The sequence below is a fragment of the Dasypus novemcinctus genome, chromosome 17, assembly GCF_030445035.2.
Source record: "Dasypus novemcinctus isolate mDasNov1 chromosome 17, mDasNov1.1.hap2, whole genome shotgun sequence".
Classification (NCBI taxonomy): Eukaryota; Metazoa; Chordata; class Mammalia; order Cingulata; family Dasypodidae; genus Dasypus; species Dasypus novemcinctus.
The window spans coordinates 97687157-97831335 of NC_080689.1; the positions used below are offsets into that span (position 1 = coordinate 97687157).

General features: G+C 41.4%; 3 protein-coding genes and 3 long non-coding RNA genes across 7 annotated transcripts; 4 read left to right on the plus strand and 2 right to left on the minus strand.

The window, feature by feature from the left end:
• Positions 1-8088: 8088 nt before the first annotated feature.
• LOC131274101 (uncharacterized) lies at positions 8089-106430 on the minus strand. Its single transcript, XM_071208685.1, has 18 exons — positions 106417-106430; positions 105763-105983; positions 31505-31566; positions 31005-31029; positions 26294-26449; positions 20623-20693; positions 20141-20165; positions 18308-18378; positions 17836-17860; positions 15548-15618; positions 15083-15107; positions 14425-14498; positions 13945-13969; positions 12516-12575; positions 10677-10765; positions 10157-10266; positions 9985-10079; positions 8089-8375 (listed from the first exon to the last, which is right to left on the minus strand). The coding sequence occupies exons 1-18, from the start codon at positions 106428-106430 to the stop codon at positions 8326-8328; spliced, it is 1269 nt and encodes a 422-aa protein (XP_071064786.1). The 3' UTR covers positions 8089-8325.
• LOC131274102 (uncharacterized) lies at positions 40722-74415 on the plus strand. The gene is made up of 18 exons (XM_058279092.1): positions 40722-40728; positions 41198-41222; positions 50939-51000; positions 51476-51500; positions 56056-56211; positions 61812-61882; positions 62340-62364; positions 64127-64197; positions 64645-64669; positions 66886-66956; positions 67397-67421; positions 68006-68079; positions 68535-68559; positions 69929-69988; positions 71739-71827; positions 72238-72347; positions 72425-72519; positions 74129-74415. Exons 5-18 carry the CDS (start codon positions 56151-56153, stop codon positions 74176-74178), a joined length of 852 nt encoding a protein of 283 aa, XP_058135075.1. The 5' UTR covers positions 40722-40728; positions 41198-41222; positions 50939-51000; positions 51476-51500; positions 56056-56150; the 3' UTR covers positions 74179-74415.
• LOC131274108 (uncharacterized) lies at positions 89521-94361 on the plus strand. Its single transcript, XR_009181313.1, has 3 exons — positions 89521-89632; positions 90007-90126; positions 94219-94361. It is a non-coding gene; the product is annotated as an uncharacterized lncRNA (long non-coding RNA).
• Positions 106431-106798: 368 nt separating the features above from the next.
• LOC131274106 (uncharacterized) lies at positions 106799-108045 on the minus strand. Its single transcript, XR_009181311.1, has 2 exons — positions 107550-108045; positions 106799-106936 (listed from the first exon to the last, which is right to left on the minus strand). It is a non-coding gene; the product is annotated as an uncharacterized lncRNA (long non-coding RNA).
• Positions 107606-117935, plus strand: LOC131274104 (uncharacterized). Of its 2 annotated transcripts, XR_011646215.1 has the most exons (7): positions 107606-107763; positions 110266-110378; positions 110811-111004; positions 112842-112909; positions 116789-116876; positions 117286-117399; positions 117489-117935. It is a non-coding gene; the product is annotated as an uncharacterized lncRNA (long non-coding RNA). The 2 variants fall into 2 exon arrangements; XR_009181308.2 differs by lacking the exon at positions 110266-110378 and having other exon boundaries at positions 107611-107763.
• A 2047-nt stretch (positions 117936-119982) lies between these two features.
• On the plus strand, positions 119983-120417 carry LOC131273896 (large ribosomal subunit protein uL24-like). Its single transcript, XM_058278021.2, has one exon. The coding sequence runs from the start codon at positions 119983-119985 to the stop codon at positions 120415-120417; it is 435 nt and encodes a 144-aa protein (XP_058134004.1).
• Positions 120418-144179: the final 23762 nt, after the last annotated feature.

Genomic DNA, 144179 nt, shown 5'->3' on the forward strand with positions numbered 1-144179 from the left:
ATTATCTCATGTTTGTAATTTCTTTCTGCTAGTTTTCGATTTAGTCTGCTGTTCTTCTGCTAGTTCCTCCCGGTGTGCAGTTAGGTCTTTGATTTTTCCTCTTTCTTCTTTTGTAATATAATCATTTAGGGGTATAAATTTCCCTCTCAGTACTGCCTTTGCTGCATCCCAAAAGTTTGGTTGTAGTATATTTGTTTTCATTCATCTCAAAATATTTCCTAATTGCTTTTCTGCAAATTTTTTGACTTGTTGGTTTGCCAGATGAGCCGTGGCATATTAGGACCCTCCCTTTAAAAAACGTTCCTGCCACAAAGTTACTGGGGGTGAGAATCAAAGCCCCCGAGGATATTCCTGAGCCACAAGAGGGCCCAAATGCTGATCCAATCTCCTGATACTACATTACAAACCCTGACCTAAATGACAGTGTTATTTCCCTTACATGAAGTCCACTGATGGTCTAGATAAACTCCAAACTTGTGGCCTTCCTTCCCTGCATCATCAGTGTTTCTCTTTCCTGCTGTGAGACTTTCTGGGAGTCAAGTGACTATCTTGAATGACTAGTGGTCTGTGTGGCTCACAAGCTGTCTCTAAACTGCAGGCATTCCAGACCAACTACCATGTAACAGATCATCAAAGGATTAGATTCACCTTCTATTGACCAACCCTAGATGACCAGTTGATGACCATCCACTGCAAAAGTCACCTGCTGCATTGGGGATTGTTGGTTTTAGGTATAAAGTCTGCAGGCCCCAATTATCTCCCTGACTACCATCTGCACACCTTCCTGAGGAGTCTAGACTGAGAGTGGGTAGTGAGTACACAAGCACTGAGTATGTATCTTCCCTGCTTGGACCCTTTCTCACCAAATCGAGTTGATTCAGGCAGCTATTGCTCTGAAATCTGGCAGTTCAAATCAATTTTACTGATCACAAGAGATATTAAATGCCTTTCCACACCCTTTTTCAGTTCAGGAACTCACTACAGATCCTATGATTTATTGTACACTGAATAAAGAGACTCTATGGATTATTTGTTCTTTCACAGTCCTCCACATCCTGTTGATAATTCCAGCCTACTTGCAGCCTGATCCCTAAACCCCAAGGGAGACAGCCAGTCCTTTTCCTAGATAGATTTTGTCCTTCCCTGAGAGTCCCCCAACAAGACATATGGGGGAATTTTGCCCTTCTGTGAAGTGGGAGAATTACATGCCCATACTCAGTGAACACATATTTCCCTCAAGGAATCCCTCCAATAATTACATACCTAGGTCAGCCAGATCGCAACCAAAGACCACACTATGTGATACATTTTAAACCATCACAGTCCCACAAAAGAGAAAGGCTTCACCCATTATTAGCAGGGTGGACAGAAGCAGAGAACGGACAGTGAGTGCAATCCTGAATAGAAGGAAACAGACCAAGGACTCATGCAATAAATTGTCTACGGAAGGGCCAGTTCCATTCACGAATCACACAATAATGAAAAGGACATTGAACTCCCATTCTGGGCAGTTCTGCTACATTCTCTAATAGAACAGCAAGAATCCCAAAGTGCTGCAGTGCCTATTGAAGAAAGGCAGAATGTTAAGCCAGACCCTTGATATCGATGACTGTACTTATGAGCCTTTCCTTGTGAAATTGAAACTTATCCTAGTATGATATATTGCCTAAGTGTTACCTCCTGAAAGCCTCCTTATTGCTTAAATGTGACTTCTCCCTAAGCCAAACTCAGGATATAAATACACTACCTCCCCCTCTCCATGGGACATGACTCACAGGGATGAGCCTCCCTGGCACCAGGGGATTGTTACCAAGCACCAACTAGCAATGCGTCTAGAAAAACAGCTTGACCAAAAGGGGGAAATATTAAATACAAATGAGTTTTTATACCAAGAAATTTCAAAGTGAGTTGGGAGGCCATTCCTGAGGTTATGTTTTTGCAAGTATTACCAGGATCTCTTTGACAGCCACAGTAAACAGTGCCTCAAATAGTGGGGCTTCTGGGGGCTCTGGAGACATCTAGATACTATAAGGAGGGCAGACAGCTCAGGAATTCCATTCCCTGCCTTATTTTGGTATATATGCTCCCCAATGTAACATAGTTATACTCATTCATTGGGTTGTCTACACATGGCTATCCCGCCCCTTTTATTTGATCCTCTAATTAGCACTATACTTGTTAAATATATGTCCCAGAGACTTAAATCATTGGTCCATCCATGGGCCATTTCAGCTCTGAATTTCAGCAGAGTTCCTACACCTACACTCCAGTTCTTTGGATGAGCCCAGGACAACTAACAGGGAGATGATGATTGAGAACACCCATTACAAGTAGCAGAGAGTGCCTGCAATTGCAAGCAAGATAGTTCCATCCATCTGCCCTATGGGCTCTAAGCGACCTCTCAGTTAGAAGTAGAGTGGGCATTGCCATTCCCAAATCCTCAATATTGGGGCATGAACAATGGACTAATGTAGACATTATTATTAGTTTTTCAATTTTTATTTTTTTAATTATCTTTTTTAAAGTTAATAGATCACATAAAATGTTACCCTAAAAAACATAAGAGGTTCCCATATGCCCCACTCCCCATCCCTCAGCCCCATCAAATTTTTAATAGTGTTTTTTTGTTGTTGTTGTTTTTAAAATTTGTATATTTTGGGGGCATCACCATCCCCAAATCCTCAAGATTGGGGCATGAACAGTGGACTAAAGTAGACATTATTAAAGTAGACATAATAGACTTAATATTACTCTAGTACTGGAAGAACTCTTAGCATTGATATAAAGACAGTGACCACAAGAGGTTCTGAGGGATGAGAGAGGAATGAATAGGAGTAATGTGAGGGCATTTTCAGGACACTGGAGTTGTCTTGCATGACATTGCAATGACAGATACAGGCCATTGGATATTTTGTCATAATCTACAAAATTGTGCAGGACAGAATGTAGACTATATCATAAAATGTAGTCCATGGTCAATAGCTGTGCTTCAACATGGGTTTGTCAATTTTAACAAATGTAACACAGTAATGAAGGATGTTGATAATGTGTGAAAGTGTCGGAGGGGTAGGGAGTGCGGCATATGAGAATCCCTTGGATGTACCATTTTTGTATTCTAAAGCTTCTTTAAAATATATATATATATTTTTTTAAAGAAATATATATATATATTTCCAAAATATATCTATGGAAAAACAAAAACTAGCCATAGAGGCACTCTCACCATTCCTGCCATCCCCATACTAGTTCAAGATGTGTGGCAAGCAAAGGCAATTTGAGAATAACTGTGGGAGAAAAGGAAGAAGGAAGATGGTAAACAGTCATTAGGATGTTACAAAGCTTCTGCTTAAAGAATAACCCCAAGCAGAGTGAAATAATAGAATATGTATCTGGAATTTCAGATCATAGCTTATCGGGGAAGTATTTCACACTATGTACAAATTTTAAGGGTTGGTTAGTTATAAAGGAACAGAATGTCAACAGCAAAAATAGTGGATTTGGGGAGTCCCGGAGTCAAGCCATCCACAAAAGCAACAAAGAAAATGACAAAAATAGCAGAATAAAATTGCTATGAATTCTGGAATCTAACCAAAATCATACAGCAAGAAGGGGAACTTTGAATCAGGTGAGGGAAAGAGAAAAAAATAAATAAGTAAAGCAGGTGAAACTTGTCAGAGAGGTTTGGGTTATTTTCCTTTACTCTGGTCCCATTCTGCTCACCACCTTGGTATGGCTTTGCAGACAACAGCCTGAATTTCTGTTACAATAACCTATACCAGAGGGAGCAGAAAGGACCTTTTTCAGAGAGGCTTCTGGTTGACTGTTTTACTTGGATGGCAAGTCCATGGAGGTCCTTCTCCAAGGACCTGCATATATTTCACCTAAGGGAACTCTGGGTGCTCAGGTGGTTACCGAGAGGTATTCACCCAAAACATTTAAGACAAATAGACTAGTTGATGCCACATGGCTCACAGGAATACACTGGGGCAGCAAAACACTAAGACGAATGTTTCAGAGGAAGGCTGAGGAATGAGGTGCTTTGGCTAATAAGATCCTTGAAAAGCTGCAATATATTCCTGGTTATGTACAATCTATGTATATAGAAGGACTGGGTGCATTTATAAAAAGGACCTGAGAACAACCTAAGCACTCATTTCTGGTTTACTATTAAGATTTGTACAAACAGGACATGTGGAGTTGTGGAGTCATAAACTGAGTGTTGAAGCCATGTTGCAGTGTATACATACCACATATCTGCAAGGACTTTTAAATTTATTGTTGATTTTAGGCATATGTGGAAATTTCTGTCCATTTACTGTCTGGCCAGTAAGCTACCGGGACAAGAGATTTTAGTGACTATCCATGACAAATTGTACTGACTTCACACAATTAGTGCCAAGAAGTGACCAAACGAAGAAAAACAACAAGCAGTCACAACAAACCCTGGATGCAGGAAAATCTGATTTTCAGACTGGCCACCTTAAAATAGTCAAAAGATCCAGTTTTATGGGCATGGAGTGTACCAAGAACGAATGTCCCACACACAAGAGAAAAGACAATTAATGGAAAATATCCTTCAGTTATAAAACAGAGTTATACATTACAGATTTTTAATATGCTCAATGATAAAAGGAGAATATGAGGATGGTGTCTCAGTAAGCAGAGAATATCAGTAAAGAGGTAAAAATGTAAAATCAACTGAAATAGAAATTCTGGGGCTGAAAAGTTCAGTCACCGATATGAGAACTTCTCTAGAGGTTGTCAACATTCGTCTCCCTGACTGAAGACCTGAGCCACTCTTGAGCAGCCTGGTATGTACAACTTCCCCAAATCCTTCTTCAACTAAATTGTGTCCATTCTGTAAGATGTGTCAATGAAACTTTCTCTTTTTCATGTGAATTTAACTGGTCACTATGTTGAGTAAATTCTCATACCCTTGTTCATGCTTAACTCAATGTAGATCCTATGATTTAGGGTATATAGAGCAGGGGACATGGTGAGTTATTTATTCTTCCAGAGGGCACTCTTTCCTCCTGAGAACCCAAGACTGCACCCAGCCTACATGAAAATTCCCCAAAGGAAGGACACAGTACTGTTCTCAGAGATATTTTACATCTTTGCCTCTGAGTTCCCATGAGAATTTCAGGAAAATGATGGCAGCCATTAAGAGGGAGAATTAGAACCCCTTTTTCTGTGAACCCCAATATTCCTCAGAGTATCCCAGAAATTCCTACATATCTAAAGCAGCCAGATCCATAACAAAGCCCTCCTCCTGTTCTATAAATTAATCAATCCCAATCTCACCATAGAGAAAGTTGTTTGTTTTGCATCGTCTAGCCACTTGCTGATGCCATATAAATTGGAGCATCTGTTTTTCCATTTCTGTAAAAAAGAAAAAAAAAAGTCAGTTGGGATGTTTATAACTATAATACTGAACCTGTAGTTCCCTGTGGGTAGTATTGGTATTAGAACAATAGTTAGTCTTACCATCCATGAACAGTGGATGTCTTGCCATTTGTTTAAGTCTTCTTCAGTTTCATTCAGGTATGACTGCTCTTGTTCAAGTGCTTTACACTTTCAATAAATTCATTCCTAAATATTTTATTCATTAGAGGGTAACTGAATGGATTTTTAAAAAAAAATCCATCTTAGACTTTTTTTTTTTACCATACTATATAAACAGAACTGACATTTGTGTGTATTATCTCATACAATGCAAGTTTGCTTACTGTCTGTATTTGTTCCAGTAGTATTTTTGAGGGTTCTTTGGGAATATCTATTAAAAGATTATGTCATCCGTGTATCAGAATAGCTTCCTTCTTCAGTTCCGTTTTTCTTGCCCAATTCCTCTGGCTAGAACTTCCAGTATAATGCTGCATAGCAGTGATGAAAGTGAGCAAATTTATCTTGTTGTCATGGCAAAAACTTTCAGTATTTCACAATTGAATATAATGTTTGCAGTGGACCATATGGACGCAGCTGTGAAGAGAATGGAATGACTTCCACAAATGACCCTCCACTCAGTGAGCCGCAGAAAGTCCCCAGTTTATAGGAAGGCTGTGCGCACACTTCAGAAATCCTGGAATGTGAGTTAATTGTAGGAAACCTACATTTTTATGGTTTTGAAGAACGTAATTCTTAATAATGTAAAAGTGTCCCACTTTCATAATAAGATCATGGTAGAATATGTCTGAAATGTCTTTTATGTATTCTTAAATTTTAAAATTCAGTAAACCATATCAAGCAAATTTTTTTCTTTCTAGAAGTTATTTATAAAACATTACTTTTAATGAAGGAGAGACAAGTATTAAGGACATCCTTGGAGACCATGGGAAATAGAACTATTACATTGGGGGATGCTGATGTATGTGTCTGATGATAAGCATATACCATATGGTGGTAATATTGCAGACCTGATATGAATGACAATGAACCTATGTCATTGTGACTCTAAAGCAGCAGCATTTAAAAAAAAAATTCACTGAATATGAACTGCCACTGCTAACACCAAATATGTATGAATATTGATTTAAAACTGGGGAGGAAATTAATAATTCTGAATTCAAATGACTGAAATATGGAGTATAAAAACAAAGAAATTTCCATGTAAAATAAATATAAGTAGCTAAAATATAAATGATTATAGAAATAAAACAGATAAATAGGCAAATATAATTCAGAAATGAAATACAACGCAAGATATCTAATGGAAAATCCCTTACAGATAATTAATTTTCAACCTATATGGGCATTTATAGAAAACGACTAGATTTTGGCAATGTCAGGTAAAAGATGTTTCACTTCAGGTAAAGAGTATATATGAAAAGGAATATTCACTAGTCAGATGAAGAAAGAAAATGATAGGTGCAATAGAGGTGATGAGAGTAAAGTCCCATGTTTAAGAGAGGTAGAATTGAAGCATCTGGAAATACCAGGAAGAAAGATTTTGTACTTTAAAAAATTTCATAAAAAAATCTAGGAAGACACACTTATCTCTGTTCCTGGGAAAGCTAATTTGAATTGCACTTCTATAATTTTTTCTAATTATATGAATACGAAGAAAAAAATCACATTATTTTCATGTAACAAAGTAATTTAGGGAGAAACGGAATACAGAGTAGCCACAACAAATGCATGAAAGGCCTTCTTCATTATGTATATTATGTCCTGAAAAAATGCTTTCTCAAAAGTAAATAAAAGGCATTTAGAAAATGAGATAATACATAAGATGTCATAAATTAAAAATAGAAAATCAAACAACGATTGGGATGACATCAGAAAATAAGAAAAATATCAGTTCAAAATTGAATTGTAATGCATAATAAATAGAATGACCAGAAATGGTTAAGTAGAAAGCAAAAGGAAAAGCAGATAGTGTTTAAAAGAAATTTTGTGGAGAATGTAAAAGATTTGGGGGAAAAAAGTAAAAGAATGACAAATGGCATAGTAGGTCTAATACCTGAACACTGGAGTGTCTCAAAATCCAAAAGCAAATCCAAATCCAAAGCAAATCCAAAAGCAAAGACTTGAAAGAAATGCCAAAAAATTACAATTTGTTTTTTTTTTTCCCTCTGGAAGGAAATTCTTTGAAGCTGCGTGTCAGAAGTGCATGCTGTGCACTGACTTGGAAGGACTAAAAGCAAGGGATATTCTAGGAAAATTAACCAGGTTAACCAAAATGTGAAAACATTTACACTCACTCATATTATGTGAAGGAATTAGAATCTCATCAGTGTTTTGGAGAACAAGATTTTGTGCCAGATGCAAATGGGGTAACATTTGTGGAATGAAATGTGAGTCATGGTTTTATACACAGCAACACTGCAATGTAAGTGAAAAAGGCCCTGAAATTCAAGTTATCCTGCTAGACCAAGATGAGCATTTTTGGCATGACCCATACCAGGTGACTGAACATAGTTCAGTAAATGAAATTTTAAAAACCCATTGACAGGAGGGCTTATGATAAGCTGTCAGTTTCCAGTTATTTTTTCAACAAACACTCAATGAGGATTCCATGAGTGAGTGTTTCACCTTGGTGGGAGCCAATATGGAGACCAGATATTATAATTCATATAGCTCTAGCATTGCTTAGGGTACTTATCAGTATATTTATTTATTACATAAAGAATAAGAAATATAAGTAGTAAAGGTACAAAAGTTGTTTCATATGGCATATAACATTAAAAGTAAAACTTATTTCTAAGACTTCGTCTAAGTCTTTGGATTAAAAACTAAAGTGCCACTTAGTTGTTCATTCATAGTGGAGTAGAAGGGTGAGCACATAAGTGTCGCCAAGCGCCATAAGATCTCCAGTTCTACTCAGCTTCAGGCTGAGGCCTCCAGCTCAGCATCCTTGTAGCAGTCAGTTGTAGGATCTGCAACACAAATACAGGATCTGGAATCACTGGGGAGGCACAGAGGTGGTAGGAGCCTAGGTTTCCCTGAGGTGGTTTGCAGGACTCAAAAGTTACCTCAGACCAACCCTGGAGAGGTGATCTTTGGTCCATGATATCCCACGAGCCAGATCCAGAGGGACTGAATTCCTACTGCTGCTGTCTGCATAGGGTGCTGTCTGTGACTAAGAGTGTCTCTAAATTTCCAGGCAATGGGCTGTGACCTGATTGCTAGATTGGGCACCTTTCAAGTGAATGTCTTCTGGAGAACGAAACTGATGCAGAAGAAAAGGTGGGCTCAAGTCCTCTAGAAAGAAAAGGCAGAGTCCCATCTCCCTGGGCCAGGTGAGGGGCAGGAATTCTGAAGGGAGAGGCGTGGAAGTGATAACCTTGCTCCCTCCACCCTGGTCCTCAACAGCATCCAGTGGTGAAAGCCTCAGATTAAAAAGGGACCGATTCCTGGAGCTCTTTCCCTAATTAACAGTTTCATTCTAAATCAAACACTGAGCTTGCTGGGCAACCCATTTTAATATAAAGTGACTGTGATGCCAAAATCATATAGTTTCTTACATTAAGATATTCCAACATGTAAGTATTACAAAACGCTCATCATAATCTAACAAGAGTTATTACTTAAACAATATAAAATAAATAAGGGGACTTAAGTAATATGCAGTCCTCTCTGATTTTCTCATTCCTAGCAAGCCCTGCAGGGAGATTTCCTTTGTGCTTTGTGTTTGTTTGAATTCTACATACATGAATAAATTCTAAAGAAGTACAGCTTGAAAAAATGAGTGTGAGCTGAAGTGGGATGAGGAAGGAAACTACAGAGGCTTAGGACCCCAAGGCTTGGGCAGCTGTGACTCAGGTCCCACTGAGGTAGAAAACAGGGCCTCAGTAGCTACCCTGTTTGCCTGAGAGTGACCCCACTGTTCTGGGTTCTGGATTGAATAATGGGCAGCCATAAACTCATGCTTTCATCCTCACCTGCACACCTTTGGATGTGAACTCATCTGTGAATAGGGTCGTCAGAGATCTTACTAGTGAAGGGGAGGCCAACCTGCATCTGGGTGACCTTAATCCTATACGCTTGGAGTCCTTCCAAAGAGAGGAAGACTAGACAAATTCAGAGCAGGAGCACCGGGAGACAGATGAAGACAGATGATCAGGTGATGGAAGCAGAGGTTGAGTTATGTGTTGCTGGCAGCATCAGGGAAAGCATCATCATGCTGACACCTAGATTTTGCTTCTAATCTCCTAAACTGACTGTCAATTCCTGTGTTTACCCCAGTTAATCACTGGTATCAGATAAAGCAGCCCTGGCAACCTAACACAGGCCAACTCACCCTTTCCCTGTGAGAACTGGTGGCACTCTAGGTCACTCCACAGTGTACACCACACTCAGTAAGAAAGACAGGAGGATTTGGCAGGCCTTAGGTGGACTGGGAGGGCAAACTTTGGTTCTGAAGAGGGCTAGAGCCCTCTCCTACAAATTAAGGAGCCAAGGGAAGGCATAGCTGATCAGCTTTAGGGCTTACATGGAAAGCACTTCTACTCATGGGGAGAGATTCTCAGGGCACCCTTCACTTGCCTGTGCTCATTTTCCCCCTCAGATTCCTATCTCCGCCTCCATATTCACACACAGTTGCAGGCACTCCAGCAAGCTCCTCATGAACGCTGAATTTCCTGAAGTGGCAAAGAAAGTTAGTGCATGTGGACTTGTTTCCCTTCCCTCTTCATCCTACCCACTACTCCACACTAACATCTCTTCTTCCTCTTCTTCATCTCTTTTTACATCATTGATTCCTTCTGTGCATTCCCGGAAAAGAAGGTCGATGTAAACAGACTCCTCCTCCTCAACGAGTGTAGACAGCTGCAGGGTAGAGAACACACTTGCTTTTCCAGAGCCATATGTGGAGGAACACGGCAGTGAAGGGAGAGTCCATCCCAGAACAAACTTCCCAGGGGCCAACCCCACATGATGTGGGCCAATGCTTCAGACTTCAGCACAACTTCTCGCCTGGGCCATTCAGGGACACACCAGTTGATTTATGGTGCATAGTAGGGTTGGAAATCCATGCAATGTTAAAATACAGTAGGTGAAGAAGGTGGAGAAACATCTTAAAAACATTGTCAATTGTATAACCTCACCTTCCTGGAGGCTACCAGGGCCTTTGAGATGACAATTGTAAAAGGAGGGGGAAAGAGAAGAGCTACGAAGAAATGCTTACAAAGAAGAAACAGGAAGATTTTAAAATTAGGCAAGAAGAAGAAATAAATTACATGCATATTGCCATTCTCTACGTCTGACTCTTCTGAGTCCGAGAAAAACGCCTCTGAGTGAATCATTGCGGTGACTGTGATAGGGTGACCTTGCCAAAGGAAAGGAGAAAGTTAGGGTTCAGGGGAGAATTAGAGCCCCTATTGTCTTTGTCATACCGTGACCTGAGCTTGGCACCCAATTCTGTCTGTATCACCCCAACTTTCTTTGGGCCTCGATAACGTCTCCTGTGCCCTGTGTGGTTGGCCTAATGTCAACAGGGTCCGTTTACCAGACCTCATATACTATAATTCTGGGGAGGAATGCCCATTTCCTCCTTGTCCTCAAAGAAGGCAGGCATATTCTCTATGTCTTGCTAAGCATGATGTTGATTTCCTTTCCATCATCTTGCCTCAGAAACTCCCTGCCTCTCCTCTCTCCCAATACTGCTTATTTCCTTTATTCCTGTCTTCCATTCACATTGTTTTTCCTTATGAGAACACAGGGGAATGATCAAGTGTACCATGCCACCCTCTCCAATCAATGGATTGGCCAATTACCAATTCCAGATGCAACACTCAGGATCTGGAGTTGAATCAGATCTTGTGGAAGAGAGCTACCACCAACCCCCAAAAGCAAGTGATTTTTGAAGTGTCTGGTATGGCTTTAGGTGTGATGCAAACATTCTGTCCTCTCAACATCTCCATAGGTTCCAAAAAAAGCGATTTAGAGAGGATTAACAGGAAATTAGACATAAAGTAACTTGTCCACGTTCCCTTATCTTGCAGGTGTGTTAATAGCCTTGTGTAGAATGTGTGGCCATTTAAATGAATTGAGCCTTCTAGGTTTCATCAAGCCTTCTTAGGCCTGAGTACCTTGGGTGCTTTGAGAAGCCTGCAGAAAGGCACAGGGAGAGAAATGAATATTGCTTGAGAAACAGGGCACTGCTGACCATAGCACTGAACTCAAAGAGCAGGAGGAAACCTGTGGCCCTGCTGCCAAGAGGCTCTGATTTGGGCATACTCAATTCCAGAGCACCAGCCCCATAGGACTGTGAGAGCCAGTGTGTGAAACAAGTCAGCGGCCCATTCACACAAGTCCTCAGAAAGCCTGCTGGGCTTTGGAAGCTCTTCTGGGGCAACTGGATTCAAACCATTCTCAGTCGTAATTAAATTTAGGTTTCCAAACTACACTGGCATTTTGGATTTGGGTAGGAAGTGCAAAATAGTAGTGAGTTCAAGAATGTGCTTTAGCCACACCTCTCAAGGACACAGGTACATGCTAAGCCCAGAGAAAATGTTCTTCATGGCTTCCAACCCATGGTTAACCTTTAAAGCAGGATCCGCAGTAAGGATGGAACATGAAGAAAGTTAAAACTAGATCTAAAAGTGCACGGGATGAGGCCCTACTTCTCAGGTGCCATCTGGCACTAGCTAAAAATACTTTGTCCCAGGTCCAGGTGAGAACCTGAGAGATTGTGTCCCAACAGACCCGCTCCATTGAAGTTCAACACTTAAATCCAAACCACGATTTCTTGTATCGGTTACTATGGGATGCTAAGCAAAGGAAACCAAAGTTTTGTTGTCAGACTGTTGAGAAGACATGAAAAAACTAACCCATGGGAAGTTAATTTTTTAAAAAATACATGGAAAGTTCATTTAACACACAACACACACAAAGCTCACGGTCATTATATCTCCTACTTTTATGTTATTGAAAACGAAAAGATGAAAGCAGGCCCTCATAAATATTTCCTATACTTTCTAATATCATGCCCCCTTCCATAGACTCCAAGGCACCAGGTATAACTACTGATCTTGGTATCTTCTCCATTGGATCCTTCCTCGAGAATTGTAACCTACCTGGATTGTCGTCTTCGTCATCGCTGCTAGTGGAGTCATACTTGCAGTCCGCAAGCCAGTCTTCAGGAAAACAAAGATCCGCAGGAACGTTATTAAGGATTGGGCCACTTGCATCCCTCCCTTCTTCCTTGAGATCTCTTGCTGGCTACCGTAGGAAAACCCAGCTCTCTGCCCTGGGTTCTAAGACCTTCCTGGGCCCCTCTGGAGCCTGAGGCCTTAGCAAGAAAGTGCAAAGTGCTTGCAAGTGAGGGAGAGGAGGGGAAGGTATCAGCTCTCAACTTCTCACTCCCTTATTTAGCTGGAAAATAGAGCACTGACCTCCAATCTTGTCACCCTGAAATTATGACTCTTTGGACATGCTCTGTCTTAGATGAGTTCAAAGCACAGACCTAGTGCTAGACTCTGGGTTGCTGCCTTGGGGAGCATTTTGTGAGGATGCACATGTTCCCTTCTGCATCATCCCTACCACAGCTACCAGCACAAATGGGTATTGGGCTTTAGCAAAACTGCAAAAACTAGAATCTGCTCTAGATGCCCTGGCTGTGTGAACTGACAAATGTTGACAAATTCATAGCAGAACTTTAGAGACTCTGCCAGGCAGAAGAGACTTGAAGAAAATGTGTGGATTAGGAGTCAAAGCACCTAAAATCTCAAGTTCTTTGGACTGTATTCATTAAATGTCCAGTTCTGAAGACTTTTCTTCACCTTCTCAAAACTGCCCTGTCTCATACGTTAATGAATGGACATGTATGTCTGCCTTTCTTTCATCCTGACCATTCAAAGTGCTATGAGGTATAAGTAAAGCCTTATAAAGCTTATTATTAAGCCAAGACATATTATTACATCCCAGAAAAAGGGTCCTGTACCACATTTCTGTCCCTGTAGAGCTTCATGAAAATTTTCTTTGATGTTGATGGATTATTCTTGAGTTATTGAGGTATACTTGACATATTGTAAGCCACACTACATATTGTAAGCCACACTAACGTAGTACATAATTTGATAATATTTGACATATATATTTATCCATGAAGAGATACTGATGGGATTTATTACAAAGAAAGTTGACACTAGTCGTTGTGCTGTTTGGTGTGTGAAAAATCCAGAAAACTCATTAAAGACTCACATTTGTACACATGCCCATTGAGAATCAAAACATGTATTCTGAGAATCACATCACAAACATACACGTGTAAACCCACACCACTTCCATGCAGACAAACACATGCCAACTAATCAGTACTCAACTTCTTAAGAAAGACAACCCTAGTTCTTACCTGGAATATCCATTTCATTCACCACACCCAAATCCTTATTCCCTCAAGGAGGTTGTCATCAGGAACCTCTTTAAACTCAATCGACAAGGAAGATTCATGTTTTTCAATATTTGGACTTTTTCTCAGCAAGTGTAGGATTTCAGAATACTTACCATTGTTGCTTGCTCTTGGGACTGGCTGCAATTTTACAGAGAAGATAATGCCGTAAGGATCAGAACTTAATCTATAGTGCTACAAGAGGCTTGTGTCCTCTTGGTGACTTTAGAATACAAGAGGGAAAGAAGGAAGTTAAGGAAAACCAAAAGCAGGTGTAAAGCATGAACAGTCCTGGATGATGCAGTTTTCAAGTCCATTTTGATTACTAAGTACAAAATTCTTAATTCCAGGTGAAAAAATTTCTGCTAAAGAATGTCCTCCTGCCATATAATTTATAACCTGATGCTGCCATTTATGATTGCCCCCTTCAAACCGGGATTAGCTCCTAATACATGCCCACTGAACACTGACGCACCAAGCATTTGAACCTCTCATCTATATTGTACGTGGTCAAATTTTCGTAACTGAATTGGATTAGAAATGAAAGAAACCAAGAATGCAGTGGTTCTATCTCAGATAAAGAAAGTTGGCCTTACCTTGGTGTAAGTAAATGGAGTGTGCTCTATTGCCTGGGCACTCAGAAGTTCCTCCAGGAGGCCCTCCGGGAGAGCTAGGAGAACAGAGGAATAGCATCAGTACATTGGGGTAGTTGCTCTGGATTTAGTCATGAAGCATTGCTTGACTTGGACGAGGGATTAGAATAACAAGGAGGCAGGTATTCAGCAAGCCTAAGTGAGCTGCTAAGGAGTGGAAGGAGGGCAACAGGGAGGAGCAGCAATACAAAGGGAAGCAGTCCTTGGCACTGTAGCTAAAGACATCCCAAAGCACCATAAAAGGAACCTGTAAAGGTACTAAAAAAGAGGATGTTGTTCAATGACAGTTTCTTACCGCTCCTCCTGCCCATTTTCAAGCCCAATGTTATTGTTGAACTTTGAACATTTAAATACTTGTAAAATGTGCAACTATCATGGGATATGAACAAAAACCCAACCCACCCAAGGGGAACACAACTGCTGAAAGTACTGTACAATGTGGACATTTTTCTTCCTCTAAAACAGAAGGACCCCTCTATTTCTTATGCCCACATGGAAGGTAAAATCAGGATGCTTTCCACAGTAAAGAAAGCATGAAACCCCTAGTTTAAATCATCTAGATGTTTTTAAAAAAGAAGTAAAGTGATACCAAAATACATACCGTTTTCACTTACTCCTGAAGCCACCTACAATTAGAGAAATGAAAACCCTCTGAGGACTGGAGCAGGCTGTATAGTGTTTGTACAGTTGGTTTACTCTCTTGCTGCCTTTAGAAAACTAGATGGGAAACGGGTTGAGATGAAGGCCCAAAAAGTAATTGTAACAGACACTTGTGGAAAGGCATAGCATTTCCGGTTTTATGCATCTCTCCCATCTATTGAGGAGGAAACCTAGCCCTGTAATGTAGGGGGGACTCCTTGAAGTTCCTCTTGAAGCAGAGATGTTAGTAAAAGGTTCCAAATGAACACTCTCCTGACTAAGGAAATCATAGACATCACCTATAATTATTTGGTCTGATTTTCATATCTGAACTCAATTGGCAAATAAAACAAAGAAAAAAAAAAAAACAAACCAAAAAAACTTAAAATCAGCAATTTGACAACAGAGAAAGAACGGGTGACCATACCTTGGAATTTGATGGAACCTCCTCATCTTCCCTCTCACTGGGGGACTCATCCAGCAGGCCCTTAGGGGTTCCTGGGAGGGCACAGAGTAAATGTCAATACATTGGGTGGTGTTCATGGGTTACTCAGGGACCTACCCTGACACTGCAGGGGGCAAGAAAATAGGGACCTGAGGGGTAATAAGTCTGTAAAAATATGTTGCTGGGCCATCCTCCTTTGTGGAAGAAGGATGGTAAAGGAGAAGAGGAACAGGAAAAAAATGAGAAATGAAAACTTTTTGTCTGTGTACCTAAAGGTATCCAAATTCAACATGATATATTCAATCTAAAAATAGTATTAAACAGATGGTATTACTTACAGCGCTCCATCACTTTTCCTTCCTGTTTTTTTAATAGTTGTGTTTTTATTATTTTCTTTAAGATTTACTTTTTATTTCTCTCCCCTTCCTCCCCCCCCCCCCCATTGTCTGCTTTCTGTGTCCATTCACTGTGTGTTATTCTGTGTCCACTTATATTCTTGTCAGCATCACTGGGAACCTGTGTCTCTTTTTGTTGCGTCATCTTGTTGCGTCAGCTGTCCGTGTGTGTGGCGCCACTCCTGGGCAGGCTGCGCTTTCTTCATGCTGGGAGGCTCTCCTTATGGGGCACACTCCTTGTGTGTGGGGCTCCCCTATGTGGGAGACAACCCTGCATGGCACTGCACTCCTTGTGCGCATCAACACTGCGTGTGGGCCAGCTCATCACATGGGTCAGGAGGCCCTGGGTGTGAACCCTGGAACTCCCATGTGGTAGGTGGATGCTCTGTCCGTTGAGACAAAATCTGCTTCCCCCTTCCTGTTTTGAATCTAGACAAGTTGTCAATGCCCTTTTGAACTTTCCAAGGTCATTTCCATCTCCACTAATGCAAAGTGCTCCTACTACAACACTAATCTGTTGTGTAGTGTTTTATTTATTCATTTATTGGTTGACTGGATTTAATTCTAGACAAGGTATTCTTTTGTATTGAGTCACTAACAGGTGTCATAAAGATAATATTTATAGGGTTTGTCATAGTACTCATGGACTACCATTTAAAAGTATCCAATGTTCACCATATGATATTTTTCCTTCATCTTCCTTTTCATTACCATGTTTTTGTATTCATTGCGTGATGTGTCTCTCCATGATTATATGAGCCATCCCACAGTGGGAGAGTTAGGATCGATTGAAGGTTGAGCATGAATCTCTGTGCTAGCTATAAGGGAAACTTGAAATAAGAATGATGAACATGAACCTAATGTCTAAGAGGGAATTTGAGTTCTTACTCATTACTCTTCCTCAAATGAGCAGCTCACAGAATGATCTTTTTTTTTTTTTTTTTAATGGCTTATGGTGATAACGTTATTAAATAGATGAAAATATCTCTCCAATCCCTGTCTGTCTGCTCGGGCCATGTGCTGAGCTGTGACCCAGTACTGGCAGCGACTGGCAAGCTTGTCCTACTGAAACCTCACGAGTCTGAGAGTCTGTGAGTTTACCAGCAACATGTGGGGCTCTCTATGTGTTTTTCACACTAATAACTGTGAATAAGTATCTTGTAAAATGCACCTGCTAACCTGTGTTATGTGACCCCTGTGAATATCTAATACACGAGTGTCATGTTTAGGAAATGCCGTGGGCACCTACATTTATATAGGCAGTGGAAATTCCTTCATTGTCACTAGTGACCCATACCTGTGATTAGGTAATATTCAGTAGTTCAGAGTAGTAGTATAGGGGTTACATGCCTCAGTCCAAATCTCGTCTCTACAACTTAGGAATTTGAAATCTCGGGTCATTAACTTATGCCCCTCAGAACCTGGCTGTAAGGGATAGGGAGAGTTTACATAATTCCAGGAATGATTCTAGTGAGATGTTCACAGGTTATTATATGCAATATGTGCTGTGGTGATGTGATGGTTTTAGAAAGGTTTCAATGACAGTTGTCCTGTGTATGTTGGACCCTTCACTTAGGGAAACACACAGCAATGCCCCAACACACACCTTCTCAATCCCTCCAATAGGCTTCGCTCATACACACTCCATGACTGCCATAGACACAAATCCATTCAAGTGAAGTGAATACATCTACTGAGAGAACAATAGAGCATGACCACATTCCTTATCAGGAGGAATTAATGTTTAATGTTTAACCATACCTCAAAAAATCCCACCAGTAACTGGAACCACCCTGGCTTTCCAGGCAAACCTAGGATCAATGCCCTGCTTGTCTAATCCAAAATTACCTCAATTCAGCAATTCTAGATATGTACCTGTTTGACTTTCTCCTGGGGCCACCTGCAATCAGAGAAAACCTTATGAGGATCAGATCATGTTTCGGCTGTTTTGCAAAGGATTTTTGCTTGATTTGCAGCATTAGAAATTCAGATGTGAAATAGGGGTCAAGCAAACCTGATGAGCAGGTGTAGCAGACACACCAAGAAAGGCATGAGCTTTTCCTGGACGCACATTTGTTAAGTTCAATTTGGGCGGCGATTACAAATTCTTAATCCAAGGAGAAAAAAATTGTAGCTGAGCAAAAGCCTACTTTGTCAACTTCTGCTCCCCTTTGTGGTTGATCTCTTCAATGTTGGATCAGTTAGAAGAGCCCCCACATGATGCTTCCCACCCCAAGGAAATGTAATATTTCATCTAATATGTTCATGATTAAGTATCCTCATCTGATATCAATTACAATGGAAGAGACCAAAAAATCAACTTTAGATCAATGACTAGTAAGCTCACCTTGGCTTTAAATGGGACCTCTTCATCCTCTTGATCACTTGGAAGTGCCCCCATCAGTTGTTCCTGGTCTTCTAGGAATGACACAGAATGACTCATCACATTGGTGTGTTTCTCATAAATTTCAAAGTAAATTTACAGCCTTGGACAAGACTCTTAACTGTGTAGAGGAGGTAGTTTATCAAGCATGCTGAGAACTGCTGTGGGACCATCTTCCATCATGAAGGAAGGATGCAAAGAGAGCAGCCAGAAAGAAACAAATATATATCCCTAGCTCTGAAGCTAATATCAACCTAAACCTTCTGACCATACCCAGTGTACAAATGGCACTGAAAAACAGGCTATGATTCAATGCCTGAGTCCCACCATCCCTCCTCTTTATAGTACATCTCAGCTTAAGTGCCAGTATCTTCTGGACAACTGCAAATGAATTCCATCTCCACGCCACATATATAGACACTGCATTTACCATTTGTTCTACGGAAATTTATCACTTGATTAGAAGCAAAGTATTCTGGTGGTCTGGATTCCATTCCATGTAATGCATTCTATTGCATTTATTCACTAACCCATTGGGATAAAGATAACATATCACAGAAGATTGGGAATACTAAAATCTTACATTTAAATAGCAACACTTATTAATCAGATGGTTTTACTTCCAGTCTTTCTCTCCCACACCAAGTGTGAGTAGCCATTGAAATACTGACCGTGCATCATTGGCCATCAAATATGGGATAGCCATTATGTAGGGACATACAGATTGAGTGTCAACACCCACAAATGCAGCTCTTTAGGAACGTTTCCACAAGGGGTTTGGACACCAGGTTAAGAACCAAGATGTGTCTGCATTCTTATTTTTCAAAGACCATCTTGTGGGACTCGTGATTTGAGTGCCTATTGTGTCCTTTGGGATGATGCTGTCATATGTACTAAATTGTCTTCCCGATGCCTATCTGCTTCGGGTAAGTTCCTGAGCTGTGACCTCAATCCAGTTATCATGGATCACGTCATCCTATGTGATGCCTCATGACTCTCAGAATTTGGAGCTGCTCATTAGCATGTATGATTACTGTGTCCTTTGAGCACTAATAACTATATCAAAGTCTGTGGTAGCCAGCACAGGTACTTGGCCTAGGTCATGTGACCACTGAGGCTACTTTATAATGATGGGCAGTTTTGGTCTCTTTGTAGGCTCATGTAAATTCTGGTGTATGCACATATACAGGTGCTGTAACTCCCTTGTATGGTTTCTAGTAAGCAGATGGCTGCGTGGCAAGTTCAGGCCTGTAACTCAAAGTATTATGACATGTGACTAGGTTCCCATTTAGTACCATCCCATTAGCAGTGAAAGAGCTTGGGATGTTCACCTTTGCCCTCAGTTTTCCATCTGTGTTGTGGTCATAGAAAGCAAACCCCAGGTCCAGCTTTGGTGAGTGTGGAACAAGTTCATGTACATAGAACATGCAGTGGTGATGGGGTATATTTGAGAAAACTGTCCCTGTTGTCCCTGGTAATTGTCCAGTCTAAATGGGATATAACATCTGGGAAACTGCTCATGGTTGCCCCCATTATGCACACACACAAAGTCAAAATTACACCACAGAAACTCACACTAGACCCCCCCAAACCCCCATGCATGCAAAGCCTGCACAACCTAAAGAGACCACAGACAAAACCACAGACTGTAGTAACAAGGGCAGATTCCCTTCAGAGAAACCATTTCATCGTCACCATGATGCTTTGTCCAGGATGTCCCCAGCTGAACGTTTTCTGGAAGTTCCTTATTTCACCTCTGTTTTACCCTCGGATGTGGGATTAGCACAGAATACCTACCGTTTTCACTTTCTCTGGAGTTCCCCTGGAATTGCAAAAAAGAAAACACTATGAGGATCCTATGATGTCGAGTAGCATCTTCTCAGGTATTGGTGATTTTATGAGAACTGATAGGAAGCATTCGTAAAGACAAAGGCCCCGTAAATAAACATGGAAAATACATTAGGAACGGCTCAAGTGTTGCCTGATGGATATGACTTTCCAGACCATTTTGATGGGAGTTACAAAAGTTCAAATCCAAGCAGAATACTGGTGCTGAGGCACAAGCCCGCTACCATATGCTATATAACCTGGTGCTTCAATTTCTAATGCCTTCTTTATCAGGGCTCTTTTGGTAAGAGAACCCTTCCAAATATCCTTTCCCCTGACCAGTGGGTGATATCTATAATTCACACCATCATGTATTATGATATTTACTCAATTGAAAAGGACAAATAAGAGAAAGGAATATTTCTGTCTTAGACCAAAACAGATGACCTTACCTCAACATTAGGTGGAACCACTTCATCCTCCCTGTCACGAAGAGGGTCCTCCACCAGGTCTTCCAGGGGAGCTAGGGGGACACAGAGTAACAGTCAGTACAGTGGGGTGTGGCTGATATTATTCAGGGATCTTTGCCTGACCCAGACAGGGGCTTACAATGTGCAGGTCCGGGTGGTCAGGAAACATGGACTGTGGAGTTACCCAGACACACTTCATGGAAGAAGGAGACCAAAGAGAGGAAATCATGGGCATCAGAAATAGGACCCTTGGCTTTGTAGTTAAGGAGAGTCTAAATCAATGTGAAATAGCTCACGAACAAGTGGTACTAAAATGTACAATATGATACAGTGATATGGCTCCAACTCTTATCTGACCCATTCTGAAATCCAGCAAAATTGCTGGAATCTCATTGACATCATGAGCTACTGCTTCACCCTCACAGATCTTTGTTGACTTTGAGTTTCTCATCTGTTCTACAGGATTTTTAAAAATTTTCAACAAGTTAACATCTACAAACATAAAATTTGCCAGTTTACTCATTTTTATCTATACAATTAATTTACTGTCATCAATTAATTACATGTCCAATGTTGTGTTACCATCCCATCAAACATTCAATTCCAAAATTTTCTCATTACCTGAAACAGAAACTGTAGCCATTAACCAATAAGCCTAATCTCCTATCTCCCTAGCCCCTGGTAATAAAGTCTAATCTCCTTTTCTTTCTCTGAGTTTTCTTTTTCTTATATTTCAAATAAGTACATCGATACACTGTCTTTCTTTCATATCTTCCTTATTTCCTCAGTATAGTGTTTTTAAGTATCATGCATATAGTAGGGTGCATCAGAACTTCTTTACTTTGTGTGGCCCATTCTATGGATATGCTTTTTTTCTTTTTTTCTTTTTTCTTTTTTTACTGATTCCCATTTTGATGGACACTTGGGTGGTTTGAAACTTTTGGCCATTCTGAATGCTGCTGCAAAAAACACTGAGTTTTCAAATACCTATTTGTGTCCCCCTTTTAAGTTAAATTCTTTTTATATATAGACCTAGTTGTTAGATTGCTGGCCCTATGGTAATCCTGTGTTTTTCTCAATGAGGGATTGCCAAACTATTTCCCAATGTGGCTGATCCATTTTACCTTCCTTCCACCAATGTATGGGCCTTCCAGTTGATTCACAGCCTCACTTATATTTGTTATTTTTCATTTTATTTTCTCTTAAAAACGTTAGCTACCCTACTGGATATAAGGGGCACCTCATCGTGGTTTTGACTGGCATTTCATTGAGGATTAATTATATTGAGTATCATTTCTTGTGCTTATTATCAATTTGCATATATTCTTTCAAGATACATCTACTCAAGACTCAGCTAGTTTCCAACCCAGGCGTCCACACTCCAAGTTTACCTGCTTTGCTTAACAACAGCCACATTATTTATGTATCATCTCCCTTTTGAATGAATCTGACAAAGCTGGCAAAGATCCCATTGTTGACAGCCTAAGTGTAATGCCTGTTCTTCTGAATGAATGAGTTCCCTGACTGTTAACAGAGACCCAGTCAAGTGAGATGAACAGCAATTACAAATGATAGTGGTCTTATTTGTTATGAAGTCCTTTGTCCCAAAATGCATAAAAATATCACTTTGGATTATTTTTTACCTTAATTATAAGTGTCTCAATTGATATATTTGCCAAGTCATGGAATGAACCACAAGTTAACTTTGAACAGAGTTCTGAGTGAAGAATTAGGAGACCTTTATAGTGACCCCAATTTTGGCAGCATCTAAATGGGAATATGTTTCTTTGCTGTGCTGTATGTGTGTTTGTGTGGGGTGGAGTGGAGAAAGGAGGGATGGAGAAAGGATTGGGAGAGGACTGTTTAGAGAGGTATAATAAGACACTGACCAATATTTTATCAGGGAGTGCTCCTGTGCAGTGCCTACACGATGACTGAAACAGTGATTAAGGCATCTAGGAAACGGGTAATTTTCAAATGACACTTGAAGCAAATGACAAAATAATTTTATGTGTAAGACACTAAGTGTTTATCATAAAGTTCCAATTCTTTGAGTAATTCTCAAAGAAAGAAAAATGAAAAAGTATCAGAAGAAAATGTAAATACCAAAGCATCTGCAACAAAGTTTTCATGAACTCAAAAGGGGAAAAGAAATAAAATTAAACCTCCCCAGAAACATGAAACATTTTCCTAGCCAGAGAGCACATTGATGTAGAAATAGGCATGTAATACCATTCCCAAGCTCCCTTATCCAACCGGCTAGTGTCCCTGTAAAATGAGAAGGGACACAGAAAGAAACAGTAAAGGGAGAAGGCTATAGGAATGTGGAGGCAGAGGCTGGACTCATGCAGCTACATGCCATGGATCACCAAAGATTGCCATCCTCCACCAAAAGAGAGGGAAAGCCAAAGGAGAACTCTTCCCTTAGGGCCTCCAGAGGGAGCATGGTGCTGTGACACATTGATTCCAGACTTCTGCACTCCAGAGCTGTAGAAGAACACATTTCTAGGTCTTATTCTTTCTGTTTGCTATTATGTGGCCAAGATTTTGGTACTTTGTATGGCAGCCCTGCAAAATGAATATAGTACCCTTCATGATATGGAAGGCTCCATACAAATGACCATCACTGCTGATTCACAGCCAGTTTCTTTCAACTAATAATTGACACATGCAGGGACATGAGTGTTCTGCACATCTCAGGACGATCTCAATGACTGCCATAGAAAGCAGTGCTTCAAGCAGGGGTGCTGCTGTGGGCTCTAGAGACATCTGGACACTTTAGGCCTTTCAGCCAAACTCAGGAAATCGGCACCACATGGGTGGGCCTTACCTTAGAATATATGATAGCCAATCTCCCCGGTGTATCAGAGTTAGGCTCATTTCCTACACACGGTTTTTCTGCCCATATATTTGAACCTATACTTATCACTATATCCATTAGGTGTATGTCCCAGAGACTTAAATCTGCAGTGTGTTCATATGCCACTGGAGCCCTGAATCTCAGCAGGGTTGCAGCCAACACCTACTCTTCCAGTTCCTCAGATTCACCCAGGATAAGTAACAAAAGAAGGATGATGGACAACACCCATCCCAAAAGACAGAGAGTATCTAGCACTGCAAGCAACAGTGTTTCCTCCATCTACCCCATAGGACCTAAAACCCATCTTAATCAGAAGTAGCGTGGGCATAAACATTCCGAAATCCTCAAGATTGAGGAATGAACGCACATAAGAGGAAAATGTAAATATGGACCAAAGTAGATTTATTATTACTCTAGGACTAGAAGTCCTTTCCACATTGATGGAAAGACAGTGATCACCGCAGTTTCTGTGGGGAAGCACAGGGAAGAATAGGTGTAACATGGGGCATTTTTGGCATATTGGAATTGTTCCACATGGCATTGCAATGACAGATACAGGCCAGTATACATTTTGTCAAAACCTGTAAAATTGTGCAGGGCATAGTGTAAACGGTAATGCAAACTATAGACCATGGTTAGTAACAATGTTTCCATATTTGCTCATCAATTGTAAAAATATATCACAATAATGAAATGTGTTGTTAAATGTGTACAATGTGAGCAGATGAGGTGGGGTATATGGGAATCCCTATATTTACAAATAACTTTCATGTAATCTAAAACTTCTTTAAAAATGAAGAACATGTGAGTACTATAGGTAAAGCCCTTAGAAAAGTTGTGGTAGAGTGTCACTTGCACATGAATTTTCAATTAGTAAATCTGAAAGGATGTGCAAAAATTTAACAGTTGGTACTTAACGACAGAACCTAGAGGAGTATAGAAAATGGAGGGAAAGTCAATCAAATTTCAATATACAGTTTTTTATATATTTTTAATTGTCTACAAGTACATTATTTTTTGCTGTTATCTTATGCAAAAAGCCTACTCTCCGAAATTCTTGAATACAACAATGATTTCCCTTTTTTTTTTTTTTTTTTAACGTATTTGGAAATCCAGGGAGTGCAGAGTGCTGAGTTCTGTTTGTTATCTTTGATGTCTGGGCCTCAATGGGAAGTCTCACTGGCTGCACACAACTCGGAAACATGTGGGTAAACATCACCCATGTCTGTGTTCAGAAACAATATTTTGATGTGAAGCCTCTGTGAGACCTCTCCATGTATCTATTAAGGCAACACCCCACTTCCCAGTACCAAATCTGGCTAGTTTCCTAGTGTTTCCATAATAAATTGCCACAAATTGGGTGGCAATTGAGAACAGAAACTTATTCCCTCACAGATCTAGGGACAAAAACTCCAAAATTATCGTGTCTGTAGCACCACTCTGTCTCTCTGAGGAGCCTAGCCAGGAGTCATTTCTTGACTCTAACGGCTTCAGGTGGCTCCAGGTGCCCTGGCTTATGGCAGCACAACTCCAGTCTCTTCTTCCATCTTCACATGGCCTCCTCCTCCCAGTGTCGGTCCATCTTCACACAGCTTTCTCCTCTGTCTCTTACCTTCTTATACATGCTCTAGTCATAGAATATTAACACCCACCCTTAATTCAATAGACCTCATCTTAATCACATCTGCAAATACATTATTTCCAAATGAGCCCACCACACACAGTTACCAAGGATTTCTGAATGTAATTTGTGGGACACAATAAAACACCTGAATTTTTGTCATGGGAGTTACATGACAATATGCCTTTGTCAAAATGCACAGAGGGGTAGACAGGAAGCATGATTCTCCAAAACAATGTACTGGTACTGTCCCTTTAATTATATACACATCCATAATAATGAGAGTGGTCAACAGGGGAAACAGTGCTTGGTCTGCACTAGGAGGATGGCAGGGAAACATGTTGGAACTTTTTGTACGCTCTGCACAATTTTTATGTGAATCTAAAACTCCTCTAACAATTTATATCATTCTTATAACAATCTCACAGCACTTTTTTGAAGTCAACTCTTTCAGCTAAAGTTCATAAATAGATTAATGACCAAACATTGCCTTGAAATGCTGTTTACCAGTAAACACAAACCAACTTTTGTCAGTGCCTCTTTCATTATGTGGTTGTGGTGCTATCTACTAACACGATTAATAAAGTTGTGACTTGACCCAGTGGTTAGGGCGTCCCTCTACCACATGGGAGGTCCGGGGTTCAAACCCCGGGCCTCCTTGACCCGTGTGGAGCTGGCCCATGCGCAGTGCTGATGCGTGCAAGGAGTGCCGTGCCACGCAGAGGTGTCCCCCACATAGGGCAGCCCCACGCACAAGGAGTGCGTCCTGTAAGGAGAGCCGCCCAGCGCGAAAGAAAGCAGCCTGCCCAGGAATGGCGCTGCACACACAGAGAGCTGACACAACAAGATGGCACAACAAAAAAAAAAACACAGATTCCCATGCTGCTGACAATAACAGTAGCAGACAAAGAAGAAGACGCAGAAAATAGACATAGAGAACAGACAACTGGGGTGGGGGGAAGGGGAGAGAAATAAATAAATCAGTAAATCTTAAAAAAAGAGAAAAAGAACCTTACAAGGTATATTTAAAAAAATAATAATAAAGTTGTCAAACATTAATTTTAAAAAAGATGGCATCTTAGCCTTTGTATAGGTTTTCCCTCAGTAGGGGACACTACATAAACTACAGGCAACATTACTGAGGCAATACAATGATTGCAATTCCACTGTACCTTCCAAAGAAGAAGAGTTGCTTGGGGATGTTTGATGTCCCTTCCTCTTCCTTGGCCACATGGTGATTTTGCGACGTCTGACAGACTGGGAATGGCGGGCAGTAGACTTTTCGGATTGAGTAGCACATTTTCTCTTTTTATACTTGAGACATGAACCTGGGAAACGCATGCACAATAGAGATATCAGTTGACATGTTATTGACAGTTGAGCATAGGAAATCTTTAATGAATTATTTAGAGTTCAAACTATCATCCTCTCATTAAGGAGCTTCCCAGAAGACCCCATTGGGACTAATTTTGGTTTCAAAAGATGTTGTAGTTTTGTGTTGTTCACTTTAGAAACTCAATAGACAGATGTGGGATGCCCTTATGGAGATGAGTCAGCACAGGAAAGCAGCAAAGCACAGTGACCAATGTGTGCTAGTGTCTGATCATCTGGGTTCAAATACCATTTAGAGGCCACCCAAGCCAGGTTATAGCTTGTAAATTTTCTGGGTTCAGTTTTCAGCACTGTCATTTGAAAACTTTAATAAGATCTACTTAATCGTGCATATTATGAAACTGAAAATGAGTAAATGCAAGCAAATCCTTAAGAAAAATGCCCAATATGTCATAAAAGACTTAGAAGAGTTCAATTGTTAAAGGTTGGGAGGAATAAGCAAGTATTCTACTAGTGCTTTGCTCCAGAGAGGGTGGCTTGCCCTGAGCCTTGATGGCTCAGGACAGGGGAGGCGTGACACTGACTTTCAGCCCTACATGGGTGTGATGCTTTAGAGCTCCTGGAGAACATGTGCAATGTCCTGTCACCCCCAAATGAGTCCTGTGTGTTCACAACATTGCTGAGTGAAGGATTTGGGTCAGGAAATGTAAGCGCTACCCCAACTTGGCAAATTCCAGGGGTTCCAAGTTCCCTCCCCGGAGCTGTGGACAAAGGCCAGCCAAGTACTTGATTCCAGGGAAGAGAGTGGCTCAAATCCTCACCCTACTGTCTGCCTAAAAGTTAATTCTCTGATGCAGAACATGACTCAGTTTCCCCCAAATGGAGTTCCTCTGAAGGACCAGGGAATCTTGTGGACATCCTACCCCAAACTATTCACACTGTCAGCTGCCTTGTACAAGACTTCCTGGGGGTCAGCTAACCACTCCTGATGACCAGTCATCAGCTTGGCTACCACAGTGGCTCAGAACCCAGGATTTTCACAAATAACTGCCCAGGGCAGCTCTGCAAAGCACTAGCTCCCTTCAACCAGTGAAGCCTGAATAAGCAGTGAGGAAGGAGAGAGTCCCATCCCTAGACATAGCTTAGAATCCCCATCTAGGGATTTCCTCAGCAACCCGGGCCTGCATTCCTTTGGGTCCCACACTCTGATCAATGAAGGGATTTCCTTTTTACTCCCTCTCCCAGGCTGCCCTCAGAAACCTGCATCCTCTGCTATCATCCCACAGAAATCCTGCCAGGAAATCCCAGGTACTTTCCTTTGTAATCTCTGGTCCAAAATGCAGATGTTTTCCATGCATTTCAGCACGTGTATTCAGAAGAATGTTCTCTGTAATTTCCCTTTCCCATCTTTGTCTTTCTGGAGTTCGGTATCAAGATTCTCTTGATTTGATGAAAGAGTGTCCCTCTATATCTATTCTTTGCAAGTGTGTTCTGCTTTGGCATGATGTCTTTATGAATATTGTGTGGTAAACATAGGAAGCCACTGGGACCTGGAGATTACTTTGTGGGCACGCTAACTTTTTGTATTTCTTTTTTCTAAACATTAATGCTTATTTTAATGATTGTGAAGTACACAAATGCACTTCACAGGGCTTGGTGGTTCATATAAGCACATGTGTTGTGAACACCCTGACCTACACTCAGAATGTGTCCAGCCCCTGGCAGCCTAACGTTTGCTACTTCCTGTCAGTAGCCCCCAGCAATTACCACTATTCTGACCGTGATTGCCGTAATTTAGAGTTCTCTCTTTTTCACACCCTATCAATGGAAGCACACAGTATAAACTCTTTTGAGTATGGCTGGATGTTATATCTGAATATTGTGGGAATTCCAAGCTGTTGCTGTGTGAATCAACGTTCGCTGTTTGGAATGCCAAGTAATTATATCACATTAGGACATTGCACAATAAGTGTATTCCTTCTACATTTTATACACTGTATTGTTTCCCTGAATGACTACTCAGGATCTAACTGTTGCAAATGAGTCTTTGCAGGCCTTTCTGTGGACATCACATTCATGCCTCATTCATGGCCCTTAGATTATATAGAACAAGGACAGGGACTGCTGGGTCACAGGTGCACATGCCTCTAATCCATACCAGAACACTGTTTTCCAGGTGAATGTAACAGCGCCCTCCCCACAGCATCATGGGTGAATTTCTCCATGTGTGCACCCATTCTTGGTGTTCATCTTTATACCCAGGTCATTCTGGCACATTTAAGAGGCATCCAGAGCGTCCAGGATACAATTATCCCTTCTATACATCAATGCAATTGACATATATTGTATAGGTGACACCTTCTGCAAAAGAACCTGTACTGTGGATGATTTGACAGGAGACAAATATCAAAACATTTTAGTTCTCCTTTTTTTTTTTTTCCTTTTAATATCTTGGAGAATGAGATATTCAAGTTAAGATTTTCATTCCATTTGTTTCCCAGCAAAAATATGAAATGAAAACACCTATCTGTACTTTGAATATATTTTTGTCATACAGGGTATAGTCTTATAAGTAACACTACAAACAAACCATGCAAAGAAATCAATTCTGTGATGTACTTCAAAATCTGGCAAAAGTTTTCTATGAAGATAGACAGGTCACTAACGCAAAAGACTGTTAAAAGGAATCCTTCCATTTAAGTTAAGCATTTATTTTATTTATATAGTCATGCTTCATAATCACTGAAGCACCTTAAAAGTCTTAAGTGAGTTGTTATGGAAAAAAAAACCTAGAGAAAATCAATATTTGCTATAAAACAGAAAGAAGTGAGTCTTTAGAGACAACAATGATTACAGGAGGGAATGAAAGAAGGAGGAAGGAAGGCAGGGAGGGAGGGAGGGAGGGAGGGAAAAGTTCAGGAAAAAATGAGAAAAAGATTCCTTGGATTTCCAGCTCAGGATTCCTAAAGTGTCTTACAAATGGTAAATCTACAAATGCATAAATAGTAATGTGTTCATTATGACACAACCTGCATCCCATAACACCATCTGTTTTGAAGCACAGCTTAACCACCTTTAAAATCATTTCACCTTCTGCAGGTCCATTTATGCTGCCTCTCCATTTGTTGTCCCTTTTATGGAAGTTTACAGTTTATTTAGGGTCTGGAATTTTGAGTTCTGGGCACAGTATTTTGTGTATTTATTCAGTAATCTGTTGATATATAGGAAATCCAATTTTGAAATTTAAAATGTTGAAATCGTAACATTTAAGGTTACTCTTTTTGCTATTGTGTTTTCCTTCTCAAAAAAATTTTTTTATATTTATAGAAGTTGTAGATTATGAAAATGTTACATAATAACAAGTTCCTCTTTTATTCCTTGTGTGTGTTCATGAATGAGCTGGTGCGCGATCTGTGATGGCACTAAGCAGCCCACACTGGAGAATTCATTAAGGAGATAGGCATGGGTTGAGCACAGAGGATCTCTAACCAGGCACACAAGACAGTTCAATAAGGGTGACCTGGGCTAACAACCAAGGGAAATTTTGAGTTCTTACCTTCTGCTGTACACACAACTCATGGCTTGCAAGACTGGCACATTTCTTGGGCTACTGGCATTAATGTTAGCAAATACACTAGAAGAATCTCCCGATTTTAATCAGATACTGGCCAGGTAATGATGAGTGACCCAAATCTAAGAGATATTGACTTTGTTTCCCTACATAGTGACTTTGAACTCTCAGATATGTGACTGGACAAATGCATGTGAAATTAGCAGTACGGTAATTTGAGAGGTAATCTGGGTTATGTGACACTGGCAAAATCTTATAATGATGAGCAGTGGTTGAAAACTCGGTAGGCTTGAAAACTTTCAAGTACATGCATGGATGCCAATGTTGTCCAAATTTCCCATGTACAGTGTTTGATATCGCCATGTCTGAGCTTTAGATGCAGGTTCAGTTTCAAAATTGGAGCCTCATGCCTGGGTACAGAACTTGGCTCTAAATCTTAGGCTCTAGTGAGACTGTTGACATAGGTCTCTGTGCCTCTGCATTCCAGCTGAGGTGTCAGTATTTTAAACACATGCGTGACATATGGCTGTGATGAGGATTTAATAAGTTACTGTATGTAAACTGTGCACTGGCCAGAAGGAATCATTTTCTTGGTAGAGTTGACAATGTTGATTTACCCGTGTAAACAGGAACACTGTCTAGTATGAATAAATACAAGCACACAGACATACACACATTCAGATTCACAGTTACACAACACAGACTTACTCATTGACAGGCCTCAACTACAATCAATACTAATCCACACTACCCAAGGGCAACCCAGCTGCTTCCAGAAACATGATCAAAGTTGAAGAAACATGATCAAGGTTCTTTCCCTTGAGATCAGTTTTTCTCACACCATCCCCAATTCTCACTCCCACAAGGAACTGGGAATTATCCCAATTATCCCCACCTAAGCCATCATGGAAAGCCCACCTATTCATCTAGATTTCTATTATTTTCTATCCCCAGCCATTCAGTGATTCCAGAATACACACCTTGTTCTCTTGTTCTTGAGGCTACCTGTAATGGAGGAAAAGAAAGCATGTGAGAGTCAGGTTAGGCTGGGTATCGTTTACACAGGTCTTTTGCTCTCTTAGTTGCTATAGAAAACCAGGTGGGGATCCACTCTTAAGTCAAAGAACAAAAAAGCAAAGTAGAGGACACCATTAGAAAAGGTGCAGACCCTCCCAGAATGTATTTCCTTCTATTCCTTTTTGGCAGACAATTACAAAATTATTAATCTAAGGAGAAAAAAATGCCACTAAGGCAGGGGGTCTTCTACATAGTGTCTCCCAACTGACACCACCGATGTTGAAGGCCCTCTGGCACCAGCTGTCCGTTGGTAAGAGAGTCTACCCATTCCTGCTTACCCCCAAGTAGACAGTACCTAAATTCTATACTCTACATGATGAATTTTTCAAATCTGAATTTGATTGCAAAAGAAAGAAACCAAGAAACCAACACATTTATTTTAAATAAAGAAAGTCAACCCTACCTTTGTGTTAGATGGGTTCTCCTCATCTGCCCTGGCATTAGGGAGTTCCTCAGATGGGTCACCTGTGGGAGGTGGGAAGACATAGAGTAACTCTCAGTATATATCAGGAATACATCTCATGAATTTTTCTGGGAACATTGCTTGATTCGTGATGCTTCTCTTTATGGATGTTGGTTATACCAAACCTGAACTGGGCTGCTACTGGGCCACCGACTGCATAAATGTTATTTCTCTTCTCATCTATATACATGATCTTTTTTCTCTGTGTGGGAAAGTGTCAAAGCACTTGCTTATCTATCAATGTCTATGAGTTCATTTTCCTATTTTTCTATCTATTGCTGTGTGTTGAAAGATATGCTGCTCATTAGGTGGTGGAGAAAAAAATTACAGTATTTCCCCCATACATACCATTAGGGAGGGCAGTGGGTAAGTGAAAGCATCCAATAAGTAAGTTTGTCAAATGAAAATTTTGGATAAACCCCAAGGATAAAAGGAAAGGTGCATATTGGTTCATTTACTGACATTTAGAAACTCAGGTTCTTATAACTAGCTTTGGAAAACTAGTTATATGAATGGAAGCAATAGATTCCCTAAACATACTGAGTTATATATGCATTTCAGGATGCTTAGAAATGGTAAAGCATGTTAAAAACCAACTTTAGTACACTTCGTCTTATGAAATGCCTCACTTCTGATGTCTAGCCATCCATTTTAACTCCAAATTCTGAAATAAATAATTTACTTGGCCCTTGCTGAGTTAAAAAACAGCGGCAAAACAGACATGGAGCTGAGGAGAAGATGGAAGGGTACAGAACATTAAAAGAAATACTAAATTTTTCTAATGGGAGATTCATTTTAAGGCAACCAGCTTGATAGAAGGATCTAAAATATGAACGAAGTAGTAAGAGACAAGTATAAAGCTCATCTGAAATGTTGTAGGATGAGTTAGAGAGGAGAAACTAGAAACGAATGAGGAGAATATTCTGTTGAAAAATCACTAGCCAAATTGAGGGGTAGTAGCTAGATTAAGTAAGTCAGTATGTTCACACCTCTTGAGCAGCAATTGAGATTTCCCATCTCTATGAGCCGTATGAACGAAGCTGGGAGCTTTTCCACCTGCCACCAACTTCAAATCTCTCTGGGCACAGAGTGACAGTTAGAACCGTGAGGCAGATGTGCATCATGAAGTAACCATGGCGACCAGTCATCACAGAATTTTCAGAGGGAATGCCTTCTCCATATTGCAAGGTCCAACTGCTGCTGTGCGGCCATTTTCCTTTGCCACCAGCAATGACTGGGTGTTCCTATTTCTCCACATCCTCTCCAGTACTTGTTATTTTCCATGTCTTAATAAGAGCCATTCTAGTGGGTATGCTATGATATCTCATTTTGGTTTTGAATTACATATCCATCATAGCAATGACAGTGAGCATCTTTTTATGTGCTTTCTTGCCATTTTTTACCCTTTGGAGCCATATCCAAGACTTTTGCCCATGTTTCAAAATGTATTTTTAGTTTCATTTTTTCACTGTTAGAAACATTTATTTTGATTCCGTCTACCATAAATAACTCAGGAGAGATTCCACTCAGCCTCAGATGCAATATTTTGTTTATTTTTCAGAGATATATACATCACACAAAATGTTCCATTAAAAAATGAAGGAGATTCCCATATGCCCCATTCCCCACAACCCCCATTTTCTCACATCAACAACTTCTTTCATTAGTGGTGTACATTCATTGCATTTGATGAATACAAATTTTGGAACATTGCTACACACATGGATTATAGTTTACTTTGTAGTTTTCACTCTCTCCCAGTCCATTCAGTGGGTTATGGCAGGATATATAATGCCCTGCATCTGTGCCTGCAATATCATTCAGGCCAACTCCAAGTCCCCAAAACGCCCCCATAATATGCCTCCTTTTCCCTGTCCCTGCCTTCAGCAACTCCAGTGGCCACTGTCTCCACATCAGTGATATAATTTCTTCCATTGCTAGAGCCACAATAATTCTGTAGTCGAATACCGGTAAGTCCACTCTAGGCCATATTTCATTTCCCAATCCTGAGGACTCTGGCATGGCGATGCCCACTTCACTGCAATTGACAGCAGCTTTGTCTGTTTTTTAATTGGGTTGTCTTTCATTCTATATATGTCGACCTTCACGATACTTTATATTTTCTAGACAGAAAACCCTTATTGGATATATGGTTTCCCCACATATCCTTCCATAGAATTAGATTGCTTTTGCTTTCATTATAAAGGCATTTTAGGCACAAAGGTTTATAATCTTGATTAGGTCTCACTTATCTATTTTTCTTTTGTTGCTTTTGCTTTGGGTGTAAAATCTAAGAAGACATTGCCCTGGAGAACTCCCTCCCACCCATGCATTCGCAATCAATGATACCTCACTCCAGAGTTTCCAACAACTGAGGGAGGGCTGAGTTCCCATTCCGGGAAACTCTGCCCCACTCCCCACTGGAGCAGCAACAATACCCAAGTACAAGGGCAAAGACCAGTGAAGAAGGATGGTCCAGTGATGGGCCCTTGATACTGATGACTATGTTTATGGGCCTAAGTGCTTTAAATTACAAGTAGGCCTAAACTGTAGGGTGCCTAAGAGTTACATCCCAAGAGCCTCCACATTGCTCAAATGTGGCCACTCTCTAAGCCAAACTCCGCATGTAAGTGCATTACCTTCCCCCCAGTGTGGGATATGACTCTGGGCATGAGGCTCCCTGGTGCTGAGGTATTACTACCAACACCTGCTGGTGATGTACCTAGAAAAAGACCTTGAATAAAACGGGTAAGTGGTAAAGACAGATGAGTTTATATGGCTAAGAGACTTCAAAATGAGTTGGGAGGTCTTCAGAGGGGTTGCACTTATGCTCATCTCAGCAGGATCTCAGAGACAGCCAAAGTAGGTACAACCCCAGGGAAGGGTCCTTCTGAGGGATACAGACACACCCAGGTTCTCTGATCATGACAGATGGCTCTGGAGTTCACTGCCTCGTCAGTGGAATTTGTGCTCCTGAGTGTGGAGTTGGATTCAGATGTGACTTCTCTATGCATGCTTCTTCTGTCACTTTTCCCTTACCTGTGATAGGTGCTGGGTTTGGTATATGCTCAGGAGACTTGAATCTCTGGACTGCCTATATGCCAGCTGGGTCCTGGGCCTCAGCAGAGTTGCAACACCTACTCTCCTTTTCTTTGGACTTGCCCATGTCAACTAACAGGGAGGTGAGGATAGTCAACCACTGCACCAGGGAACCAAGAGAGTGTACAAATGCAAGCGGGAGAATTCCATCCATCAGCCATGTGGGATCTAAGCCCCCTTTTGATTTTAAAGTTGGAGTGGACATGGCCATCCCAGGGTCCTCAGGATGCAGGAATAAAATAGAATGGATTTACTGGTATTCTCCTATAGAATTGTCATGACTCTAGCATTGGAAGAATTAAATTATTTCATTGATGTGAAGACAGTGGCCATGGGAGTTGCCAAAGGCAGGGACGGGGGAAAAAGAGGTGATATTGGGGCATTTTCAGGACTTGGGAGTTCTTCTCAATGATATTGCAGGGACAGATGCGGGCATAATATAACCTGCCATAACCCACTGAAAGGACTGGGAGTGAGTGCAAACTACAAAATAAACTATAATCCATGCAGTGTAGCAATGCTCCAGAATGTGCTCTTCAAATGCAATGAAATCTACCGGCCTAATGAAAGAAGTTGTCAATTGGAAGGAGTGTGTGTGTGTGTGTGTGTGTGTGTGTGTGTGTGTGTGTGTGTGTGTGGAATGCAGTATATGGGAACCTTTATATTTTTTAATGCAATAATTTCTGTGATCTATGTATCTTTAAAGTAAGAATGATAATAATAAAAAATATTTTTAAAAAACAAAACTAAATATTGCCCAACTCATGGTTCTGAAGAACTTCTTAAGTTTTCTTCTACAAGTTTTATGTTCCTAGTTCTTTTAAGTCTTTATACGTTTCAGTTAATTTTTGTATATGATATGAGATAGTTGTCCTCCATCATACTTTTACATATGGATGCCCAGTTCTGCCAGCATCAGTTATTGAAGAGACCATTATTTCCCCATTGAGGGTACCTGGCATCCTTGGGAAAAATCAATTGGCCATGAAAGTGAAGGTCAATTTCTGAACTCTCACTTTGATTCCATTGATCTATATATTTATTCTTAGGCCAGGACCATGTTTTTATGACCACTGCTGCTTTGTAATAAGTTTCAAGTCAAGAAAGGTGTGTCCTCCAACTCTGTCTTTCATGATGGTTGTGACTTTTCAGGATAGCATATCCTTCCAAATAAATTTGATGATTGTCTTCCATTTCTGCAAAGCTGTTTATTGCAATTTTCATTGGGATTGCATTGAATCTATCATTCGTTTTTGGTAGAGTTGATATCTTGGCAATATTTAGCCTTCCAATCCGTGAGCATGCAATGTCTTTCCCTTTATTAGGTCTTTGATTTCTGTTTGCACGGTTTTGTAGTTCCCATACATAAGTTCTTTACAACCTCGGCTATATTTATTCTGAGATAGTTGATTTAATTGTAATTGGAAATGGATATTTTTCTTCATTTCCTCCTTGAAACGCTCATTACAATCATTCACAAATATTACAAATTTGTGGGTGTTTATCTCATAGGACATCACTTTGCTCAATTTCTTTCTTGCTCTAGTTAGTATATTTGTTGTAGATTTATGAGGCTTTCTGTACATGGAATCTTGTGGTTTGCAAATAGTGAAAATGTTACTTCTTCCTTTCCAATATGGATGACTTTTATTTATTTTTCTTCTCTGCTTGCTCTAGCTAGAATGTCCAGTACAATGCTGAAGAGCAGTGGTGACAGCGGGCATCCTTGTTTTGCTCCAGATCTTAGAAGGAAAGCTTTCGATCTTTCACCATTCAGTATGATGTTTGCAGTGGTTTGTTCCCTATATGCCTGTATTAGTCAGCCAAAGGGGTGCTGATGCAAAGTACCAAAAATCTTTTGGCTTTTATAAAGAGTAATTATTTGTGGTAAAAACTTACACTTATAAGGCCATACAGATTCCAACGCATGGCTGCTTCCCAACCAAAGTCAATTGCCCTGTGTTGAGACAAGATGGTGGGTGTTCTCTGCCTCCTTGTTTCTTCCTCTTAAGGCTGCCCGCCCAGTTTCTTCCAATCTCAGCTTTATGCTGGCATAGGGCTTGTCTCTCTGGGCAAGCAATCAGGCAAATGGCTCATCTCTCCTCAGGGCTCCAGAACTGACAAAAGTTCTCTGTTCCTTGTCTTCTTCTCTCTTCCTGTGTGTTGTCTTGAGTAAGAGTCCTTGATAAGGGGGTGGGTACTCAAACATGAGTCACACCCTCCTGACTTGGTTGAATCAAAGCCCACATTTCACAGGTCAATTTTAAAAATATATTTTTATTTATTTTTAAAAGATACTTAAGATTACATAAAATGTTTCATAAAAACAATATAAGGGATTCCCATATGCCCAACTCCCCACCCCTCCCACTTTTTCCTCTCATGAACAACTTCTTTCATTAGTGTGGTACATTCATTGCAATTGATGAACACACTTTGGAGCATTGCCACCAAGCATGGATTATAGTTTACATTGCAGTTTACATTCTCTCCCTCATAATTCTGTAGGTTTTGGCAGGATATATAATGGTCTGTTTCTGTCATTGCAGTGTCATTCAGGACAATTCCAAATCTTAACTGGTAATTTAGTTAAAGACCTCTGTGGTGAATCTAAGGCAATCAAAGTGGGTTACACTCAGAGGAACAGGCCCATTTACAAAATAATGTCTTTCGGGGGTTTACAAACATAATGACGCTTGGGAGGTCCATTGGTTATTTCAAACTGCCACAGTGTTCATTCTCGTGTAGAGGGCATTTCCTTTTATTCTTACTTTTCTAAGTGATTTTATGAGGAAAAAAACCAGGATTTTGTCACATGCCTTTTCCACGTAAATTGAGATGATCATTTTTGTTCCCTTTTTGTCAATATGGTGTATTATATTAACAGATTTTCTTTTTTTGGAACCACGCTTGCATAATGGGGATAATTCCACTCCTTTTTATGACTAAATAATATTGCAATCTATGCCTGTGTGTGTGTGTGTGTGTGTGTGTGTGTACCATGTTTTGCTTATCTATTCATTAGTTGATTGATAATTTGAGTTCCTTCCATCTTTTCACAATTCGGGATAATGGCCTTATGAACACTGGTGTACAAACATCTTTTCATGACCCTGCTTTCATTTCTTTAGGGTATATATCTAGTGGTGGATTGCCAGGTCATATGGTAGTTCTATACTTAGATCTCTCAGGAATCCCCAGTCTCTCTTCCATAGCCACTGGCCTTGAAAGAGTGTTCCTATTTATCCTCATCCTCTCTACATGTTATTTTCTGTTTTTAATAGCAACCATTTTAGTGAAAAGGTATCTCACTGTGGTTTCAATTTGCATTTTCCTAAAGGCAAATGGTGTTGAGCATCTTTTCAAGGTCCTTCTGGCCCTATGCTTATCTTCTGTGGAGAGCTGTCTTTTCAAATCATTGATTGGAGGTTTTTGATGTGGATTTCATCTCTTTACTTGTAACTGCTCTGTTGAGACTTTCTTTTCTAGAGTCACTGTAGGTTGCTCATGTGTTTCTAGGAATGTATCTATTCCGTCTAGGTTTCTAAATTGTTGGCATACAGTGTGTGCTCTTAAGATCTGTTACAGCTTGCTGTTCTTTTGTGACTCTCAGAAGATCAAGTAATTAAACTAATACATGCCTGTGAGCGTGTGGTTCTTTGATTGGACTGCATGATTTCAGAAATAGAACCTCACATGTATGTCGTATTGATTTTTGACAAGTCTTCCAAATCCACTCAATGGTGGAAAGAATAGCCTCAATAATGATGCTGGAGAACTGGATATCCATATGCGAAAGAGAGATGGAAGACCCCTATCTCATATCATGTACATAAATTACCTGAAAATGTATAAAGTCTTAGAAGAGGTAATGTTGGGAGCAGTCAATATGAGTATACACTGAGTTCAGCAATGCCAGCAACATGGCCGCCAGAGCAGAGCCCACTTCCTTGTTCTTCTTCCTCCCTGCTCCTTTGTTCTCCGTTTCCCGCCACTGCCCAGACTGATAAGGCAGTGTGCAGGCTCAAGGCGCGAGACTAAAGTCTGCCTTCCACCCCAGCAACAGCAGCTACCAATCCCTAAACCCTGCCACTTACCCCAGCAATAGCGACAGCCAATCCCTAACCTCCACCTCTCCCTATTCACTGCCCCTTCCCAAGAGTATATATGCTTTGTTCCCTCAATAAAATTTTTGCAGCTTGATCAGAACACTGTCTTGCTGTCATTCTTCGTGTCTCTTGTCCCACCGTTCTTTTTCGGCAGGTTTCGAGCCCTCGTTACTGTCCCGCAGGCCGGGACAAGGTAGAAACATTAAACTTGTACAAGAAAACATAAATACAGCCTTCAGCATCTTGTGTTAGGAAATGTTTTCTTAGAATTTATACCAAAAGCACAGATAGGAAAAGAAAATAGATGAATGAGACCTCATCAAATTTAAAAACTTTTGTGCCTAAAATGACTTTACCACAAAGACAAAAAGTCAGTTAATTCCAGGGTAGAAAATATTTGTAAACCATATATCCAATAAGGGTTTTATTTCTAGAATATATAAAGAACTCTAAAGTTCAACAAACAGTGAAAAACAACCCACTTAAAAAATTGGAAAAAGACTTATGTCCTTCAAAGATGATGTATAAATTTCTAGAAAGCAGGTGAAAAGAGGTTCACCATCATTAACTATTAAGATATGTTACTCAAAACCAAAATAAGATACCATTTCATACCTACTAGAATGACTGTTAAAAAACACAAAACTGAAAATAAGTATTGGAGAGGATGTAGAAAAACAGTAGTACCCATTCATTGCTGGTGGCAAAGGAAAATGGTCACAGGGCAGCAGTTGGACCTCGCAATATGGAGAATACATTCACTCTGAAAATTCTGCGATGACTGGTTGGTATGGTTATCTTATGATACATATATGGCTCATGGTTCTAACAGTCACTCTGTGCCCAGTGAGATTTTAAATTGGTAGCAGATGGAAAAGTTCCCACATTCATTCCTATGGTTCATAGAGATGGGAAATCTCAATTGCTGCTTGAGAGATATGATCACTGACCTACTTAATTAATCCAACCCCCCCAAATATGGTTATTTTTTTCACAAAATATTCTTTTCTTTCTTTAGTTTATCGTCTCCAATTTGTCCTACAGACTTTTATATGTGTTTTATGCTTCTCTTAGTGTTGAATATATATATTAGGTCCTTCTGTCAAACTCATTGCCTTAAAATGAATCTCCCTTTAGAGAAATTTAGTATTTCTTATGATTTTCTGTATCTTTCACTCTCTTCCTCATGGCCATGTCCATTGTGATTTTTTTTTTTTTACCAAGGAAGGATGTAGTCAATTATTTATTTCAGATTATATAGTAAATCTGGAATTACTGTGATCGAAAGTGAGACATTTCACATGATGAGAAGTCTGAAAGTTTGTTTTTAACATACTTTTCAACTTCTATTCATCTTGAAATGAGTATATAACTAAGTATATGTGGGGTCTGTTCCTTCCATTCACATAATTAGTTTTCCAAAACTAAAAACTTGAATTTCTAAATATCAATTTATGAACCAATATGCACATTTACTTTTATCCTTGTGGGCTAATCTAAAATTTTCATTTTTATATAGTTATATATCAATGCTTTCACCTATCCATTTTCCTCCATAATGGTAAGTATTGGGAAAAGAGAGGACATTTTCTCCACTGTGCAGTGAATAGTCTTTCAATACACAGTGATATTCAGAAAATTAGTTCAATTAACTCATAGCAATTGATAGATAACCAAGTACTTAGGCAGTTTCCACACTGAGAAAACATAATATATATAGATAAAAGAGAAATAGAATTTGCGCAGTGGATAGCCCAGTAGGTCAATTTTGGTTTGTTAACAAACATTCATAAACAGAAGCACATTGTAAGAGTCAAGCATTGTTACATGAGTAATTCACAAGGTGCATTTCTAATATACTGATAGTTACTCTCTATCTTCCCATCTTCCACAGGTGATCCATTGGAGGAACTTCCTAATTCCAGGGCAGATGTGTAGAATCCATATAAGACCAAGGTAAGACTTCCTTTCTTTGTTTGAAATTGATGTGTTACTTTCTAGGTTTCTTTTTCAATCAAGTTCAGATTTGAAAACCTGATTATGTAGATAATAGAATTCAGTACTGTCTGATTGTGGGTAGTGGGCATAGATAGACTCTCTAACTAACAGATACCTGGTGACAGAGAGGCTTCAGTTTTGGTGGCCTCGGGTGGGAGACTCACAGATAGAAGACCTTTTCCTCAGTGACAAAGTTTCCTCTTTGGATTAATAATTTTTGAATTGCCTACCAAAAAGGAAGAGAAAGAAATAACTTTTAGGAAATTGTGCACCTTTTCAAATGGTGCCCCCTCTACTCTTGATTTTGTGTTCTTTGACTCAACCATGGTTTCTCATCTGATTGTCTAGAGTAACCAAGAAAGCAAAAGACCTGTGTAAACAGTACACAGCATGATCTGATCCTCATATGTTCTTTCTTTCATTACAGGTGGCCTCAAGAACAAGAGAAAAAGGTGTGTATTTGGGGATCTCTCACAGGCTGAGGATAGAAAAGGATGGAAATCCAGATAAGTCCCATTGGTTTTTCCTTGATGGTTTTAGTGGGGAAAACTGGTGTAATTCCAGATTCCATGTGAGAGTAAGAATTGGGGTGTGGTGAGAGAAACCAATCTCAAGTGTAAGAATTTGAACGTTTCTGAAGTCCCTGGAAGCAACTCCATTCCACTTCAGTGGTATGGATTTGTTTGAATTAGAGTTAAGGGATGTCAATGAACAAGTCTACATCATATTATTGTATATCTGAGTATATATATGTGAGTGTGCTTGTATTTCTTCATACTAGACAGTGTTATGTTTACACAGGAAAATTATCACTGTCAACTCTGACAACAAAATACTTCCTTCTGACCACAGCAAAATTTACTATAGTAACTCACTGAACTCTGGTCAAGCCATATGTGGTGTCTGTGTTTACTATACACACACATCAGATGGAAAAGAGAGGCACAGAGACAACTGTCAACAATGTTACTAGCTTCTATGACTTAGAGCTAAGATATGTACCCAGGCATGTGGCCTGGATGTTAAAACTGTAAACATGCACTTAAAACTCAGACATGGTAATATTACACAACATACATGGGAATACTAGACAAAATTAGCATCTGTTCATGTATTTGAAATTTTGCAAGCCTGTAGAGTACCCAACCACTGCCCATTGTTACAAGATACTGCCAGTATAACGTAACCCAGGGCCCTTCTCAAAGCATCTCACTGTAAATTTCCCATGCTTTTGGCCATCCACAGATCTAAGAGTTCAAGGTCAACACTTAAGACAAGAAAGTCAACATCTGTTAGAGTTGGGTCACTCTTTATTACCTGACGAATCTAATTATAATTGGAGAGATACTTTAGTATATTTCATAACATTATTTTCATGAGCCCATGAAATGCTCCAATCTGACAAGCCATGGGCCTCACATACAGCAGCAGGTAAGAAATAAAAATCCCCCTGGGTTATTTTGTCCCCCAAAATTCTTTTTTTGCCTATGTCAGTCTTTTCGAAGAGTCTTGTCCACCTGGATTAGAGACCCTCTATGCTCAACCTATGTCTACTCTCCTGAATGAGTGCTTATTGCCAGTGTAGATAGAGTGCCAGATCATTTCATGAATATACACACGTAACAAAAAAGGAAGCCAAGAAGGAAACTAGTATAGGAAAAAGAGCAGTTACTTTTAAATGTTAGGATTTCAATATTTTAATTTTCAATATTTGATGACCTTTATAATAACAGTTTACTAGTTAAATACAATAAAATATTGTGCCCAAAATTCAATAATCCAGTTCCCCAATTGAATTTAAAATTTCATTAAGTGATGACAAAAGCAGAGGCAGCATAAATGGATCTGTGTAAGGTGGTTTTGGAAGGTGTAAAGAAGCTATTGGAGATTAGGCTATGCTTGCAGTCAGATGGAGTTATGGGACACAGTGTCATAATGCATATTTTAGTATTTACACATTTGTAGATTGTGTTTCTAATCCCTTCAGATGCCTTAGTTAGAAATATAAGGAAACTTTTTCATATTTTCCCTCAACCTTTCCTTTACCTATCTTTTATTTTATTTTACATTTTCTGGTTATGAAACATCAATAATGATCAATTTGATCTAATTTTTTCTTTGTGTTTTACATCATAAATTAATTTTTTAGATGGTTTCCATAATAACACAAATTAGACATTTAAGGTGTTTCATTGTTTTGTTGCAGCAAAGTCAGGAGTACTGAATAACAGAGAAACCCAAATCCAGCACTCAGACATGGAGGAACAGATTTATGACATGTGGGTCCAAAGTAGAGTTGATGTCCAAATTCTGAGCCCCATTTTTCATTTTCTGTAGGTTTATATAGGTCAGTATTTGGGCCCTTCTTATGGCTCAGGAACATCTTCTGGGGCTTTGATTTTCACCACCAGTAACTTTGTGGGAGAAACATTTTTTTAAAGGGAGGGTCCTAATATGCCACAGCTCAAATGGCAAACCAACAAGTCAAAAAATACGCAGAAACGCAATTAGGAAATATTTTGAGATGAATGAAAACAAATACATTACAAGCAAAACTATGGGATGCAATAAAGGCAGTACTGAGAGGGAAATTTTTTCCCCTCAATGATTACACTACAAAAGAAGAAAGGAAAAATCAAAGACCTAACTGCACACCAGGAGGATCTAGCAAAAAAGAACAACAGACTAAATCCAAAACAAGCAGAAAGAAATTACAAACATTACATAATAAATAAAAGAAATAGAGAATAAAAAACAAAAACAATAGAGAAGTATTAAGAAAACTAGAAGTTGGTTCTTTGGAAATATCAATAAAATTGACAAACTGTTTGCTAGGCAGACAAAGAAAGAGAGGAAGAGGATGCAAATAAGTAATTTCAGAAAAGAGCAGGAAACATTATACTGATCCCACAGGAATAAAAAAGATCTTGTTCTTCTTTGACAAAGATAGCTAATGCAATATACGAAAACTGCATTGGCTTTTTGTAAAGGGAATTTCTTAGGGTAAAGACTTACAGTTCTGAGGCTGCAAAAATGTCCAAACTGAGGCATCATCAGAGATGCTTTCTCATCAAAGGTTGGCTGCTAGCAGAACCTGAAGTCTTGCAACATGGCAAGAGAAGGTGACAGCCTGTGTGTGCCCTCTCCTCCAGGCTGCATTCCCCTTGAGCTAGCTGTAGGCAATGAAGCATATGGCAGGGCTGGTCTCTTTGGCTTTGATATGCTCCATGGGTTTAACCTCTTGGGTATCACGTTTCTTCAGCTATGGCAGCTAGAGATCTGAAGATCTTTCTCACATTGCAGGGTAAAAATGGCACCTGTCTTTCTCTGTTTTGATCTACTTCTCTATGTATAATACAGGAGATACCAGCAAGAGTGTGGAGACCCAATCTATGTTATGCCTCACAGACACAGTCCAATCGAACCACACGCTCACAGGCATGTATAGTTTAATTACTTGATCTTCTGAGAGTCACAAAAGAACAGCAAGCTGTAACAGATCTTAAGAGCACACAACTGTATGCCAACAATTTAGAAACCTAGACGGAATAGATACATTCCTAGAAACACATGAGCAACCTACAGTGACTCTAGAAAAGAAAGTCTCAACAGAGCAGTTACAAGTAAAGAGATGAAATCCACATCAAAAACCTCCAATCAATGATTTGAAAAGACAGCTCTCCACAGAAGATAAGCATAGGGCCAGAAGGACCTTGAAAAGATGCTCAACACCATTTGCCTTTAGGAAAATGCAAATTGAAACCACAGTGAGATACCTTTTCACTAAAATGGTTGCTATTAAAAACAGAAAATAACATGTAGAGAGGATGAGGATAAATAGGAACACTCTTTCAAGGCCAGTGGCTATGGAAGAGAGACTGGGGATTCCTGAGAGATCTAAGTATAGAACTACCATATGACCTGGCAATCCACCACTAGATATATACCCTAAAGAAATGAAAGCAGGGTCATGAAAAGATGTTTGTACACCAGTGTTCATAAGGCCATTATCCCGAATTGTGAAAAGATGGAAGGAACTCAAATTATCAATCAACTAATGAATAGATAAGCAAAACATGGTACACACACACACACACACACACACACACAGGCATAGATTGCAATATTATTTAGTCATAAAAAGGAGTGGAATTATCCCCATTATGCAAGCGTGGTTCCAAAAAAAGAAAATCTGTTAATATAATACACCATATTGACAAAAAGGGAACAAAAATGATCATCTCAATTTACGTGGAAAAGGCATGTGACAAAATCCTGGTTTTTTTCCTCATAAAATCACTTAGAAAAGTAAGAATAAAAGGAAATGCCCTCTACACGAGAATGAACACTGTGGCAGTTTGAAATAACCAATGGACCTCCCAAGCGTCATTATGTTTGTAAACCCCCGAAAGACATTATTTTGTAAATGGGCCTGTTCCTCTGAGTGTAACCCACTTTGATTGCCTTAGATTCACCACAGAGGTCTTTAACTAAATTACCAGTTAAGATTTGGAATTGTCCTGAATGACACTGCAATGACAGAAACAGACCATTATATATCCTGCCAAAACCTACAGAATTATGAGGGAGAGAATGTAAACTGCAATGTAAACTATAATCCATGCTTGGTGGCAATGCTCCAAAGTGTGTTCATCAATTGCAATGAATGTACCACACTAATGAAAGAAGTTGTTCATGAGAGGAAAAAGTGGGAGGGGTGGGGAGTTGGGCATATGGGAATCCCTTATATTGTTTTTATGAAACATTTTATGTAATCTTAAGTATCTTTTAAAAATAAATAAAAATATATTTTTAAAATTGACCTGTGAAATGTGGGCTTTGATTCAACCAAGTCAGGAGGGTGTGACTCATGTTTGAGTACCCACCCCCTTATCAAGGACTCTTACTCAAGACAACACACAGGAAGAGAGAAGAAGACAAGGAACAGAGAACTTTTGTCAGTTCTGGAGCCCTGAGGAGAGATGAGCCATTTGCCTGATTGCTTGCCCAGAGAGACAAGCCCTATGCCAGCATAAAGCTGAGATTGGAAGAAACTGGGCGGGCAGCCTTAAGAGGAAGAAACAAGGAGGCAGAGAACACCCACCATCTTGTCTCAACACAGGGCAATTGACTTTGGTTGGGAAGCAGCCATGCGTTGGAATCTGTATGGCCTTATAAGTGTAAGTTTTTACCACAAATAATTACTCTTTATAAAAGCCAAAAGATTTTTGGTACTTTGCATCAGCACCCCTTTGGCTGACTAATACAGGCATATAGGGAACAAACCACTGCAAACATCATACTGAATGGTGAAAGATCGAAAGCTTTCCTTCTAAGATCTGGAGCAAAACAAGGATGCCCGCTGTCACCACTGCTCTTCAGCATTGTACTGGACATTCTAGCTAGAGCAAGCAGAGAAGAAAAATAAATAAAAGTCATCCATATTGGAAAGGAAGAAGTAATATTTTCACTATTTGCAAACCACAAGATTCCATGTACAGAAAGCCTCATAAATCTACAACAAATATACTAACTAGAGCAAGAAAGAAATTGAGCAAAGTGATGTCCTATGAGATAAACACCCACAAATTTGTAATATTTGTGAATGATTGTAATGAGCGTTTCAAGGAGGAAATGAAGAAAAATATCCATTTCCAATTACAATTAAATCAACTATCTCAGAATAAATATAGCCGAGGTTGTAAAGAACTTATGTATGGGAACTACAAAACCGTGCAAACAGAAATCAAAGACCTAATAAAGGGAAAGACATTGCATGCTCACGGATTGGAAGGCTAAATATTGCCAAGATATCAACTCTACCAAAAACGAATGATAGATTCAATGCAATCCCAATGAAAATTGCAATAAACAGCTTTGCAGAAATGGAAGACAATCATCAAATTTATTTGGAAGGATATGCTATCCTGAAAAGTCACAACCATCATGAAAGACAGAGTTGGAGGACACACCTTTCTTGACTTGAAACTTATTACAAAGCAGCAGTGGTCATAAAAACATGGTCCTGGCCTAAGAATAAATATATAGATCAATGGAATCAAAGTGAGAGTTCAGAAATTGACCTTCACTTTCATGGCCAATTGATTTTTCCCAAGGATGCCAGGTACCCTCAATGGGGAAATAATGGTCTCTTCAATAACTGATGCTGGCAGAACTGGGCATCCATATGTAAAAGTATGATGGAGGACAACTATCTCATATCATATACAAAAATTAACTGAAACGTATAAAGACTTAAAAGAACTAGGAACATAAAACTTGTAGAAGAAAACTTAAGAAGTTCTTCAGAACCATGAGTTGGGCAATATTTAGTTTTGTTTTTTAAAAATATTTTTTATTATTATCATTCTTACTTTAAAGATACATAGATCACAGAAATTATTGCATTAAAAAATATAAAGGTTCCCATATACTGCATTCCACACACACACACACACACACACACACACACACACACACACTCCTTCCAATTGACAACTTCTTTCATTAGGCCGGTAGATTTCATTGCATTTGAAGAGCACATTCTGGAGCATTGCTACACTGCATGGATTATAGTTTATTTTGTAGTTTGCACTCACTCCCAGTCCTTTCAGTGGGTTATGGCAGGTTATATTATGCCCGCATCTGTCCCTGCAATATCATTGAGAAGAACTCCCAAGTCCTGAAAATGCCCCAATATCACCTCTTTTTCCCCCGTCCCTGCCTTTGGCAACTCCCATGGCCACTGTCTTCACATCAATGAAATAATTTAATTCTTCCAATGCTAGAGTCATGACAATTCTATAGGAGAATACCAGTAAATCCATTCTATTTTATTCCTGCATCCTGAGGACCCTGGGATGGCCATGTCCACTCCAACTTTAAAATCAAAAGGGGGCTTAGATCCCACATGGCTGATGGATGGAATTCTCCCGCTTGCATTTGTACACTCTCTTGGTTCCCTGGTGCAGTGGTTGACTATCCTCACCTCCCTGTTAGTTGACATGGGCAAGTCCAAAGAAAAGGAGAGTAGGTGTTGCAACTCTGCTGAGGCCCAGGACCCAGCTGGCATATAGGCAGTCCAGAGATTCAAGTCTCCTGAGCATATACCAAACCCAGCACCTATCACAGGTAAGGGAAAAGTGACAGAAGAAGCATGCATAGAGAAGTCACATCTGAATCCAACTCCACACTCAGGAGCACAAATTCCACTGACGAGGCAGTGAACTCCAGAGCCATCTGTCATGATCAGAGAACCTGGGTGTGTCTGTATCCCTCAGAAGGACCCTTCCCTGGGGTTGTACCTACTTTGGCTGTCTCTGAGATCCTGCTGAGATGAGCATAAGTGCAACCCCTCTGAAGACCTCCCAACTCATTTTGAAGTCTCTTAGCCATATAAACTCATCTGTCTTTACCACTTACCCGTTTTATTCAAGGTCTTTTTCTAGGTACATCACCAGCAGGTGTTGGTAGTAATACCTCAGCACCAGGGAGCCTCATGCCCAGAGTCATATCCCACACTGGGGGGAAGGTAATGCACTTACATGCGGAGTTTGGCTTAGAGAGTGGCCACATTTGAGCAATGTGGAGGCTCTTGGGATGTAACTCTTAGGCACCCTACAGTTTAGGCCTACTTGTAATTTAAAGCACTTAGGCCCATAAACATAGTCATCAGTATCAAGGGCCCATCACTGGACCATCCTTCTTCACTGGTCTTTGCCCTTGTACTTGGGTATTGTTGCTGCTCCAGTGGGGAGTGGGGCAGAGTTTCCCGGAATGGGAACTCAGCCCTCCCTCAGTTGTTGGAAACTCTGGAGTGAGGTATCATTGATTGCGAATGCATGGGTGGGAGGGAGTTCTCCAGGGCAATGTCTTCTTAGATTTTACACCCAAAGCAAAAGCAACAAAAGAAAAATAGATAAGTGAGACCTAATCAAGATTATAAACCTTTGTGCCTAAAATGCCTTTATAATGAAAGCAAAAGCAATCTAATTCTATGGAAGGATATGTGGGGAAACCATATATCCAATAAGGGTTTTCTGTCTAGAAAATATAAAGTATCGTGAAGGTCGACATATATAGAATGAAAGACAACCCAATTAAAAAACAGACAAAGCTGCTGTCAATTGCAGTGAAGTGGGCATCGCCATGCCAGAGTCCTCAGGATTGGGAAATGAAATATGGCCTAGAGTGGACTTACCGGTATTCGACTACAGAATTATTGTGGCTCTAGCAATGGAAGAAATTATATCACTGATGTGGAGACAGTGGCCACTGGAGTTGCTGAAGGCAGGGACAGGGAAAAGGAGGCATATTATGGGGGCGTTTTGGGGACTTGGAGTTGGCCTGAATGATATTGCAGGCACAGATGCAGGGCATTATATATCCTGCCATAACCCACTGAATGGACTGGGAGAGAGTGAAAACTACAAAGTAAACTATAATCCATGTGTGTAGCAATGTTCCAAAATTTGTATTCATCAAATGCAATGAATGTACACCACTAATGAAAGAAGTTGTTGATGTGAGAAAATGGGGGTTGTGGGGAATGGGGCATATGGGAATCTCCTTCATTTTTTAATGGAACATTTTGTGTGATGTATATATCTCTGAAAAATAAACAAAATATTGCATCTGAGGCTGAGTGGAATCTCTCCTGAGTTATTTATGGTAGACGGAATCAAAATAAATGTTTCTAACAGTGAAAAAATGAAACTAAAAATACATTTTGAAACATGGGCAAAAGTCTTGGATATGGCTCCAAAGGGTAAAAAATGGCAAGAAAGCACATAAAAAGATGCTCACTGTCATTGCTATGATGGATATGTAATTCAAAACCAAAATGAGATATCATAGCATACCCACTAGAATGGCTCTTATTAAGACATGGAAAATAACAAGTACTGGAGAGGATGTGGAGAAATAGGAACACCCAGTCATTGCTGGTGGCAAAGGAAAATGGCCGCACAGCAGCAGTTGGACCTTGCAATATGGAGAAGGCATTCCCTCTGAAAATTCTGTGATGACTGGTCGCCATGGTTACTTCATGATGCACATCTGCCTCACGGTTCTAACTGTCACTCTGTGCCCAGAGAGATTTGAAGTTGGTGGCAGGTGGAAAAGCTCCCAGCTTCGTTCATACGGCTCATAGAGATGGGAAATCTCAATTGCTGCTCAAGAGGTGTGAACATACTGACTTACTTAATCTAGCTACTACCCCTCAATTTGGCTAGTGATTTTTCAACAGAATATTCTCCTCATTCGTTTCTAGTTTCTCCTCTCTAACTCATCCTACAACATTTCAGATGAGCTTTATACTTGTCTCTTACTACTTCGTTCATATTTTAGATCCTTCTATCAAGCTGGTTGCCTTAAAATGAATCTCCCATTAGAAAAATTTAGTATTTCTTTTAATGTTCTGTACCCTTCCATCTTCTCCTCAGCTCCATGTCTGTTTTGCCGCTGTTTTTTAACTCAGCAAGGGCCAAGTAAATTATTTATTTCAGAATTTGGAGTTAAAATGGATGGCTAGACATCAGAAGTGAGGCATTTCATAAGACGAAGTGTACTAAAGTTGGTTTTTAACATGCTTTACCATTTCTAAGCATCCTGAAATGCATATATAACTCAGTATGTTTAGGGAATCTATTGCTTCCATTCATATAACTAGTTTTCCAAAGCTAGTTATAAGAACCTGAGTTTCTAAATGTCAGTAAATGAACCAATATGCACCTTTCCTTTTATCCTTGGGGTTTATCCAAAATTTTCATTTGACAAACTTACTTATTGGATGCTTTCACTTACCCACTGCCCTCCCTAATGGTATGTATGGGGGAAATACTGTAATTTTTTTCTCCACCACCTAATGAGCAGCATATCTTTCAACACACAGCAATAGATAGAAAAATAGGAAAATGAACTCATAGACATTGATAGATAAGCAAGTGCTTTGACACTTTCCCACACAGAGAAAAAAGATCATGTATATAGATGAGAAGAGAAATAACATTTATGCAGTCGGTGGCCCAGTAGCAGCCCAGTTCAGGTTTGGTATAACCAACATCCATAAAGAGAAGCATCACGAATCAAGCAATGTTCCCAGAAAAATTCATGAGATGTATTCCTGATATATACTGAGAGTTACTCTATGTCTTCCCACCTCCCACAGGTGACCCATCTGAGGAACTCCCTAATGCCAGGGCAGATGAGGAGAACCCATCTAACACAAAGGTAGGGTTGACTTTCTTTATTTAAAATAAATGTGTTGGTTTCTTGGTTTCTTTCTTTTGCAATCAAATTCAGATTTGAAAAATTCATCATGTAGAGTATAGAATTTAGGTACTGTCTACTTGGGGGTAAGCAGGAATGGGTAGACTCTCTTACCAACGGACAGCTGGTGCCAGAGGGCCTTCAACATCGGTGGTGTCAGTTGGGAGACACTATGTAGAAGACCCCCTGCCTTAGTGGCATTTTTTTCTCCTTAGATTAATAATTTTGTAATTGTCTGCCAAAAAGGAATAGAAGGAAATACATTCTGGGAGGGTCTGCACCTTTTCTAATGGTGTCCTCTACTTTGCTTTTTTGTTCTTTGACTTAAGAGTGGATCCCCACCTGGTTTTCTATAGCAACTAAGAGAGCAAAAGACCTGTGTAAACGATACCCAGCCTAACCTGACTCTCACATGCTTTCTTTTCCTCCATTACAGGTAGCCTCAAGAACAAGAGAACAAGGTGTGTATTCTGGAATCACTGAATGGCTGGGGATAGAAAATAATAGAAATCTAGATGAATAGGTGGGCTTTCCATGATGGCTTAGGTGGGGATAATTGGGATAATTCCCAGTTCCTTGTGGGAGTGAGAATTGGGGATGGTGTGAGAAAAACTGATCTCAAGGGAAAGAACCTTGATCATGTTTCTTCAACTTTGATCATGTTTCTGGAAGCAGCTGGGTTGCCCTTGGGTAGTGTGGATTAGTATTGATTGTAGTTGAGGCCTGTCAATGAGTAAGTCTGTGTTGTGTAACTGTGAATCTGAATGTGTGTATGTCTGTGTGCTTGTATTTATTCATACTAGACAGTGTTCCTGTTTACACGGGTAAATCAACATTGTCAACTCTACCAAGAAAATGATTCCTTCTGGCCAGTGCACAGTTTACATACAGTAACTTATTAAATCCTCATCACAGCCATATGTCACGCATGTGTTTAAAATACTGACACCTCAGCTGGAATGCAGAGGCACAGAGACCTATGTCAACAGTCTCACTAGAGCCTAAGATTTAGAGCCAAGTTCTGTACCCAGGCATGAGGCTCCAATTTTGAAACTGAACCTGCATCTAAAGCTCAGACATGGCGATATCAAACACTGTACATGGGAAATTTGGACAACATTGGCATCCATGCATGTACTTGAAAGTTTTCAAGCCTACCGAGTTTTCAACCACTGCTCATCATTATAAGATTTTGCCAGTGTCACATAACCCAGATTACCTCTCAAATTACCGTACTGCTAATTTCACATGCATTTGTCCAGTCACATATCTGAGAGTTCAAAGTCACTATGTAGGGAAACAAAGTCAATATCTCTTAGATTTGGGTCACTCATCATTACCTGGCCAGTATCTGATTAAAATCGGGAGATTCTTCTAGTGTATTTGCTAACATTAATGCCAGTAGCCCAAGAAATGTGCCAGTCTTGCAAGCCATGAGTTGTGTGTACAGCAGAAGGTAAGAACTCAAAATTTCCCTTGGTTGTTAGCCCAGGTCACCCTTATTGAACTGTCTTGTGTGCCTGGTTAGAGATCCTCTGTGCTCAACCCATGCCTATCTCCTTAATGAATTCTCCAGTGTGGGCTGCTTAGTGCCATCACAGATCACGCACCAGCTCATTCATGAACACACACAAGGAATAAAAGAGGAACTTGTTATTATGTAACATTTTCATAATCTACAACTTCTATAAATATAAAAAAATTTTTTTGAGAAGGAAAACACAATAGCAAAAAGAGTAACCTTAAATGTTACGATTTCAACATTTTAAATTTCAAAATTGGATTTCCTATATATCAACAGATTACTGAATAAATACACAAAATACTGTGCCCAGAACTCAAAATTCCAGACCCTAAATAAACTGTAAACTTCCATAAAAGGGACAACAAATGGAGAGGCAGCATAAATGGACCTGCAGAAGGTGAAATGATTTTAAAGGTGGTTAAGCTGTGCTTCAAAACAGATGGTGTTATGGGATGCAGGTTGTGTCATAATGAACACATTACTATTTATGCATTTGTAGATTTACCATTTGTAAGACACTTTAGGAATCCTGAGCTGGAAATCCAAGGAATCTTTTTCTCATTTTTTCCTGAACTTTTCCCTCCCTCCCTCCCTCCCTCCCTGCCTTCCTTCCTCCTTCTTTCATTCCCTCCTGTAATCATTGTTGTCTCTAAAGACTCACTTCTTTCTGTTTTATAGCAAATATTGATTTTCTCTAGGTTTTTTTTTCCATAACAACTCACTTAAGACTTTTAAGGTGCTTCAGTGATTATGAAGCATGACTATATAAATAAAATAAATGCTTAACTTAAATGGAAGGATTCCTTTTAACAGTCTTTTGCGTTAGTGACCTGTCTATCTTCATAGAAAACTTTTGCCAGATTTTGAAGTACATCACAGAATTGATTTCTTTGCATGGTTTGTTTGTAGTGTTACTTATAAGACTATACCCTGTATGACAAAAATATATTCAAAGTACAGATAGGTGTTTTCATTTCATATTTTTGCTGGGAAACAAATGGAATGAAAATCTTAACTTGAATATCTCATTCTCCAAGATATTAAAAGGAAAAAAAAAAAAAGGAGAACTAAAATGTTTTGATATTTGTCTCCTGTCAAATCATCCACAGTACAGGTTCTTTTGCAGAAGGTGTCACCTATACAATATATGTCAATTGCATTGATGTATAGAAGGGATAATTGTATCCTGGACGCTCTGGATGCCTCTTAAATGTGCCAGAATGACCTGGGTATAAAGATGAACACCAAGAATGGGTGCACACATGGAGAAATTCACCCATGATGCTGTGGGGAGGGCGCTGTTACATTCACCTGGAAAACAGTGTTCTGGTATGGATTAGAGGCATGTGCACCTGTGACCCAGCAGTCCCTGTCCTTGTTCTATATAATCTAAGGGCCATGAATGAGGCATGAATGTGATGTCCACAGAAAGGCCTGCAAAGACTCATTTGCAACAGTTAGATCCTGAGTAGTCATTCAGGGAAACAATACAGTGTATAAAATGTAGAAGGAATACACTTATTGTGCAATGTCCTAATGTGATATAATTACTTGGCATTCCAAACAGCGAACGTTGATTCACACAGCAACAGCTTGGAATTCCCACAATATTCAGATATAACATCCAGCCATACTCAAAAGAGTTTATACTGTGTGCTTCCATTGATAGGGTGTGAAAAAGAGAGAACTCTAAATTACGGCAATCACGGTCAGAATAGTGGTAATTGCTGGGGGCTACTGACAGGAAGTAGCAAACGTTAGGCTGCCAGGGGCTGGACACATTCTGAGTGTAGGTCAGGGTGTTCACAACACATGTGCTTATATGAACCACCAAGCCCTGTGAAGTGCATTTGTGTACTTCACAATCATTAAAATAAGCATTAATGTTTAGAAAAAAGAAATACAAAAAGTTAGCGTGCCCACAAAGTAATCTCCAGGTCCCAGTGGCTTCCTATGTTTACCACACAATATTCATAAAGACATCATGCCAAAGCAGAACACACTTGCAAAGAATAGATATAGAGGGACACTCTTTCATCAAATCAAGAGAATCTTGATACCGAACTCCAGAAAGACAAAGATGGGAAAGGGAAATTACAGAGAACATTCTTCTGAATACACGTGCTGAAATGCATGGAAAACATCTGCATTTTGGACCAGAGATTACAAAGGAAAGTACCTGGGATTTCCTGGCAGGATTTCTGTGGGATGATAGCAGAGGATGCAGGTTTCTGAGGGCAGCCTGGGAGAGGGAGTAAAAAGGAAATCCCTTCATTGATCAGAGTGTGGGACCCAAAGGAATGCAGGCCCGGGTTGCTGAGGAAATCCCTAGATGGGGATTCTAAGCTATGTCTAGGGATGGGACTCTCTCCTTCCTCACTGCTTATTCAGGCTTCACTGGTTGAAGGGAGCTAGTGCTTTGCAGAGCTGCCCTGGGCAGTTATTTGTGAAAATCCTGGGTTCTGAGCCACTGTGGTAGCCAAGCTGATGACTGGTCATCAGGAGTGGTTAGCTGACCCCCAGGAAGTCTTGTACAAGGCAGCTGACAGTGTGAATAGTTTGGGGTAGGATGTCCACAAGATTCCCTGGTCCTTCAGAGGAACTCCATTTGGGGGAAACTGAGTCATGTTCTGCATCAGAGAATTAACTTTTAGGCAGACAGTAGGGTGAGGATTTGAGCCACTCTCTTCCCTGGAATCAAGTACTTGGCTGGCCTTTGTCCACAGCTCCGGGGAGGGAACTTGGAACCCCTGGAATTTGCCAAGTTGGGGTAGCGCTTACATTTCCTGACCCAAATCCTTCACTCAGCAATGTTGTGAACACACAGGACTCATTTGGGGGTGACAGGACATTGCACATGTTCTCCAGGAGCTCTAAAGCATCACACCCATGTAGGGCTGAAAGTCAGTGTCACGCCTCCCCTGTCCTGAGCCATCAAGGCTCAGGGCAAGCCACCCTCTCTGGAGCAAAGCACTAGTAGAATACTTGCTTATTCCTCCCAACCTTTAACAATTGAACTCTTCTAAGTCTTTTATGACATATTGGGCATTTTTCTTAAGGATTTGCTTGCATTTACTCATTTTCAGTTTCATAATATGCACGATTAAGTAGATCTTATTAAAGTTTTCAAATGACAGTGCTGAAAACTGAACCCAGAAAATTTACAAGCTATAACCTGGCTTGGGTGGCCTCTAAATGGTATTTGAACCCAGATGATCAGACACTAGCACACATTGGTCACTGTGCTTTGCTGCTTTCCTGTGCTGACTCATCTCCATAAGGGCATCCCACATCTGTCTATTGAGTTTCTAAAGTGAACAACACAAAACTACAACATCTTTTGAAACCAAAATTAGTCCCAATGGGGTCTTCTGGGAAGCTCCTTAATGAGAGGATGATAGTTTGAACTCTAAATAATTCATTAAAGATTTCCTATGCTCAACTGTCAATAACATGTCAACTGATATCTCTATTGTGCATGCGTTTCCCAGGTTCATGTCTCAAGTATAAAAAGAGAAAATGTGCTACTCAATCCGAAAAGTCTACTGCCCGCCATTCCCAGTCTGTCAGACGTCGCAAAATCACCATGTGGCCAAGGAAGAGGAAGGGACATCAAACATCCCCAAGCAACTCTTCTTCTTTGGAAGGTACAGTGGAATTGCAATCATTGTATTGCCTCAGTAATGTTGCCTGTAGTTTATGTAGTGTCCCCTACTGAGGGAAAACCTATACAAAGGCTAAGATGCCATCTTTTTTAAAATTAATGTTTGACAACTTTATTATTATTTTTTTAAATATACCTTGTAAGGTTCTTTTTCTCTTTTTTTAAGATTTACTGATTTATTTATTTCTCTCCCCTTCCCCCCACCCCAGTTGTCTGTTCTCTATGTCTATTTTCTGCGTCTTCTTCTTTGTCTGCTACTGTTATTGTCAGCAGCATGGGAATCTGTGTTTTTTTTTTTGTTGTGCCATCTTGTTGTGTCAGCTCTCCGTGTGTGCAGCGCCATTCCTGGGCAGGCTGCTTTCTTTCGCGCTGGGCGGCTCTCCTTACAGGACGCACTCCTTGTGCGTGGGGCTGCCCTATGTGGGGGACACCTCTGCGTGGCACGGCACTCCTTGCACGCATCAGCACTGCGCATGGGCCAGCTCCACACGGGTCAAGGAGGCCCGGGGTTTGAACCCCGGACCTCCCATGTGGTAGAGGGACGCCCTAACCACTGGGTCAAGTCACAACTTTATTAATCGTGTTAGTAGATAGCACCACAACCACATAATGAAAGAGGCACTGACAAAAGTTGGTTTGTGTTTACTGGTAAACAGCATTTCAAGGCAATGTTTGGTCATTAATCTATTTATGAACTTTAGCTGAAAGAGTTGACTTCAAAAAAGTGCTGTGAGATTGTTATAAGAATGATATAAATTGTTAGAGGAGTTTTAGATTCACATAAAAATTGTGCAGAGCGTACAAAAAGTTCCAACATGTTTCCCTGCCATCCTCCTAGTGCAGACCAAGCACTGTTTCCCCTGTTGACCACTCTCATTATTATGGATGTGTATATAATTAAAGGGACAGTACCAGTACATTGTTTTGGAGAATCATGCTTCCTGTCTACCCCTCTGTGCATTTTGACAAAGGCATATTGTCATGTAACTCCCATGACAAAAATTCAGGTGTTTTATTGTGTCCCACAAATTACATTCAGAAATCCTTGGTAACTGTGTGTGGTGGGCTCATTTGGAAATAATGTATTTGCAGATGTGATTAAGATGAGGTCTATTGAATTAAGGGTGGGTGTTAATATTCTATGACTAGAGCATGTATAAGAAGGTAAGAGACAGAGGAGAAAGCTGTGTGAAGATGGACCGACACTGGGAGGAGGAGGCCATGTGAAGATGGAAGAAGAGACTGGAGTTGTGCTGCCATAAGCCAGGGCACCTGGAGCCACCTGAAGCCGTTAGAGTCAAGAAATGACTCCTGGCTAGGCTCCTCAGAGAGACAGAGTGGTGCTACAGACACGATAATTTTGGAGTTTTTGTCCCTAGATCTGTGAGGGAATAAGTTTCTGTTCTCAATTGCCACCCAATTTGTGGCAATTTATTATGGAAACACTAGGAAACTAGCCAGATTTGGTACTGGGAAGTGGGGTGTTGCCTTAATAGATACATGGAGAGGTCTCACAGAGGCTTCACATCAAAATATTGTTTCTGAACACAGACATGGGTGATGTTTACCCACATGTTTCCGAGTTGTGTGCAGCCAGTGAGACTTCCCATTGAGGCCCAGACATCAAAGATAACAAACAGAACTCAGCACTCTGCACTCCCTGGATTTCCAAATACGTTAAAAAAAAAAAAAAAAAAGGGAAATCATTGTTGTATTCAAGAATTTCGGAGAGTAGGCTTTTTGCATAAGATAACAGCAAAAAATAATGTACTTGTAGACAATTAAAAATATATAAAAAACTGTATATTGAAATTTGATTGACTTTCCCTCCATTTTCTATACTCCTCTAGGTTCTGTCGTTAAGTACCAACTGTTAAATTTTTGCACATCCTTTCAGATTTACTAATTGAAAATTCATGTGCAAGTGACACTCTACCACAACTTTTCTAAGGGCTTTACCTATAGTACTCACATGTTCTTCATTTTTAAAGAAGTTTTAGATTACATGAAAGTTATTTGTAAATATAGGGATTCCCATATACCCCACCTCACCTGCTCACATTTTACACATTTAACAACACATTTCATTATTGTGATATATTTTTACAATTGATGAGCAAATATGGAAACATTGTTACTAACCATGGTCTATAGTTTGCATTACCGTTTACACTATGCCCTGCACAATTTTACAGGTTTTGACAAAATGTATACTGGCCTGTATCTGTCATTGCAATGCCATGTGGAACAATTCCAATATGCCAAAAATGCCCCATGTTACACCTATTCTTCCCTGTGCTTCCCCACAGAAACTGCGGTGATCACTGTCTTTCCATCAATGTGGAAAGGACTTCTAGTCCTAGAGTAATAATAAATCTACTTTGGTCCATATTTACATTTTCCTCTTATGTGCGTTCATTCCTCAATCTTGAGGATTTCGGAATGTTTATGCCCACGCTACTTCTGATTAAGATGGGTTTTAGGTCCTATGGGGTAGATGGAGGAAACACTGTTGCTTGCAGTGCTAGATACTCTCTGTCTTTTGGGATGGGTGTTGTCCATCATCCTTCTTTTGTTACTTATCCTGGGTGAATCTGAGGAACTGGAAGAGTAGGTGTTGGCTGCAACCCTGCTGAGATTCAGGGCTCCAGTGGCATATGAACACACTGCAGATTTAAGTCTCTGGGACATACACCTAATGGATATAGTGATAAGTATAGGTTCAAATATATGGGCAGAAAAACCGTGTGTAGGAAATGAGCCTAACTCTGATACACCGGGGAGATTGGCTATCATATATTCTAAGGTAAGGCCCACCCATGTGGTGCCGATTTCCTGAGTTTGGCTGAAAGGCCTAAAGTGTCCAGATGTCTCTAGAGCCCACAGCAGCACCCCTGCTTGAAGCACTGCTTTCTATGGCAGTCATTGAGATCGTCCTGAGATGTGCAGAACACTCATGTCCCTGCATGTGTCAATTATTAGTTGAAAGAAACTGGCTGTGAATCAGCAGTGATGGTCATTTGTATGGAGCCTTCCATATCATGAAGGGTACTATATTCATTTTGCAGGGCTGCCATACAAAGTACCAAAATCTTGGCCACATAATAGCAAACAGAAAGAATAAGACCTAGAAATGTGTTCTTCTACAGCTCTGGAGTGCAGAAGTCTGGAATCAATGTGTCACAGCACCATGCTCCCTCTGGAGGCCCTAAGGGAAGAGTTCTCCTTTGGCTTTCCCTCTCTTTTGGTGGAGGATGGCAATCTTTGGTGATCCATGGCATGTAGCTGCATGAGTCCAGCCTCTGCCTCCACATTCCTATAGCCTTCTCCCTTTACTGTTTCTTTCTGTGTCCCTTCTCATTTTACAGGGACACTAGCCGGTTGGATAAGGGAGCTTGGGAATGGTATTACATGCCTATTTCTACATCAATGTGCTCTCTGGCTAGGAAAATGTTTCATGTTTCTGGGGAGGTTTAATTTTATTTCTTTTCCCCTTTTGAGTTCATGAAAACTTTGTTGCAGATGCTTTGGTATTTACATTTTCTTCTGATACTTTTTCATTTTTCTTTCTTTGAGAATTACTCAAAGAATTGGAACTTTATGATAAACACTTAGTGTCTTACACATAAAATTATTTTGTCATTTGCTTCAAGTGTCATTTGAAAATTACCCGTTTCCTAGATGCCTTAATCACTGTTTCAGTCATCGTGTAGGCACTGCACAGGAGCACTCCCTGATAAAATATTGGTCAGTGTCTTATTATACCTCTCTAAACAGTCCTCTCCCAATCCTTTCTCCATCCCTCCTTTCTCCACTCCACCCCACACAAACACACATACAGCACAGCAAAGAAACATATTCCCATTTAGATGCTGCCAAAATTGGGGTCACTATAAAGGTCTCCTAATTCTTCACTCAGAACTCTGTTCAAAGTTAACTTGTGGTTCATTCCATGACTTGGCAAATATATCAATTGAGACACTTATAATTAAGGTAAAAAATAATCCAAAGTGATATTTTTATGCATTTTGGGACAAAGGACTTCATAACAAATAAGACCACTATCATTTGTAATTGCTGTTCATCTCACTTGACTGGGTCTCTGTTAACAGTCAGGGAACTCATTCATTCAGAAGAACAGGCATTACACTTAGGCTGTCAACAATGGGATCTTTGCCAGCTTTGTCAGATTCATTCAAAAGGGAGATGATACATAAATAATGTGGCTGTTGTTAAGCAAAGCAGGTAAACTTGGAGTGTGGACGCCTGGGTTGGAAACTAGCTGAGTCTTGAGTAGATGTATCTTGAAAGAATATATGCAAATTGATAATAAGCACAAGAAATGATACTCAATATAATTAATCCTCAATGAAATGCCAGTCAAAACCACGATGAGGTGCCCTTTATATCCAGTAGGGTAGCTAACGTTTTTAAGAGAAAATAAAATGAAAAATAACAAATATAAGTGAGGCTGTGAATCAACTGGAAGGCCCATACATTGGTGGAAGGAAGGTAAAATGGATCAGCCACATTGGGAAATAGTTTGGCAATCCCTCATTGAGAAAAACACAGGATTACCATAGGGCCAGCAATCTAACAACTAGGTCTATATATAAAAAGAATTTAACTTAAAAGGGGGACACAAATAGGTATTTGAAAACTCAGTGTTTTTTGCAGCAGCATTCAGAATGGCCAAAAGTTTCAAACCACCCAAGTGTCCATCAAAATGGGAATCAGTAAAAAAAGAAAAAAGAAAAAAAGAAAAAAAGCATATCCATAGAATGGGCCACACAAAGTAAAGAAGTTCTGATGCACCCTACTATATGCATGATACTTAAAAACACTATACTGAGGAAATAAGGAAGATATGAAAGAAAGACAGTGTATCGATGTACTTATTTGAAATATAAGAAAAAGAAAACTCAGAGAAAGAAAAGGAGATTAGACTTTATTACCAGGGGCTAGGGAGATAGGAGATTAGGCTTATTGGTTAATGGCTACAGTTTCTGTTTCAGGTAATGAGAAAATTTTGGAATTGAATGTTTGATGGGATGGTAACACAACATTGGACATGTAATTAATTGATGACAGTAAATTAATTGTATAGATAAAAATGAGTAAACTGGCAAATTTTATGTTTGTAGATGTTAACTTGTTGAAAATTTTTAAAAATCCTGTAGAACAGATGAGAAACTCAAAGTCAACAAAGATCTGTGAGGGTGAAGCAGTAGCTCATGATGTCAATGAGATTCCAGCAATTTTGCTGGATTTCAGAATGGGTCAGATAAGAGTTGGAGCCATATCACTGTATCATATTGTACATTTTAGTACCACTTGTTCGTGAGCTATTTCACATTGATTTAGACTCTCCTTAACTACAAAGCCAAGGGTCCTATTTCTGATGCCCATGATTTCCTCTCTTTGGTCTCCTTCTTCCATGAAGTGTGTCTGGGTAACTCCACAGTCCATGTTTCCTGACCACCCGGACCTGCACATTGTAAGCCCCTGTCTGGGTCAGGCAAAGATCCCTGAATAATATCAGCCACACCCCACTGTACTGACTGTTACTCTGTGTCCCCCTAGCTCCCCTGGAAGACCTGGTGGAGGACCCTCTTCGTGACAGGGAGGATGAAGTGGTTCCACCTAATGTTGAGGTAAGGTCATCTGTTTTGGTCTAAGACAGAAATATTCCTTTCTCTTATTTGTCCTTTTCAATTGAGTAAATATCATAATACATGATGGTGTGAATTATAGATATCACCCACTGGTCAGGGGAAAGGATATTTGGAAGGGTTCTCTTACCAAAAGAGCCCTGATAAAGAAGGCATTAGAAATTGAAGCACCAGGTTATATAGCATATGGTAGCGGGCTTGTGCCTCAGCACCAGTATTCTGCTTGGATTTGAACTTTTGTAACTCCCATCAAAATGGTCTGGAAAGTCATATCCATCAGGCAACACTTGAGCCGTTCCTAATGTATTTTCCATGTTTATTTACGGGGCCTTTGTCTTTACGAATGCTTCCTATCAGTTCTCATAAAATCACCAATACCTGAGAAGATGCTACTCGACATCATAGGATCCTCATAGTGTTTTCTTTTTTGCAATTCCAGGGGAACTCCAGAGAAAGTGAAAACGGTAGGTATTCTGTGCTAATCCCACATCCGAGGGTAAAACAGAGGTGAAATAAGGAACTTCCAGAAAACGTTCAGCTGGGGACATCCTGGACAAAGCATCATGGTGACGATGAAATGGTTTCTCTGAAGGGAATCTGCCCTTGTTACTACAGTCTGTGGTTTTGTCTGTGGTCTCTTTAGGTTGTGCAGGCTTTGCATGCATGGGGGTTTGGGGGGGTCTAGTGTGAGTTTCTGTGGTGTAATTTTGACTTTGTGTGTGTGCATAATGGGGGCAACCATGAGCAGTTTCCCAGATGTTATATCCCATTTAGACTGGACAATTACCAGGGACAACAGGGACAGTTTTCTCAAATATACCCCATCACCACTGCATGTTCTATGTACATGAACTTGTTCCACACTCACCAAAGCTGGACCTGGGGTTTGCTTTCTATGACCACAACACAGATGGAAAACTGAGGGCAAAGGTGAACATCCCAAGCTCTTTCACTGCTAATGGGATGGTACTAAATGGGAACCTAGTCACATGTCATAATACTTTGAGTTACAGGCCTGAACTTGCCACGCAGCCATCTGCTTACTAGAAACCATACAAGGGAGTTACAGCACCTGTATATGTGCATACACCAGAATTTACATGAGCCTACAAAGAGACCAAAACTGCCCATCATTATAAAGTAGCCTCAGTGGTCACATGACCTAGGCCAAGTACCTGTGCTGGCTACCACAGACTTTGATATAGTTATTAGTGCTCAAAGGACACAGTAATCATACATGCTAATGAGCAGCTCCAAATTCTGAGAGTCATGAGGTATCACATAGGATGACGTGATCCATGATAACTGGATTGAGGTCACAGCTCAGGAACTTACCCGAAGCAGATAGGCATCGGGAAGACAATTTAGTACATATGACAGCATCATCCCAAAGGACACAATAGGCACTCAAATCACGAGTCCCACAAGATGGTCTTTGAAAAATAAGAATGCAGACACATCTTGGTTCTTAACCTGGTGTCCAAACCCCTTGTGGAAACGTTCCTAAAGAGCTGCATTTGTGGGTGTTGACACTCAATCTGTATGTCCCTACATAATGGCTATCCCATATTTGATGGCCAATGATGCACGGTCAGTATTTCAATGGCTACTCACACTTGGTGTGGGAGAGAAAGACTGGAAGTAAAACCATCTGATTAATAAGTGTTGCTATTTAAATGTAAGATTTTAGTATTCCCAATCTTCTGTGATATGTTATCTTTATCCCAATGGGTTAGTGAATAAATGCAATAGAATGCATTACATGGAATGGAATCCAGACCACCAGAATACTTTGCTTCTAATCAAGTGATAAATTTCCGTAGAACAAATGGTAAATGCAGTGTCTATATATGTGGCGTGGAGATGGAATTCATTTGCAGTTGTCCAGAAGATACTGGCACTTAAGCTGAGATGTACTATAAAGAGGAGGGATGGTGGGACTCAGGCATTGAATCATAGCCTGTTTTTCAGTGCCATTTGTACACTGGGTATGGTCAGAAGGTTTAGGTTGATATTAGCTTCAGAGCTAGGGATATATATTTGTTTCTTTCTGGCTGCTCTCTTTGCATCCTTCCTTCATGATGGAAGATGGTCCCACAGCAGTTCTCAGCATGCTTGATAAACTACCTCCTCTACACAGTTAAGAGTCTTGTCCAAGGCTGTAAATTTACTTTGAAATTTATGAGAAACACACCAATGTGATGAGTCATTCTGTGTCATTCCTAGAAGACCAGGAACAACTGATGGGGGCACTTCCAAGTGATCAAGAGGATGAAGAGGTCCCATTTAAAGCCAAGGTGAGCTTACTAGTCATTGATCTAAAGTTGATTTTTTGGTCTCTTCCATTGTAATTGATATCAGATGAGGATACTTAATCATGAACATATTAGATGAAATATTACATTTCCTTGGGGTGGGAAGCATCATGTGGGGGCTCTTCTAACTGATCCAACATTGAAGAGATCAACCACAAAGGGGAGCAGAAGTTGACAAAGTAGGCTTTTGCTCAGCTACAATTTTTTTCTCCTTGGATTAAGAATTTGTAATCGCCGCCCAAATTGAACTTAACAAATGTGCGTCCAGGAAAAGCTCATGCCTTTCTTGGTGTGTCTGCTACACCTGCTCATCAGGTTTGCTTGACCCCTATTTCACATCTGAATTTCTAATGCTGCAAATCAAGCAAAAATCCTTTGCAAAACAGCCGAAACATGATCTGATCCTCATAAGGTTTTCTCTGATTGCAGGTGGCCCCAGGAGAAAGTCAAACAGGTACATATCTAGAATTGCTGAATTGAGGTAATTTTGGATTAGACAAGCAGGGCATTGATCCTAGGTTTGCCTGGAAAGCCAGGGTGGTTCCAGTTACTGGTGGGATTTTTTGAGGTATGGTTAAACATTAAACATTAATTCCTCCTGATAAGGAATGTGGTCATGCTCTATTGTTCTCTCAGTAGATGTATTCACTTCACTTGAATGGATTTGTGTCTATGGCAGTCATGGAGTGTGTATGAGCGAAGCCTATTGGAGGGATTGAGAAGGTGTGTGTTGGGGCATTGCTGTGTGTTTCCCTAAGTGAAGGGTCCAACATACACAGGACAACTGTCATTGAAACCTTTCTAAAACCATCACATCACCACAGCACATATTGCATATAATAACCTGTGAACATCTCACTAGAATCATTCCTGGAATTATGTAAACTCTCCCTATCCCTTACAGCCAGGTTCTGAGGGGCATAAGTTAATGACCCGAGATTTCAAATTCCTAAGTTGTAGAGACGAGATTTGGACTGAGGCATGTAACCCCTATACTACTACTCTGAACTACTGAATATTACCTAATCACAGGTATGGGTCACTAGTGACAATGAAGGAATTTCCACTGCCTATATAAATGTAGGTGCCCACGGCATTTCCTAAACATGACACTCGTGTATTAGATATTCACAGGGGTCACATAACACAGGTTAGCAGGTGCATTTTACAAGATACTTATTCACAGTTATTAGTGTGAAAAACACATAGAGAGCCCCACATGTTGCTGGTAAACTCACAGACTCTCAGACTCGTGAGGTTTCAGTAGGACAAGCTTGCCAGTCGCTGCCAGTACTGGGTCACAGCTCAGCACATGGCCCGAGCAGACAGACAGGGATTGGAGAGATATTTTCATCTATTTAATAACGTTATCACCATAAGCCATTAAAAAAAAAAAAAAAAGATCATTCTGTGAGCTGCTCATTTGAGGAAGAGTAATGAGTAAGAACTCAAATTCCCTCTTAGACATTAGGTTCATGTTCATCATTCTTATTTCAAGTTTCCCTTATAGCTAGCACAGAGATTCATGCTCAACCTTCAATCGATCCTAACTCTCCCACTGTGGGATGGCTCATATAATCATGGAGAGACACATCACGCAATGAATACAAAAACATGGTAATGAAAAGGAAGATGAAGGAAAAATATCATATGGTGAACATTGGATACTTTTAAATGGTAGTCCATGAGTACTATGACAAACCCTATAAATATTATCTTTATGACACCTGTTAGTGACTCAATACAAAAGAATACCTTGTCTAGAATTAAATCCAGTCAACCAATAAATGAATAAATAAAACACTACACAACAGATTAGTGTTGTAGTAGGAGCACTTTGCATTAGTGGAGATGGAAATGACCTTGGAAAGTTCAAAAGGGCATTGACAACTTGTCTAGATTCAAAACAGGAAGGGGGAAGCAGATTTTGTCTCAACGGACAGAGCATCCACCTACCACATGGGAGTTCCAGGGTTCACACCCAGGGCCTCCTGACCCATGTGATGAGCTGGCCCACACGCAGTGTTGATGCGCACAAGGAGTGCAGTGCCATGCAGGGTTGTCTCCCACATAGGGGAGCCCCACACACAAGGAGTGTGCCCCATAAGGAGAGCCTCCCAGCATGAAGAAAGCGCAGCCTGCCCAGGAGTGGCGCCACACACACGGACAGCTGACGCAACAAGATGACGCAACAAAAAGAGACACAGGTTCCCAGTGATGCTGACAAGAATATAAGTGGACACAGAATAACACACAGTGAATGGACACAGAAAGCAGACAATGGGGGGGGGGGGGAGGAAGGGGAGAGAAATAAAAAGTAAATCTTAAAGAAAATAATAAAAACACAACTATTAAAAAAACAGGAAGGAAAAGTGATGGAGCGCTGTAAGTAATACCATCTGTTTAATACTATTTTTAGATTGAATATATCATGTTGAATTTGGATACCTTTAGGTACACAGACAAAAAGTTTTCATTTCTCATTTTTTTCCTGTTCCTCTTCTCCTTTACCATCCTTCTTCCACAAAGGAGGATGGCCCAGCAACATATTTTTACAGACTTATTACCCCTCAGGTCCCTATTTTCTTGCCCCCTGCAGTGTCAGGGTAGGTCCCTGAGTAACCCATGAACACCACCCAATGTATTGACATTTACTCTGTGCCCTCCCAGGAACCCCTAAGGGCCTGCTGGATGAGTCCCCCAGTGAGAGGGAAGATGAGGAGGTTCCATCAAATTCCAAGGTATGGTCACCCGTTCTTTCTCTGTTGTCAAATTGCTGATTTTAAGTTTTTTTGGTTTGTTTTTTTTTTTTTCTTTGTTTTATTTGCCAATTGAGTTCAGATATGAAAATCAGACCAAATAATTATAGGTGATGTCTATGATTTCCTTAGTCAGGAGAGTGTTCATTTGGAACCTTTTACTAACATCTCTGCTTCAAGAGGAACTTCAAGGAGTCCCCCCTACATTACAGGGCTAGGTTTCCTCCTCAATAGATGGGAGAGATGCATAAAACCGGAAATGCTATGCCTTTCCACAAGTGTCTGTTACAATTACTTTTTGGGCCTTCATCTCAACCCGTTTCCCATCTAGTTTTCTAAAGGCAGCAAGAGAGTAAACCAACTGTACAAACACTATACAGCCTGCTCCAGTCCTCAGAGGGTTTTCATTTCTCTAATTGTAGGTGGCTTCAGGAGTAAGTGAAAACGGTATGTATTTTGGTATCACTTTACTTCTTTTTTAAAAACATCTAGATGATTTAAACTAGGGGTTTCATGCTTTCTTTACTGTGGAAAGCATCCTGATTTTACCTTCCATGTGGGCATAAGAAATAGAGGGGTCCTTCTGTTTTAGAGGAAGAAAAATGTCCACATTGTACAGTACTTTCAGCAGTTGTGTTCCCCTTGGGTGGGTTGGGTTTTTGTTCATATCCCATGATAGTTGCACATTTTACAAGTATTTAAATGTTCAAAGTTCAACAATAACATTGGGCTTGAAAATGGGCAGGAGGAGCGGTAAGAAACTGTCATTGAACAACATCCTCTTTTTTAGTACCTTTACAGGTTCCTTTTATGGTGCTTTGGGATGTCTTTAGCTACAGTGCCAAGGACTGCTTCCCTTTGTATTGCTGCTCCTCCCTGTTGCCCTCCTTCCACTCCTTAGCAGCTCACTTAGGCTTGCTGAATACCTGCCTCCTTGTTATTCTAATCCCTCGTCCAAGTCAAGCAATGCTTCATGACTAAATCCAGAGCAACTACCCCAATGTACTGATGCTATTCCTCTGTTCTCCTAGCTCTCCCGGAGGGCCTCCTGGAGGAACTTCTGAGTGCCCAGGCAATAGAGCACACTCCATTTACTTACACCAAGGTAAGGCCAACTTTCTTTATCTGAGATAGAACCACTGCATTCTTGGTTTCTTTCATTTCTAATCCAATTCAGTTACGAAAATTTGACCACGTACAATATAGATGAGAGGTTCAAATGCTTGGTGCGTCAGTGTTCAGTGGGCATGTATTAGGAGCTAATCCCGGTTTGAAGGGGGCAATCATAAATGGCAGCATCAGGTTATAAACTATATGGCAGGAGGACATTCTTTAGCAGAAATTTTTTCACCTGGAATTAAGAATTTTGTACTTAGTAATCAAAATGGACTTGAAAACTGCATCATCCAGGACTGTTCGTGCTTTACACCTGCTTTTGGTTTTCCTTAACTTCCTTCTTTCCCTCTTGTATTCTAAAGTCACCAAGAGGACACAAGCCTCTTGTAGCACTATAGATTAAGTTCTGATCCTTACGGCATTATCTTCTCTGTAAAATTGCAGCCAGTCCCAAGAGCAAGCAACAATGGTAAGTATTCTGAAATCCTACACTTGCTGAGAAAAAGTCCAAATATTGAAAAACATGAATCTTCCTTGTCGATTGAGTTTAAAGAGGTTCCTGATGACAACCTCCTTGAGGGAATAAGGATTTGGGTGTGGTGAATGAAATGGATATTCCAGGTAAGAACTAGGGTTGTCTTTCTTAAGAAGTTGAGTACTGATTAGTTGGCATGTGTTTGTCTGCATGGAAGTGGTGTGGGTTTACACGTGTATGTTTGTGATGTGATTCTCAGAATACATGTTTTGATTCTCAATGGGCATGTGTACAAATGTGAGTCTTTAATGAGTTTTCTGGATTTTTCACACACCAAACAGCACAACGACTAGTGTCAACTTTCTTTGTAATAAATCCCATCAGTATCTCTTCATGGATAAATATATATGTCAAATATTATCAAATTATGTACTACGTTAGTGTGGCTTACAATATGTAGTGTGGCTTACAATATGTCAAGTATACCTCAATAACTCAAGAATAATCCATCAACATCAAAGAAAATTTTCATGAAGCTCTACAGGGACAGAAATGTGGTACAGGACCCTTTTTCTGGGATGTAATAATATGTCTTGGCTTAATAATAAGCTTTATAAGGCTTTACTTATACCTCATAGCACTTTGAATGGTCAGGATGAAAGAAAGGCAGACATACATGTCCATTCATTAACGTATGAGACAGGGCAGTTTTGAGAAGGTGAAGAAAAGTCTTCAGAACTGGACATTTAATGAATACAGTCCAAAGAACTTGAGATTTTAGGTGCTTTGACTCCTAATCCACACATTTTCTTCAAGTCTCTTCTGCCTGGCAGAGTCTCTAAAGTTCTGCTATGAATTTGTCAACATTTGTCAGTTCACACAGCCAGGGCATCTAGAGCAGATTCTAGTTTTTGCAGTTTTGCTAAAGCCCAATACCCATTTGTGCTGGTAGCTGTGGTAGGGATGATGCAGAAGGGAACATGTGCATCCTCACAAAATGCTCCCCAAGGCAGCAACCCAGAGTCTAGCACTAGGTCTGTGCTTTGAACTCATCTAAGACAGAGCATGTCCAAAGAGTCATAATTTCAGGGTGACAAGATTGGAGGTCAGTGCTCTATTTTCCAGCTAAATAAGGGAGTGAGAAGTTGAGAGCTGATACCTTCCCCTCCTCTCCCTCACTTGCAAGCACTTTGCACTTTCTTGCTAAGGCCTCAGGCTCCAGAGGGGCCCAGGAAGGTCTTAGAACCCAGGGCAGAGAGCTGGGTTTTCCTACGGTAGCCAGCAAGAGATCTCAAGGAAGAAGGGAGGGATGCAAGTGGCCCAATCCTTAATAACGTTCCTGCGGATCTTTGTTTTCCTGAAGACTGGCTTGCGGACTGCAAGTATGACTCCACTAGCAGCGATGACGAAGACGACAATCCAGGTAGGTTACAATTCTCGAGGAAGGATCCAATGGAGAAGATACCAAGATCAGTAGTTATACCTGGTGCCTTGGAGTCTATGGAAGGGGGCATGATATTAGAAAGTATAGGAAATATTTATGAGGGCCTGCTTTCATCTTTTCGTTTTCAATAACATAAAAGTAGGAGATATAATGACCGTGAGCTTTGTGTGTGTTGTGTGTTAAATGAACTTTCCATGTATTTTTTAAAAAATTAACTTCCCATGGGTTAGTTTTTTCATGTCTTCTCAACAGTCTGACAACAAAACTTTGGTTTCCTTTGCTTAGCATCCCATAGTAACCGATACAAGAAATCGTGGTTTGGATTTAAGTGTTGAACTTCAATGGAGCGGGTCTGTTGGGACACAATCTCTCAGGTTCTCACCTGGACCTGGGACAAAGTATTTTTAGCTAGTGCCAGATGGCACCTGAGAAGTAGGGCCTCATCCCGTGCACTTTTAGATCTAGTTTTAACTTTCTTCATGTTCCATCCTTACTGCGGATCCTGCTTTAAAGGTTAACCATGGGTTGGAAGCCATGAAGAACATTTTCTCTGGGCTTAGCATGTACCTGTGTCCTTGAGAGGTGTGGCTAAAGCACATTCTTGAACTCACTACTATTTTGCACTTCCTACCCAAATCCAAAATGCCAGTGTAGTTTGGAAACCTAAATTTAATTACGTCTGAGAATGGTTTGAATCCAGTTGCCCCAGAAGAGCTTTCAAAGCCCAGCAGGCTTTCTGAGGACTTGTATGAATGGGCCGCTGACTTGTTTCACACACTGGCTCTCACAGTCCTACGGGGCTGGTGCTCTGGAATTGAGTATGCCCAAATCAGAGCCTCTTGGCAGCAGGGCCACAGGTTTCCTCCTGCTCTTTGAGTTCAGTGCTATGGTCAGCAGTGCCCTGTTTCTCAAGCAATATTCATTTCTCTCCCTGTGCCTTTCTGCAGGCTTCTCAAAGCACCCAAGGTACTCAGGCCTAAGAAGGCTTGATGAAACCTAGAAGGCTCAATTCATTTAAATGGCCACACATTCTACACAAGGCTATTAACACACCTGCAAGATAAGGGAACGTGGACAAGTTACTTTATGTCTAATTTCCTGTTAATCCTCTCTAAATCGCTTTTTTTGGAACCTATGGAGATGTTGAGAGGACAGAATGTTTGCATCACACCTAAAGCCATACCAGACACTTCAAAAATCACTTGCTTTTGGGGGTTGGTGGTAGCTCTCTTCCACAAGATCTGATTCAACTCCAGATCCTGAGTGTTGCATCTGGAATTGGTAATTGGCCAATCCATTGATTGGAGAGGGTGGCATGGTACACTTGATCATTCCCCTGTGTTCTCATAAGGAAAAACAATGTGAATGGAAGACAGGAATAAAGGAAATAAGCAGTATTGGGAGAGAGGAGAGGCAGGGAGTTTCTGAGGCAAGATGATGGAAAGGAAATCAACATCATGCTTAGCAAGACATAGAGAATATGCCTGCCTTCTTTGAGGACAAGGAGGAAATGGGCATTCCTCCCCAGAATTATAGTATATGAGGTCTGGTAAACGGACCCTGTTGACATTAGGCCAACCACACAGGGCACAGGAGACGTTATCGAGGCCCAAAGAAAGTTGGGGTGATACAGACAGAATTGGGTGCCAAGCTCAGGTCACGGTATGACAAAGACAATAGGGGCTCTAATTCTCCCCTGAACCCTAACTTTCTCCTTTCCTTTGGCAAGGTCACCCTATCACAGTCACCGCAATGATTCACTCAGAGGCGTTTTTCTCGGACTCAGAAGAGTCAGACGTAGAGAATGGCAATATGCATGTAATTTATTTCTTCTTCTTGCCTAATTTTAAAATCTTCCTGTTTCTTCTTTGTAAGCATTTCTTCGTAGCTCTTCTCTTTCCCCCTCCTTTTACAATTGTCATCTCAAAGGCCCTGGTAGCCTCCAGGAAGGTGAGGTTATACAATTGACAATGTTTTTAAGATGTTTCTCCACCTTCTTCACCTACTGTATTTTAACATTGCATGGATTTCCAACCCTACTATGCACCATAAATCAACTGGTGTGTCCCTGAATGGCCCAGGCGAGAAGTTGTGCTGAAGTCTGAAGCATTGGCCCACATCATGTGGGGTTGGCCCCTGGGAAGTTTGTTCTGGGATGGACTCTCCCTTCACTGCCGTGTTCCTCCACATATGGCTCTGGAAAAGCAAGTGTGTTCTCTACCCTGCAGCTGTCTACACTCGTTGAGGAGGAGGAGTCTGTTTACATCGACCTTCTTTTCCGGGAATGCACAGAAGGAATCAATGATGTAAAAAGAGATGAAGAAGAGGAAGAAGAGATGTTAGTGTGGAGTAGTGGGTAGGATGAAGAGGGAAGGGAAACAAGTCCACATGCACTAACTTTCTTTGCCACTTCAGGAAATTCAGCGTTCATGAGGAGCTTGCTGGAGTGCCTGCAACTGTGTGTGAATATGGAGGCGGAGATAGGAATCTGAGGGGGAAAATGAGCACAGGCAAGTGAAGGGTGCCCTGAGAATCTCTCCCCATGAGTAGAAGTGCTTTCCATGTAAGCCCTAAAGCTGATCAGCTATGCCTTCCCTTGGCTCCTTAATTTGTAGGAGAGGGCTCTAGCCCTCTTCAGAACCAAAGTTTGCCCTCCCAGTCCACCTAAGGCCTGCCAAATCCTCCTGTCTTTCTTACTGAGTGTGGTGTACACTGTGGAGTGACCTAGAGTGCCACCAGTTCTCACAGGGAAAGGGTGAGTTGGCCTGTGTTAGGTTGCCAGGGCTGCTTTATCTGATACCAGTGATTAACTGGGGTAAACACAGGAATTGACAGTCAGTTTAGGAGATTAGAAGCAAAATCTAGGTGTCAGCATGATGATGCTTTCCCTGATGCTGCCAGCAACACATAACTCAACCTCTGCTTCCATCACCTGATCATCTGTCTTCATCTGTCTCCCGGTGCTCCTGCTCTGAATTTGTCTAGTCTTCCTCTCTTTGGAAGGACTCCAAGCGTATAGGATTAAGGTCACCCAGATGCAGGTTGGCCTCCCCTTCACTAGTAAGATCTCTGACGACCCTATTCACAGATGAGTTCACATCCAAAGGTGTGCAGGTGAGGATGAAAGCATGAGTTTATGGCTGCCCATTATTCAATCCAGAACCCAGAACAGTGGGGTCACTCTCAGGCAAACAGGGTAGCTACTGAGGCCCTGTTTTCTACCTCAGTGGGACCTGAGTCACAGCTGCCCAAGCCTTGGGGTCCTAAGCCTCTGTAGTTTCCTTCCTCATCCCACTTCAGCTCACACTCATTTTTTCAAGCTGTACTTCTTTAGAATTTATTCATGTATGTAGAATTCAAACAAACACAAAGCACAAAGGAAATCTCCCTGCAGGGCTTGCTAGGAATGAGAAAATCAGAGAGGACTGCATATTACTTAAGTCCCCTTATTTATTTTATATTGTTTAAGTAATAACTCTTGTTAGATTATGATGAGCGTTTTGTAATACTTACATGTTGGAATATCTTAATGTAAGAAACTATATGATTTTGGCATCACAGTCACTTTATATTAAAATGGGTTGCCCAGCAAGCTCAGTGTTTGATTTAGAATGAAACTGTTAATTAGGGAAAGAGCTCCAGGAATCGGTCCCTTTTTAATCTGAGGCTTTCACCACTGGATGCTGTTGAGGACCAGGGTGGAGGGAGCAAGGTTATCACTTCCACGCCTCTCCCTTCAGAATTCCTGCCCCTCACCTGGCCCAGGGAGATGGGACTCTGCCTTTTCTTTCTAGAGGACTTGAGCCCACCTTTTCTTCTGCATCAGTTTCGTTCTCCAGAAGACATTCACTTGAAAGGTGCCCAATCTAGCAATCAGGTCACAGCCCATTGCCTGGAAATTTAGAGACACTCTTAGTCACAGACAGCACCCTATGCAGACAGCAGCAGTAGGAATTCAGTCCCTCTGGATCTGGCTCGTGGGATATCATGGACCAAAGATCACCTCTCCAGGGTTGGTCTGAGGTAACTTTTGAGTCCTGCAAACCACCTCAGGGAAACCTAGGCTCCTACCACCTCTGTGCCTCCCCAGTGATTCCAGATCCTGTATTTGTGTTGCAGATCCTACAACTGACTGCTACAAGGATGCTGAGCTGGAGGCCTCAGCCTGAAGCTGAGTAGAACTGGAGATCTTATGGCGCTTGGCGACACTTATGTGCTCACCCTTCTACTCCACTATGAATGAACAACTAAGTGGCACTTTAGTTTTTAATCCAAAGACTTAGACGAAGTCTTAGAAATAAGTTTTACTTTTAATGTTATATGCCATATGAAACAACTTTTGTACCTTTACTACTTATATTTCTTATTCTTTATGTAATAAATAAATATACTGATAAGTACCCTAAGCAATGCTAGAGCTATATGAATTATAATATCTGGTCTCCATATTGGCTCCCACCAAGGTGAAACACTCACTCATGGAATCCTCATTGAGTGTTTGTTGAAAAAATAACTGGAAACTGACAGCTTATCATAAGCCCTCCTGTCAATGGGTTTTTAAAATTTCATTTACTGAACTATGTTCAGTCACCTGGTATGGGTCATGCCAAAAATGCTCATCTTGGTCTAGCAGGATAACTTGAATTTCAGGGCCTTTTTCACTTACATTGCAGTGTTGCTGTGTATAAAACCATGACTCACATTTCATTCCACAAATGTTACCCCATTTGCATCTGGCACAAAATCTTGTTCTCCAAAACACTGATGAGATTCTAATTCCTTCACATAATATGAGTGAGTGTAAATGTTTTCACATTTTGGTTAACCTGGTTAATTTTCCTAGAATATCCCTTGCTTTTAGTCCTTCCAAGTCAGTGCACAGCATGCACTTCTGACACGCAGCTTCAAAGAATTTCCTTCCAGAGGGAAAAAAAAAAACAAATTGTAATTTTTTGGCATTTCTTTCAAGTCTTTGCTTTTGGATTTGCTTTGGATTTGGATTTGCTTTTGGATTTTGAGACACTCCAGTGTTCAGGTATTAGACCTACTATGCCATTTGTCATTCTTTTACTTTTTTCCCCCAAATCTTTTACATTCTCCACAAAATTTCTTTTAAACACTATCTGCTTTTCCTTTTGCTTTCTACTTAACCATTTCTGGTCATTCTATTTATTATGCATTACAATTCAATTTTGAACTGATATTTTTCTTATTTTCTGATGTCATCCCAATCGTTGTTTGATTTTCTATTTTTAATTTATGACATCTTATGTATTATCTCATTTTCTAAATGCCTTTTATTTACTTTTGAGAAAGCATTTTTTCAGGACATAATATACATAATGAAGAAGGCCTTTCATGCATTTGTTGTGGCTACTCTGTATTCCGTTTCTCCCTAAATTACTTTGTTACATGAAAATAATGTGATTTTTTTCTTCGTATTCATATAATTAGAAAAAATTATAGAAGTGCAATTCAAATTAGCTTTCCCAGGAACAGAGATAAGTGTGTCTTCCTAGATTTTTTTATGAAATTTTTTAAAGTACAAAATCTTTCTTCCTGGTATTTCCAGATGCTTCAATTCTACCTCTCTTAAACATGGGACTTTACTCTCATCACCTCTATTGCACCTATCATTTTCTTTCTTCATCTGACTAGTGAATATTCCTTTTCATATATACTCTTTACCTGAAGTGAAACATCTTTTACCTGACATTGCCAAAATCTAGTCGTTTTCTATAAATGCCCATATAGGTTGAAAATTAATTATCTGTAAGGGATTTTCCATTAGATATCTTGCGTTGTATTTCATTTCTGAATTATATTTGCCTATTTATCTGTTTTATTTCTATAATCATTTATATTTTAGCTACTTATATTTATTTTACATGGAAATTTCTTTGTTTTTATACTCCATATTTCAGTCATTTGAATTCAGAATTATTAATTTCCTCCCCAGTTTTAAATCAATATTCATACATATTTGGTGTTAGCAGTGGCAGTTCATATTCAGTGAATTTTTTTTTTAAATGCTGCTGCTTTAGAGTCACAATGACATAGGTTCATTGTCATTCATATCAGGTCTGCAATATTACCACCATATGGTATATGCTTATCATCAGACACATACATCAGCATCCCCCAATGTAATAGTTCTATTTCCCATGGTCTCCAAGGATGTCCTTAATACTTGTCTCTCCTTCATTAAAAGTAATGTTTTATAAATAACTTCTAGAAAGAAAAAAATTTGCTTGATATGGTTTACTGAATTTTAAAATTTAAGAATACATAAAAGACATTTCAGACATATTCTACCATGATCTTATTATGAAAGTGGGACACTTTTACATTATTAAGAATTACGTTCTTCAAAACCATAAAAATGTAGGTTTCCTACAATTAACTCACATTCCAGGATTTCTGAAGTGTGCGCACAGCCTTCCTATAAACTGGGGACTTTCTGCGGCTCACTGAGTGGAGGGTCATTTGTGGAAGTCATTCCATTCTCTTCACAGCTGCGTCCATATGGTCCACTGCAAACATTATATTCAATTGTGAAATACTGAAAGTTTTTGCCATGACAACAAGATAAATTTGCTCACTTTCATCACTGCTATGCAGCATTATACTGGAAGTTCTAGCCAGAGGAATTGGGCAAGAAAAACGGAACTGAAGAAGGAAGCTATTCTGATACACGGATGACATAATCTTTTAATAGATATTCCCAAAGAACCCTCAAAAATACTACTGGAACAAATACAGACAGTAAGCAAACTTGCATTGTATGAGATAATACACACAAATGTCAGTTCTGTTTATATAGTATGGTAAAAAAAAAAAGTCTAAGATGGATTTTTTTTTAAAAATCCATTCAGTTACCCTCTAATGAATAAAATATTTAGGAATGAATTTATTGAAAGTGTAAAGCACTTGAACAAGAGCAGTCATACCTGAATGAAACTGAAGAAGACTTAAACAAATGGCAAGACATCCACTGTTCATGGATGGTAAGACTAACTATTGTTCTAATACCAATACTACCCACAGGGAACTACAGGTTCAGTATTATAGTTATAAACATCCCAACTGACTTTTTTTTTTCTTTTTTACAGAAATGGAAAAACAGATGCTCCAATTTATATGGCATCAGCAAGTGGCTAGACGATGCAAAACAAACAACTTTCTCTATGGTGAGATTGGGATTGATTAATTTATAGAACAGGAGGAGGGCTTTGTTATGGATCTGGCTGCTTTAGATATGTAGGAATTTCTGGGATACTCTGAGGAATATTGGGGTTCACAGAAAAAGGGGTTCTAATTCTCCCTCTTAATGGCTGCCATCATTTTCCTGAAATTCTCATGGGAACTCAGAGGCAAAGATGTAAAATATCTCTGAGAACAGTACTGTGTCCTTCCTTTGGGGAATTTTCATGTAGGCTGGGTGCAGTCTTGGGTTCTCAGGAGGAAAGAGTGCCCTCTGGAAGAATAAATAACTCACCATGTCCCCTGCTCTATATACCCTAAATCATAGGATCTACATTGAGTTAAGCATGAACAAGGGTATGAGAATTTACTCAACATAGTGACCAGTTAAATTCACATGAAAAAGAGAAAGTTTCATTGACACATCTTACAGAATGGACACAATTTAGTTGAAGAAGGATTTGGGGAAGTTGTACATACCAGGCTGCTCAAGAGTGGCTCAGGTCTTCAGTCAGGGAGACGAATGTTGACAACCTCTAGAGAAGTTCTCATATCGGTGACTGAACTTTTCAGCCCCAGAATTTCTATTTCAGTTGATTTTACATTTTTACCTCTTTACTGATATTCTCTGCTTACTGAGACACCATCCTCATATTCTCCTTTTATCATTGAGCATATTAAAAATCTGTAATGTATAACTCTGTTTTATAACTGAAGGATATTTTCCATTAATTGTCTTTTCTCTTGTGTGTGGGACATTCGTTCTTGGTACACTCCATGCCCATAAAACTGGATCTTTTGACTATTTTAAGGTGGCCAGTCTGAAAATCAGATTTTCCTGCATCCAGGGTTTGTTGTGACTGCTTGTTGTTTTTCTTCGTTTGGTCACTTCTTGGCACTAATTGTGTGAAGTCAGTACAATTTGTCATGGATAGTCACTAAAATCTCTTGTCCCGGTAGCTTACTGGCCAGACAGTAAATGGACAGAAATTTCCACATATGCCTAAAATCAACAATAAATTTAAAAGTCCTTGCAGATATGTGGTATGTATACACTGCAACATGGCTTCAACACTCAGTTTATGACTCCACAACTCCACATGTCCTGTTTGTACAAATCTTAATAGTAAACCAGAAATGAGTGCTTAGGTTGTTCTCAGGTCCTTTTTATAAATGCACCCAGTCCTTCTATATACATAGATTGTACATAACCAGGAATATATTGCAGCTTTTCAAGGATCTTATTAGCCAAAGCACCTCATTCCTCAGCCTTCCTCTGAAACATTCGTCTTAGTGTTTTGCTGCCCCAGTGTATTCCTGTGAGCCATGTGGCATCAACTAGTCTATTTGTCTTAAATGTTTTGGGTGAATACCTCTCGGTAACCACCTGAGCACCCAGAGTTCCCTTAGGTGAAATATATGCAGGTCCTTGGAGAAGGACCTCCATGGACTTGCCATCCAAGTAAAACAGTCAACCAGAAGCCTCTCTGAAAAAGGTCCTTTCTGCTCCCTCTGGTATAGGTTATTGTAACAGAAATTCAGGCTGTTGTCTGCAAAGCCATACCAAGGTGGTGAGCAGAATGGGACCAGAGTAAAGGAAAATAACCCAAACCTCTCTGACAAGTTTCACCTGCTTTACTTATTTATTTTTTTCTCTTTCCCTCACCTGATTCAAAGTTCCCCTTCTTGCTGTATGATTTTGGTTAGATTCCAGAATTCATAGCAATTTTATTCTGCTATTTTTGTCATTTTCTTTGTTGCTTTTGTGGATGGCTTGACTCCGGGACTCCCCAAATCCACTATTTTTGCTGTTGACATTCTGTTCCTTTATAACTAACCAACCCTTAAAATTTGTACATAGTGTGAAATACTTCCCCGATAAGCTATGATCTGAAATTCCAGATACATATTCTATTATTTCACTCTGCTTGGGGTTATTCTTTAAGCAGAAGCTTTGTAACATCCTAATGACTGTTTACCATCTTCCTTCTTCCTTTTCTCCCACAGTTATTCTCAAATTGCCTTTGCTTGCCACACATCTTGAACTAGTATGGGGATGGCAGGAATGGTGAGAGTGCCTCTATGGCTAGTTTTTGTTTTTCCATAGATATATTTTGGAAATATATATATATATTTCTTTAAAAATATATATATATATATTTTAAAGAAGCTTTAGAATACAAAAATGGTACATCCAAGGGATTCTCATATGCCGCACTCCCTACCCCTCCGACACTTTCACACATTATCAACATCCTTCATTACTGTGTTACATTTGTTAAAATTGACAAACCCATGTTGAAGCACAGCTATTGACCATGGACTACATTTTATGATATAGTCTACATTCTGTCCTGCACAATTTTGTAGATTATGACAAAATATCCAATGGCCTGTATCTGTCATTGCAATGTCATGCAAGACAACTCCAGTGTCCTGAAAATGCCCTCACATTACTCCTATTCATTCCTCTCTCATCCCTCAGAACCTCTTGTGGTCACTGTCTTTATATCAATGCTAAGAGTTCTTCCAGTACTAGAGTAATATTAAGTCTATTATGTCTACTTTAATAATGTCTACTTTAGTCCACTGTTCATGCCCCAATCTTGAGGATTTGGGGATGGTGATGCCCCCAAAATATACAAATTTTAAAAACAACAACAACAAAAAAACACTATTAAAAATTTGATGGGGCTGAGGGATGGGGAGTGGGGCATATGGGAACCTCTTATGTTTTTTAGGGTAACATTTTATGTGATCTATTAACTTTAAAAAAGATAATTAAAAAAATAAAAATTGAAAAACTAATAATAATGTCTACATTAGTCCATTGTTCATGCCCCAATATTGAGGATTTGGGAATGGCAATGCCCACTCTACTTCTAACTGAGAGGTCGCTTAGAGCCCATAGGGCAGATGGATGGAACTATCTTGCTTGCAATTGCAGGCACTCTCTGCTACTTGTAATGGGTGTTCTCAATCATCATCTCCCTGTTAGTTGTCCTGGGCTCATCCAAAGAACTGGAGTGTAGGTGTAGGAACTCTGCTGAAATTCAGAGCTGAAATGGCCCATGGATGGACCAATGATTTAAGTCTCTGGGACATATATTTAACAAGTATAGTGCTAATTAGAGGATCAAATAAAAGGGGCGGGATAGCCATGTGTAGACAACCCAATGAATGAGTATAACTATGTTACATTGGGGAGCATATATACCAAAATAAGGCAGGGAATGGAATTCCTGAGCTGTCTGCCCTCCTTATAGTATCTAGATGTCTCCAGAGCCCCCAGAAGCCCCACTATTTGAGGCACTGTTTACTGTGGCTGTCAAAGAGATCCTGGTAATACTTGCAAAAACATAACCTCAGGAATGGCCTCCCAACTCACTTTGAAATTTCTTGGTATAAAAACTCATTTGTATTTAATATTTCCCCCTTTTGGTCAAGCTGTTTTTCTAGACGCATTGCTAGTTGGTGCTTGGTAACAATCCCCTGGTGCCAGGGAGGCTCATCCCTGTGAGTCATGTCCCATGGAGAGGGGGAGGTAGTGTATTTATATCCTGAGTTTGGCTTAGGGAGAAGTCACATTTAAGCAATAAGGAGGCTTTCAGGAGGTAACACTTAGGCAATATATCATACTAGGATAAGTTTCAATTTCACAAGGAAAGGCTCATAAGTACAGTCATCGATATCAAGGGTCTGGCTTAACATTCTGCCTTTCTTCAATAGGCACTGCAGCACTTTGGGATTCTTGCTGTTCTATTAGAGAATGTAGCAGAACTGCCCAGAATGGGAGTTCAATGTCCTTTTCATTATTGTGTGATTCGTGAATGGAACTGGCCCTTCCGTAGACAATTTATTGCATGAGTCCTTGGTCTGTTTCCTTCTATTCAGGATTGCACTCACTGTCCGTTCTCTGCTTCTGTCCACCCTGCTAATAATGGGTGAAGCCTTTCTCTTTTGTGGGACTGTGATGGTTTAAAATGTATCACATAGTGTGGTCTTTGGTTGCGATCTGGCTGACCTAGGTATGTAATTATTGGAGGGATTCCTTGAGGGAAATATGTGTTCACTGAGTATGGGCATGTAATTCTCCCACTTCACAGAAGGGCAAAATTCCCCCATATGTCTTGTTGGGGGACTCTCAGGGAAGGACAAAATCTATCTAGGAAAAGGACTGGCTGTCTCCCTTGGGGTTTAGGGATCAGGCTGCAAGTAGGCTGGAATTATCAACAGGATGTGGAGGACTGTGAAAGAACAAATAATCCATAGAGTCTCTTTATTCAGTGTACAATAAATCATAGGATCTGTAGTGAGTTCCTGAACTGAAAAAGGGTGTGGAAAGGCATTTAATATCTCTTGTGATCAGTAAAATTGATTTGAACTGCCAGATTTCAGAGCAATAGCTGCCTGAATCAACTCGATTTGGTGAGAAAGGGTCCAAGCAGGGAAGATACATACTCAGTGCTTGTGTACTCACTACCCACTCTCAGTCTAGACTCCTCAGGAAGGTGTGCAGATGGTAGTCAGGGAGATAATTGGGGCCTGCAGACTTTATACCTAAAACCAACAATCCCCAATGCAGCAGGTGACTTTTGCAGTGGATGGTCATCAACTGGTCATCTAGGGTTGGTCAATAGAAGGTGAATCTAATCCTTTGATGATCTGTTACATGGTAGTTGGTCTGGAATGCCTGCAGTTTAGAGACAGCTTGTGAGCCACACAGACCACTAGTCATTCAAGATAGTCACTTGACTCCCAGAAAGTCTCACAGCAGGAAAGAGAAACACTGATGATGCAGGGAAGGAAGGCCACAAGTTTGGAGTTTATCTAGACCATCAGTGGACTTCATGTAAGGGAAATAACACTGTCATTTAGGTCAGGGTTTGTAATGTAGTATCAGGAGATTGGATCAGCATTTGGGCCCTCTTGTGGCTCAGGAATATCCTCGGGGGCTTTGATTCTCACCCCCAGTAACTTTGTGGCAGGAACGTTTTTTAAAGGGAGGGTCCTAATATGCCACGGCTCATCTGGCAAACCAACAAGTCAAAAAATTTGCAGAAAAGCAATTAGGAAATATTTTGAGATGAATGAAAACAAATATACTACAACCAAACTTTTGGGATGCAGCAAAGGCAGTACTGAGAGGGAAATTTATACCCCTAAATGATTATATTACAAAAGAAGAAAGAGGAAAAATCAAAGACCTAACTGCACACCGGGAGGAACTAGCAGAAGAACAGCAGACTAAATCGAAAACTAGCAGAAAGAAATTACAAACATGAGATAATAAATAATGAGATAAGAGTATAAAAAGCAAAAACAATAGAGAAGTATTGAGAAAACCAGATGTTGGTTCTTTGGAAAGATCAATAAAGTTGACAAACCTTTAGCTAGACAGACAAAGGAAGAAAGGGAGAGGATGCAAACAAATAACTTCAGAAATGAGCAGGGAACATTACTACTGATCCCACAGGAGTAAAAAAGATCTTGTTCTTCTTTGTCAAAGGTAGCCAATGCAGTATACCAAAAATGCATCAGCTTTTTATAAAGGGAATTTTTTAGGGTAAAGGCTTATAGTTCTGAGGCTGCAAAAATGTCCAGACTGAGGCACCATCAGAGATGCTCTCTCATCAAAGATTGGCTGCTAGCAGAACCTGTAGCCCTGCCACATGGCAAGGCAAACTGGTGGCCTGTGTGTGCTGTCTCCTCCAGGCTGCATTCCCCTTGAGCTAGCTATGGGCAATGAAGCATATGGCAGGGCTAGTCTCTTCATCTTGGAGCTACATTCTGTGCTTAGCCTGTTGGGTATCACATTTCTTCAGCTATGGCAGCTAGAGATCCTCAGGTCTGTCTCACATGGCAGCTTAAAAATGACACCTGTCTATGTGTTTTGATTCACTCCTCAGTATATAGTATAATAGACACCAGCAAGAGGGTGGAGGCCCAGCCTGTGTCACCCCTCACTGATAAAGTCCAATCAAAGGATCACACACTCACAGGCATGTATTAGTTTAAGTACTTGATCTTCTGGGATTCACAAAAAACTTTAAACTGTTACATATCTTAACAACTACGAACAACTGTATGCCAACAATGTAGACACCTAGATAAACTAGAAACATTCCTAGAAACTCACAAGCAACCTATGTCAACAGAGCAGTTAAATGTAGAGATGAAATCAACATCAAAAACCTCCAAACAATCAGAGAAAGACTTGAAAAGATGACTCTCCAAAGAAGATATACATAGAGCCAGAAGGACCTTGAAAAGATGCTGAACACTCTTAGCCTTTAGGAAAATGCAAATTGAAACCACAATGAGGAAAGAGGATTTGGCTCAACTGATAGAGCTTCTGCCTACTATATAGGATGTTCAGGGTTCAAACTCAGGGCCTCCTGACCTGTGTGGTGAGTTGGCCCACACAGATGCCGACACGCTCAAGGAGTGCTGCGCCACGCAGGGTTGTCCCCCACATAGGAGAACCCCAAGCACAAGGTGTGCACCCCAAGAGGAGAGCTGCACCATGCGAAAAAAGCACAGCCTGCCCAGGAGTGGAACCACACACACAGAGAGCTGACACAGCAAGATGATGCAACAAAAAGACACAGATCCCAGTGTGCTGACAAGAATGCGAGCGGACACAGGAGAACACAAAGTGAATGGACACAGAGAGTAGACAGTGGGGAGGGGGGAGGGGATGTGGAGAGGAATAAATAAAAAATAAACCTTAAAAAAAAAAAGGAAACCACAATGATACCTTTTCACATCCACTAAAACGGTTGCTAATTAAAAACAGAAAATAACATGGGCTTCAAAATGGGCAGAAGTGTTGAATCATAGGCTATAAACTTCTATCATTTATAGATGAACTATTTCACATTAATTTAGATTGCCTTTAGCTACAAAGCCAAGGACTCTGTTTTTGTTTGCTTTCCTATTCCTCACCTTAGTCTTTCTTCTGCCAAGGAAGGCCAAATAGTGCAAGTCTACGCTCACTAACCAGTCAGCTCCATACATTGGAGCCTGTTGTCCTAATAAAGCAAATGTCCCTGAATAATGCATGAGCTGCTCCCCCAGTGTATTAATTGTTATTCTACATCCCACTAGAGCTCCTGGAAGACATGGTGAAGGAGGCTCCTAGTGACAGGGCGGATGAGGAGGCCCATCTAATGCCGAGGTAGTCACGTTTTCCTTTAAGATAGAAATGTTCCTTTCTCAGATTTATTCTTTTTCAACTAAGCATAGATCTTAATATATGATGATGTACATTACAGATAATGGGTGCTGTTTGGGGGAAGGAATATTTGCAGAGGGATTTCTACTAATAGACCACTGATAAAAGAGGGCATTAAAAATGGCAACACCAGGTCATAACCCATATAGCTGGAGCCTTTTGTCTCAGCACCACTTTTCTTGCTTGGATCAAGACTTTTGTAATTCCTGCCAAAATGGATTTGAGAGAGAAAGCCCCCAGTTAAAGTGTGAGCCTTTCCCACAGGAGCCCACCATATGTATTCATGGGGTCTTTGATTTTATCACTGTGTCCCATTCATTTTTATAAAATCACAAAGATCTGAGAAAAAACAACACAGCATAGTATGATTCTCATTACTCACTTTCTGCAATTGCAGGTGAACTCAAGAAACAACAAAAATGGTAGTTATTCTGGTTCATGCAACTGTTGTGGGAAAAGTCAAAATAAAATAGGGGGTTTCCTCCAAGCTTTAGGCTGTGGACCCAGCCTGATCCTAGTTTCACTGGGAAATGAGGGTTGGGGTGTGATGAAAGGCTTCCATTAGGGTGTTCTGTCCTTGTTTCTACAGTTCCAAGTAGCAGCTGTGTTCTCTTTAGGTGGTAGATGTTTTAGTGCACAGGGGCTAAAGGGAGTTCACGTGTGAGTGTCTGGGGTCTGATTTTGAGTCTGCGTGCATTTAACCAGGTGATATGTACCATTTACAAAGGAAAATTGCTAGGGCCAACTTTCTCAACTTTCTCAAATAAACCCTATCACCACTGAACATATTATGCACATTTACTTCATCCAGCTGCACCTAGGGTGTGCTTTTTATCCCCACAACACAGGTGGAGAAACTGAGTTGCAAAAATGAACAACAGCCTGAGCTGTCTGCTCCTAAGGGGAAGGGCCTAAATGTGAACCTCGATTTTGGCCCCAATTCTGATGCTCTGAGCTACAGACCTGCCCTTTATACTCAGCCATGGGAGTTTCACAGGATTGGGGGTATGATGAAAGGTTTTTTGTTACGGTATTCTGTCCTTGTTTCTAAAGTCCCCAGTAGAAGCTGTGTTCCCTTTAGGTAACTGTAGGATTATCATGTGCAATTCCCTGAGGTGTTATGTCCCACTTACACAGAGAACTGCCAGTGTCAACTTTCTCAAATACATTGCATGATTTAGCCATTGGATCATTAGACATCAGACAATGGAGTTCTAGCATCTCCCTATGTCTTGGAATTACCTGAGTCTACAGAGAAACCAAACTGCCCACCATTTTAAGATAGCCTCAGTAGTCACACAGCCTAGGGCAGCAGGTTGTGCAGATTATCACAGACTTTGGTATAGCTATTAGTGTCAAAAACACACAGAAAGCCCACATGCTTCTGATCGCCCCAAAATTCTCTGTTGTGATAATGACTTGGTCAACCCTGCCAGGGTTGAGGTGTCAGCTCAGCAGCTCGCTCAAAGCAGATAGACATTGGAAGACAATTTACTGCATTTGATATCATCACCATAATGGACCCTATAGATGCTCAAGTTCTATGAGTCCTTGATAAAATAGAACCCAAAGACACTTGGCATTCAAAACATTCTGAACCTGGTGTTCAACACCCTTGCTGAAATGCTCTTGGAGATCTGGCTTAGAGGTAGTCAACACTAAATCCATGTGTCCCTCCATAATGACTGTCACAGTGTTGAAAGGGCAATGATGGAGAGGCTCTAATGCAATGAATACACACACGTGGCATAGAAAAGGAAGACTGGAAGGAAAATTCTATGATTGATAAGTAATGATTATTAAATGATCTCAGGATATTCAAATCTACAATTACCTTTACAACAAAGCACTAGTGAATAGATGCAATAGAATGACTTGCCCAGGATTCAATGTAGTCCACTGAAAGGTAGCTCCTAATCAAGTGGAAATTCCTAAGAACATATAGTAAATTCTTTGTCAGTATATGTATATCCATGGAGGTTGAATTTGTCTGGAGATGTCCCATGATACTGTCAACTTAGGCTAAATATGGAATAATCAGGAGGCATTTTGGGACTATCAATGATAATAAGATATTTTAGTATTATTTATAGACTACGGTCAGTTGTTATAGATTGCCAATAAGGATTTTGATTCCTGCTTCTTCCCTGCTACACTCCTGGCCAACCTGCTTTCAGTACAGAAGATAGCCCCTACAGCCGGTCATAGTGGCTTGTTACACTACAAACTCTACACCCTTTAGTGTCTTGTCCAAGACTAGAACCCTGCCTGAGAAATTTACACGTAACACACCAATATACTGAGAATTACTCTGTATCCTCCTAGCTCCCCAGGAACAACTGAAGGTGGTGCTTCCAAGGACCGAGAGGAGGAGGAAGCCTCACCCAATGCCAAGGTGAGGATGCTATCCTTTGTCTAAGGGAGAGGTGCTGCTTTTTGTATTCTATCTTTTGCAACTGATTTCAGGTAAGGATGCCTGATAGTATGCATTATAGATGGTATATACAGTTTTTTAGGAATGCAGAGTGTTTCATGGGAGTATGTTCCAACTGATCCATGATACAACAGGGTATCCAGAAATGGCAGGAGTAGATTATGAACTATGTTAAAAGTCCTTTTCCTCAGCTCCAATTTTTATTGCGTGGAATAAGAATTTGTAATCACATGCCAAAATGGACCTGAGAGATATTCTAGGAAAAGCTTGTGCCTTAATAGATATGTCCTGCTGTACTTTCTTATGGGGCTTTGCCTTCACCACTGTTTCCTATCTGCTTTTCTAATGGTATCAAGCAAACAAAAGTCCCGTTCAAACAGGGTATAGCATGATGTAATACTCATAGGTTTTTCTCTAATTGCAGGTGGCTGTAGGAATAAGTGAAATGGTACGTATCTAAAATTACTGACATCTGGGAACACATGGAAGATAAGATAACCAGGGTATTGTTAGAATGTTGGTCTGCAGGGATAGTGGCTCCAGTTATTGCGAGGAATGAGGATTGGAGGTGTGGCTAAAAAAAAAATGATTTTCAAAGGGAAGCATTATGGGGCATGCTCTAAAGTCCTGAAAGCAGCTGTGTTCCCTCTACGTGGCACGGATTTGTGCGTAAAGGGGTTAGTGAGTGTCTATGAGTGAGCCTATGTGGTGTGATTGTGAATGTGTGACTGTGGGGATGTTAGTGTTTGCTTTCCCAAGAGATGTGTCCAACTCACCCTGTACAATGGCCACTGCAAACTTTCTCAAAAACCAAACCATTAATATTGCACATGTAGCATATATTCACTCGTAAAATCTTCACCACAAAATTCTGGTTATGTTTACTCTCCCCACTTCTTACATGCAGACTGAGAGGCACAGATTAATAACCTAAGATCTCGAGTTCCTAAGAGGTAGAGTCAAAATGTGAACACAGGCATGAGGCCCATATGCTGATACTCTGAATAACTCACTCTCACTTGGCTCACAGACATGGTTCATTAGTGGCCACGCAAAGGATTTCCATCATCCATGTATAGACATTTGCCCAGAGGGCTCCTAAACACTGATCTTATATATTAGGAAGCCTGAGGGTCACATAACCCAGGCTACCATTAGGGGCATTTTACGAGATACTTAGACATAGCTGTTTGTGTCAAAAGCAACAGAAGTCCTCATGTTTCTGCCAAGCTCACAGATTGTCAGATTGTGAGGCATCGGTAGGACAAGCCTGACAATCTTTGCCAGTGCTGGGTCACCGCTAAGTACCTGGCCCAATCAGATAATAATCAGGGACTTGTTTTCATCTATTTGATAACTTTATCACCTTGAGCCCTTCAGATGATCAAATCTAAGCTACACAATAACCAATAAGATTGTAAAGTCCCACTTAGTCATTAGCCTACTTTCCATCGCCCTTCTTGCAACTCTCTTGTACCGTTGGTATAGAGCCTCAGTGCTCAACCTGTGCCTCCCTCCTCGTGAACTGGCCCACTGTGGCTGGTTAGTGTGAGCATGGAGAGTCACATTGATGTGGGCTATGGGTGGAAGGCTCTTTGTCTCTTCAGAGATAACTAAGTTGTTTGACTTGTGGGTGTGGAATGGTAAGAGGCTGCAGTCCTGCCCTTAGGGACAGTGGAAGCGGCTCCAGTCCGAGGAAATGTTTAACAATGCAAGAGCTATAAACTTTAAGTATTTAGGGGAAATGCAAAAACCAAATAAGCTAAAGGCTTATCTAGAATGTCTGGAGTCCATGCTAAAAGCTTACCTAAGATGTGGAAGAGATATATGCTAATTGAAGCCTATTGAAAACTGAAACAAAGAGACCATTTGGCCTTTCCTCTCTGTATAAAAGGCATTTGAAAATCTTGTTCGGGGCTCGGGATTCAAACTGAAAGCTCCCGAGTCCGGCCGGCCGTCAATAAACCATTTTTCCTTCTCAAAATCATTCCTGAGTCCTGGCCTCTCTATACTCAAATAATTGAACTTCTCTTAAATTCCACAACAACATCACTCAACAAATGTGCATAAGTGATAAAGAAAAGGAAGATGGAGGGAAAATATTATGTAGTCACAATTGCTTATTTTGAAATGGTAGCGTATCAGTATTATCAAAACCACTGTAATTATCTTTATAAGAAAGGACTAATGATTCAATACAATAGAATACTTTGCCTAGAATTAAATCCAGTCCACCAATAAAAGTTCGCTTATTATAAAGAGAAAAATACTTCATAAGAGATGAGAATTCTAGCAGGAGCACTTTGAATGTGTGGAATTTGAAATGATCTCGGAAAGTTCAACAGGACAGTGACAATTAGTCTAGCTTCAAAACGGTCAGGAGGAATGATGGGACTCTGTCAATGAATCATAGTGTCTGTTTTAGTACCATTTATAGATTATTTCACGTTACAATGGGATGCCGTTACATACACAACCAAAGAAACTTATTTCTCATTTGTTTTCTGCTCCTGCTCTTTACAATCCTTCCACCCAGGAGGTTGGTCCAGCAACTGATCATTCCAGGCTTATTGTCCATCTATCCCCTTGCTCTCTTGGCTGTTACCACATCAGGTGCAGCTCTCTTAACAACCAATGAGGAGCATCCCAATGTACTGACAGTGACTCTATCCTTCTAGCTCCCCCTGAGGACCTGGTGGAGGAGATTCCTAGGGATAGGTCAGAGGAGGAGGTCCCATCTAATTCCAAGGTAAGGTTGCCTTTCTTTGTCTGAGCTAAAATTGTCACTTTATTATTTTTCAAATGAGTTCAGATATGAAAATCTGACCATGTAATTATAGATGATGTATGATTCCTTTGTTTGGGGGAGGCTTCAATGGGAACCTATAATTAACTGACCCTGGATTCAAGAGGGTGGCAGCAACCAAGTACACAGTACAGTGACTTTTCCTCACTGGCAGTTTTTCCTCCTAGGATTTAAAATATTTTATCACCCAACCTAAATTCTCGACCTAAATATACTTGAGAGAAGCATCGTTCAGGAAAAGCTTGTGCCATTGCACACATCTGTTGCAGTGATTTATGGAGACTCATTTGACCCGATTCTCATTTGCTTTTCTAAAGGTACCCAGAGAACAAAAGCCGGTGCAAACACTATACAGCATGGTCGAGCCCTCAGAGTACTGTGGGTTTTTTGCTTGTTTTTTGCCTAATTGTAGGTGGCCTCAGGAACAAGAAAAAATGGTATGTATTGTGGAATCACTCACTTATTGAGAATGAAGCTAAGATTAAATAAAACCCAGGCTTTTGTGGTTCCTGTGGTGTGGGAACCCTGAAATCACTTTCCAGATGGGAATGAGTTATGGGGACTGTTTATGTTCTGGGTAAAGAAAAATGGCCATGTTCTACAGTCCTTGTAAACAGCTGTGTTCCCTTTAGGTGGTGTGGGTTTGCATGTGGCAGTTGAGTGGGAATTGCACTTATGAATAGGTTGTGATTGTGAAGGTTAGGTGAGGGTGAGTGTGTTTCCCTGTGAGGTATTTCCCAACTATGCAGGACAATTATTGTCAACTTTCTCAAATGTATCCCTTCATGACTGCACACTTTACATATACTGATTCAATCAATCCACAGAACGACAGTACCACGGCTTTGTTTAATATTTCCCCACACCTTGGGTGGAAAAACTGTGGTGCAGAGATGAATAGCCTAGGATTTCAAGCTCCTACATATAGGAGCCTCTTTGTGAAATTAGGCATGCATCCCCAATGCTGGTGATGCCCCAAGCCACTATCTTCATTCACTGCTCAGCCATGGCGTCAGTGTACACCATGCAAGGGAGGCTGAACCTCCACTTGTATTCCTGGAAGTATCCAACCTGCAGAGACCCCAATCCTTACTCCTCATTGTAAGTAGTCTCAGTGGTGTCATGAGACCAAAGAGGTGACAGATGCCTTTACCCACTACGGCCTCGACACAATACCACACAGAGAAAGCCCCCATTCTTGTGGTCAGTTCAGAGATTCTGAGAGGTGTTTACTGTAGTAAATCCTCCAACCTGGCCCCAACCAGATAAGTATCAGGGTTATGTTTTAGTGTATTTGATAACATCATCAACATGAGCTTTAGAAATGTTCAAATCCTGTAGCTCCACAACCAAGGGACAGTGACAATAAGAACTCAAGTTACCGCTTCATGACCAGCCTGGTGCACATGATGTGGGCTATGGGTGGAAGGCTCTTTGTCTCCTCAGAGATAACCTAAACTATCTGTGACTTGTGGGTGTGGGATGATAAAAGGCTGCAGTCCTGCCCTGGGTGAGCAGGAAATAGTTTAACAATGCAAGGTCTATAAACTTAAGTATTCAGGGGAAATGCAAACCAAATATGCTAAAAGTTATGGAATGCCTGAGGTCCATGCTAAAAGCTTACCTAAGATGTTGAAATATATGCTAATTCAAGCCTATTGAGAACTGAAACAAAAGGACCATTTGGCCTTTCCTCTCTGTATAAAAGGGACTAAAAATCTTGTTCGAGCCAATCCCGAGCCCAGCTGGCCCTCAATAAACCATTTTTCCTTCTCAAACTCATTCCTGAGTCCTGGCCTCTCTATACTCAAATAATTGAACTTCTCCCAAATTCTACAACACACATAGTCCTTATTTCAAGTCTTACAGCGGAGTTAGAGTCTAAATGCTAACCCCACACTTCCCCTTAGCCATGGGGAGTGTAAACATGGACAACAAACACAGCCAATGAACACACACACGGGGTATAGAAAAGGAAGACTGGAAGAAAAAATATTACATGATATATAACTGTCAATTTTAAATGGTAGTATTTTAGTAGTTTCCAACCTTGTTTAATTGATTATATTTGTGACAAATGATTAGTGAATAAATACAATAGAATGTTCTCTCTAGAATTGAATCCAGTCCCACAACAAAAGGTTATGAATAAAAATGTCTTTAAAACAATTATTCTATTGTTACATTTTGGGAAGAAAATACATTGTTGGCATTCAATCAAGTGCAAAATCCTATACAACAGCTAATAAACACAGTGTAGTATAGGTGGAACTATGGAGGCTAAAATGGTTTTTGAACATGTCAAGATAGTGGCATTTGAGTTTGGCTTCAAAACGGCAGGAGGAGTAATGGATTGCACAAGACATGGGGCAGCTTAATAGTGAACCCTGTGGTGGATGACGGACTTTTGTTACCAGTACGAACATGCGAACATTCTTAATGTGAATTACAGCAAATGTTTAATACAAATACATGGTGCTGATAATAGGGTGTTTTATGGGGAAATTTTTCTCCATCAACTATACCTAATGCAAGCTTTAGACCATACTTAGTAGTAATATTTGGATGTTATTTTATCAATTATAACAAGCATTCCACAACGATGCAGGATGTTTGTGGTAGGGTAGTATTATCCAAAGGGGTGCTGATGCAAAGCCCCAGAAATATTCTGGTTTTTTAAAGGGTATTTATTTGGGGTAGAAGCTTATAGTTACAAGGCCCTAAAGAGTCCAACTCAGGGTACCCTAAGTGGTATTTTCTCACCAAATGTCTGTTACTACATGTTGAACAAGATGGCTGCTGACCTCTTCAGGGTTCAGCCTTCCTCTTTCCTCTTAAGGCTCCATGGGTCTAGCTTCTTCTGATCTTAGCATAGGCTGCCATAAGGCTCATCTCTCTTCAGGGCTCATTTCTTTCCAGGCTCAGTTCTAGTCTCTTCACAAGGTCAGCTGTTTACTATCAGGGGAACAGCTCTTCTCTCTTCCCAGGGCCCCTGCCATGTCTATGGAGCTGTCTCTCTCCCTCTGTGTATATTCTCTGTGTGCCTCCCTTTGTCTAAGAGTCTGTTCTATCAGCCCACCAAGGCAGTGGGGAACTCAACGCTGCACACCCTAATGATGTAGTCAAATCAAAGCCCTAATCTTGATTTAATCAAGTAAATGCAATGTCTTTGAATTTAAGTCAGTCAAAGGGTATCATGCCCAGAGGAACAGGTCAGTTTACAAATGTAATCAATATCCCTTTCTGGAATTTATAAATAATATCAAACCGCCCCAGGTGTTGTATGGGGATTCTGTATGTTACGCATGATTCTCTCGTAAACTCCCAACTTCTTTCAAAAAATACAAATGAGAGAAACTATATTATCAATTATTATTAACTACTTTCTATTATTGTTTTAGTATTAATCATTTGTTAAAGATGGTGACGAGCTAATAAATGTCAAGCTAAACCAATTTTTCTTCCTTGTACCTTAAATATATTTGTTTTAATGATCTGGATATCCTTTTGTTTCTGCTACTTTATCATCACAGTAAATAATGAAGCTTTTTTGTTATTGCTACTTTACATTATAATCAATAATGAAGCTGTCATTTCTCAGAGCTTACTAAAAGAGGCAGTAGAGCATTATGATTAAGATTCCATACTCTGGAACTAAACCACATAAACTGGAATCCCACCTCTGCCACTTAATTAGTTGCATGACCTTGGGCAACATACTTAGCCCTCTCATCAGTAAATTAAGAACCAGTGTTATTGCCCCTTTATCTTACCCATTGGCTCTTTTGCAGTTGTTTTAGCATTTATATGCTTACTGGCCTTTATATGCTTACTCACTCCAGAAAGGGACTCCAAAGGCAAAAGAGAGAAAAAAGACCAAAACAGTGCTTTTGAATTTCAAAAGAGGTTTTTAAAGCAAATGACAGAATAGTATTGAAAGAAAAGGGGTTAGAGTTAACATAGGCTGCTCATTTTTTGTTTTGCTTTGTTTAAAAGTACAAGCTCTAAAGGTCTCAGGGCTTAAAGAATTTTCTTCCCTTTGAAGAAGATATTGAGAATAGAAAAGAGGCAGGCTGGCACACTCCCAGACTTGATGGAGTACCCATGTGTGTTTATGTGGAGGGAGAAAGAGAGAAAGAAGACAATTTGGGCAATATGTCCTATGGACCAGCCACTTGCATCTCAGGATAAGGGCTGGTAGGAGAGTGAGAATGTCCAGTTACTGAAAACTCAGAGCCCTATGCTTGTCTTAGGAGGAAGAATCATGCTTTTCTTGGCATCCAGCATGGTGTTTGAGCATCAGGAAACATGTGACTTCTGCAGTCACACAGGACCCTGTGCATGGTTTAATGCTTGTAGCCGTCTTGAGATTCTTAATACATTTTAAACGTGGGACCTCACATTTTCATATTGAACCAGGCCCCACAAATTACGTATGTGATCCTGTCTATGCAAAGGGGCCTGAAACAATTCTGAGTACCCAGCATATAATAGGAGACTAAAATATTATGATGATTTCCTCTACCCAGCAATGAGGCAAGTGAAGTGGTTGAGAGACATCTGACAGACCTGATGAATCTTTACACTGGGGACAAGTATGCAGAACTGGCCTACACAGACTGAAAAGTAAAGATCAAGGGAAACAGGCAGATGCTCCAGCCTGATGCTTTGATATCCTGTAAGTCTCCTGGAACTCCTGGCCCCCGGGGAAACACAGAAGGAGACCTGCAGTAGCCTGAGACTGTGTTTCCCATATGCTACCAAATGGGGGCTCAAAATTGAAATAGAAATATTTTTAAAATGACATATTTGTATGCATGAGGCACGAGCTGTGGTTTTACCCTACAAATCCATAAATAAAAGTTTGACTTATTTTTTAAAAGGCAGAAGTGATAAGAATTCATCAGTGAACAATAGCATGTATTTTCCTACCCTTTGTAAATTGACTATTTCAAGTTGCTTTGGAATGTCTTTAATGACAAAGCCAAGGACTGCTTCCTTTTATTTTCCTGCTCTTCCCTTTTGCTTTTTCCACTCCTGAGCAGCTCACTCTATACTAGTTGATAACTGCCTCCATAATACTCTAAATCCCTTGCCCAAGATAAACAAAACACCATTAGTAATCCAGAAGAAACAGCACCAAGCTACTGACTGTTATTCTCTGTCCTCCTAGTTCCCTGAGGGCCTGTTGGAGGAGCTTCCGAATGCCAGAGCAGTAGAGTAAGCTCCATCTGATTCCAAGGTGAGGTAACCTTTCTTTGTCTGAGATCAAGCTGTTGCCTTCTTGGTTTCCTTCTTTTTTAATCCAGTTGGGATAATCTGACCATGTTCATTATAGGTGATATGCACAAAATGATTGGGGAATGTCTTCAATGGGAGTCTATTACTAGCTGATTCCTGTCTCAAGAGTAAAATCACAAAGGCAGCACCAACTTATAGACTATATGGTATTAGGCCCACCCTAAGGAGCAATATTTTTACCTTGGATCAAGAATTTTCTGTCAACCAAAATGGATTTGAGAGATGCATCAGTGAGGAAAAACTCATTTCTTTTCCACAGGTGTCCCCGCACCGGTTTTGGCTTTCCTTTGTTTGACCATTCTTTCCTATCTGGTATTCTAAAGTCACCAAGAGGACAAAATCCTTCTGTTAGCATTACATAATAATTTATAATTCTCACAGTGTTTTCTTTTCTGTAATTGCAGCTGGCCTGAAAAGAAAGTGTCAGTGGTAGGTGGGCTGAGGAAAATAATCTACATGACAAGAAATGTGGGTCTTTCTTGCTGGCTTCAGTCAAGAGCCCCCTGATTAAAACTCCCAGGTAGGAACAAGGATTTGGGTATGGGGAAGTAAATGGGTATTTCAGACAAGAACTAGAGTGATGTTTCTTGAATAGTTGGTTTCTGTGTAGATGGCATGGGTTTGTGTTCATGTGAGTGTTGTGTGTGTATATGAGTATGTGCTGTGATTCTCAGTGTAATGAATGTGATTGCCAATGTGCATATGTGAGATCCTATGTCTGCTGTGTGCCTTCCTAGATTTCTCTCCTATAACCAGCACAATTACCTGTGCAATCCCATAATAATTTCCTCAAGGACATATACGTATGTCCATATTTTCAAGTTATATACTTCAAATAATACAGTTCATTGTAAGTCAAGTATGCCTCAATAAACCTGGAAAATATCCCATAACAACCCAGGAAAATGTTCAAAGGACTCCAAGTGAAAATACTGTGTTACAAAATCCCTGTCATTAGGATTTAATGGGAAGAATTCATTTAATAGTGAATAGTATAGCCTGTGTAGAGCACTCTCCTTGCCCCTAATGGCACTTTCATTGATGATGATAAAAGAAAAGCAGCCATAGCTGTCATTTTTAACATAGGAGAAAAGAGAGGCTTAGAAGCTGAATTAATTTTGCAGAAATGCAAAGTACCAAACAGGAAACTAGGCACTGAGGTATTAGGTGGTTTGATACCAAAGCACAATCTCATCATGCCTCTTCTGCCTGGCAATCTCTAATCTTCTATGAATCTGGCAACATTTGTCATTTTTAATTCTTGTTACTGAGCACCACACCACCAGGGCATCTGCAGCACAAGTCCATGTCGTCCATTTGTCAAAAGCCCAATTGCCATGTGTGTTAGTAACTATGATATAGACAATGCAGAGTGAACATGCTCATCCTCACAAAACATCTCCTGGGAGGCTGCTCAGAGCCTGCCGCTGAACTCATCTAACCCACTGGATGGACTCTTCTAACATAGACCACATCCACAATAGTCCAACTTTCAGGGTGATAAGCTTGGAGGCCTGTGCTGTAACAGTCCAGCAAAATGGGAGAGTGAGAGGCTGAGAAAGAATTCCATCCCCACTTCTCTTTCATTTGCATACTGTTTCCAATGTCCTGTTGAAGGTCTCTGACTCCACAGAGCTCAGGGAAGGTCTGAGAACCCAGGGTAAAGAGTTCAGGTGATCTTGGGTGGCCAGCCTGGTCTCAACTGGAAAAGGAAGGGTCTGGTGTGCCATTCTCTCAATTAAATTTCTTGGTGATATCTGTGTTCCTAAACAGTACCTCCAATTGGCTTGTGGATTGGGGATATGGCTCTACCAGCAGCGATGAAGGTAACAATCCAAGTCGCTAACAATGTTCAAGGAAGTACCCAATGGGAGAGAGTTCCTGGGAGCAGTTGCATTACCCCTTCTGCATTGAAGATGGAGGAGAGGGGTGTGAAATCAGAAAGTAAAGGAAATATTTAGAGATCTGCTTTGTTCTTTTCCTATTTCAGTAAGATCATAGTAAGAGATACTATAATGTCGTGGTCAGGAAGACATGGACAAAGCGATTGCCTTCTCAGAGGGAAAAGGTGGACAGTCTTCCCTACATTTAGAGTATGTGAGGACTGGAAAACGGATTGTGGAGATCTTAGACCAAACTTAGATGGTAAAGGTGAAGCAATCAAGGCCCAAGGAACGCAATGTTGTGATAAGGACAAAATTATGTGCTGGGATAAGGTCATAACCAGGTGAGAACAACAATAGTTCAAGCTCTCCCCTCAACCCTAACATTTTCCTTTCCTTTTACAAGGATGCCCCATCATGGTTACTGCCATGGTACATTCAGAAGCATTCTTCATCAAGTCAGATGATTCAGACACGGGGATGACGAGCTGCATGTAATTCATGTCTTCTGTCTTTTTTCATCTATTCCTGTTCATAAACTTCTCTTTGTACCTCTCCCATCTTCTCCTCTTTTTATGATACTCATCTTGAAGGATTTGATCTCATCTAGGAAGTTGAGGTCATGGGTTTCAGAAGGTTTATAACAACTTTCTACATCCTTCTCAACTGCTTTTTTAGCATTTCCATCATTTCCAAACCTACTATGCAGCATGCACAATCTCAAGTAAACCAGAATGTAACAGGGCGGGAGCTGGGCTGGGAGTCAGGTGCCTTGGGCCACTCTTTTGGAGGGCACTTGTGAACTTGGTTCTGGGCTGGACTCTCCCTTCCCAGGTATGTTCCTGCAAATGGTATCTCTGGACAATCAAGTGTTTTCTGTTCCTTACACAGCTTAGTACACTGTTTGAGGTGAAGGAGGAGTCTCTTTTCATAATTTCTCTTTTCCTAGAATACCCAGAAGCCACCGAAGAAATGAAGAGGAAAAGGAAATGTGAATGTGGAGTGAATAGGATGAAAAGGGGAAGGGAATTAATTTACACACATTACATTTCTTTCCTAACTTTCTCTTTGGCACTTCAGGAAAATCAGTAAAACTAAGGAGAACATTGGCGTTGCCACAAATGAGGGTGAACATGGAGGTGGAGACAAGAACTGGCTGGTCAAAAATGGGCCATGATGTGAACCAATGTATATGAGGTGCAGAGGTGCCCAAAGATGTACTTACCAAATCCAATGGATGTGTCATGATGATGGGAACGAGTGTTGTTGGGGGGGGGGAGAGGGGGGTGGGGGGGTGGGGTTGAATGGGACCTCACATATATATTTTTAATGTAATATTATTACAAAGTCAATAAAAAATAAAAAAATTAAAAAAAAAATAAGCACAGGCAAGTAGAGTATATCCTCACAGCCTCTTCTCAGGGAACAAAACCTCATTCTATACAAGCCACAGCCTCCCAAAGGCTCCTTAATTTGCAGGAGAGGGCACTAGCCCCTTTTAAGCCTTATGTGCACTCACACTGCATTCTTTGTGAAGATCGACCCTGGATTAGTTCAACACCTCAGCCCTGCTGAAGTGAAGTTTGCACTCATAATCCACTTACAGTCAACAAAAGCCTCTCCTGTTTATTAATGAGTATGGTGAACAGGGTGGAGTGAACCTAAATGCCACTAACTCAGGTCTCTGGCAAAAGGGTATATTAGGCTGTCTTAGTTTGCCAGGGCTGCTTTAATCAATACTGGTAACCAGCTGGCTCAAACAGAGGAATTGATTGTCTCACAGTTTGGGAGATTAGAAGTCCAAAATCATGGTTTAGGCTGCACTGTGCTTTCTCTGAAGGTGGTGGCAGCTTGCCAGCAATCCATAACTGAACCTATGCCTCCATTTCTTGGCCCTCTGACTCCTATCTCCTGTGCCTGAATGTGCCTAATTTTCTTCTTATAAGGTCTGCAGTCATATTAGATTAAGGCCCCCTGATTAAAGTTGGACTCACATTCATTAGTATGATCTTTGGCATTCTTAGAAATGAGTTCACATTTGTAAGAGCGGAGGTTAGGACAAAAACATGACTTTATGGGCGGACCTGATTCAATCCATAATAAGGACAATGGCACTCTGGGGTCCCTCGCAGGCAGGTAGGGTAGGTATTCTGGGCCAGTTTCCATCTTAGGGGGAAATTTAAGTCCTGACTGGCAGTTGCCCAAGCCCTGAGGGTTCTCAGCCTCTGCTGGGTCCTGTTCAGATCCCTGGGTCAGCTCATGCCACCTTTCCTCAAGCTGTGGTTCTTGAGAAGTTTTTTAGGTATGTATAATTCATACAAACCTGAAAGAATGGTCAATGAAGAGCTCACTTGGGATGAATGAAATGGGTAGAATTGCAAGTTACTTATGTTCCTTTTATTTATTTTTTACTTTCATAATTAATTAAAGATAAACATAATACTTATAGCATCTTGTTAAAAGGAGTGTCTTCTGTAATGTTTTCATGTTGGAATATACTAATGTAAGAAAACTTATGATTTTAGTACTAGAGCCTAACTGTTTTTTAACCGAAAAGCACAGGTAAGTTTTGGTGTGTTTTAAAATGAAACTAGTTTTTAGAGAGAAAAAGGAACCTGTCCAATAGTAATGTGAAGATGCAGTCATGACTTGGACTGTGTAGGGGACAGGGGTTGGGGAAGCAGGGTTATCACTTCCATACCTATCCTTCCGATGTCCTGCTTCTCACCTGGTCAGATATATAAGACTCTGCCTTTTCTTCCTGGAGCCCTACAGTCAAACTTACTCTTCAGGGAAGAGTCACTTCGAGGGCACCCATCAAAGCAAACAGATTAAATCCCTTCAGTTGGACATTTACAGACACTGTGCCACAGACGATACCTTAAGCCGAGAGTAGCAATAGGAATTCAGTGCCATTTGGATCTGGTTCCTAGGTATCGGTGGCCAACTTTGCTTCTCCAGGGTCTATTGTACATTCTGAGTCCCGCAACATTCACCAACAAAACCCCTCCTCCATCTGTCTCTGTGTACCCGGTGATTCTATATCCTGTGCTTTTATTGCAGATCCCACCATTGACAGCTACAAAGGCCTTAAGCTGGAGGCCCCAGCCTGAGCTTAGAAGAGCTGTAGATCATATGGTGTTTAGAGATGCCTCTGTGCTTATTCTCTTCTACCCATACCCAAATAAATTTTGGTAGAATTTAGTTAGATAAATTTAGATTGAGTTTTAGAGAAACATTTTACATTTAATGTTAGATATTACTATATTAATCAATATTTTCTCCTACTACTTGTGTTTCTTAATTTATCAAAAAAAATTAAACATGTATTTAGATCAGCATGTTAAACAAAGTTAGAGCCAAATTAATTATAAAATTTGGTCTCCCTCCTGGCTCCCACCAAGGTCACTACTCTCTCATAGAATCCTCAATATTTGATAGTTGAACAAGTAACTGAAAATTTAGTGCTTAACTTCTGTCCTCAGGACAATGTCTTCCAGACATTTCATTTGCTGAAATCTGTTTACTCACCTGGAAGGGATTATGGCAATAACGTCACCCTTGGCCTAGCAGGATAACTTCGAATTCACTGTCTTTTTTACTTTCTTTTCAGTCTTGCTGGGGATAAAACCATGAGTCACATTTCCTTCCACAAAGACATTACCCCATTTTCGCATAACACAAAATATTGTTCTCAAAAATGTTGAAGAGATTCTAGTATTCTTTCCATAATGCCGCATGCTTTCCTCTAATAAATGGTTTTGTTTTCTTTAAACCATAGTAATTTCACTAAAATTTGCCTTATCTTTAGACCTTCTGTATCAATGCTCAGTGTGTAATTTTATTATGGAGCTTCAAATAAGTCTTTCCAGAAAAAATGGAGTCATAAGTTTTAATAATTGCTGCAAGTATTTGCTTTTAGTCTCTCATTCAAACACTGCAGTATTCATATATTGGCCTTTCTATGCTGATCTTAAACTTTTGCCATTTTTTTCTCAAATCTTTTACATTATATTAAATTTCTTTTAAGCAATTTCTTCTTTTTAACTTCTCTTTCTATTTAGGTATTACCTTTTCACTGTTTCTTCTAGTTTATATGTAAATCCTGAAATGATTTTTTTCCCCATTTTTTTCTTATTCTTCCCTGATTTCTGTCCCTTCATTTTTGAGGGTTTTTTTTTTCCCTCTCATTGATGATGTTCTCTCATATACTGTTTCCTTTCATCAATGCTTTTACCTTCTTTTTGAGATAGTACATTTCACTACATAATGTACATCAAAAAGAAGAGCCTTACTTTGCACTTTACCTGTACTGGAAATAACATCAATATTTTTTCTGTTGGTATTTCATATGATTTTTTAAAAATTTGTAGATAGAGGGAAACGGACTTTGGCCCAGTGGTTAGGGCGTCCGTCTACCACATGGGAGGCCCGTGGTTCAAGCCCCGGGCCTCCTTGACCCGTGTGGAGCTGGCTCATGCGCAGTGCTGATGCGCGCAGGGAGTGCCGCGCCACGCAGGGTGTCCCCCGCGTGGGGGAGCCCCACGCGCAGGGAGTGCACCCATAAGGAGAGCCGCCCAGCGCGAAGGAGGGAGCAGCCTGCCCAGGAATGGCGCCGCCCACACTTCCCGTGCCGCTGACAACAACAGAAGCGGACAAAGAAACAAGAAACAAGACGCAGCAAAAAGACACAGAAAACAGACAACCAGGGGAGGGGAGGGGAATTAAAGAAATAAAAATAAATCTTTAAAAAAAAAAATTTGTAGATAGAAACAAGATTCAAAATAGCTTTCCCAACAACACAGATCTGTCTCTATCCAAATTTTCTTTGAAATTAAAAATATATATAACAGCTTTCTTCCCGATATTTCTGGGTTCTGTACTTCTACCACTCTTAAATATGGGTCTTCACTATCATTACCTCTATTGCACCTGTTATTGTCTATTTGTTTCTGCATCTGACTAGTGAATACCTCCTTTGAATGTATGCTCTTGTCTTGATGTGGAACAGCTAAAACCACTTTGCCAAAATCTAGTCATTCCCTGAAAAAGGTCTATATGTTTCCAGAACCAACTATCTTTAAGGGTATTTTTTATTGTATGTCTTGAAATGTATTTCATTTCTGAATCGCTTTGTTCGTATATATTTATATGCACTTTATTTCCACAATTATTAGATTTTGGTTTCTTATACTTATTTTATATTGAATTTTCTTTGTTCTGTATACATTATAGTTGAGTCATAAATTTCAGTATTATTTTTATTTAGTTTTAAATTAATCTATTTTCAAACATATTTGGCTTTAGCAATGGTGATTCATTCTTAAATAACATTTTAATTTCTATTGTTTTGATTCCTAATCACATAAGAAAAATGGTACGTATATCTGGACTACATATATAGCACCAAGTAGCTTTATTACTATCCTCAGGCACATACACCAACAACCCCCAAAGCAATCTATATATTTTCCATGGTCCCCAAGGATTGTCCTTAATACCTGTCCTTGCTACATTAAAAGCACTATTTTAGAAATAACCTCTACAAATAAAAAACATCATTTAAAATGGTTTACAGAATATTAAAATTTAGGACCACATAAAAATGTTTCAGCTATATCATATCATGATCTCATTATGAACACCTGAATACATACATATTAACAAGAGAGATGCCATTCAAAATGATTAGAATGTTGGCCTCCTAAAATTAGCTAAAATTCCAGGACTTCAGAAATGCACTCCCAGACTTCCTGTACCCTGGGGGTGTTCTACTGCTCACTGAGTGGATGGTCATTGGTGGAAGTCATTTAACTCCATTAGCAACTGTATGCCATCTACATAAATTGTAGCAACCTGTCTTTCCCTGAGATCAGGAACAAGATATGGTAGTGAACTTTCATCACTGCTAATCATCATTGTCCTGAAGTTCTTGAGAGAGCCATCAGGCAAGAAAAAGAAATGAAAGGCATCCAAACTGGAAAGGAAGAAGTAAAGCTATTTCTAGAAACACAGATGGCCTAATCTTTTACAAACAAAATCCCAAAGAATCCACAAGAATAGTAATGGCACTAATAAAGGCATTCAGCAAAACTGAAAGATACAAGATACACAATGCAAAGTCATTTTTGTTTCTATAATCCAGCATAGAACAATCTTAAATGGAACTTTTTAAAACTTCCAATCAAATAGCCTCTAATGAATGAAATATCTAAAAATTTAACAAAAGGTGAAGCATTTATATACTGAAATTAGAAAACACTGCTGAGTGACACTGAAAACCTAATCAAATAGCAAGATGTCCATTGTTCATCGACTAACTATTGTTCTGATGTCAATACTACGCAAAGGAAACTACAGATTAAATTCAAAATCAAAATTGAGTAGGCTTTTTTTTTTACAGAAATGGAAAAGCTGGTCCTCAAATTCCCATGGAATCATTAAGTGGCTAAGCTAGCCAAGACAGTCTTGAAATAGTTTGACAATGTAAACACACTTATCAAAATATCACTCAAATTTACCCTATATAATATACAAAAAACTAGGAAAACCTGACCTATTCTTAAGGGAAAACTCAATCAGTAGACACTGTTCTAAATTAACCACAGAAGGATTTATCAGACAAAACAGTTGTTCTGTCTATGCTCAATGAGATTAAGGTACATTCTCCTTAATTATTTTGTCCTTTTTGTTTTTAAAGATGCATAGATCAGACAAAGTGTTACATTAAAAAATATAAGAGGCTCCCAAATACACTACTCCCCACAACCCCTACTCCTCCCACATCAACAACCTCTTTCATCAGCATGGAACAGTCACTGCATTTGCTGTAAACATTTTGGAGCACTGCTAGGCCACAAGGGCTGCAGTTTACACTGTACAGCCTACACTCTCCCCCAGTCCATCCAGTGGGCCATGGCAGGACATACAATGTCCTCTATCTGTCCCCATAATACCATTCAGGTATTATGAATGAAATCCCAAAAATATCTGCATATCACAACTCTTCTTCCATCTCCCTGCCCTCAGCAACCCCTGTTGCCACTGTATTGACATAAAGGATACAATTTCTTCCAGTGCTAGAATCACAATAGTTCTAAAGTAGAATACCAGCAAATCCACTCCATTCCATACTCTCTTCCTCCATCTTGTGGGCCCCGGGATGGCAAATGTCCACTCCAAGTATAAACTGAGAGGGGGCTTACAGCCCACATGGCTGATGGACTGTATTATCCCATTTGCAGTTGTAGACTCTCTTGGTACCCTGGTGTGGTGGTTGGCTAGCCTCACCTCCCTTTTAGCTGACCTGGGTAAGTCCAATGAACTGGAAAGTAGGTATTGCTACTCTGCTGAGGCTCAGGGCCCAGCTGGCACATGGTCCAGAGACCCAAGCCTCCTGAGCACACACCAACCCCAGCCCCAACCACAGGTTCAGTGAAATTGACAGAAAAGGCGTGTGTAGAGAGGTCACATCTCCATCCAACTCCATCAAAGGGCATTCTCTTTCATTGAGTGGAAAGATAGGAGTTCTCAGCAGAGAAAAAGAAACAAAGAAAAGATGTAAATGACAACTTTTGATCTAAACATAAAGTTATAGAAAATTTTAAAAAATTCATTGAGCAATCCCAATTAGAGAAGACAAGTAAGGGATGAATGAATTGGTGAGATGGAATTTAGATGAGTAGAAATAATATAATCTGAGAAAAGAGAGCGAGTGAGTAAGAGAGAATTGATCCAAAACTTGAGCCTCATGATCTGTGGGGCAATACTAAAAGTTTTAATATTCATTTGAAAGACTGGGTTGAGCAGAAAGAGGCTGGTGCCAATAAAAAGGTAAGGGAAGAAATGACTGAACACTACTCTATGAAAGAGAGATCCAAGGGGCTCAAAATCTCACCCTGATACATCATAATCAAACTGCTGAAAACTAAAGATGAAGAAAAACATCTTGAAAGGAGTCAGAAAATTTGACAATTTATTTGTAGAAGAATAACAATTTGAAGGCCTTTGATTTCTCTTCAGAAAATATAGAGGCCACAAGAGAGTGAAAAAACATCATTAAAGGGCTAAAAGAAAAAACCCTCAACCAGGAATACTGCAGTCATCAAAAGTTGCTTAAGGTTTAAAGGCAAAATAAAGACAGAAGGAGAGGATGGAAAAACAAGTGAATTCATCACCTGATGACTTGCTCTACAAAGATGGGAAAGGAACTTCAGGCTAAATGGAAATAATTCAAGGAGGAAGCTTTCAACTTCAGGAATAAAAGATGTGGATCAGGAATGGTGAGTATCTGGGGAGAAAGAATAACTTTTTTCCAACTGTTAAATTGTTAAATATATGAATGAATTTTGAAAAATTATAAAAATACAAAATGTTTGCAGAAGTTATACCCTAGACTGGGAACTCAGAAGACCACTTCAGCAAAGAGGGGATTAAATGATTCCTATGGCTGTAAGGTGTCCACATTTTAGTTGGGTGGGTAAAACATTAATTCTTTTAGACTGTGATACCTGTATTATTCTCAGAGCAACCACTAAAAAAGAATTCCAAAGGAATTCCAGAAAAATTGTATAACCCAAATGGTCCTTTTTCTAAGAGATAGGAATAAAGTAGCTAAAACATCAGTATACAAGTTATTAAGTGAAAAATAACTCTCTTGGACAAATACCTACAAGCAGGATTGCTGGGTCCGATGGTAACTCCATTTCTCCTAGCCTGTCCTTCCCCCCACCATAGTCACCTCCACCACAACAGGACTGATGCCTTCTGCTCTTTAGATCTGAGTGGCTCTCCCCAGTCCCCCAGGGGATAAGGTGGGGGATTCACAGGCCCTAACCGCAAAGATGCCACCTTCAGCAGGCTCCAAAGCATCTGAGCCCAATGGTTCACCTGTTTCTGCTGTCAGCTCGAGGGCACCCTGTCCCATGTGGATGCCAACTTTGCTGATGCCAGAGTAGAGGATGGTGGTTGTGTCCCCCAATGGGTCCTGTCTCCCTTGTGACAAACTCCATCTTCCAGCATCAGAAAGTCCAGACTTGCCAGAGGAGCCAGGGGGCTGAGCCACAGCTTTTGATGTGCCTGCATCCTGCACATATTTGGCTAAGGAGCAGCTAAGGAGCAGTCAGAAGTCGGAGACAGGTTCCTATGGCACTGGGAGTGCATATATTCTGGGGGTCAGTGGATGGTTCTCTTCCTTCCTCCCCAGGCCTGGGTTCTGATGAGAAACCTCCATTCTCAAAGCTCAGAAAGCACCTCCCTCCAGAACTTCCAGACCACTCCTGTGACCTCATGCACCAAAGCAAGCACCTTCACAAGCTCATACACCTGTTTCCCACCGCTGCAGAGGGAGTGGTGTTCAGCCCCAGCCCCCTCCAGGCTGCCCCAGAGGTCCACAAGGAAGGTAAGTCAGAATGGCCATTGGTCTAGTTTGTCAGCTTTTGTGGTACCCCAGAGGAAGATCCAGAGAGAAAGGGGTTTCGATGTGATCTCTGGGGTAAAATAGATTCAAGGAATTCAAGGAATTGCTTAATCAAATCCAGTCACCATAAAGGCAACATTCCTCGGCTGCCACAGAAGCAAGGGAACCCTCTGATATTTCACCCTCAGGCAATGAAGTCACTATTCTGATTCTAGACTTGGAAAAGAAAGCAGCACTTCACAGTCAACAATGCATTGGGGGTGGAGGAAGACTGAGTCCAGCTTAGACAGGCAACACCATGCAAACTTCCATTCTAACTGCCTTGTAGTTAATCCTGTATCTATTTATGGAATCAACATCATGAATTCACACCAAAGTATCCACTTCGTCCACCAGCCCACTTCAAGAGGGTTCACTGCAAATCTTGCGTTTTCACATCTGTAACTCTATCTTTTGAATACTCAGAAGGTAGTTGGGGTGAGATACAAAAAAGAACTGGATGGTCAGTTGAATCCCAAGGCTGTGGTGAGTTTACTGAATAGAACTGGTCATCTTTTGCATTTTATGTAGTGGGCTCTTGATGTTTTCCTTTCTGAAAGCTCACTATTGTCCTCATTGTCTACATATCTGCTGTTGTCATTGCTCCTAAAAAGAGATAAAGCCTTCTGAAAACTCATGGTGGAAGCATCATTCTCTCTTGTGAGACTGGGTTGGGTTAATTGATACAATATGAAGAGGGCTTTGGTTGAGATCTGGCTGACCTAGATATGTAAGAATTTCTGGGGGTCCTCTGAGGGATACTGGCCTTCATGGAGTATGGGGGTGAAAACCCCCTCTTCATGGAGGGCCATCTTTCTTCTCCAAGTCTAGTGGGGACTCTTGATGCAGGAACACGAAGCATTTCTGTGTTTGTCTCCCTTGGGGAATTGAGATTACTCTCAGCAGGATTAGGTTCTCTAAGGATGTGGACATCTCAGAGTACAAATGATTCACCATGTCCCCTCTTTGTAAACCATAAATCATAATTTCTGCAGTGAGTTCAGAATAAGCAGGAGTATGAAAATGCATTCAACATCACTAGTAATCAGTAAAATACATATTAGAACCACAAAGTCTAACGCCCATATCTTCCAGAAAGGGTACTCTTAGGATGTGAAAGACTTCAGCAGGAAAGGTACGGACCCCACACTAAGAGAGTTGTTCAAATATTTAGTCAGGGAGATAATTGGGAACAGGGAGACTTCATTCATTAACTCACCAAACCTCAGTCAGGTGGGTGACTTTGCCAGTTGATGAGCATTAACTGTTCTTCCAGGGTAGTTCAGTTAAAGGTGAAGCTAATTCTTTGCATAGCTGTTATCTGGCAGTTGGTCTGGAATGTCTTAGGTTCTGAGCCAGTAGAGGAGCCAAGCAGACCACTGGTCACTTGGGATGGTAGTCCAACCCACAGGAAGACTCACATGAGGCAGAAGGTATTGTGAAGATGCTGGGGGAAGTTGGCCAAAAATTTGGACATCCTTGATACTTCAGAAGGCCTTTATGTGGGGGAAACTACCTCATATTTTGCATCAAGGATGGAAATGTAGAGACAGGAGGCTGGGTCAGGATAGGTACTCTTCTTGTGGGTGAGCCACCTCCTCCAGGGCATCAGTTCTTCCCCTCAGGAACTTTGGGGCAAGAGGATTTTTCAAAGGAACTGTTTCAGTACACCATGGTTGACATGTCATATAACACATATTTGTTGGCTTAAAGGAGTTTATTGTCTCACAGTTTTGGAGGCAGTGATGCCAAGATTAGACTCAGTAAGGTCTGTGCCCTCAGTGCTTGCTTCTGCCTTTCCTCTCCATGATCCAGGGCAACACTGGGGTTATGGAGGTGAGGATTTCTGCCTGCCCCCCCCTTCCCCAGAATAGTCACACTAATATACAGACTCAGGCTCCAGGGTAGGTCACCGTCTAGAATGCCTCTCCTTTACTTCCTTTCCCTGACGACTTGGGGCCATCTGGCTCTCTAGCAGGCCTGTTTTCAACTGTTTCAAGGTTTGGTTTGGGTTTCTAATCCCATTATTTGTAGTGCCCTCCTAAGGGGTTGGTAATAAACTTTTCTGAAAACAATAACAACAACAACAACAAAAGACGCCTTGGCTGCCTTTAATTCACAACTGTTGTGAAGTAGTTTCTAATATTCCATGCTCTGGTCTTCCAGACAGATATTTTAGTATTTCACACTCAGTTTGGGCCTAGTCCTTTGGCAGAAGTTTTTAGCACAACATAAGAACAGTGTGCCAACTGCACTATTATTGTGCCCCCAGTTTATCCAGTCTGCCTTTGGTGTCCATAAATATCTGTCTGGGAGGGTAGAAAAAGGTCATAACTCCACTGTGGGTATTGCTCTTGGAATTTAGGATGACTTTTGTCTCACAATACTTATACATTACAGTTATGAATTACCATATGAAGAAAAGTAACTGAGCAAACAGGTGAATAATAAGAAAAAGAGCACTAGATATATCAATAAATTAATATGGATTGTGTCTCTAATTTGAGCCAAGACCATTACTTAATTCTGAGGACAGCCGATGAGGCCAATGGTACTAGCTCAGTATTTCAGATCTGGAAATGAGACGCAGACAATTGAGTAAATTTCCCAGCTGACATGAAGCAGAGTCAGGAATCAGCCCTGAACATGTAATTCCAGTGTCCACGTTCCCAATCACATTCATCTTCTGGCCTTGAACATAACAGCTGCTGTCAAAAACATGCTGGGTAAGGCATTAGAAAAGCAATTCAAGGCAAGTGTTCAGAAGCACGTTCGACCTTTTGACTTTCACAGGTGTCATTAGCACTCAAAATAGTTATTTCTCTATGCAACTTAAACATACTATTTAAGAAACTTCAGATGGCATAGCAAAGAGAATCAAAATCACAAGCTCACCACTGAAAAAATACCAATGCTAATTTTTTTTTTTTTTTTAACCGTACTGGGGTTGAGGATTAAACCTGAGACCTCATGTATGTGGAAAGCCAGTGCTTAACCACTGAACCACATCGGTTCCCGAGTTGGTTTCTTTTGTTTGATTGTTGGTTGGTTGGTTTTGTTTTTGTTTTTTTTTCAGAGGCACTGGGAACCAAACCTAAGACCTCCCATGTGGGAAGCAGGTGTTCAACTTCTTGAGCCACATCCATACTCCAATGCTAATATTTGAAAGTATTTCTTCTGTGGTCTTTGACCATTAAAACACACACACACACACACACACACACACACACACACACACAAGATAAAGAACTCAGTTAACTATCTAACCTGAAGGACAATACAGAATACTGAATACCCCAAATACACTACAACTACAAACAACTTCTCAAGTCTTCTTTAAAGCCCCTTGCCTGGAAATACAAAGATGGGACATGATTTGGATTGCTACCTGAATCTGTGCTCCCCTAATTGCAACCCTAAGACCCTAAATAAGTGCCTTTGTTGCCTTGCAACTTAGTTTATTTCTCAGTTGACATTACATAGTGTTAGAAACAGGATTCTAAGTACCTACCAACCTGACTCTGGAGCTACTGTTGGATTTGAGCATGGTAAAGGCAAAAGCCCCTTCAGCTCTGCCATCTCCCCAAAAGCCCTGAGTTCCTGTGTGTGAGTCCTCTTGGTTCTGAACATGCCTCTTTTTGGTTGAGGTTCTAGACCTTTTAGGGGTGACTTTTGAACTTTGGCATTTTGACATAACAGCAGTCCTGTTTGTTTACTTGAACATTTTTCTTCTGGTTTGGCCTGGTGATAGAAGGCCTTTCTGTTGGCCTTTTTTTTTTTTTTTTTTGTATATAGGGAGAACTTATTTGTTTGGCAATTACTTGAATGGGACTTTTAAAATTCAACTTTGATAATGAGCTCTTTTAAGTGGGGGATGCCTCCCTAACAATCAATGTGGCTTTTGTTAGCAAGCAAATTATTTTTGGTAAGCACAGGATGGGCACTTAAACACTATTTGAATGTGTACCACCTTTTAAAGAGAGGCCTTGGCCTGATGGAGGAACCACCTAGTGACAGGGCAGATGAGAAGACCCCATCTAATTCCAAGGTAAGGTTGCCTTTCTTTGTCTGAGAAAATTGTCACTTTACTTATTCCTTTCATTTTCAATTGAGTTCAGATATGAAAATTCTGACCGTGTACATTATAGATGACATATACAATTTCCTTACTTAAGGAGTATTCTATTACTGTGTCAAGTTGTTATTTACAAATAGCAAGAGCAGGGAATCAAGTATATGGGCTTTTTAATTGGCAGCAGTTTTTCCTTCTAAGAGTAAGAATTTTTTCTGCCAACCAAAATAGACATGCGAGATGCATTATCTAGGAAAAGTGTGTATCTTTCCATGTGTGTCTGCTACAATTACTTATGGGACCTTTCACTCAACCACTGTTTCCCATCTGTACCAAAAGTGCAAAAGATCTGTGTCAACACTACACAGCATGATCTGATCCTGAGTGTTTTCTTTAATATAATTACAGGTGGCCTCAGGTACAAGAGAAAATGGTATGCATTTTTGAACTTCAGAAAAAATCTAGATAATTAAAAAACCAGGGTGGAGCTGATGTAGCCCAGTGGTTGAACACCTTCTTTCCATGTATGAGGTTCTGGGTTCAATTCCCAGGGACTGTGCGCTTGCTTTACTCTGAAGAACCACCCTGATTCCAGCTTCCAGGTGAGAATGAGGAATGGGGATGTGATTATTTTCTGGGTTAAGTGATGGCCATCTGTATTCCCTTTAGGTGGTGAGGGTTTGTGTACCAGGGCTGGAGATATCTATGTTAGAGTCTTTGAGATGAGATTGTGAAGGTGAGGGTGGAGAAGCTATTTCCCATCTGTATAGCACAATTGCCAGTGTCAACTTCTCAAAAAACCACTACTACACCCCTTACATATATTTACTCATTCAACCTTCAACACAACCATACTATGACTGTTTATTCCCACTCTTCTGAAGAAGAATGGAGGTGCAGAGACAATTAGCCTACAATTTCAAACATGAGTGTCCCTGATCCTGATGCTATAGCCATAATCTAGCCCCATCACTTGGCCATGCGATGATTCTACACCATGCCAGCAAGGGAAACTGAGTGCAGACTGTGAATTGACATAGGGTGAAATGCACATAGAAAGTCCACATGCCTTTTCAGCTCAGATTCTGAATGACTGGAAGCACAATCTGGTTTACCTAAGTCAGTCCTCCACACTACAGCCCAAACAGATAGGAACTGGGAGATGTTAGCGTATTTCATAACATCAGCATCTTGAGTCCTAGAAATGCTCGGCACTGTTTGCTGCATGCCTTAGGGACAGTGACCAATAAGAACTCAAGTTACCATTTGGCTATTGATCTGGTGTATATCATCCTTGCTGCAACTTTTATAACTGCATTAGAGCCTTAGCACTCAACTCATGTCTCCCCTTAATAATGAGCTATCAAATTGGTGCCTGGATAGTATAAAGATGGACATCCATCACATTCAATGAATAAGCATTCAAGGTATAGAAAAGGAAGACTGGAAGGAAAAATACTACATGATTTATAGTGGTCAATTTTTAAGTGGCAGTATTTAAATATCTTCAAATCTTCTATAACTGAGTATCTTTATGATAAAGGATTAAAAAAAAATAAAACAGAATGTTTTGCCTAGACTTGAATCCAGTCCCACAATAAAGTTATAAATAAAATGTCTTTAAAACAATTACCCTATTATTAAACTTTAGAAAGCTAATAAAATGCTCATGTACAAATAACAGAAAAATACTACAGAAACAGGTGCTGGACATTGTATGTCCTGCCATGGCCCACTGAGTGGACCGGGGGAGAGTGTAAACTACAATGTAAACCATTATCCATGTGGTGCAGCAGTGCTCCAAAATGTTTTCACCAAATGCAATGAATGTCCCATGATGATGATGAAAGAGGTTGTTGATGTGGGAGGAGTGGGGTGAGGGGGGTGGGGGGTAAATGGGGACCTCTCATATTTTTTGAATGTAACATTTTTTTAAAAATAGAGAAAAAAATCCTATACAAAAGATGAAAAATGGGAAGCAGGTATAGCTCAGTTGTTGAGTGCCTGCCTCCCATGAATGAGGTTCAGAGGTAAATCCCTGGTACCTCCTTTAAAAAAAAAAGAGAGAGAGATGACATATGTGGAACCATGGATACTGATGATTTCGTAACAGGACAAGGTGATAGTAGCATTTTAGTTGGACTTCAAAATGGCAGGAGGAATGATAATCCATCATTGAACAATGGCATGTACTTGGTAACTTTTTGGATTATTTCACATTGCTTTGGGATGTCATTAGCTACAAAGTCAAGGACTGCATCCCATTTTATTCCTCCACCTCCATTTTGCTTCCCTTTTTCTACTCATCGGCAGCTCACACTATCCTTGTTAAATACCTGCTCTATATTACTCTAACCCTTTGTCCATGTCAAGCAAAACTTCAGAGTACTCCAAGGGCAACACCTCCAATGTACTGACTATTACTCTTTATCCTCCTAGCTCCCCCAGAGGGCCTGCTGAAATACCTGGGAGCCAGGGCAGTAGAGGAAGCCCCACCTAATTCCAAGGTAAGTTTCCCTTTAGAACCATTGCTTTCTGTATTTTTCTTTTTCCGTTCAATTAAAGCTGACCATTACTTTATAGATGATATGTACAATTTCCTTGGTGGGGACTGTGTTCACTTGGCATCTGTTTTGACCTGCCGATCTCTGTTTCAAAAGGACAACCACAAATGGAAGCATTAGATTAGCAGCCATATTTTCTTGGATTAAGAATTTTTTTTAAATGGCAACCAAAATGGAGAGATACATCATACAGGAAAAGCTCATGCCTTCTCCTCAGATGTCCCCTCACTTGCTTTTTGGTTTCCTTGACTTGACCCTCTTTCCCATCTGGTTTTCTAAAGCCTTCTACAAACACAACATAGCAAGTTGTGATCATTATAGTGTTTTCTTTTCTGCAACTGCAGGTGGCTCCAAGAGCAAGCAACAATAGTATGTATTCTCTCCTCACACAATTGCTGAGGAAAAATCTAGATGATGATCAATGAATATTCCTTGTTGGCTTTGTCTAGAGAACCTCTCCACAGAAAGAAGCTTCCTGATGTGTGTGTGTATGATTCTCAAGGTGCATGTGTGAGAACGTGTGTCCATTTGTGTGTTTTCCTAGATTTCTCTAACACTAAAAAGTTGCTAATGTCAGCTTTCTGTTTAAAAAATGCCAGCTTCATTTCTTCATGGGTATATGTCAAAATTTTATCAAGTTATATCCTTTAAATATGTTTAGTTTATTGTATGTCAAGTATACCTCAGTAAACCAGGAGAATACCCCATTACCCTTCAGGAAAATGTTCACAGGACTGTAAATGGATAAAATTGTGGGAAACTGACTTGGCCCAGGGGTTAGGGCATCCGTCTACCACAGGGGAGGTCTGCGGTTCAAACCTCAGGCCTCCTTGACCCGTGTGGAGCTGGCCCATGCACAGTGCTGATGCGCGCAAGGAGTGCCGCGCCACGCAGGGGTGCCCCCGTGTAGGGGAGCCCCTCGCGCAAAGAGTGCAACCGTAAGGAGAGCCGCCCAGCGCAAAAGAAAAGTGCAGCCTGCCCAGGAATGACGCCGCCCACACTTCCAGTGCCACTGATGACAACAGAAGCGGACAAAGAAACAAAACGCAGCAAATAGACACAGAGAACAGACAACTGGGCGAGGGGGGGGGGAATTAAATAAATAAATCTTTTTTTTTTTTTAAAAAAAGATCATTAAAAAAAATTGTATTAGAGAACACCTCTTACTAAGATTTCCTAATAAGTCTTCATTTAGTAATAAATCTCACCTCTTAGTAAGCCTGTAAAGTCTGATCATGGCATTTTGATTGGTCATGATAAAAGAAAAGCAGCCATATCTGACTTTTTCAAAACATATGAGATATGGAAGGATTGAGAGGTGAATGAATTTTTGAGTTTCACACCTAGAGAATAGGAAATCATAGTCTGGAGATATTAAGTGCTTTGACTCCAAATTCTATACACTTAGTTTACATCTCTTCGGCCTGGCGGGATCTCGAATTGTCTATAAGTTTGGAACATTCATGATTTCAGTTCTTATTTCTGAGCACCACACCTTCAGGGCATCTGCAGCACAATGTAGTATTATCCATTTTTCAAAAGCGCAACAGCCATTTGTGCTAGTAGCTATGCCATGGACGATGCAGAAAGAACATTTCCATCCTCACAATACACTTTCCCGGGCAGCAGCTCTGAGCCTGCCATTGGTCTTTTCATTGAACTCATCTAATATAGAGTATTTCCAGAACAGTCAGAATTTCAGGGTGATAAGTTTGGACATAAGAGCTTTAATGATCCATCAAAATGGGGAAAGTAAATAGTTAAAAGGGGATTCTTTCTCCACCTCGCTCATTTGCAGACCATTTATAATGTCTTATTGAAGGCCTCTGACTCCACAGAGTCCAGAGATGGTCTAAGAACCTGTGGTGATCTTGGGTAGCCAGCAAGCCATCAAGTGGAGAAGGAAGGGATGGGTGTGCCACATTCTCCAAAAACTTTCTTGCAGATGTATGTGTTCCTAAAGATTGGCTTGTGGATCAGAGGTATGACTCCACCAGCAGTGATGAAAATGACAATCCAGGTAGGTAATATCACTCAAGATAGGATCCAATGTGAGTGGGTTATCAGGAACAGTCTAGTAACACTGCTACTTTAGCAACTGAAGAAGGGACTGTGAAATCAGAAAGTAATGGAAATATACATGGAGGTCTGCTTTATTCTTTCCATATTTAATAACAATAGTAAGAAGTATTATCATCATGTTCCTTGAGTGTACTGTGTTTGCAATCATCTTTCCTTGCTATGCTATTTAAGATTCACTTTCCCATAAGACCAATCCTCAAAGCCTTTGTTTTTCCTTGGTTAGCAGCTCTTGGGAATAAAGCACAAGAGAGTGTAGATGAGGTTTTGGTGTTGACCTACAATGGAGGGGATCTGGCAGGACACAAGCTCTCCTAGACTATCAACTAGACTAGGGACAAAGTTCTTCTACTGGGTGCCAGGTGGTGGTTGGAAATTAGGGCTTCTCCCTCTGTACTTACCGGTCTGGTAGCACTTCATTAATGTTTTATCCTTTCTGACATAAAGAACATGTGCTCTGGGCTGACTACACATGCACCTGGGTGCTGGAAAGGTATCGAAGGAAACATATCCTTGAACATCCTTCTATTCTCTACTGCTCACACAAATCCAAAATCCTGGGATTAGATTAAAACCTGAAATTGCTTCCATTTGAGAGATTCATGTACAACTCTTTCTCCAATACATTCCAAAGCCTGGCTGGGTTTCTGGAGGCCTTGTGTGAATGGCCTGCCAGGCTTGCTTCACATATTGGCTCTTGCTGTCTTGGAGAGTCTCTGGGAAGCAGGGCCAAGGGTTCCCTGCTCCTCTCAGATTATTCCCATAATACACTGCCACCCTCTTCAATAAATCAATTGATCAATTAACCAATCCATTTTAAACCAGGGAGCAACTCTCAGAGGCACGGAGTTGAATCATGTCCTGTGGGTGACAGTGACCATTAATCCTATAAATCAAGCGATTGTCCTGAGACTGGTATGACATTAGGTTCATGGAAGACACTTTGTCCTCACAGCATCCCTATAAGTTTCTGAACTGATTGGAGGGGTTGACTGTAAGATTAGAGGTAAAGTAACTTGTCTGTATTCAGTTAGTCTGAAAGTGATATAATAGGGGATCGACAGGCCACTTAAATAAGTGGAATCTTTTGGGAATTCGTCAAACCACTGAAGTACTAGCACTGATGGGTGCCTGGACAAGACTGAGGAAAGGTACATGGAGGGGCATGACTGTTCAGTGGGGAACAGGGCAGAGTTGACTGGCTAGAACACAAGACCTGATTCAACTCCATGCTTCTGATAGCTGCTCCCTGGTTAGAGAGGATTGGTTAATTGACTGATATTTTGGAGAGGGTGGCAGCATAATATGGGAATAATATGTGCACAGGGATTGTTCTCCAGTGTTCCTGTATCATAGAACAATATGATTGGTGGAAGCTGACAAGGAGAAAGCAAATGGGCAGTAATAGAGAGAGAAAAGAGGCAGGGAGGTAGTGAAGGTGGTAAAAAGGAGAAGAAAGACAACATCATGTATAGAAAGACATGGAGAGTATCTGCCTTCTTAGAGGAACTAGAGGGTACAGGCATTCCTCACTGGCCACAGGTATAGTATTTGAGAGCTGGGAAAGGGACTCTGGAATCTTAGACCCACTCCTTCACAGCCAAGGTGAAGCGACTGAGACCCTAGGAGAGGAGTGTGGTGGTGAGGACAGAATTGTGTCCTGGGATAAGACCACACCCTGACATAACCAACAGGAGCTTGAGTTCTGCCCTCAACCCTAACTTTCCCATTTCCTTTCACAAGGTTGATAGATCACCATTACTGCCCGGGTTACCAGGAGGCTTACTTCACAGCTTCTGAAGTATCAGATACAGAGAACAACAATTTGCATGTAATTTCCTTCCTCTTTCTGTCTTTTTTGTAATCTCTCCCTTTCTTATTCATAAGCTCCTCTTTATAGCTTTTCTCCATTCTATCTGTTCCTTATTTTATGATTCTTATCCTGAAGGAAGTGGTCTCATCCAGGAAGTTGAGGTCATGGGAACAACAATGTCTATAAATTTCTCCCATCCTCTTTACCTATTTTCTTAGCATTGCCCTGGTTTTAACATACGTGCATCACTGAATCAGCTTGCACAAGCCTGAATGGTCCAGGCAGGGAACTGGGCTGGTTGTCAAAAGCCTTGGGCCACACCCAGTGGAAGGAGCACCTGTGAAGTTAGTTCTGGGGTGGGCTCTCCCCTTGCAGGGTGTTCCTGCACATGTGCACATGGTCATCAAGTGGGTTCCTTTCCTTGCAGCTGTCTACACTGTTCAAAGAAGAAAAGTGTCTTTTCATAAATCCTCTTTTCCTGGAATACACTGAAGACACTGAAGAAATGAATGAAAAGACAGGAAGAAGAGGAAGAGGAAATGTGAGTGTGGAGTGGATAGGATAAAGAGAGGAAGGGAAACAAGTCCACGTGCATTCCATTGCTTTCCTAACCTTCTTTTGGCACTTTAGGAAAATCAGCAAAACTGAGGAGAAACTGAGGTTTCCAGCATTCTGTGTGAACACGGAGGTGGAAACATGAACTGGCTGGTAAAAGTAAATGCAGACAATTAATGATCCGAGGTGTCTTCTGGCTCCTGTTACCCACTCCAGAAAAACTCCTCCCTCCAATCTCTATGCCTCCCCAGTGATCCCCACTACTGACAGCACAAAGACCTTGAGCTGGAGGCCTCAGCCTGAGTCTCAGAGGATCTGGAGATGATATGATGTTTGGAGCCTGAAAGGGGATATAATACCAAAGAAATGGAGATGCCTCAGTGCTCAGCCCCTTTTACCCAATTCCCTAATCAGCCAATTGAGGGAAAATTTATTTTTCATTTTCAAAGACTTATACTGAATTTTAAAAATAGGTTTGACATTTAATTTTAGATGTTAATACATTAAACAATATCTCTCCAACTACTGGTTTTTCTTCATCCTTATCAATAAAATAAATACATAGATAGATATGCACCCTAAACAAAGTTAGAGTGAATGAATGGAAAAATAACCGTAAATGTAAGACTTAACATCTGTCCTCCTACCAATGTCTTCCTGAAATCTGTTCCCTCACCTGAAAGGGATCATGGGAACAATATTACCCAACTTCAAGCCAGTGAAGTTGGATTTCAATGCTGTTTACACTTTCATGTCAGTTTTGCTGTTGATAGCACCATGATTCACATTTCTTTCCACAAATATATTACCGCATTTTCTTCTGGCACAAAGTAGTATCAAAACTGATGATGAGATGCTAATGTTCTTTTCATAATGCACTTGCTTTACTCTAATGCACAAAAGACTTCATTCTACTTTTACACCCTAGTAATTTTAGCTAGAATATGTCTTGCTATTAGTCATTCTGAGTCAATACTCAGTGTAAGGTTTCATAATGCAGCTTCAAAGAATCTCTTTCCAGAAAAATAAGGAATTATAATTTTTAATATTTTTTTCATGTCTTTGCTTTGGTTTTCTCATTCAGGCCCTCCAGTTATTCATAGATCATACTTTGTATGCCTGTCTTCAACTTCTGACATTTTTTTCCTCAAATTTGTCAAATACTCACTAATACTTGGCCATCCTACATTTAAAAGCACTATTTTAGAAATAACCTGTAGAAAAAAATTCCTTTAATTTGGCTTGCTGATTTTTAAAATGCCTATACACATAAAAACCTGTCAGCCACATTATGCCATGATCTTATTACCCAGCATCTTGCCAGCATGTGAACTGAAACCATAAAAATGTTGGACTCCTACAAATGGGCTCACACTGAGATTTCACAAATGCACTCCCAGGCTTCCTGTATATGGGGACATTGTGCTGCTCACTAAGTAGACAGCCATCTGTGGAAGCCATTGAGCCCTGATCACAGCTACATCTATAACACATTCTTGTGGTGTATCTCTTAAACAAATGACAAGAGCTACATCATTTAAGCCTCCTTCTTGCACTTGACCTCCCCTGCTCTGTACAAGTGACTTGTTCCAGTATCTTCCAGTAAAGTTTGGCTGAACTTATGAATTACATAGAGTTTGACATGGCAGAGGAATACAGGGCAAGAAATGAGATTCTATCCCAGCTCTACCTTGCTTCCATGGCTGAATGTGAGAGAATCTTCGAATCTCTGGACCAAACAGAGATCATGGGTAAAAAAAAAAAAAAAACCATTCATCTAAATCAATTCATGAACTAACAAAAACTAAGAAAACTAAGCTAAGTTCTTGTTCTACACTTGCTTTCCAAATGAGGGCAGAAGGCCTTGATTGCCTCTAGGAAACACAGAACCTAAGACAAGGATATCAAATTCTTGGCTTTTCTGAGGAGAAAGAGAATATATTAGAGATATTATGTGAGCAAAGGAGTTGAGCCAAGCAATCAGGTGGTATATACTAGGGTAGAGGGGCAGTGATGGGTGATGTCACCTGCCTATCACTCATCAGGGATTATCTTCAGTGTGAAAGACCCACTCCCTTTCCTTGTCTGACATTTGGTCCCACGCAACTCACCACTTGGCTAGAGGAGGGGACAATGAAGGTGCCATCATCAGTATCTCAAGATAGTCATCAGTAGAAGCATATTTACAGAATAAAGGCAAACTCTTAAGCAAAATGATATAATCACCTAAAATCAGGTACTAGAGGAGAGGGTGGGGAAAGAGAAGGAAGAGAAAACACACTAATTTCATCACTGCTCACAATGAGGATTAATACACACTAAAGAAATGGATGATTAAGGGAAAATTAAAAAAAAAAAACAATAACTAGATCAAAATCACAAACCAGAAAACATACATATGTACACGGAAGCATACAGGTGCGAGAAGTGTACTTTTGAGTACTCTTGCCCTTTAATAATGTGATAATGAATTGAAGTAGTTTCCAGTGTTAAATACAGTTAAAATCAGCATCAAAAATAGAGAGCAGCTTTTTCCTTTTGCAGCCATCGCTGAGCGGCAGCAGCCAAAATGAAGTTCAATCCCTTTGTGACCTCTGATCAGAGCAAGAACCATAAAAGGCATTTCAATGCACCTTCCCACATTTGGAGGAAGTTTATGTCTTCCCCTCTTTCCAAGGAGCTGAGACAGAAATATAATGTTGGATCCATGCCTATCCGAAAAGATGATGTTCAGGTTGTGAGAGGACACTACAAAGGTCAGCAAATTGGCAAAGTAGTCCAGGTTAACAGGAAGGAATATGTCATCTACATCAAATGGGGGCAGCGGGAGAAGGCTAATGGCACCACTGTCCATGTGGGCATTCACCCCAGCAAGGTAGTCATCACTAGGCTAAAACTGGATAAAGACTGCAAAAAGACCCTCAAATGTAAAGCCAAATCTCGCCAAGTAGGAAAGGAAAAGGGCAAATATAAGGAAGAAACAATTGAGAAGATGCAGGGATAAAAGAATCTTATGTACAACTTCCATTAAAAACTGCTAAAATGAAAAAAAAATAGAGAGCAATTAAGAATTCCAGTTTATATTTTATAAATAGCTTAAAATCAATTAAGCAATGCACTTTTCCACATAGCAGAAGACAGATGAAAGTGCTTAGATGGCTTAGGCACCCCTCTCACTTGATGAGTATGGATAGAATTAAAGAGCTGTATTGTTTGGGAATGATGGGGAGATAGCTCTATCTCTTTGCAAAGGGAGAGGTAGGCCATGCTTCACACAGAGAAATTCAGTTAAATCATATGAAAAGGAATTTCAGGTTTTGGTTGCATTATTGCAATAAGTGACTTTGCAGAATTGAAGATCTGGTTTAAGGTTTTATGAAGGAAACAATTTGGTTGAAAGGCAAGAATATTCTGGTGTGGGAGGAGTGGGGTGGGGGAGTGGGGGGTATACGGGAGCCTCTTATGTTTTTCATAACATAAACTTTTCTGTGACGTATCTTCAAAAAAACACAATTTATAAAAATGATGGGGGGGAGTGGGTTATATGGGAACCTCTTATTTTTTTCAATGTAAATGTTCTATGTGATCTATTAACTTTAATAAAAACATTTAAAAATAAAATGATTTCAAATTATAATGATAAACACCTTGATTTTCAGCCCTATGTATTAAGAACTGTTGCAAAGTACCTAGTTATGTGTTATTTCATTTAACCTTTACAACCACCCTATTAAGAAGGGACTCTTTTTACAGATGAGAAAACTGAGGCTCACAGAGATGAAGTCACTTGTCCAAGGTTAACAAGGGTCTGCCTGCCACACAGTCTGTGTTCACAATCATTCCACCCAGACTGTCTCCCTACAATTGGTGCAGCTGATACCATGAGGGCAACCCGCCTTTCCCCTCTGAAGTGTTTCCAACCAGGGCATGTTGTAATACCTATCCTACATCTAGGCCACATATCCCTTTATTGGCCCCCATGTTGATGCGCAGTCCTGCACAGTCTCCCACTCTAACAGGTTCTTGTGTTGAGCTACATTATTGGGTGGCTGTGAGGACTAAATGCTTTAATACAGGCAATAGTGCCTGGCACATGGAAAGCACCTAATAAATGTTATTACTATTACAGTCATCCTCATGATCCAGGTCACACCTGGGGCCCCTGAGGTTTCCTGAACCAAAATGTTCTCTGGTTACAGTGCCTTTCTCTGTTCCAGATAAACAATGACTCCGATCCTTGGGATTCACATAGTGTATTTCCTTTACTGGTCTAAGTATCCCATCAACAAAACCACTTATTTGGGTCAGACTGAGTGAGTCTCTGTTCCCTGTAACCCAAACAGTAAAAAAATATATAGATGGATTGTTTTGATAGGTGAATTTTTAAAAAGTCTCTAAAGTTACATTATTTTTTCAGGAATGAAAATATTTAGAATGAAAGTGTATTAATAAAAAAATTAGTTTCAAATGCAGGTTTTATTATGTTACTAAGAGGGAGAAATTTTATCATCACTAGAAGTATAGATATGGGTCCTTTTTGTTTCCAGGTAGCTTACTCAAGAAAATTATGAAGAAAAAAACAATGAATTAGAATTAATCTGTGAAAACAATTCTTGATGTCCTGACACTTGAAACTTAGTTCAAAAACTCTCTAAGACCTTTGTGTTTTCCATGACAACTATTTCATTTGCTTCCTCCTTCCTTATTAGTTATGCGTGCAATTTTTATTATAGTTTTTCTATATTTGTTCTTAAATTGGGTTATAATTGTTTTCCTTGAGTTTCTTTATGTGTTTGTCCTGTCTCACCTAGCAGAATATGAACTCCAGTGAAAAGTGTTTCCTCTCTTCATTTCTTTTAAAATGGCAGTGGTGTATAATATAATAAGCAGGAGATATGAAATAAGATGATACAGATGCTAGAGCGTCAAGTCCCAATTCTCTCACACATTGATAAATCACTAAACCTGTCTCAGTCTCCATGGCATTTCTATAAAGAGGAGATGCTCTCTATCTGATTTCAAAGTCCACTGGGTTTTTCACTTTGCTTCTCTGACTCTGGTGGACCAAATTCATGAAAAGAATCCTGAACATTTAAATCCTCAGGTATATGTGGTACCGCTCATATTCCAAACAAATTACTACATGGAAAGTGATGAAATGACAGGTAGTGTCAAATGTCAAAGGCCACCTGATCTGAACTTCTGGAGGGCATTTACCTTCTGACAGTTTATCTTTAAAGCACTGGTTAGAATCAGATTCCAAGCCATGGTATTTCGTCACATATCATAAGCTAACACAGTCTGCCTGTCAGCGTGTCCCCCCAGCAAGTCCACTAGCCTAAAGCTAGCTTGCCACCACTCACCGGCTGCAGACTCTGAGCTTTTACCTGGCCATAGAAAATCACAACTTGGTATTTATAGCTCTGACATTCATATACTGTAATGCAAAAATCTCATCTGACTGCACTTACAGATTACAGCTTAAATTGTCTTCTCTTTCTTCCCTCCTCCAATAATTTATGACTAAATAAGAATAAATTAAACAGAAACACTTTCAGTTCACATTTCACCTGTCTTCTGCAGAATCATATCAACAAAATAATAATAATGGTAGAAGTACTCATTTGTTTTCTATAAATTGTCCAAGTAAAATATTCAGGATTCCAACTAGTGCATCTGAACATTAGGCTAGGATACTAAAGGAATGTGATTTGTAAAGATGCAGAGGCCACCTTAATCAGCATATTAAAATGGATGATCATAAAATAAGAAAGTAGTTTTTTTGTGCTGCTGAAGTAAAATACATGGTAATTACCAATATCACACTGGGGTTGTAGAAGTAAGAAGCAAGGTAAGTGTGTTTGATGTGATATGCATTGCATTGAAATATTTAGTAAGTATATGAAAATTAAGAGATCCCTCAGTAGGTTGTAGGATCAGACTCCTGCAGCAGCTGGCAATTGCTGGAGAGTGGATGGAGAATATGTTGCACTTTTTGGACTCCTAGAGCAGCTGGCAATTGCTGTATAGAGGATGGAGACTATGTTGCAGTTCTGGACTCCTGCAGTGGCCAGCAATGACTAGATACGGCCAGATGTACAAGGGAACATTCAAGTTTTCCATTGGTTTCGTTAGTTTATAATAATAACCTGTTGTTGCCTATGTCTCAAAGGATACACACTAGGAAAAATGAGGTCAGTTTCCACTAAGCCAGGGGTTGAAGGTTTCTTTACCCCTGGGAAGAAGCAGCTGCTGAAATGATACAAAGATACTTGTTCAGGGTCATGCCAGGCTAGAGGGGACACAGCTGCTGAGTCCCTAACAGTGAGCATAGGGCCTAGTCCCCCAGGCAAGTCCCCTTTCAGGAAATGGCCCTCCTGAGCCAAGCTCAGGAACCACAGGTAGACCCACACTGCCCACTGCTTGTAAAATGGCAGAGCTCCACCAGTGTTGAAAGGAGCACACAGCCGCTTATTCTGTCCTCAATTTAAGGCTGTCTTGAATTTGTGCATCAGTTAGAATATCAACAGGATAATAATAATGGTTGAGGTCATCGTTTGTTTTCTATAAATTGTGCAAGTAAAATATTCAGGATTCCAACCAGTGCATCTGAACAACAGGCCAGGATACTAAAAGTATCATAGGATCAAAATCACTTACTTGATATTTCTGATGCAACAGTGGAGTTCTCATAATTGGGGCTAAATCAGACTTCTTTACAGATACCAGTGGATTCAGTTTTCTCACCTGTCATTTAAACAAAAAGCATGACACCTTAAAAAAAATTCAAAAGAAGGAAAACACTACATACATAAAGATATGTATTACAGTGCTATACACTAAAGGACATAAATTACTTCAATGCTAAACAACTGGGAAGTGAATTAGTAAATCTTGATTCTTTAATAAGATGAAGTACCGGGAGCTGATGTGGCTCAAGCAGTTGAGCAACTGCTTTCCACGGGGAAGGTCCTAGGTTTGATCACTGGTGCCTCCTGAAAATGAAAAAAAAAAAAGGAAATAACAAGCAAATCAACAAAACAAATGAACTCAGGGAGCCACTGTGGTTCAGTGGTTAAGCGCCAGCTTCCCATTTACAAGTTCCCAGGTTCAATCCCTGGCCCTGTACCCCAAACAAAACAAAACAGAAATAATAAATAAATAAGATAAAGTACCATTTAACCCTTCAAAATAGTCATTATCAAGACTGTAAAACAGTAGAGGAAAATACTTGTAATATAACATTGAATGAATAAAACAAATTATAAAGGCGACTGTATATAGCTACAAATATGCTGTATTAGGTTAAAATGCATAGATATACTCTATTAGTAAAGGAAGAGCTGATGCAAAATAGAAGAAACTGGTTGTTTTTTATAAAGGGTATTTATTTGGGGTAGAAGCTTACAGCTACCAGGCCAAAAAGGGCAAGCTACCTCCCTCACCAAAGTCTATTGCCACGTGCTGGAGCAAGATGGCTGCCGATGCCAGCAAGGGGTCAGGCTTCCTGGGCTCCTCCTTCCTGAGGCTTGCTTCTCTGCAGGTTCAGCTGCTTTTTTTTCTCCACAAGGCCAGCTGTAGATTACAAGGCAAATGGCACATCTCTCTTCCCAGGGCCTCTGCTGTATCTGCTTCTCTGTGTGTTTACTTCCCAGGCTCCAGCTCAAAAACTCCCAGCTCTGTCCTTTGCCATGTCTTTTCTCTGTAAGTCTCTGTATGTGCAGGCTCCTCTCTTCCTGAGGCTTGCTTCTCTGCAGGTTCAGCTGCTTTTTTTTCTCCACAAGGCCAGCTGTAGATTACAAGGCAAATGGCACATCTCTCTTCCCAGGGCCTCTGCTGTATCTGCTTCTCTGTGTGTTTACTTCCCAGGCTCCAGCTCAAAAACTCCCAGCTCTGTCCTTTGCCATGTCTTTTCTCTGTAAGTCTCTGTATGTGCAGGGATGCAATGTCCTACTGACATGACCCAATCAAAGCCTTAATCATTATTTGATCAAGTAAAACTGAAACCTCTCAATCCAATACAATCTAACATGCCTGGAGGAACAGACCAGGTTACAAACATAAGCCAATATCTATTTTTGGAACACATAAACAATATCAAATTGCTACACAGTCTATGAAAAAGATGCATGTAGGGAGGAAAGTAAGAACAAAAGGGGCTCCCTCTGGAGGCAGCTGTTTAATAAGAATTGTTCCAATAGTCACAACACCCCTGGGGTTGGGGACCGGACCCCTGGTGTACAGAAGGAGGAGACAGAGTCCCTCCAGGGAAGGGCCATGTGGTCCCCTGAAGGTGGCTGCCTGGGCCTGTTAAGCCAGGATCTGTAATTCTGAAACGAGGCCCCCTCGTGTCCTGCCCGTCGCGCATCCCCATCCACGGCCTTGTAAATGGGATGCGCCGTGCCATAAAAGGTTGAATAAAGCTGCCCAGTACTTTGGAGGACAGGGGTCTCCACGTAAGAAAAGCTTCCATGATTCAGTGTCAAAGGAGGCCTCCTCAGGTTGGAGATGGATTCTGAGTCTGTCTCTTGTCTGCATGCTCAAAAATGCTATGTCCATCGCATCATCGCAATCTTTCTAAGTAAAATTGGACTTCATCGGCTGTTTGCCAGTGGACATCTGCCTAGGCAGTAATACCTACCATAGACAAATGGACCTTTTCTTACTGTCATAAATACCTAAGTTGATAGGAGAGGGGCATGGAGCCTTCAAAAGACGCTCAGTTGTCAATTGGCCCCTTTCTCCTTATCACCCTGAACAAAATCTTCAAGTATGGTGTGACTCTCCAATCAACTAAAATTTGGAACTTTGGTTTTAATTTGGGGTCCTCTTTGGAACCCTGTGCATACCAGACTCATAGGCAACTAACTGCCTCTTTCTCTAGGGTCTCCCATCCATGTTGGGGTAGGTTTCCACTAGCAGGATGGTGGCAGGATCATTCAGAAGAACCCCTGGCCTGCACAGTTGACTAATAGGGTGTTGCCCCATGATAGGCATCAGGGCTTAATAGGGCCTCAGTACATGGTATGGGCATTTTACCTTTTTTTCTAATTTTGAGACAACCTCTGTAGTTGTAGGAAGAAGCTGGCACCCTGGCTTGGAACTTTGTCTTGCCCATAACCCTTTAGCCACCTTGCCAGGGATTGGATCCACAGTAATCCATGGAGTCAGCGTTCAGAGAGTGACAGTAGCAGAGAGCAATAGCCACAAAGGAACCACAGGCCCCAGGAACACCACTGCCTGTGGGCTGCCACGTTATACTCCCTGTGAAGGGGGTGCCCCTATTGCACAGTGGAACCCCTGCATTTGGCCTCTGGGACACAGTACACAGACACAGTGTTTGTCCCCAGATAGTCTCCCAGTTACTGTCAGGCAAAGCCTCATAATTCCCATACACTACCTGCCCCAGCAGCCCTAACACCAGGGCAGGGATTGCCCATCTCCTGTCCCTATACCAATTCCATTAGGTCAATGACTTTTGGATAAAATTAGCCCATTTGACTCAGACTAATCATGCCCATTCTGGGGAAAACTGGAAACCAAGGTTTTCCCTCTTGACATACAAGGGCTAGCAGTCTATAAAACCCATGGACAACCCAGATTTGCAAAAGCCACAATTTAGGGAGTTTTGGCAAAACCCAACATAAACAACAAGCATCCGCACAAAGCAGAACACACGTTAAGTCACCAAGCCATGGAACCTCCCAGATAGTATTAGTTTTCTGAGAGCACCAGTCCTGTAAGCTGAGAGCAATCAAGAGGCACTATGCCGCATATCCAATGGCTGTGACCAACACACCCTCCCTGTTGTACCACTTAGTTTTAATATACATTTCGTTAGAGAAGTTGTGAGCTTACAAAACAATCATACATAACATGCAGACTTCCCATACAGCACCCCTTCAGCAACACCGTGCATTGCTGTGGAACTGCATCACTTATTTTGAATGAGTCAAGTTGGGGATTTAAATTTGGGTCTGGGTGGAAGTCAGGTGTGACCCAACTGGAATCTGAGACCTTAGTGCATGATAAACGTTATTGTAGGTGCTAGGGTGACAGGGTTGCCAGGAGGATAGACAGGAAGTGTACCTAGTTAGGTGGCTCAACCAGAAGGTGTGGAGCACACAAGCAGAACAAGAGGAAACTGTGAGCCTGTGTTAGTCAGGCAAAGGGGTGCTGACGTAAAATACCAGAAGTTGGTTGACTTTTATAAAGGTATTTATTTGGGGTAGGAGATTACAGATACCAGGCCATAAAGCATAAGTTACTTCCCTCACCAAAGTCTATTTTCACATGTTGGAGCAAGACGGCTGCCGACAGCTGTGAGTGTTCAGCTTCCCGGTACCTTTCTTCCAGGGCCTAGCTTCTCTGAGTTCAAGTTCCCTTTCTTCCCAGGGCTTGCTTCCTCCTGGACTCAGGGTTCCTTTCTTCCTGAGGCTGGCTTCTCTTTCCTCTTTCTGGGGCTCCAGCTTAATGCTTCAGCATCAAATTCCAACATCAAAACTCCAACATAAAAAAGCCTTCGACTCTGTCCTTTGTTATGCCTTTTATCTGTGAGTCCCCACCCACGAATGCCCTAACGATGTAGCCCAGTCAAAGCCCTAATCATAACGTAATCGTGCCCAGGTACAGACCAGATGACAAACATAATCCAATATCTATTTTTGGAATTCATAACCATGTCAAACTGCTACAGTGCCCTTTTAAAAATTTTTGCTTGAATCTATTTCAATACTTTTTATTGCCTCCTGCAGTGTGCTCACATTCACAGTCACTACCCTCAACGATTCCCTTTGCAAAACACCTTTGCAGCATCCCTAAGAAGGTGTCAGAAGCAGATGTGGCTTAAGCAGCTAGGTACCCACCTACCACATGGGAGGTCCCGGGTTCAGTTCCTGGCGCCTCCTAAAGATGATGAGTAAGGCATGCTTGTGATGTGAGGGCCAGGTGTGGTGAGCCCATGCAACAAGATGATGCAGGGAGTTGATGCAAGGAAGAGCCACAGCAAGGAAACAAAATGAGAGACACAATGAGAGACTCAACAAGCAGGGACCGGAGGTGGCTCAAGTGATTGGGTGCCTCCCTCCCACATGGGATGTCTGGGTTCAGTTCCCACTGCCTCCTAAAAAGAAGATGAACAGAGAACAGACACAAGCACAAGCTTGCATGGGGGTGGGGGGAGGGGGATAAAAGCAAAAAGGTATACTTCAATCCCTGCTAAAATCCCATTTGAGAAACCAAGACTCGGATGCTTTCAAGGGGAAGGAAGGCACCCAATCTCCTCTCCAGAGAAGGTGGGCCAGGGAGTATGTCAACAGAGGCTCGACTCACAGAAATGCCTCGGCCATCACACACTCACCTCCCGGAGGAGAATGCTTGTTTACAAGACACTTGCACACTTTGTGACTTTGCTGTGCATTCCTGCAGGACAGGGGTCCTGCTCCCTGCTTGGCTCTCCTAGAGGCCCAGAATACGGTAGGTGCACAATAAATACTTGTGGGGAGAATGGCGTGCCTTTATTCCTTGATTTGATCTTCTCGCACACCACCATCAGGCAGCAAATTAGGAAATATGACTGCTGCCAGTGTTAGTCATCTGCTTAGCAGGGGAGATGGAGTCCCTGGCTCCCAGCCCTGGCCTTTCCAACCCAGGTGAGACCTTGGCCACTGCTGGAAGGACAAAGATATTAATTAGGAGGAAGAACCCTTTCAGTCATTCCTGCAGCCATAATAATTACAATCCTCCTCATCATCATCTCTAACTCATGTAGTCCTCACACCAGTGGCACCAGTGAGGAAGGAGCTATTATTATCTGTTTTCACAGCAAGGCACAGAGCAGTTAAGTAACTTTCCCAACATCACAAGCCAAGAGGCAGCACTGCTGGGACATGGACTCCATCAGGCTTAAAGCCCAGCCCCAGATGCTACTAAAACCTCAGGACAATTAGCAACCCCAGCTGGACCCAGAGAGGCTGCCAGCACAGGTGGGGTGAGTTTGGGTGAGGGGTCAGGGCTACCTGAAATGTGGAGGTCAGTCAGGGAGCCTTCAAGGAGACCCACCTGCCAGCTCTGGCCCTGAGGCGACAGCCCGAGCAAGATGCGGCCCAGCAGGAGAGGCAGGCTGAGCTCCCTAATTACAGGGTTAGTTGTTTCATGGGTGCAATGCGCAGGGTCAGAGGCTCCGCCAGCCTCTCAGGCACCAGCCTGGGCTGGGAGCCGGGGAGCCTGCCCTGCAGGGCTGACCTTGCAGCAGAAGCCTGAAGAGTGGGTGGGAGTGAGGCAGGCAGAGTGGGAGAGCACCCCAAGGAGAGGACACGGCCTGGGTAGGACCTGCGGCTACCGCGCTCTTCTTTCCTTCCCTCTTATCCTTGGAGAGCAAGTGCAAAAGGGAATTATTAAAATTCCCATGACCCTGTCCCGCCCCCAGATGGCCTTGGATCCCTCCTCCATCAAGCAGTGATTCTGCCCCGCCATTCCAGCAGCTGTTTGCACTTGACAAAATGCCCAGTGGTCTTGTTTGATCCTTACAACTACCTGGAGGGAGCAGGTGTCCGGCCCCTGTACAGAGGGGGAAACTGAGGAGGGGGAGGTGGTGTGCCTTCCTGGGACACCCAGTAGGTGTGCCTCTCCTCGTCCGGGCAGCCTCCCCCACCCCCGGGCAAGATGCACTTCCTAGTGCCTTGGCTCTGGGGGGCTGGGGTGTCACGTGACCCATCCAGGTAAAGGGCTGAGCAGGTGGGAGCTCAAGGCCGGGGCTGCCGTCGTGACGACGAAGAAGCGCCTTCCCGAGGAGCAAGAACGGGGTTTCTGAGTCCTCCCTCCCCTGAGACCCTGCAGCCCCGCGGAGAAGGGGGCGTCCTGCGGGCAGGGGGCCCCGGGAGCGGGGACGGGGCTGCGCCTGGACAGCAGCTGGACCCCGGCGACAGGCAGCGGTGAGCCCGGGGTCGGGGTGAGGGAGCTCTGCGGAGGGACGTGGTGGGCGCGGGGCAGGAGGAGACGAGGAGCCCGGGATGAGGCCAGGGGGGCCCAGGCGGCCCAGCGTGAGGAACGCCGCCAGCGCGGGGAGCAGGCTCTTCAGATTGTTTCCATTCTAACACCTTTTTTTTAATGTACTGGATGCATACAATTTCTTAAACACTCTATTTTTAAAATAATTTCACACTTACGTACTGTGGCAAAAACAATACAACCCCCCCACACACACACACAGAGGACTCCAGCATGCCCCCACCCAGGCCCACCACCCGCTTTCAGCATTTTCCCGCCTTTGCCGCAGCAGCCTCCTCTTTACAGCAGCATTTACCTGGAATTCTCTTCCAGCTAACTTTAATGACGCACCGTGCAGGAAAGGTGGGTACACACGCACGGTGGGAAATGAGAGCCCCCATCATCTGTAACTCACCACCCCCGGCAGCCTCGTCATCCTGCGGGAGTCTCTTCTTCCAGTCTTTAAAAGAAAAGAAAAAAATTCAGCCCCTGAAGGGGAAAAAAAATTTCCAAGTGCCTAAGAGATGACTGCAAAGGGCCTTCCCGGGGCTGGGGAGGTTCAGGCAGGCTTCTGGAGAGAAGGTGGGGTTCAGGATGGACCTCGGGGAGAGTGGGAAAGGGTGGCGTTTAATTTCCTCAAAGCGGAAGCTGGAGCCGCTCTGCGCTGAAGAGGGAGGGAAAGGGCTTCCGGCGGCTTCGGCGCGCAGGGAATTTGAAAAGTGGCGCCAAAATGAGGGGGGCCAATGGTGAGTGTCGGGGGCGGGGCCAGTGGTGAGACGGGCCAATGGTGAGTGTTGGGGGCAGGGCCAGTGGAGAGAAGGGCCAATGGTGAGGAGGGGCGGGACCAATGGTGAGGAGGGGGCGGGGCCAGTGGTGAGAAAGGGACAGGGCCAGTAGTGAAGATGGCGCCAAATACGAAAAGCTGTGAAGGCGGTGCCGAGGGCCCAGCCTGCGGGTGTGGGACTGAGGCGGGACGTGGAGCTCAGTTAGACCACGCGGAGAGGCTGGGACCAGGGAGGCCCCAGTCAATGGGGACCAGGGAGGGCCCTGCGTGCTAGGTGGAGGGTATAGGCCTCAGCATTTCTTGCCGTTTGGTGCGTTGGTCATTTTATCCAGGTAGTGCGCCTGTTGCACGATGGTTCATAAAAGTCTTTTTTTCCTCCACACTCTGGGTCGCTTTAGTTTTGTTACAGGGGCGGCTTTCTTTTTAACAGGAGGGGCAGGGGTTGAAAAGACCACAGGAACAGAGAAGGGATTCCGGCCCAGGGGGGCCACGGCCAAGCTGGGAACGGGAATCACTGAAATGGCGGGTGTTGAGCACACACAGGCCAGCCCTGCTCTGGCGCCCACGGCCCCGCGCCCACGCTGGTTGTGGGGTGGGTGCCAGCTGCACCCAGCGCCCACCCTGGGGGTCCTCGCGGGGCAGCAGGCGCTTAGAAGCCGCGCACAGTCAGGGAAAGTGAAGAGGAAGCGCCTCGGGCGGGCTGGCTGGGAGCTGCACAGGCCTTAGGGCGCCCCAGCACCCCAGGCCCTGACAGCCGCCGCCGCCCCTCTGAGGGGGCCTCGGGCGCGCGCCTGCCGGCCTCGAGTCAGTCACCAGGCCCTGACTGCTGGTGGCCCAGCCCAAGCCCTCCCCTGGCTGCTCGGGTTAGGGAGGTGGGGAAGGGCAAGGCCTGGCGAGGAAACCAGCGACGACAATGGTATTTAAACCTCTCCCGTGGGTGCCCTGAATGTCAGCTCCTGAAGCACTGTCGCTCCCGTCCGCAGCGTGAGGAGCAAGCCCACCTGGGCTTCCTGTCCCCAGACCACTCATTCCTGGTGGTGCTCAAGCCTGGGCTTCTCACCTGTGAAATGAAAGCAGGCGAGCGGATGAGGCTGGGGCGGTTGGGCGCCTGCCTCCCATGTACGAGGTCCCGAGATCAATCCCAGGTACCTCCTAAAAACAAAAACAAAACCAACTCAGGGGAGCTGGTATAACTCAGTGGTTGAGTGTCGGCTTCCCACATTCGAGGTCTGAGATCAATTCCTGACCCTGGTACCTCAAAAAAAAAAAAAAAGCAGTAACCCCACCCTTCTTGTCCAAGTTCAGTGTCCCACCACCTGTTGCCACCTTCCTGCTGGCCCCTTCCTTCCCAGTGCCTCCCCACCCCCTTCTTCAGAGGGTACCCCCTCTGCGCTGCCAGGCACCCAGGCTTCTGCCAGCTGGGAGTTGAGTCAGACCTGGGTCCACCAAGGCACTGCTGCCCGCTGAGCTCAGACAGCCAGAGGCTCCTGGTCTCGGCTCCCACCCAGTGTGCACCAGGCCCAGGGGACAGCCGGGGGAGGGGGAGGAGGCGGGCGGAGGGCACACCCCAAGGCGAAGGCTCCCACTGTGCCGCCAGGCTGTTGTGCTCTGGATTGCCAGGCCAGGACAGGGGCTCTGCCAGCAGAAGACTGACCTCCAAAAATGACCTTTCTCCCTGGGTGTTCCAGAAGGCACCAGCCACCTTCTAATTCAAACCAGCAGGAGGAGGCGCACATATGCTGAGTCTCAAAAAGGAGACAAGAGCCCTCTAGAAGGGGCTCTGGCCAGGGGCCCCCTCCCCTGCCTCCTGAGCGCAGGCCCCGGCGCATCCCCCATGGGCACAGCACCCCCACCCCCTCGATCCGTGGCCCTGCGCGGGCTGTGGCGCCTGTGGTCATCGTGGGAACTCTGGTGTCAGCTGCGCTTATGAGCGCCCTCTGAATGCCAGCGTCGGTGCTAAGAACTGCATGTTCACCACCTCTCAAAAAACCACTCATTCTTTTTGTTCTCCCTTAAACTTTTTATTTTGACATAATTTCAATCTAAGAAGACAGTTGCAAAAATAATACAAAATCAACCTAAAGAACTCCAATTTGCCCCTTTCCCCCACCGCATATCCAGAGCCACAATTTTAACATTTTGTTTCATTCGCTTTATTGGTCTATTTAGCTATCTATCATCAGTCCAACTATCTGTTTATTTTCTAAATATTTGAGAGGTTGTTACATCATGTTTCCTGAACAGATAACACTCCCATGTATGGTTCCTAAAAGGGAGGATTACGTAACCACTTTAAGTACAGATTTATCAAGTTCAAGAACTTTAGTGTCAATATAAAACTTCCAGTCTATATTCCAATATTTTCATATGTCCTTCAGGGCCTTTTCTCCTCCATTATTTCAACCACCTACTCTTTTTTAAAAAAACTATAGTTTCATTAGAGAAGTTGTGCACTTACAAAGCAATCATGCACATGTGTGGAATTCCCATACAACACCCCTCCACCAACACACTGCTTTGCTGTGGAATATTTGTTACGATTATGAGATAATATCAGTCTATTACCTCCAACTATGGTCTATGGCATATATGTGGCATATTTTTCCATACCCCCTATTATTAGCACAGTACATCTTTGACACTGATGCAAGAATATTACAGAATTGCTGTTAACTATAGTCCATAGGTTACATTAATTGTATTTTCCCACTGCTTCTCCACATCTTGCAATAGTGGTGTACATTTGTTCTAGTTCGTAGAAGGACATTCTTATATTTGTACTATTAACCAGTATTATCCACCTCTGTGTGTTTAGATTATTCTCTAGCTTTCTTTCAATTGACATTTACATCCCCAGCTTACCCTTTTCAGCCACAACCCCATTTATAAACCAGCTGTGTTATTAGTTCTACTCACTATAATGTGTTACCATCAACTCTATCCATTTCCACACTTTTACAGTCAAGTTAATTAAAACTTCTACATATATTAAGGATCAGTACACCTTCTCAGCCCTCCTCATATCTCCTAATAACCTATACTCTAGGTTTTAACTCCATGCATTTGTTCTTCATATTTAGTTCATATTAGCAAGACCACACAATATTTGTCCTTTTGTGTCTGGCTTATTTCACTCAGCATAATGTCTTCAAGGTTCACCCATGTTACCACATGTGTCCCAATTTCATTTCTTCTTACAGCAGCATAGTATTCCATTGTATGTATACACCACATTTTGTTGATCTATTCATCAGTTGGGCACTTGTCAACCACCTACTCTTTATTTTTATTTGTTGTTGTTTTTGTTTTTCTTAAACCACCTACCCTTACTGCATGCCACAGGAGAGAACGATGGGGCTGAGCAGTGTGATAAAACCTTGCCCCAAGTCCCCCGAGCAGGGCTGGAAGAACTCGGCTTTCAGCCCTGTGTCTGCCTCGGGGCCCGAGCTCCCCCCACCAGGTTTCACTTTCCAGTAAATGGAAAGTTTAAGGCTCGCCACACGCCACCCACTAGGATACTACAATAGAGAAGACTGATGATGAGTATTGGCGAGGAAGGGGAGAACCTGGAAGCCTGATACACTGCTGGTGGGAATGTGAAATGCTGCAGCTGCTTTGGAGGACAGTTTGGTGGTTCCTCAAACAATTCAACACAGAGTTACCATACACTCCAGCAATTCACTCCTCCATATCTACCCAAGAGAAATGAGACTATTTGTCCACACAAAACAAAAGCTCCTAGTAGCCTCAGTCACAATAGTCAAGAGGTAGAAACAGCACAAAGGTACATCAACCGATGATGGATAAACAATATGTGATATAGGCATATGATGGAATATTATTTGTCCATAAAAAGGAAGGAAGAATTGATACATGCCATGACATGGGTGGAAAACATTACATCAGGTGAAAGAAACCAGACACAAAAGGGCAAATATTGTAGGATTCCATTGTTATGAAAATCCAGAATAGGGAAATCTATAGACACAAAAAGTAGATTTGTGGCTTCCAGGGACTAAGGGAAGTTGGGAGAGTCAGGGGGTGATAGCTAATGGGTACAGAGTTTCTTTCTGAGGTGATGAAAATGTTCTGAAGCTGTGATAAATATATGGAAACTGTTAAATTGTACACTTTAAATGGGAGAATTGTATGGTAGGTGAATTATAGCTGAATAAGGCTGTTAAAAAATTAAAAGGTTTAAGATTCAACGAGTCTTCAAAAAAGATTCAGGAGGTCATCAGAGGGGTGCACTTATGCACACCTCAGCAGGACACTAGAGACAGCCAAAGTGGATACAACCCCAGGTACTGGTTCACCAAGGGCTATGGAGACCCACAGGTTCTGTGGTCATGGCAGACGGCTCTGGAGTTCAGTGCCGTATCAGTGGGCCCTGCTTTGGAATTTGTGTTCCTGAATGTTACGGAGTTGGACTCAGATGTGAACTTTCTACACATGCCTCTTCTGTTACTTTTACTGAACGTGTGGTTGGTGCTAGGGTTGGTGTATACTCAGGAGACCTGAACCTCTGGACTGGCCATATGACAGCTGGGCCCTGAGCCTCAGCAGAGTTGCAACTCCTACTCTCTGGTTTGTTGGCCTTGTCGAGGTCAGCTAAAATGGAGGTGAAAATGGTCAACACCACACCAGGGAACCGAGAGTGCCTACAACTGCAAGCAGGAGAATTGCATCTACCATCCATGTGGAATCTAAGCCCCCTCTCAATATGGAGGTGGAGTGACCATCACCATCCCAGGATCCACAGGATGGAGGAATAAAATATTCCTCATTAAAATATTCCTCATTAGAGTGGACTCACTGATATTCTACCACAGAACTATTGTGATTAGTAATGGAAGAAATTGTAGCATTGATGTGGAAAAAGTGGCCATGGTAGTTGCTGAGGGCAGAGAGAGGGAGGAAGAGATGTGATGTGTGGGCATTTTTGGGACCTGGGATTGTCCTAAATGATGTTGCAGGGACAGATGCTGAACATTATATTTCCTGCCATAAGCCTCTGAATGGACTGGGGGCGAGTGTAAACTACAATGTAAACTATGATCCATGTGGTGCAGCAGTGCTCCAAATTGTGTTCACCAAATTAAATGAAAGTGCCACAATGATGAAAGAGGTTGTTGATGTGGGAGGAGTGGGGGGTGGTAGATGGGAACCTCTTATATTTTAATGTAACATTTTTTGTGATCTATGTATCCTCAAAAAATACAATTAGAAAAATGGTTGGGGTGTGGGTGGGGAGTGGGGTATCTGGGAACCTCTTGTGTTTTTTAATGTAACATTTTGTGTGCTCTATTAACTTTTTAAAAAGATAATTAAAAAATAAAATAAAAATTTAAAAAAAGGCTCAGCCTGTAAGGAGCTCTCAAGTCAGGGAGGGCCAAGAAGCAGATATGCCCCAGCGAGTGATGAGGGCCACAGCACCAGGAAGCATTGGCAGGGGGGAGAGGTGGCCTGGGGGATAAGGGCTGGCTGAGGACAAGTGCCTGAGTCCTGGTGTGAAAGTAACAAGTTTTCCACCAGAGGCCACACTGGTCTAGTAATTTAGGAAGAGAGGGGTGCATCTCTCAGCTTAGGGAGTGGGGCCGAATGGGGAGGCAATCCTGGAAGGCTTCCTGGAGCAGGTGACACTGGGCCAAGTGTTGAAGAATAAATCAAGCAGAAAAGTGAGGGGAGGAAAAAGATGTCACAGAGGGGGCAAAGGCACACTCAGGGAATGTGCTGAGGGGTTGAGGGGCTGAGTGCTGGGTGGGAGCTGGGGAGGGGCTGAGAGGGAACGTTGGAGGGATGGGGGGTCTGACCCCTTCCGGTCTGGCACTACCCCTCCTCTGTTCCCCAGTGTGAGCCTTGGTTTCAACAGCAACAGCAAAAGCCTTCCACCTCATAGGCTGCAAGTCTCTGACTCACCCACTAAAATGAGGCTGATATTGAGTTAAAAGGACAAACAAGCGACAGGGAGCAAGTACCGGGGTGCCCACGGCAGGAAACGAGGCCTCGCAGATGCTAGGTATCCACAGGCCACATCCCACCACCCCAGGAAACATCAGTGCCTGAGGGAAATTGAAACAGGAACTCAGGTGACTTTCCCTGGGCAGATTCCAAGGAAGAAGAGAAAGAGGCATTGAGAGGGGACACCCCACCAGCTTTGCACCCACCAGCCACCAATCAAAAGAGCAGGCAGGTGAGAGAAGCAGGTGCCCGGGCATGGGCCCCGTCGCCCTGCTCCACGTGCCCTCGGCCCACCCACCAGTCAGCTTTAAGCCAGCTGAACTACGGGCCTCGGGCCCCCCGCGACCCTCGGACTTCCCAGCACAGCCGCTTTCCTCACCCTTCCCGCCACTGTCTCCCTGGGTCGCTGAGGCCCTGGGATTTACGCATCCTGAATTTGGAGCCAGATGGTCTGGGTTCAGCTTCTGGCCTTGTGATGATTTGACTGTGGGCTCAGAGCCTCAGTTTGCTCCCCTGTAAAATGGGCATCAGGTTTGCTGCTCTCTCTTTCTGTTCCTGGCAAATTAGGAGAAAGTCAATGTGTCATAGGTGGCAATGAGGATCCGTGCAGAATTACTTCAGTGTGGAAACCCTTGGTGACAAAGCAGATCTGAGGGAAGGGTGAAATGTGGGTATGATGAAGTCAATCGCTCTACTGTTTTGTTTTGTTTTGTTTTTTCATTTTTATTGCAGTGACATATATACATCACAAAATTTCCCATTTTAACCACTTTCCTGTGTATAATTCAGTGGCATTAATTACCATCTCGATATTGTGTTCTCATCCCCAGCATCCGTCACCAGCACTTTCCCATCTCCCCAAGCAGAAACTCTGCACCCATTCAACAATCACTCCCCATTTCCCCATTCCCAGTCCCTGGTAACCCCTGATAGGCTTTCTGTTTCTAAGAATTTGCTTATTTCTTATAAGTGAAGTCACACTACATTCGTCCTTTTGTGTCTGGCCTATTTCACTCAGCATAATGTCTTCCAGGTTCTTCATCTTGTTCCGTGCATCAGAATTGCATTCCTTTTCATGGCAGGCTACTATTCCATTGTATGTCTAGACATACCACATCTTCTTTGTCCGCTCTTTCATCTACTGACACTGGTGCTGGTTCCCCCATGCTCTTTGGTGCAGTGTTTTCACCTTTCCAAAGCATCTTCCCACCTGTCTTTACCCCCATCTGACAGGAGACAAAGCTGAGGTCAAAGCAGTGGTGTGACTGAGAGCACCCCACACAGGGGATGTCGGGTGCCTCTGGGCCTGGGCCTCTGATGCTGAGCTGGGGTGACAGGACCCTGGCACTTTTCACACAGCAGCCCTGACCCAAGGCAGGAGGCCACACCACCACCCAACTCCAACTTCCGGGTCCCTGGAGGGTGCGCAGCCTGCAGTGGGGGAGATTGACAAGCACGTCCTCAGGTAGTTTAAGGCCTCTCATGTGGAAGAGGAGTTAGGCGAGTTCTAGGTAGTCCCAAGGCAGAAGCGGGACAAGTGCTGGGGAGTTATAGAACAGAGAAGAGATTTCAGCTCATTGTGAAAGAAGCATTCCAAATACACTGACCTGGGTACAGATGGAGAAGGTCACCTGAAGGGTAGTGAGCTCCCTGCTACTGGAGGTGATCAAGTGCAGGCCAATCAGTTGGCTGAAGCAGTTCAGAGTGGAGCAAATTCTGTGGTAGTGGTTCACCTAGAGCAGGGAGGAGGGGAGAAATGGGGCATGAAGAATGGCAGGGAAGGTTCATGTGGTCAGAGAGGACCCTGCAAAGGCACTAGTAGAAGAGGGGAGGCTTAAGTGAGCTAGGAGAAAAACCCTCCCTCCGACCAGGTTCTGTACTAGAGCAGAAAAGAAAAATGATTTAACTGGTTCTAGTAATGAAGACTACCATACTGGTAGTATGTCTATGTTGAAAATGCTTGTTTAACTTAATACCCTAGCTTTTAGCCATATTTAGAAGTAGAGAAACCTATTTCTTGGACGGGAACCAGTCAGGATTTTTGTGGCTTATTTCTTTTGTACGCACACCTTCTCCTTTTGGATGGCATGGAACTCTACCATCAGAAGGTGACATCTCAGAATTTTGTAGATGAAAGATATAGTAGAAAGAAACTGTTCCTTTCAAGCACCAAAGAGAATTATAATTATGATAGGTTTCTGACACTACAGGAATAATCTGTTTGGAGTGATTACGCAAGTCCTAAAAGATGAATTACAGACAGTTTGTTTCAAGTATTGCTCTAAAGTATTCCAAGTGTCAATTCACTTATAAACGTAGCATTTCATAGGCCTTAATTTCCCTTTAAGATTTCCACTTTAAAATTCCTGTGTACTTCGAGAAACTACAATAATTCTATCCAATTTCACTATTTTTATCATATTGGGTCCTAGAATCATGACCTGTTAGTTGAAAAGGAATCAGTAACCATCTGCTTACAATGAGACTCCCCACTCTACCCCACCCAGGGCACCTTCTACTCCACTTTGCCGTGCTGCAATCTTAGCTTCAGTCTATTACATAGAAGAATATTTATCTCAAAGAGGTGGAGTGGACATAACCACCCCAGGGTCCACAGGATGGAGAAATAGAGGATGGATTGAGTGGACTTACTGATATTCTATTGTGCAACTACTGTGATTAGTAATGGAAGAAATTGTAGCACCGATGTGGAGAAAGTGGCCATGGTAGCTGCTGAGGGAGGGAGAGGGAAGAAGAAATGTGACGTGGGGGCATTTTCAGTACTTGGAGTTGTCCTGGGTGGTGCTGCAGGGACAGATGCTGGGCATGGCCCACTGGGTGGACTGGGGGAGAGTGTAAATTACAATGTAAACCACTGTACATGTGGTGCAGTAGTGCTCCAAAATGTATTCACCAAATGCAATGAATGTGCTATGATGATGAAAGAGGTTGTTGAGGTGGGAGGAGTGGGGTAAGGGGGGTGGGGGTATAAGGGGACCTAATTTTTTTTAATGTAACATTAAAAAAAAATAGAGAAAATTCTAAAAATTAAAAAAAAGAAACACCGGAGAGGCCAGCAGTCCTTCCTGGGAGGCGTCCCCAGTCCTGGCCAAGGGGATCCGCGTGGACGCCAGGCGCGGGTCTGAGGGTGGGGGGACGCTCGGCCCCTGGAGGGGGCAGGTAGCGGTCCCACCGGATTCCGCGCTGTACCAGAGCGTGGAGGGGCGGGAGTGACAGCGGGTCCCCGTGGAGCGGCGGCGGGGGCGGGGCTTCTGGCAGGGGCGTGACCGAGCCAGCCCCGCCCCTGCCGCTCGGCCCCGCCCCCGGCCGCTCAGGCCCCGCCCCGCTCGCAGCGCGGTGGCGCCCCCTCTCGGAGCTCTGGTGTCCGGCGCCGACCGCGCTCACCTGGTGCTGGTTCCCGGCGGAGACGCCGCGCGGCCCCACGCGTGCGGGGAGGGGCGTGTTATCTGGCTCGCGGCGCAGGCGGGTGGGCGGCGAACGTCGAGACCAGGCCGCTCAGGGGGAGCACGCGCGCGGTCCCGCACCTCGGACGCCCGCCTGCGCCCGCCTGCGCCCGGCTCCGCGGCCCAGGGCGTCTGCGAACCCAGCCTGGCGGCGGGAGGGGCAGGCGGGCAGCGCCGGTGGCCCCGGGGGCGCGCGCGGGGCGCGGGAAAGGGGCGAGCGGCCCTCCCCGCGCTGCCCGAGGAGCCCCCGCACGCGCCGCCGGGGGAGCTCCTGCTCCTTGCGGGGCGCGGGGGCGCCCGGGGTTCCGCAGTGCTGTGCGTGGCGCCGCCGCCCGTCCTGCGCCCCCCTACCCGGTTTGGGGCCAAGGCAGGGTGCAGGGCTGCCCTCGGGGGCGGCCCGTGGGTGGCGGGCCCTCGAGGGCTTGGTTCAGTCTTTGGCATTTTTCCAGGCACGCATAACTTGTTTATTCTGTGAAAATTAATTTAATGAAATTACATAGTTAAAGCAGCAAACCTACTTTGGATATATCCTAACCTTTTGTTACCCAAGCACCAGTTGATAGGCATTTGTGTTTTTTTCCAGTTTTGGCTGATTTGATTTGTCTTGGATAGATTTCTCAGAGTGGAATTAGGAACAATTATGGTAAGTTTATATTTTTAAGAAACTGACACAATGTTTCCCAAAGTGGCAGCACCATTTGGCATTCTCACCAGAAATGTATGAGGGCTCCAGGTTTTCCTCATCTTCTTTAACGCTTGGTATTGTCTTTTTTGATTTTAGCCATTTAGTATGTGTATATGATAACTCATAGCAGATTTTAATTTGTATTTTCCTAGTGATGTAAAGAATTGAATGTTGCTTCTTTGGTGAAAGTGTATTTACATATTTTCCTGTTTTTAAGTGCTGTTTGTCATTTTTTTTTAAGAAATCAATTTTATTGATACATATCAACAAAGCCTACTTTTCATCCGGAGTACACAATCATTGTTGTTTTTTTTACAATCATTGTTATTCAGCACATAGTTGTGCATTCATCACCTTAATCATTGTTAAAGCATTTTTATTATTGTAATAATAAAAATCCATTACCTCTCCTCTGTGTTTTCCCTCATAGTTCATAGCTCCCATTTTTGGCTATTGCACAAATACTTTTTTTTCCCTTCTATAAATTGATTTGTATTTACATTTTATGTAAGTGGAATCATACAGTATGTTATACAATATATTTAGTTCATAGTGAAGCAGTCTTACAGTATTTGTCCTTTTGTGTCTGGCTTGCTTCACTCAACATAATGTCCTCCAGGTTCATGCATGTTGTCAAATGTTTTACGACTTCATTTCTTCTTACAGCTGCATAATATTCCATCATGGGAATGTATCACACTTTATCCATTCATCAGTTAATGGACACCTGGGTTGTTTCCAGCTTTTGACAATCGTAAGTAGCACCACTTGTGAACATAGTTGTGCAGATGTCTATTTGTATCACTGCTTTCAGCTCTTCTGTATGTATACCTCATAGTGATATTGTTGGGTCACTGGCAAATCTATATTCAACTTCCTTAGGAACTGCCCAGCAGTCCTCCACAGTGGCCGCACCATTCTACATTCCCACCAAGAGTGAATAGGTGTTCCTGTCTCTCCACATCCTCTCCAACATTTGTAGGTCTCTGACTTTTTAATAGTGGCCATTCTGATAGGTGTGAAATGATATCTCATTATACTTATGATTTGCATTTCTCTAATCATTACTCATGTTGAAAATTTTTTCATGTGTTTTCTTGCCATTTGTGTTTCTTCTTTGGACAAATGTATATTCATGTCTTGCCCATTTTTTAATTGAGTCATTTGCTTTTTTATTATTGAGTTGTAACATCTTTTTATATATCATGGATATTAAACCCTTATAGGACATATAATTTCCAAGTATTTCCTTCTGCTGAGGCAGCTGCCTTTTCACCCTTTTGACAAAGTCCTGTGAGGTGCACAAGTGTTTAATTTTGAGCAGATCCCATTTATTTTTTCTTTTGTTTTGTGTGCTTTGGGTATAAGGTCCAAGAAACCACCATGTCGCACAAGGTCTTTAAGATGTTTCCTTACATTTTCTTCAAGTAGTTTTTATGGTCTTTACTTTTATATTTAGGTCTCTGATCCATTTTGAGTTGATTCTTGTATTGGATGTGAGATAGGGGTCCTGTTTCATTCTTTTGGTTGTAGATATTCAGTTCTTCCAGCACCATTTATTGAAGAGACTTTTTTCCTGTTAACATGGACTCAGTAGGTGTGTCAAAAACTAGTTGACTGTAGAGGTGAGGGTTTATTTCTGGACTCTAACTTCTATTCCACTGATCGATGAGTCTCTCTTTATGCCAGTGCCATGCTGTTTTGACCACTGTGTTTTGTAATATGTTTCAGGGTCTGGCAGTGAAATCCCTCCCATCTTACTCTTCTTTTTTAGAATGCTTTTGGCTATTCAGGTGCACATTCCCTTCCAAATGAATTTGGTAATTGCCTTTTCTATTTCTGTAAAGTAGGCTGTTGGAATTTTGACTGGTATTCCATTGAGTCTGTAAATCAGTTTAGGTTGGGTTGACATCTTCACGATATTTAGTCTTTCAGGATGTGAACACGGAATGTTATTTCATTTGTTTAGGTCATTTTAAATTTCTTTTACCACTGGTTTGTAGTTTTTCCCCATATAGGCCCTGTACTTCTTTGCTTAAACTGATACCGACATATTTGATGTTGTTGCTATTGTAAATAGAATTTTCCCCCTGATTTTTCCTCAGATTATGCAGTACTAGTGTACAAAAACACTGGTTTCTGCATGTTGATCTTGTATTCTGTGCTTTGCCGAACTCATTTATTAGCTCAAGTAGCTTTGTTTTAGGCGTTTTAGAAATTTCTAAATACGGGATCATGTCATCTGCAAATAGTGTAAGTTTTACTTCCTCTTTTCCTATTTGGATGCCTTCAATTTTTTTTTCCTCTCTAATTGCTCTAGCTAGAACTTCTAGTAAACGTTGAATAACAATGGTGATAGCAGGCATCCTTGTCTTATTCCTGATTTTAGATGGTTAGATGGAAAGCTTTCAACATTTCCCCACTGAGTACAGTATGGATTTTTCATATACGCCTTTTATCATACTGTAGAATTTTCCTTCTTTCTTATCTTTTGAAGTGTTTTTTTTTTAATCAAGAAAGAATGCTGGATTTTATCAAATGCCTTTTCTGTGTTGATTGTGATGAATGTGTGTTTTTTTTCCCTTCTAGTTGTTAATGCGGTGTATTACATTGATTGATTTTCTTATGTTGAGCTACCTTTGCATACCAGGAATAAATCCCACTTGGTCGCGATGTTGGTGTATAAGTCTTTGATAATGCTGCTGGATTCAATTTACCAATATTTTGTTGACAATTTTTGCATCTCTATGTTGATTAGAGAGATTGTTCTGTACTTTTCTTACCTTGTAGTGTCTTTATCTGGCTTTGGTATTAGGGTGATGTTGGCTTCATAAAAAGTGTTGGGTAATTTTCCCTCTTCATCCTTTTGTAAGAGTTTAAACAGG

Bases quoted from the DNA above. Each gene is read 5' to 3' on its own strand.
- LOC131274102 (XM_058279092.1), top strand. From the start codon at position 56,151: ATGTGGCCAAGGAAGAGGAAGGGACATCAAACATCCCCAAGCAACTCT. The intron at 68,080-68,534 runs GTAAGGCCAACT...GTAAAATTGCAG, and splicing joins CTCCATTTACTTACACCAAG to CCAGTCCCAAGAGCAAGCAA. The intron at 68,560-69,928 runs GTAAGTATTCTG...GTTTTCCTGAAG, and splicing joins CCCAAGAGCAAGCAACAATG to ACTGGCTTGCGGACTGCAAG.
- LOC131274101 (XM_071208685.1), bottom strand. The intron at 18,379-20,140 runs GTAGGTATTCTG...TGTCATTCCTAG, and splicing joins CTCCAGAGAAAGTGAAAACG to AAGACCAGGAACAACTGATG. The intron at 13,970-14,424 runs GTAAGGCCAACT...GTAAAATTGCAG, and splicing joins CTCCATTTACTTACACCAAG to CCAGTCCCAAGAGCAAGCAA.
- LOC131273896 (XM_058278021.2), top strand. From the start codon at position 119,983: ATGAAGTTCAATCCCTTTGTGACCTCTGATCAGAGCAAGAACCATAAA.